The following is a 140885-nucleotide window of genomic DNA, read 5'->3' as shown; positions in this document are numbered from 1 at the left end:
CCCACTCCCCCTAGTGCTGCGTATCTGTCGTTTTTGTGCTATTTTGAACAATTAAAGACTTTTTTTTGGAAACAAGACTTGATGTTTGGAAAAAGAGCTCTTTCCCTCATCTTCTCCCTTCAGAGTGTTCGTGGTCAAATTTTCTGTAGCCTTTTTTCTTTATGAAAGGACTAGATCCGTGGTGGCGAACCTATGGCACGCGTGCCACAGGTGGCACACAGAGCCCTCTCTGTGGGCACGCGTGCCCTTGCCCCAGTCCTAGGCCTTCAGCTGGGTTTTATAAAACCTTTTCACTTTAGGCCTCCGCCGCCGTGTGCAAAAAAAAAAAAAAAGTTCAATCAATCAATTTCAACTTCTTGCAGGAAAAAAAAAGATCTCGCGAAGTTGGAATTGATTCATTGAACTTTTTAGTCCCACCCAGCCTGCCATTACCACCACAGCCACGCCCACCCAAAGGGCCACACCAACCAGATGGGCCATGCTCACCCGGCACCCCATGATACATAAGTGGGTTTTGTATTGCAGTTTGGGCACTCGGTCTCTAAAAGGTTCGCCATCACTGGACTAGATAATGCCTGTTTTCTGTCACTGAAAAGTCTCAGATTGAGATTTATTTCCATATGTTTGGATGAAGACTATTCAACACCCAATCTAGGTTCTTCAGTTATAAGGATCTCTCTTCCAGAAGGCCACAAATCTTATCACGGGATCCAGCTACCAAAGTGACAGGCTGCAGGGTTGGCAAAATCTTGTTACTGCCCAATGGGCTAACTTCCTGTTCTTGTTCATGCATCATGTCAAAGATCTGTAGTGAAAAATAAATCTTCCCATCTGCATTTGGGCTTATCAGCAGCCACACCTTTCCCGGTATGTCCCTTCTGGCGGCCTGGTCTCTAGGTGAACAGAGTTGAGTTGTGGCTCTTCGGGTACCTTGCGCTGAAATGAAACAAAGTGACCAGCACAAGTGAGAAAAGAGGTCTGATATGGAGCAACTTGCTGGAAAGCATTGCCCTGATAAAGGAATTGCTTCTTATCACAAAGAGTGTAGTCTTAAAAGCAGGGATAACGCTTATTGTGGCTGGAGGCAGCATATTATTTAATAATATTTTTTTTTTCAGCCTAAAGAGGGATGGAAGCTTTCTCTTTTCTCCAATGTTATCCTTATTGGAGGCACTGCCTTTAGCTGTTTCACTTATTAATTTTGTTAGCGTATTTTGATGGCACACTGTTGGGTTATCCAGGATTTATAAAAAAAAAAAAAAAAGAATAACCATGCTATAAAGCTTTTAACATTGGAAATGGAGTAAATGCATTCCTTACGTTCTTCAGTACAGCCCGTATGGCCCACTCAAACACCTCCGGCACATTGGCAGCTGTCTTGGCACTGGCTTCAAAGTAGATAGCATCATGAAGCCTGCTCCACATTTCAGCTTCCTCTGAAGAAACCTGCTTAAAGACAAGATACCTTCACACTTTGCCCTCTTCCCACTCCTGCAACCCTAAACTAGAAATGGAACCTATAAATGTAAAACGTCTCCTGCAGGTTCTGCTGCCTCTGCCATCAAAAACCTATCCAGATTCTTCCTTCAAGGCTCTGTAGGACCACTATATAAAGTCCCTAATCTTTAAAACACCCCTTCACACACAAGTTGGGTGCTACATGAGCTCTTGTACAGTAGTTGCAATTTATCCTCAGTGTGTTTGCTGTGTACCTCACGATTCTCCAGGTCAGTCTTGTTTCCAATGATGGCAATGGGAAAAGTGGGTTCTTCCTCTGGCTCAATCTGCAACAAGAGCTGCTTGTGCCACTTCTCGAGGGCTTGAAAAGAGTAGATAGATGTGACATCAAAGACGAGCAGGCAGCAGTCAGATCCCCGATAAAGGGCAGTCCCCAGCGCATGGAACCTTTCTGTACCAGCTGTATCCCAGATCTTGAGTCAGGGAGAGAGAGAGAGAAAAGGTCTGACTCAAGTGCTGAGAAATTTAAATGGGCAAGATGAGTAAGTACATCATTACAGGATGAGTTACAATTTCTTTGCCATGAACATTTTAATGCAGAATTAAAAGGTTTTTTTGACATCCAAAGGGCCTTTACACTTAGTCAGGTCAAGCTAGACCTTCTCAAAACAATTAGCTGATGATATATTTGGTTTAGGAACGTTATGCCTTTGTAGAGTGCTTTAGCTTTATGTTGTATTTTTAAAAATGAGTGAAATGTTAGTTTATAGTTCCAAGTTTTGATATTTAGTGATAAAATCTGACATGGGGTAATTGTTAATATTAGCTCAGAGAATGGTCACAACACATGCAATGAAAACTTTGCTTGAACTGCCTCCTTTGCCTCGACAGCTATAAAGTCCTTACTTTAAGCACTTTATTAGACCCATCTTCCAGAGGCGGTATATCATAACTTCCATGTGCCACAGCCAGTTTAAGCATAAGCTAGTTTACATACTAAAGCTGAAGTTTCTAAGAATTGGGTTATTGCTTATTTGAGACTGCTATACCGTATATCTGTAGAAATAAGAAAATGAAGCAGGAAGCAAGTACTTTTACTATTATTTCTATATATCTAGCGGCTGAAGAATATTTCTAATGGCAAAACAATGCTAGAGGGAGGAAGCTGTTGTATGCTAGAGATATCTGACAAAATATGGATGTCTGTTCTGATGATATACGTGATCCCTGTTCTGATGAAAGTCATAGAGTCATACAGCATATTTCTTTTTGTCTTACAAGTTGAGACAAGTGGAATATGTCCACAAAAATATTTAATGTGGAGCTTTCCAGTTCACAAAACAACAAGAAAGTTGAGCTTTATTTTATCTTGTAAATGTTCTGCCATCCACAGTTCAACAGTCACCATTGTGAGCTCGGTGAATATCTGATCAATTACTGGGCTGTTGTGGGTTCCTTCCCCCTCCCCAAAAACTATGGGAGTTTTTTTACTTGCATTTCTTCTTACCCCTTACCGTCATTTTTTGATATTTAATCTGGCTTGCTGATACCCTCTTGTTTGTGTGTGAGGAGTTGTATACAAAATCCTCTTTTGACTATATAGTGATTCGTGCAAAGGATAGGCTTGGTAATGACCAAAGTTAGTTTATTCAATGGTGGGAAGAGAACATTAACACAGATGTTGGCTCAATGTGTGTCAGAAGGGTAGTCAGAAGTCCACCTCGTATCAGGCCTACCTGCACTATCAGGGTGCGGCCATCAATGTGTACTTCTTTGCTGAGGAAGTCTGCTCCAATGGTGGCTCTGAAGCGGCTACTGAAGCGGTTGTTAACATACTGGTTCATCAGAGCAGACTTGCCCACCCTGTGGAGAAGGAAACACTGGCATCAGATCCTGAGAGAAGACCAATTACCCATCCTCCCATTAACCAACAGATGACTGGTTGGTATCACACTCCCAAGCTGTTGTTGTGTGAAGATTCAAGAGAGATCATAGGAACTGTGGCCCATTGAGCTAGGTCCAGTGGGGAGAAAGGCCGAATATCCTGCTGAACTTACAGAAACTCCCAGTTAACCACTGAGCAACATTAAGCCAATTATTCTCAACCAACCTTCCTCACAAAACTGTTGGGATAAAATAGGGAGATACATACATTTCGATTCCAAGTGCAATGAGTAACTATAAATAGAAGCTTGAAAAAATGGGGAGGGGGGCAGCCTCCCCAACCTACTTCTCGTGATTTCTCATAGTCTCAGCCAGCATGACTTCATAATCCCAAAGATTTAAGGCTATGATTTGGGGAAGACTTGTAGATGGAATGTCTGATGAAATGTAGGTAAGAATGTGTTAAATCAGGTTGTCAAACAACATTTCTTTACAGGAGTGTTTTAGATCAAGAGTCCCCAAGCCCCGGTCCGTGGACCGGAACCGAGCCACAACATGCATCCGCACAAACAAGCGAAGCCCCATCTGCGAGATGCAGGCAGCACGCGAAACCCCACACCCCTTCCGGTCTGCGGAAAAACCTCTACGGAACCAGTCCCTGTTGCCCAAAAAGTTGGGGGCCGCTGTTTTAGAAAGAATACAGCTCTTATCTGAAAAAAGAAGAATTTCTTTAGTTTATTAAGACAGATTTGAATAATATTGCAACAGCCAAATTACAATAGTAAAATCGGATGCAGAAGAAGAAAACCCATCCTATTCAGAAAGCTTAGTTGAAAAGCGAGGTTTTTTTTAATTTACGAATTATTTAAAACGTACTTCACCTGAGAAAAAAATCTAAGAATTAAAAAAAAATTACTACTGCTTTCTCTGAAGATGAAGCATTAAACATAACTATATTTAACTATATTTCTTCGTGTCCCACCAAAACCAAAAGGTCTTATAATACATCCATGTTTTCTTGTTACATTGTGATACCTTCATGATGAACAGTACCAAATATATACCAATACTTCTTTTAGCAATATTGTAAACTTTCTGCTAAAAGAGGGATATGGTCCAGCCAAATTTAAATTTTCTGGAGCCCTATTTATTTCAGTAGGAGTAGCAATTGCATCTTTGTGCTAGAAATGCTCTTTGAGATAAGTTCTTTCCAGAAATCTACTCATTTTTAAATGCCACTTTAAGTAGTTTAAGTACAGGAAGACTGATTAAGATTTCAAGGAATCTTAGTATCCAAGCCAGTTATTTGTCTCTATGATTAGTAAAATTTTAAATTTAATTCTTCTTGGAAGTAAATTTAGTTAAAATCAGTCTTTTAGTCACAGATAAGTAGTTATAGTCTTGCACTCTCAATATACTATTATATTCTAGTCCTATAGTAGAGGAACATAATTATGTGTAAGCACGTTCCACTTTAAGCTTTCTCAAACAGTGGTAGGATTTCCAGCATGAACTGTTGATAATTCAGAGTATTATAGTCCCAGCGCACATATATTAAATTTGAGGGTTTTTTTTTATGATGATGAATTGTGTATCTCTTCCACTGGGATGCCATAACTCTCCAAAGTATCACCATAGCTATTTGAGCTGGCCTTCAGATTCTTGGCATTCTTCAGAATAACTTTCTGCTACTGCTAGAAACAGGCATGTAATTTAACTCAACCCTCCCAAAATAAAATCTTAGGGAGCTTAAACACAATACACACTGGTTTGGACAAAGAGCAGTGTGTACCCTACATAAGCTGAGCTCACAGCTTCAAGGAAGCATGCCAACTTAATTTCTAAGCAGTAAACCAAAAACATTTTTTGAAGGGTATCTGCTCAATGATTATAAGAGAAGGAAGTATCATTTCAAATCTTAAATGGGAGAAGATAGAAAGGAGCATGGAGCTAAAGGTTATACAACAAAGCTAATAGGTCTGTAGAATTACAAGAGAAACAAATTTGTGCCTAATTTTGCCAACCAGTGTAACAGATGGAATTCATGGAATCTTTTAAAATATTTGGCACTGCTGCAGAGTTGTAGACTAGTATTCCTGAAAAAACTTCCCTTTCACTGTCATATATCTTATGAAAAACTGAAACCTCTCTGTTTTCACCAATAAGGTATACCCTCTATATCAGTGATGGAGAACCTTTTAGAGACCGAGTGCCCAAACTGCAACCCAAAACCCACTTATGTATCGTCAGGTGCCAGGTGGGCATGGCCCATTGGGTTGGTGTGGCCCATTGGGTTGGTGTGACTAATTGGGTGGGCGTAGCCCGTTGGGTTGGCATGGCTGCAGTGTTAACGGCAGACTGGGTTGGACTAAAAAGTTCAATTAATCAATTCCAACTTCGCGAGATCTTTTTTTTCCTGCAAGAAGTTGAAATTGATTGATTGAACCTTTTTTTTTTTTTTTTGCACACAACAGCGGAGGCCTAAAGTGAAAAGATTTTATAAAACCCAGCTGAAGGCCTAGGACTGGGGTAAGGGAACGCATGCCCACAGAGAGGGCTCTGCGTGCCACCTGTGGCACGCGTGCCATAGGTTCGCCACCATGGCTCTATATGCTTTTAACTATATTCTCATCACTTCAGGTAAGTAGCCACGTTGTATGGGCTGATAAGAATTGCCAAGCATAATATATACATCTCATGTGATTCCTCCCTCCATTTAGACAGAGGGCCAATTGGGGCACAATTCCACAACTCCAATAGCACACAGGGCAAACTTTCTGCAAAAGAGTGAATGAATAGAACTTTGAGTCCTGATGCCATGCTGTGTTCATTCATTCTTTTGATGAACAAAGTAACAGATGATTTATTTCAGCCTCTCAGGACACTCATTGGAAATCTCACTACAAGCATTCTAAAAAAAATTGAGCAAGAGATTGCTAAGCTCACATCAAAAGATTTGGGGCTATTTCCTAAAATTTCAACAAATACAAAAGCTTTTAACCTAATGCAGCAGTTAATTGATAAGATACTTATATTTTCTCTCACCTATATCTGTATAATCTACCTTTAATTTCCTTCCCTCATTCCAGTTTAAATCCTACAGGAGTCTAACTATGCATCTGATGAAGTGAACTGTAGCTCACAAAAATTTATGCCTTTTAATACATTGGAAAGGATGCTACAAGAGTCCTCATGAGCACTGCGGGTGAGGTCATTTTAGTTGCTCCTCTCCTATTCCAGAAAGGATACAAAGGGCGAATAATGCCAGGTTGGTTGCCTTGCTCCTTTCTTCCCCTGCATGGCGCATGTCCAGTGGCCCATCAATCTTCCTATCACTCGCCTTCCTCATTTATCTCCATTTTATTTTTTTATAAATAACTCCAGGTGACAAACATACCTAATAGTTCTTCCTCCTATTTACCCCCACAACAACAAATCTATGAGGTGTGTTTGGCTAAGAGAGAATGACTAGTCTACTCACCCAGCTACAATAGTGGCCAAAATCGTGGAAACCTTTTGGGAAAAGTGTATTTTTGAGGTTTGCTGGCTAATAACACCACTTTTTGGGGGGAGTAGTACCATAAAATTATATATCAATGGAAAGATAATTTAATGAAGAATGTAATGCAACAAAGTTTGTTCAATTATCTGTACTTTATTCTATGAAAAGTTATAGCCAAATAACCAGAAAAATGAAGCACAACTTGCTTAGGTTGATACCAGGTAGCTTTCCTTCATCTGATTGTAGCCAATGAGCATGAGTGTTTAGAGAGCCAATCAGGTGTCATCTTGTTTTGGCAATGAGCCAGTCAGATCACAGTAGGATTCAGTTATTAATGTCATGTATTGAAGCTGAGAGGAGGACATTTGTCAGTGTTATGTGATCGCTATCAAGTTGGTTGGGTTTTTTTGTGTTCTTTCATTTAGTGAGCTTGTAAAACATAATTTAAAGTAATGGTGCAAAAAGTTGACTGGTTGCCCAGAAAACAATGTAAAATAGTATTAAGTGAACAAGGCTACAGTTATAAAGAAATTTGAAGAAAAATTGGTGGAAACTTAACCAAAGGTGGCATTTCTACTGTACACTTTTCCCAAAAGGTTTCCACAATGTTGGCCACTAAAGCAGGACCAAAACTCAGTCTCCATGTTTCTAGCCTGGTGCCTTAACCCAAACTGGCTCTCAACTTCGTCATAACATGAAGCATTTGTATCCTCTGGGATGAGTTGTTGAATATAAAGTGGGATCACAGAAACTTAGTTGTAGATGATATCACCAACCATCTGCTATCAGTCCTTCCATCAGCAACCGATCATTCCTTCATTTTTCTTCTGCGGGTCTTGCCTTTTTTGTCCTCTGTCCATTCAAAAGGCTTGTTTCTGGAGCAGATTTGATTCCATGGACAGAATTATTGGTGCACCCCTGTTTTGCACAATCTGATGAAAGTCTATTTTAACCTGCCTCAGCTAGGATAGGGAATGGGAGGAAGACAATGTAAGGAGCACATGGAAGACAAAGTTTGCCATACACTGCATACAGGTTCAGGCTGTGCTTAAAGTCAGGGAGAAAGAGCCCTCGGTCTTTAGATCCACTTCGGATAGGGAGGTGACCTCAGCGTCCCTCTTCCTTCCCCGAGCTGCCATTTCCCTGAGAGTTAGCAAGTGCCTTTATTGCAGCCTACACACCCACTTGGCAAATACACCCTGGGTCGTCTCGTTCCTGCGCGCTCTCCCCGGACTTTTGTCTTTCTAAGGGGGGCTGGGAGGGTGAGGTCGGCGCGCCCTCCCCCCAAAAGCTTCGTGCTGTCGGTGGCTTACCCTGAATTCCCAATAAGCAGGATTTTGAGGTGTGAACGTCTGAACATGGGGCGTCTCCGCCAGAACCTGCAAAGAGAGAAGTTGGGGGCTCAGGCGCTGCCACATCATCTGGCCCAAAGGTGGCTTCCCCCGGAATCCGGTCGCCCGTCTCTCGACGGCAGCGAAAAACCGGTAGCCTAGAGGAAAACTTCGGACGTTCTTCTTTTTATCGGATTACTCCCCCCCCCCCATGGTGGCTCTCTTACTCCTAGGACACCCGTCTCTGCCTTTTCGCTTCTCAAACTGCGAGGGAGGGAAGGTACTGCGCCAAAGCAGGTTGCTCCTCACAGTTTCCTCCCAGGAGCAAGATAAGGTGCTTGCAAGCGCGCGCAAGCAGCCACGCCTGCAGCTGCTGGGACTCGAGGCTGAGCAGCGGCTCCCTGACGAAATTCCCGGGTTTTGTCCTTCGTCGGCAAAAGGACATTCCCGTTTCTCCCAGCAGCCGATAGTTTGGAAGGAGCAATTGGCCAAAGGAGGAGCCCGCTTGGATCTTCCCGTCTGCTAGGTGTTCCAGGCCTCGGTATCAGGACTTAACTCTTGGAGCTCTGAGAGAGCGGGAAGAAGGTTTAAATAGCTCCTGAGTAAGTGCAGACTATTTTCTTTTGGAACCAATCTGCGTTCTACGTAGTATACCATTGGGCCAACTGAGACAGGCATTCACCATATTTTGAGGGCCAGGAATGACGGCCTACTGGTCACTTGTTTGAAAACCCCTTCCCTTGGAGAATAAAAACCACACTGCTAAATCGGGGTGTGGTGAAAGATGGGATGAAGCTGTTTGATCTGAAGGAAGGTCTACAGTTCTATCGATGTTGTCTCCTATTATGCCTAAAGCCAAGGGCAGCAAAATCTTAGGCTGCCCTTGTGCAAATGGAGGTAATTGCCTTGGGCCAGTGGTGGCGAACCTATGGCACGGGTGCCAGAGGTGGCACTCAGAGCCCTCTCTTTGGGCACTTGTGCCGTCGCCCCAGTCCTAGGCCTTCAGCTGGGTTTTATACAACCTTTTCGCTTTAGGCCTCCACTGCCATGTACAAAAAAAAAAGTTTGATCAGTCAGTTTCAACTTCTCACGGAAAAAAAAAGATCTTGCAAAGTTGGAATTGATTGAACTTTTTAGTCCCACCCAGTCTGCTGTTACCACTGCAGCCATGCCCACCCATGGGCCACACCCACCCAGCACCTGATGATGCATAAGTGGGTTTTGGGTTGTACTTTGGGCACTCGGTCTTTAAAAGGTTTCCATCACTGCCTTGGGCCATTCATTTGGATTATCAAGGAAAAGCATTGAACCAATAATTGAGTTCACTGGTGTGTATTAACTTCCAGGAACGGGGTAAGGACATGGAGACAAATATACAGTACAGGTAGTCATCAACTTACAACAGTTCATTTAGTGACCACTCAAAGTTGCAATGACACTGAAAACTGACATGAGTGTTTTTCACACTTATGACTATTGTAGCATACCAAGGGTCAGGTGATTAAAATTCAGATGCTTAGCAAATGACTCATATTTATGACAGTTGTCCTGGGGTCATCTGATCACCTTTTGCAACCTTCTGACAAGTAGTCAATGGGGAAACCAGATTCACTTAACAACTGTGTTACTAACTTAACAACTGCAATGATTCACTTAAGTGTTGCAAGGTAAGTTGTAAAATGAGGCAAAATTCAATTAACAATGTCTTGCTTAGCAACAGAAATTTGGAGCTCAATTATGGTTGTACGTCAAGGACCACCTGTATGAAATTCTTCCTTTTTTCTGAACTGGGGTGCTGCTGTGAAGGCTGTTCCACAGGAAAGCATTTATATGAGATGTCTTTAACAAATTCCCTTCACAGCTCATAGGCTTGCCTCGCCCTTCCCAATCTGCCCTATCCCCTTGATCTTAATAATTGTAATAGCTTACCTTGCAGGACTGTTATAAGCATTACAATAGAATCATGCTTGTAAAAAATTTGAAACAATTTAGGAGGCTAAAACTGAAGCCTTTTCTTTCTACTACAGAAATGCCCAAGCATAAATTTGGTGCTGGAGAAGACTCCTGCGAGTCCCTTGGACTGCAAGGCATTCATACCGGTCAGTCCTAGAAGAGATCAACCCCGACTGCTCTTTAGAAGGCCAGATCCTGAAGTTGAAACTCAGATACTTTGGCCACCTAATGAGAAGGAAGGACTCACTGGAGAAGAGCCTAATGCTGAAAAAGATTGAGGGCAATAGAAGAAGGGGACGACAGAGAATGAGGTGGCTGGATGGAGTCACTGAAGCAGTGGGTGTGAACTTAAATGGACTCCAGAAGATGGTAGAGGACAGGAAGACCTGGAGGAATTTTGTCCATGGGGTCGCGATGGGTCGACACGACTTTTCAATTAACAACAACATTTGAAATATATGGGACTTTTCTAAATCATTAGAACTCTCCTCTGACAATATACTACATTACAACTGAGTAATGTAAGAATGAACAAGAGATCCAACTCTGCCCCAAAGAACTTAAGATTATATTTAGATAAGAGACAATTGATGGGTTTATTCTCATTGATTTCCAAAGGTTTTATAAATTAAAATGCCTTTAAAATGTTATGCTATGTATTAAATAGTGAGCAAATATAAGGGATGTGGCTTGAATTATATAGACCAGGTATGGGAAATGTATTTTCCATCCTGAGTCAGAAATGCATGTATGTCTTCTCAAGAAGGAAGAATAGAAGATGTTTTAGCACTCCATATGACTATATGCAAAGGAAAATACTGTCTTGCATTTTTAATGTATGTGGTGGGGGGGGAGGATTCTGCCTGCCAAGACATTATTTGCTTAGTCATCTATCTATTTACTTGGGAGTGGTTAGGCTCAGTTTAAATCTAGGGTTTCTGTTTTTTTGTTGTTTTTTTTTTTTCCAGATGAATACGATACATTGTTTTTCTGCGCAGCTCAAGCCCACAGCGGAACACAGCTGCGTAAAGATTCAGGAAGGCAAGAAGGGAGGGAGGCAGGGCGATCTCTGCGCAGATACTATCCACAAATCTACTCCCGGTTCTCGACCATCTTTGTTGTTTTCACTATTTAATTTAAATTAATTAATTAATTAATTACATTTATTTATTTATTTATTTCACTATCTTAATTTAAATTTAATTTCACTATCTTTAATTTTAAATCGCCGCCGGTTGTCATCATTACTAAATCATTCGAAGTGGAAAACGCCTTGTTGATTTACACACAAGGAATCCCGGCGATAAATCGGTGGAAGAAAGCTTAATTGCCCGCCCCTGCCTTAAATAAATCGCTGCTTCTGTGATTAGTCTGTATGCCCAGAGTTGGGTAATTAGTTGCCCAACTAATTCGGATTCCCGAAGTGCTTTAAAATGCTATACGCAAAGAATCCACTAACAGTGCTGTAGATTTTAGAAGGGAAAGTTTTATATACATCAGCGGGCCCGGGAATTAAAGGTGAAAGATAGCGGTTATCTTGTTGTATTTTTTTTGTTATTATTCTGCTAGGCTCGGGAGCAATTCACAGCAATTTTAGGGTTAAAAAAGATTCTAGGGGAAAAAAAATCTCCAAAACAACTCTTCCCCCACTCCTTCGGACTAGGATCAGGTGACTCAGACAAATCATATGATCAGCGACTCACTAATTGGTTAGATTTAAAAAAAAAAAAAAGCACGGGTCGCATACGAGAATGTGCTGATGGCTGGATTTGCTTCATCAGCGGCAACAATAGTTAGATCTCTGGATTTCTCAGAGCTCAATTAGACTAAGTAGCAGAAATGGATTGGCAGAAGACGCTGCACAGCTGGCAGGAACGGATCTCTGAAGAACTGGACTCGGTGGTGGATTTTTGGCTACGGCACTCCCATGATAAGGAATATGGGTGAGCTTCGGTCTGTGAAATGCAGCTCTTAGGTTTCGTGTGCAGTGCGAGCCTAGCCGATACGGTTGGTTTAGAATACAGGGTATCGTGTGAATTCGCAGACGAGTTGAGTAAACGGTAGTTCAGATGATCATGCGTGATACGAATATAACCTAGTCTTAAATTATTAAAAAGCATACTTGAAAGGAATAGGAACCATATGCTTGCTACTGCTATTTTTAAGCAAACTATTAAAAATCGAACGAATGCAGAAAGAAACCTTTTTAAGACGAAGGGATCCTTTTCCCATATAGGCCAGCCATTGTAGGTTTGTATTCTCTTACTTGAGAATAATAGGCATTAATGTCCAGCATACTCTGGATTTATGATGTATCTGATGTATCTTTATGATGTATTATCTGGCTGTGGTTGGATTCACACATCACGCTAAGCTTAATTTATATTTTGCTTGTGATTAGTGTTTTTTAAATGAACATAACTAAAGGTAGTTTCTTCAGCAAAACACGGAGAAGCAAACGGTGACATAGTATAATATGTGGATCAGCTCTTTCTCCTTCTCAATAGTATCCAAAATTTGCTAAGATAACTTATTTTCTTTGCTTCTTGAAGAAGCTAGCTACCGATGCCTTCGTTTAAAAAATTATTGCTAATTGCTGTTAATGCTGTTTCTGGGAATCACTGTTTAGTTCCTCCTTTTCTTTCTCAGAGACATTTAAGTTGCTGGCTAGGAATTCTGGGAGTTGTAGTACAATATTTCTGGAAACCAAGTTAAAGAAAACTTTCAGTTTCTTTCTGGTTCTAAATGCTGCTGCCTCTTTTATTTTTCCAGAGGGTTCTTTACATGTCTGGACCAGACTGGAAAGGTTTATGATGATCTGAAGTATGTATGGCTACAAGGTCGACAGGTAACTTTCAGATTTTCTGTTTTTATCCCCATTGAAAGTTGGGAAAGTAAACTGAGGCAACTGATGAATCAGGCAAGCTTCCTTAGTGCAAGTCATGAAAATGTGAGCCTTGGGAATTTGTTGAATCCTGGCTTTATGATTCATTTAGAAGGGATGGAATAAAAAAGGTAGAAGATTCACATTTGAAACATGTGGAATTCCTTGTCTTTAAATGCAGAGAGATTCTGCCAATCCTTTCCCATTATTCACCTCATAGATTAAGCCAAAAAGTAGAAGCATCTGCAACTTCTTCTAATTGTGTGTGGCTCTTACAACCAAAGTTATAGATATTCCACATTCTTTCAATCTGGAGCAGCCATAATTTTGAATTTAAATGCTTATTGTAAATTATACATTTTGATTTGCATAAACCTAGGTTGATAACTGTTGTGGGCTTGGATGGCATGGGTAAACCTAAGATTTTGATTTAAAAGATGCACACAAAGCAGAGTATGGTGTTTAGCAGATTATGGGAATACTGATATTCAGGAAAATGTTTTTTAATGCAATATTTCTGTCTTGAGCTCTCACATATTTTTTTAGAATAGGAGAAAAGAACTGGTAGCCCTCCAGATATTGATGAATTACATCTTCCAACAACCTCAGCCAATAAGATATTGTAATTAGCAATGTAATTAGCAATATCTAGACTACAGGTGTCAAATTTGCCACGTCACGTGATGTATCGTGATGTATTGTGACTTTTTTTGCATTGCTGGAGCTGGGGTGGGTGCGGCCTCCATATGATGCAACCGGCCTGCAAGCCGGCAATTTGACACCCCTGATCTAGACGGTCACAGGTTCCCCATCTCTACTTTGGAAGTTAAATACAGGGCTGGTTAGTGAATAACTGTGAACAAGCACATCCTGGCATTATTCTTAGCACTAAGCAGAAGGCAGACATTAACCCTGGAAGGGAAAAATGTCATAGGGTAGACGAGAGAGTAGAGAGCAATCCTGTAAACTTTGCTCATGTTGGGCTGCAGTTCCAGCTGTTTACTTGTTCATCCAAAGCAGGGGTAGGCAACCTTGGCTCTTTTATGACTCGTGGACTTCAACTCCCAGAATGGGTGGCTCAGGAATGGCTGGCTAAGGAATTCTGGGAGTTGAAGTCCACGAGTCATAAAAGAGCCAAGGTTGCCTACCCCTGATCCAAAGGATCGTCTTTTGGCAAGAAACCTTTTTACCACATTTGGGTAGGTGGTGGATCATGACACATACCAGAGAACTCAGTTGGATTTCTGCAATCTTTTTCCTCCAAGGTATGGCTGTATAGTCGGTTGTATCGAAAAGTACCAAGATTCCAGCGTCCAGAACTCCTACAGGCAGCAAAAGCAGGTAACTTTCCTTGCTGTGCTTGTTTTTATCTTATCAGCATGAGACCCTAGGGCTCCAGGTGAACACACAATTTTCCTCGACCTACCAATTTTAGTATAAGTTAATGAAAATAAAGTGAAAAGTTAACATTTTTCCAATGCAAAGTGCCACCCTAATGACATGAGAAAGTCCCTCATTTGCTTTTTGGTAAATAGGTATTCTGAAGCTGACTATGACACTTATTTTGAGTATGTGCCCACATTCAACATGCTTTGAAAATTAAAGATGTTGTTCATTGATTTTAAACAAATTGAGAAGCCTTGTTCAGGGTAGGTTTTCAAATTGTGTGAGGGGTTGAAGTCTCTGATGGTTAAGTCAGTTAGGAAGGAGGAGATAAACTTGGAAGATCTAATGCTTTGGAGTAGTGATGGGTTTAAGGGACAAACATACAAAATGGGGGATTTATGGATTGGAAACACTTCATCTGAAGAAGACTTTGGTCTAGGGCCATCAGCAGTAATCTGAACATTATTCAGTAGTGTGAGATAGCTGCTAGAAAGACAAATCTCATTTGTCTTTCAATAACTGCTAGAAAGACGAATCCAAATCTGGGCTGTATTAAAAGAATGTATCAATGATGCATGAAGTCATTATTCCTTTCTTCTTGGCACTGGTGAAAACTGATCTGAAGTGCTGTACATGATTTTGGGTATCTGTATTTCCAGATAGGTACTCACAAGTTAGAAAAGATTCAGAAGAGAACAACAAAAATGATACTTTGATTTGAGGATCATGTCCTATAAGGACAGACTAAAGGTCCTACGGATGTTCAGTCTGTAGAAAAGACAAATGAGGGAAGATATTGTAGGCACATAAGGGGAAACTGTAGGGAAAGTGATCAAGAACTATTTTCCATGGGCACAGAGACACTAGGACCAGAAATATTGCATATAGGTTGAAACTAGATTTCATTTAAATGTATAGGAAAAAATTTCCTGACAGCAGGTTGTGGGTTCATCATCTTTTCGGGGTTTTAAAGAAGAGGTGGGATAGCCACCTCTTAAGGATGGTTTGCTTGGTTTTTCTGCACATTGCAGAAGATTGAAATAGATCAGTGATGGCAAACCTTTTAGAAACCGAGTGCCCAAACTGCAACCCAAAACCCACTTACGCATTGGCGGGTGCCGGGTGGGTGTGGCCCATTGGTTGGGTTTGGCTGCGGTGGTAACGGCAGACTGGGTAGGACTAAAAAGTTCAGCCAATCAATTCCAACTTTGCAAGATCTTTTTTTTCTCCGCAAGAAGTTGAAATTAGCTGATTGATTGAACCTTTTTTTTTTTTTTTTTGCACACGGCGGCGGAGGCCTAAAGCGAAAAAGTTTTATAAAACCCAGATGAAGGCCTAGGACTGGGGCAACGGCACACATGCCCACAGAGAGGGCTCTGAGTGCTGCCTCTGGCACCTGGGCCATAGGTTCGCCACCACTGAAATAGATGGTCCATGCGCTTCCTTTCAACTCTACATTCTGGGATTCTGTGAAATATCACAAACTGGATAGTAATAACACTTGGTATTTACATTCATTAAATAATCCAAGGAAAAACCCTGAAGGTAAATCTTTATATTTGAACTGTTTTGAGTAGACAAACTGTAGGCATACCAGGCTAAAAAGCAGGGGAGTCCCGCCTTAGCCATGAAAGCCAGTTGGGTGACCTTGGTTCAGCCACTCTCTCTCAGCCCAACCCACTTCACAAGGCTGTCGTTGCGGGGAAAACAGGAGGAGGGAGATGTGTTGGATATGTTTGTGGCCTTGAGCTATTTGTAGAAGTAATAAAGGTGGGATAAGAATAACTAAAAGTAAACTGTGGAGTTGTAATATAGTTGTACAGGACACTCTGTTTTTCACTGTAAAGCTATTTCTGGATTCCAGCTCACTCTCTCGGCCTTCCTGCTATGCTGGTTTTCTATGAAGAGCTTCATAAGAAATGCATTTATATAAAGGGGAAGGGATGGGTTGAGCTCATTTTCTGGGCACAAGCTGCAAGAAATAGAAGTAAGATACCACAATCCAGTTCCCTTTCTTTTCTCAAGGAGGGGAATTCCTGCTGAGACATGCACGAGTGGCTCCACCTTCCCAGAAATGTGCCTTTGTCCTGACCCGTGATGGCCGGCCTGTGAAAATCCAGCGTACCATTTTTAGCGAGTGTTTCTATGTTCTTGGGTTGGATGAGCTTGGTCGAGCTACAGGGGAATCTCATTACCAGGTCAGACTGTGAGAGCTGAATATCAAAGTTTCTGTTACTTTTTTAATACTATTTCCCATTTGGCACCCTCCAGCGCTCTTGGGCTGGTTTTAGCGATCATGTCTCTGGTTGGGGCTGGTGAAAATTGGATCAGTTATAATCTAATACAACTGGAGAGAACCACATTGGGAAAGGCTGCTGGAGAATAACGTGGTCTTCAAACCTGTTGATTCTCCTTCCCTTTGATTACCGTCCTTTCCTGAAACCAGACACAACCTCTAATGCACATAGTTAAAACGGCATAAATTGAGTAGGCCCGCTTTACCTCATGATGCTGTAGTTAGAGATGGTCTTCCGGTCTCTATGGATACATGGGTTCTACTGATAGAATCTAGGAAAGAATATCCACAGGGAAATGGCCTGTCAGAAGACTGAAATGATGTCTTGCAGGAATAATGTTTGGCTTTACAAGTAGTGGTTTGCAAGAAAAGCTACAGGATTTAATTTCTACTATAGATGAAATAGCTGGGCAGATGCCGATGTTGTCCCACCATCCCAATATAAACAAAAAGATCCTGAAGTTAATAAAATGTGGTAACTCTATAAATGTTGTTCTGAGCCCAGGCAGACTCAAACCATATGCTGCTCAGCAACCTTTATGCTATGAGATCTGATCCAATGCCTGTAGAATTAAATTCTTGTTTACTCTGGGGGCAGAAAGGAACTCAGGAATAGAAAATCTATACTTGAAAGATAAAACTGTGGTTATAATGGTATTCCTATTGGCAGAGGGAGGCCCTTGCAATGATGGAAGCCATCGTGCACTGGGTGAGAGAGGATCCCTCTGAATTGGGTCGTCCTCAGCTGGCAGGTGCTCTCCCACATGATTCTATGGCTATTCCCATGATGCTCCTCAACTTGGTGGATCAGCTGTCAGAAGGAGATGGGGAGACTGCAAGCCGCTTCAAGGAATTGGACAACTGGTCTGCTCAAAGAATACTCGGTCACCTTCAGGTAAAGGAATGGGTGTGGCCAGCTTCTCTCTCCATAAACCTGTTTGTCTCGCCTCTGATACATTACCAGCCATCTTATTTTCTTGTAGAGGAATGGTGCTGCAGTTTTGGAGAATGTTTCTGAAGATGGCAAGGAATTGCCAGGGTGTTTGGGAAGACAGCAGAATCCTGGTAAAAAGTGACTCTGAGGCCAGGATGCTTTTGCATTCTCTAATTTGAAATATATATAGAGTGTATATATAATTGTATTAAATTAAACACACACATTCTCATAGTAGACAAGGATCAGAAGGTAGTGATAGATGTTGCAGTGCTAAGTGACAACAACATCAGGAAGGACTGTGAGAAGCTGGAGAAGTACCAGGCCTGAAGGAAGAATCAGAGAGGATGTGAAAAATAAAAAGCCAAAGTGGTCCCAGTTGTGGTAGGGGTACATTGGACTGTAACTCCTAAACTGGGGAGTGGCTTCAACAGATCCCAGGAACGACATCAGAGCTCTCTGTCCAGAAAAATGCAGTACTAGGGACAGTTAAGATGCTACCCAGAACCCTCAAGCTCCCAGGCCTCTGGCAGAGGACCCAAGACTGAGGAAGATGCATATTATCCATAAGGTTGAAGAAATTTTTTTTCTTTTTGAAAATTTTTATTGATTTTCTAATTTCGCATTTAAATATTTGAAAAGCAATGTGGCGGCTGAGTTGGTCAATAATTCAATAACGTAGAAATATCTTTAGTAGAGATCTCAGACTATTACATTAAATATTTCCTCTCTTTTCCCCTTAGTAGTCACTGTCTTGTGTTTAAATTAATACAATTCTTACTATATCGATTAGATGAAAATTACTTTCTTGCATTTATCAGTAATTTTTGTTTATACATATCCTAGTTGTTTTAACATCAATCTTTTTAGACAATGTTCTGGTTAGTTTTCCCCAATTTTTAGTTTCCCATTAGTATTTAAATTTAATGTTTAGTATTTATAACTTCCAAGTTTTAATTAATCTCAATTCCCTTTATCACAATTCATCACAAGATCTAATATTCAGGATACACGTCTTATCTATTTGAATTCTCATCATGTTACATCAACCAATTAATAGTACAATATAATATTCTTATTTTCTAATACTTTCCAAATATCTTGAATTTAATAACCAAAATTTCTCTTTTCAAGATTTAATACTTCCTCTCTTCTTCTCTTAATATCTATCTCATATTTAAGCTTATAATTTTTTTACTGCTAAATAAGAACATATTTATTACATTCATCAATAAATTTTTAGCTTATATATATCTTAATTACCTTTACATTTAACCTTTATAAGCAAATCAATGTTCAAATTCAACTGTTAATATTTCTACTTCCAAGTTTTAAATGATCTAAGTTTTCTTTATTTCCACTCATAACAATATCTAGTATTCAAAATACACATCTATTTGAATATATTCTATTTTAATTTTCATTAGTAAATCAAAACTCCACTTTTCTTCAGTCTTATTCTAGCTTTCTTTCTTTGCCAAATCGTCTTCTATGTGCATGCTTTTGAATCATCAAATAAATCTCCCTGCATTGTTATGTGTATTGTTTGTCGTAAAAGGAACCATCCGGTTGCCATTTTTTTGAGAGGACTAACAAATCGTCTATTTTTCCATTTTGACATGATTGTCCTGAACTGTGTATCTTCTCTTCAATCTGTTCTTCTTGATCCTCAGGTTTCTTCTGATTTGTGTAGAAAGTCTTTTCCCTTTTCCATATTGTTAGTCCCTTTTCTGGTTTTTTCATTCACTGTGTTTGTTGATCAATTCAGTCTTCTGTCATAATATTTAATTGTTCCACTTTTATAATTGTAGTCAAGTTTTGAGTTCGTATCTCTGGGCTGGCATCTTGTTCTTTTCTTATTTCATCAGTAGCTGTTAGAATAGTTTGGTGAATTGTTTTCAACATAAAGAGAATCTGTTCCTGATCTTCATCCATATTCTCTTAGTGGAGTACTAAGTTAAAAGCTTTACAATCAGAGAATGCAAGAGAAAGATTTTATCCCTGAGTATGGAACACAGCTGAGCTTCTCACAGCTAATGTCTCAAGGTTACATGAATCTTTATTGCCTGGGCTGCTGGCCAAGTCTCTTTTAAGCAATAATAAATTATAATATCAGGTTTAGTCACAAGATATCACCCCTAATTTAAAGTTTTCTTTTGAATCCAATGTTTTTATAATCTTTTCAGCTTTGTTTCTTTTTATAAATAAAAACCTAGATCTTCAGTAAGAATAGAAAATCTTTTAGTCCACAAACTTTAAAAAATAAGATTCCAATTAGGATCAGGTTATTCTTCCAATGTTTTAAACTCCCCTAGATAGTCAGTCGCCACCGTTTCTAGAGGGAGGGATAAAATCTCCCTTCCCTCTCCACAGGGGGGAAAGTACTTTAAACAGCTTATGCAGGAAAAAATAGTTAGGATTTAAGAAAGGTAGCTTGTCTGCGCTGCTTTAAAATTGCCTGGTGATAAGTATGACTTCGGCTGTCTGCAGCCTAGTGACGAGCCATATTGCTATAGCCGGTCTTTCATCCGCTGGTTTGGAGGGCTGCCCCGGATCAAGCGGAAGGGCTACTGCCCTCCCGCGATCAAGAAGGGATCTGCTGGTCGCCCTTACAGGGCAACTTTTGACCTTTTCCAGTGTCCCCCAGCGATGCAAAACTGGACCTGGAAGATGGAGCTCGCCTTCCAGACATCCATGGCAGCCGCATCGGCAAACCAGAAGTCCAGAAAATTTTCTTTATATGTATATGAACCTGTTTTAATTTTGATCACCTTCAATTCTTTGTTTAATTAAACATAACAAAACATAGGAAGAGAAAACATGAGAGCCTTTGAAGCATGTATACATGTAAAATTTTACACAATGAAGGATTATGTTTTTTTTATAGTCATGCATATGTAATTATATTTGCAAGCAATTTGTTCATAAATTGCCAGTAACATCGGGGGTTTTAGATGGGGATTCTTTTATATATAGTGTTTACATATAAAGCAATTCTTTAACATGGAGACCATCAAAAGTAATATTTTTTCAATCTAAAGCAGAGCTGCCTATAATGGTATTGCTTCATGGAGAGATATTTTTCTTTGTGCTGAGATTTTTATACAGCAGTTTTTCTCTGCCTGAGTTGTTTGTTTTTACCATTACTCTATAATTACCATCATCAAGTCAATTTTTTTTAAAAAATTAATATATGCAAAATTTTAAGAAATGATTCATATTCTTTAAAAACATGACCTTCGGGAGTATAATAATTATTGGCATAAGATATATTTCTGCTTATCTTTAATGTGAAACAGCAAACCAGTGCATCATAGGGCCATTTTGAACCAAGGTACCTCAAATGGGCTAAATTACAGAATGTATCCAAAATTCAGGACCAATGTCTTCCAAGGGAATGAAATTTGGAAAAGTTGTGACTGCTTCAGTGTTACTGGCTGCTGCTGTCACGAGATCTTCATTTTCAACTTTCCTTGACAGTTTCCCAGCCAATCTCACAATCCCTCCCGTACTCAGCAGCCGCCACTTATCTCCCTGCTGGAAAGAGAAGGGAAGGGAAGATAGGAAGGAAGGGAAATTTCTGATCAGATTCCCCATCAAATTCCCACAAACAAACTCAATGGGGAAGCTGGCAGGAAGTTGAATGTTGCTCCTACTGTTTTTTTGCCTGCTTTTGGCCTTTCTGTTTTTCAGTTTAGGTAAGGAAATATCTCTGAAACAAATGACCCAATGGGGCACGGGTTGTCTAGTACTAATTTATGAATTGACTGTAATTAGGAGCTAGATGTTCTGAATAATTTGGTTTGTTCCTTCCTGTTCATTTTCATTCCAAGGTCATGCAATTGAAGCTGGCTGGTTCTTGCTCCGTTGTGCCATGCGCCAGCTCAACCCAGGCCTCCAGTCTCAGGCAGTAGACAAATTCATGAAACAGCCATTCCATTCAGGCTGGGATCCTGAACATGGGGGACTCTTTGCCTTCCAAGATGTTGATGGTTTCTGCCCCACTCAGGTATGGACTGTAAAGTCTTATTTTCACCACAAAGCTGAAGATCCCACCCCACCCCCTCAAACATTAGAGAGTCCTTTTTCTATTTTTCTTTCACCCTTTTCTGCAGCTAGAGTGGAGAATGAAACTTTGGTGGCCACACACAGAGGCCATGGTTGCATTTCTGATGGGTTTTGCTGAAACTCAAGACCAAGAGCTTCTGGAGCTATTTCACCAGGTGGCCAATTACACCTTTGCTAAGGTACTTTTGAGGATTGAATGTTGGGAATCATGGAATCTGTTTAGCCTGGAGATAGGTATATTTCAGTTAGTTAGAAAAGAGATGGGGAAATAGAGATAGAAATAGAAAATGCTCTGCAGTAAAACTTCATGAATCCTTGGAGAATTACTATTAATGTTTCATAAGCAATGTTAGCCTTGATGGACTAAATATGGTTTTGTATGAGTATAGATTGTTTGCTTAGTATCTGGAAAAACGTCAACACCCTAATGTATTTGATAAAAATGGGATGTTATTTCTTAATTTTTTTAGCTGTATAGCCAGACCATCTTTCCTTCAGAGCTCTTTGGCAACACACAAAACACTTTCTTCTCTCATTTTTCCCTACAACAATTCCTCCTTTCAGTCCAATTGAGCTGAAAGAAAGTAGATGGCCCATTGTTAATTCAGTGAGGTTTCATTACTAGTGGGAATTTGAATTCCTGTGCTAGTCTAGCATTTTCACCATCACAGCTTCATAATCAAAATAGAAGTTGAATGCTTTGGCTTTTCTATAAGTATAGCTTATTTTTCACCACCATTATTTTTGTTGCTAGGAGCCTTAAAATGTGTTTCCTATAGACCTTGAAGTTATTAGGAATCCTCCAGACTGTGCTAGACCAGGGCTTTTCAACCTTTTCACAGATTGTACCACTTTTACGACATGACAATATTTGAGTACCACCAATGCTTAGCAAGGTGTCAAAAAAGGGGGGGGGAAATTTTGGGTTTTACTGATTAGATTCATTTGTTGTTTATAGAAATGGCTAGTTTATAATATTATGGAAAAGTAAAAAAAGTTCAATGTTAATGCTTCCTTCTACTGCAACAGAGGAAATATGTTCTTTTTCCCTTCTCCCCCTCACTTTCCCCCCTTTTTCTTCCCCACTGTGTCCTACTATTTGCTTTTGTATTTTTGTATTTTGTTCTATAATCTAATGAAATATTACAAACTGTAGAAAAAAAGAAAAAAGTACCACTTTTAATTTCTTCTGTGGCTGTTCCTTTGCTAAATCACTTTCCTGTTGCACTGACAAATGTATGATGAATTCAAACTTGGCACTTTTATGACTTGTGGATTTCAACTCCCAGAATTCCTCAGCCCTCATGGCTGGTTGAGGAATTCTGGGAGTTGAAGTCTACACGTCTTAAAGTTGCTAAGTTTGTAGTCTCCTGAGCTAGCTGGTTGGCCTTTCTGAGCTTTTCCAATTCCTTCCCTGTACCCTTAAAGACACAGGAATCAAGTGCAAAGCAAGAAAATAAAGAAACACAAACTCTGATTTTTTTTCTCTTTAAGCTGCCTCAGGCAGGTCACATGTCACAACGTTGCAATTCATGACTGAAAGGCTCCGGCGGAAAAGCTTTAGCTTTAAATTAAGCCTGTTTACCTTCAAAGAAAACTTTCTAAAAGCCACAGATTCAATTAAAGGGGGTAAAACTAATTACATTTGTTTAAAGGGATTAAACCTTTCCTGATGTCTTTTTCCCCCTTCTCCCACCCAAACCACGTTCTTTTATAACCTCTCCTCATCCCCCCCCTTTTTTCAGTTCACCTCCAGCTCCAAGCTACTTCCGGAAGCGCCAATCAGCTGGAGCCCTGCCAGCTCCTGGGGCTTCTGCCAAGCCCAGACAGTCCTGCAGCTGTAGCTGCCTCTCCCTCAGGCTTGGCTCGCTTTGGCTCATTCCCATCCCCTGCTACACTTGGCTAGCAATCACGTACCACCTGCCATGTGGCAAAGTACCACAGGTGGTATGCGTATCACCAGTTGAAAAGCCCTGTGCTAGACAATTCCTATCATAATTTCTTCAATTATCTCTAGCCTTCAGATACAGACAATGCTGTTCCATGCTTTTCCATATCTTTCTTGCTCATAACACAAAGAACCATGAAGGGTTAGTATTCATAAATTCTGGAAGGATTCCTAAATGGATACTGGGGACAACAACAGGATGATGGTTCATTATCTTGTTGTTGTTTGTAACAGAACAAATCCTTTCGCAACACAGCAATATTATTACTTGATCAAAGATGTCTACTCTCTATCAGATTTGGATGTTTATTAGTCTCCTCATTAGACTTGCACTGTTAAACAAAGACAACAAACATTTCTGTATATGCAAAATAATAAAAATTATGATATAGAGTGCAAGAGTGGAGGAACAATCATTTTTGAAAGTGTGGCTCCTACTTGTGTGCCCTTTTAATATATCCAGAATTGATAGCCTACATGAAATAATTGTTATTTTCACAATGTTCCTAGATAATATAATGGTAGTCCTTGACTTACGACTTCAATTGAGTCCAGAATTTCTGTTGCTAAGCAAGAAAGTTGTTGTGAATTTTGCCCCATTTTATGAACTTTCTTGCCACAGTTGTTAAGTGAATCACTGCAGTTGTTAAGTTAGTAATTGGTTGTTGACTGAATCTGGCTTCCCCATTGACTTTGCTGGTCAGAAGATCACAAAAGGCGATCACATGACCCCGGGACACTGCAACCATCATAAATAAATGCCAGTTGCCAAGCATCCAGATTTTGATTATGTGACCATGGGGATGCTACAATGCTTGTAAGTGTGAAAAGTGTGAAAAACAGTCCTAAGTTACTTTTTTCAATGCAATTGTAATTTCATAGGCTCATTAAAAAAAATGGTTGTAAGTCAAGGATTACTTGCATTAAGTATCCACTGAACTTTAGTTCCCCTTTATCTTAGTCCAACATCCTGTTCTCTACCTCTGTCCTGCTCTTTGGTTGTTCCATGTTAGCATAATTGCTATCGTGTTTGCTTCTTCCTTAGTTCCGTGATCCGGTAGCAGGAGAATGGTTTGGGTATCTGAGCCAGGAAGGCAAGGTGGCTCTCACAATCAAAGGAGGGCCATTTAAAGGTAAAATAAATAAAAAATAATAAGGGGGAGGGGGCTTTATCCTAAAGGTAGCTATGTAAATGGGAAATCAGCAGAAATAAAATAACTTGTGAGCTTAACTATAGAACCATAAAAATAACTTGTGAGCTCAACCATAGAATGCAAAAAGTAATTAAGCAAGAGTACGTCTCATTTTCCTGCAATATATATAAGACATAGTCCAAATGCATATAAATTTTGTGTGTGTGTGTGTGTGTGTGTGTGTGTGTGTGCACCAAGACTTGTACTGATGATGTTACCTAGTAGAATAATGAAGTGTTTGTAAGCAAACAACCACTCTTGGAGAGCACCAAGAACTCCACAGTTCATCCCTGAGCTACAGATATTATCTAATGTCATAATTTATTTCCTTATCCCTGTTTGTGCTTCCTTTATGGAAGTGTCCTGCTTTGTAGATTGGGCATCAACAAGACACAACCTTAGCCTGGCAGATCTCTTCATGGGATTCCATTCACCACTCACCACCATTCACCACCAATATTGATTTCCCCAGAAGAGGAAACCAATTTCATAGAAACCATGAAATCAATAAAACTATAATGTAAGCCTGTAGAACAAAGAGACCAATGCCATATAGGTCAGGAGTACTTTTATTGTAACGTTTTGTTGATTTTGGCAGCACTGTAATGATGAAAAGGGCTCTGGAGGACATAACAAAAACCAGATAGGGGGCCAGGTGTACGAAGTTTTGAATATTTTGAAGATAAGTCCTTTCTTTTTTTTTCTCTTTACAGGTTGTTTCCATGTCCCTCGTGCTCTTTATATGTGTGAAGAAATTCTGAAATCTTTGATGGAGACAAAATCTGCCATTCAGAAATGAAATTTTCTTTTGACTTTTGCAAAATGCTGTGTTTTCTGCATCTTCTGCCCCCAAAAGAGTCTAATTATAAAAATGATCCTTTCTGATCATTTTGAAACTCCCCCCCTCCCCCGCCAAGCTACACACTTTTCATTTTAGAAACCAAATATTTGGGATTTTTTTTTTTTTTGGCTTTTAGGTATTTTAGGAAAAAGGAAGTCCTGATCATTTCTCACTTCCGATTCAAAAAGTTGATTATTTTTTTTTACCTGTAATCTAAATAGATTTAGCAACACCATTATGGTGCTACAGAACCACATTTATAGACAGCTTAAAAGAATAGATAGATGATTAAACATTGTAACAATTATTTGGATTTTCTATTGTGGTGGGAAGATATTTTTAATCTCTTCTTTCTCTCCCTGATCATGAATTACTTGCTGGTCATTGCCAAACCTGTGCCTTTTCATCTATATCTGTGCAATAAAGACACAAAACGTCCTCAAAAACAAATATCCCACTTTTATTTTAGCGTGCTTAGTGTGGCATAAATACCTCGACTTAACAATAATTTGGACCGGAACTTTCACTGCTAAGCATGGTGTTATTAAATGAGTTATACCTGATTTTATGTCTCTTTTTGTAAGTCACTTTTTCCAGCACTGTCATATTTTTTAACAGTTGTTAAATGAGTGGCTGTAAATTGAGGATTATTTATACATACCATAATGCTTCTTCCTTAACCACACTGTTAGGTAGATTTGGCTGAGAGGACTCACCAGCTAGCTAAAGGAAGATTAGAATTCACTATTTCCCAGTTCTAGTCCAGCACCTTAACCACTGCACCTTTTTTTATATGAAACATTTTTTAAAAAAAGAAAATAAATCAGCATTTTGATTCACTGGCTTCCAACTTTCATTCTGAGGTAATTTAGAATGGTATTCTAAAATGAATGACTTTCTACATCCAGAAGAAGCTCCTTGCAGTAAAGCAAAAGAGAGTAAGCCTGCGTACTAGGTTTTGTAGTGCCCCTGAGACTGAAATAGCGGGAATTCAGTGCTGTGATAGAAGAAATGTCTGGTGGAATTTTTACAGTAGGTTTGATTAGGGTTTGTTCCTCCTCCAGTAAAGCCCACAATGATAACTGAATTTGTAGCCAGTCTTAAGATAATAGATCTGAGGCAGCTGACATCAGAAAGCATGTTAACTATCTACATTCGGAATTAATACAATAATTTTCAATTTCTTCATATACCTAATTTACTAATCTGCCAAATTTGCCGGTTTGTAACTTTCTTATCCAATGCAGTTCTTCCTCTTTTAGGTAGGACACAGATTTCCTTTAAGGAACACTTACTAGCATTTTTAAAACCTACTTATTGGATATGCAAAAAGTGGCTTCCTCCTGTATCACTTCCAAACTGAGCACTGCAAGTCTTTCAGAGCTACCTTTAGCCTCCACACCAATGTTTAAAAAGTTGTAGGTAAATTCTTTTAATTTGACGTTAGGGATCATCTTGTTTGTCTCCTTTGAATCTTTGCTTTGTGTGTTTGTGTGTGTGTGTGTGTGTACCCATGTATCCAACTTTTTTTTTTCCTTCTGCCAACTGGGTCTGATTCTCAAAGAATCAGCAATTTTCTTGGCAAGGTTTTTCAGAAGTGGTTTGCACTTGCTTCCTAGAGCTGAGAGGGAATGACTGGCTCAAGATCATCCAGCTGGTTTTGAGCCCGAGACAGGACTAGACCTCAGGGTCTCTTGGTTTTAGCCTGATGCAGACATGATTCCATAAAATTCCTTGACTAAATAGAAGATAAGTATAGAAATATTACTAATTAAACCTCTGGGCTAGCCAATAGCCTGAATTTCATCTTTAATATCTCATTTTGAGGAATGATTCGTACGGGTGGAAAGCAAGAGGTAAGATCTGTTTTTCTGTGCTTGCACTACCATATTTTTGATTATCTCTACTTTTTAGGCAGATTCATTGGGAAGAAAGACTCAGCATGCGTATGGTTCCAGCTTTAAATTTTATTTTGGATATTATTAAGGTTGCTTAACTCTGTACATAAAAAGATTGACTGAAGAGTGGTAAACCTGTGGCCCTTCACTAGGTGCAGCCAATGGTAGCAAATGATGACCTAGAGGGCCACAGAATCTCCAGCACTGATCCCCTTGCTGAATTTACCCTAGAGAGACATTTTACTGACAAAATGGTTAGAGAAACTTCAGCAGCTTTTCTTTTTTATCCAGAATCTCTAAGGTGTTCCTTAATGAATTTTGCTTGTTTAATGTATTTATAAGCATGATCATTTCTCATTTATGACAAATTCAAGTTTTCAGAGTACTTTAGGCATCTTTTCTTGCTGCAGTCTTCACAACAGTGCTCTATTATTGATCTGATACTGTAAATTGAGGAGAAAGGAAAAGTTCTAAACCTCAGAGTGGCTTGCTAAAATCATAGTCTAAAACATGACGGTGGTAGGATTTCTCTAACTGGGCGATTTCCTTCTATTTTAACTTCCTAATATGTAATCTTTAAGATTAGGGCTTCAGTCTCATTAAAATCAGCAATTTATTCACATTGCACACTTTGTAACTTATTTCTAATAATAAAAATTGAATTTTTAAAAACAAGGTCTAGTACAGTGTTCTCAACCTTTTTAATTCCGCGACCCCCAACTGGTCGTAAGTCGAGGACTACTCAACCGGTCATAAGTCGAGGACTACTCAACTGGTGCAGCACCGTTTGCAGAATGGGACTTTTGGCAGGCTTAGCAGGGCAGAGACAGCCTGGACAATTCCTATTGGCTTTTGAAAGCCAATAGAATTAGACTATTCAAGAGAGTCTAGTCTATTGGCTTTCAAAAGCCAATAGAATAAAAGGGAGTAACACAGCTAAGGAAAAGGGGGGGGGGGAATTGGCGGACTGCGTTGTTTGGCGACCCCCGTGAAATGGTCGTTCGACCCCAAATGGGGTCCCGATCCACAGGTTGAGAACCACTGGTCTAGTAGTTGCTCTATTACATTCTCAAAACAAAGGAATTGCATATGAAATTAATTTTAAACATTCAAGGAATCTTCCTTCTTGGAAACCAGGGAAGGGAACGTACAAATTAAGCCAGCTGTTTGTAAGAAACTTGTCTACATGCACCTTGATATGTACAAGGGCCATTCACTCGGCTTATATTTGAATTTGGATGAAATAGTTTGCAGATATTTTCAATGCACACAAATATGACTTGGTTAAACTATGAATTGCAACCTGGCACATAAAGGGTCATTCAGATGTCACAACATCAAGCAAGATTCATTTATAGTCTCCGCCATGTTCTCCCTGAGTTCAAAACTTGGCAATTAACTGCAGTGTGTTCTGCAGCTGTAGTAGAATAGATGCTATTCACTATACTAGAACAGGCTCCACATGATTGCCCTCTTCTGGAAACAGAAAGAACTATTGTTATTGATCAAATTTACACTCTTGTTCAACAAGTGTTTTCTAAAGAGGCCCATAAAATCTGTACTGTACTAATTCCCTAGCAACATAATGCATTTTTTTAAAAAAATGTTCCTTTTAAACCTAAAGAAAACAAACAGTTGTTCGATAGCAACAAAGCTTCCAGACGAAGCTTCTATTAAAGAATAATCCTGCCTCACTCATAGATTTGGAAAAAAAAAAACCCCAACAACCCTGTCTCTCCTCGTAAGTCTTGGTGTTTTCACACTGTAACTGGTTCCAAATGTACCATTTCGTTTCCCTGCTGCAGTGGCGAGTGGGGGGGAATGTTCCAAATTATGGGGGCAATGACAGTGAAGGCTCTTTCCTGGACTCTGTCAGCTAAAATTGTTTAATAATTGATGAGGTCCACAGCATGCCTGACCAGGTGAGATGGGCCAATGTAATGGAGTGACGGAGGCTCTGTAGGTAATCTGGCCCTTTGACACAAAAGGCTTAAAAGCTCATAACCAAACTGTAAGGTCCCAGTCCCTTACATGAACTTGAGATACCATATCAATCTAATCAGATAACCCAAGCGGAGACTTCTTGATGAAGCAGCACTTTATTTGATCAAATCAAGCAGCTGGGTGGCCAACAATCTGGAACGCTGGCAGAGTTACGTCCAGTGCCATACCTTAGAAATTTGGTAGCATTGCTTTATAAACTTTGTTAGCTAATGAAAATCAGACAAAAGAGCCATTACATCATAAGAAAGACATCAATCTTTCCCGTACGCTCCCTTATTCCCTCCTTCAGTATATCACATCTATGTACATGTTTCCCACGCTTGCATGAGATTTCCCTGGTGCAAAAGCCAATTACAAAAAGCAAGAAAGCAACAGTTAGACTAAATAATTTCCCTTTGTTCCAGAATCCTCCAAAACCTTGAAGCAAACCAGCACCCAATGAAGCTCAAGCAAATATATCGACAAGATGCCAGACTCAGGCTGAACTAGAGACTCATTATATCCTTTTTTGCAAATGGATCTGAGGCTCAAAATTGTGATCTTTAGAGAATTCGAATTGTGAAGTTATTTCATCTCTATCCTGTTTTCATTCAAGAGCACAACCTGGTGCATAGATTGCCTTCATCTCTTTTCCCCCCACAACCCTGTGAGACAGCTTGGACGAGCAAGGATATGTCTGCCCAAAAGGAGCTTCTTGTCATAATTTAAAGCATGTTGTAAAAACAAAAGCGGTAATGTTATAGATTTGTTATTTGCTGAGATTACACCCTTTTCTTTGGTCTATTGAGCGAGTTTCTAAATTCATTTCTGAATTTAACCACTCACAAATCCATAGCCTCACTTTTTCACTGCCAAAGCTTCCTTATATATCATTCAATTTCTGCTTGCGAAGGATTGATTTAACTGATAATCAATTAAAGCACTTCTGGGGGGAATGAGTTTGTGTGCCCCCCCCCATCATTTATTTTCTTGAGTCCAAAGGGGCGGGGACAACGCAAGACTTTTCTAACCTGGACACGGGGGAAGGACCAATCGAACAGAATCATAGGTGAATTAAAAATAAGACTCCACGAAACGGGGAAAGTGGGGGAGGGGGAGAAGAGTAAGCCGAGTACTCATTGGTCAGCATGACCAGTTCTAGACAAGCTCCGATTGGATACTGAGGACGCCTTCCTGAGGCAGGGTTTTCTTAATTGGAGAAGAGGGTGGTACAATATCAGAATTTGTATCGGGGTTGGTTAGTGGCCTTTTCTTCTCTGCCCCGGTATTGGCTGCGTAGCAGAGACGAGCACGTTCTTTCCCTCCTCCCACCTACTCACGTCTTTTTCCCGGGGCAACGTACCTTGATGATCGTATCTAGCGCGTGAGCCGAGGAAGGGTCGCTGCTGTCACTATGAATATCCGGAATGCGCGGGTTCGAGTCTGGGACTGGCAGAAGGGGGTGGAGGGAGGCGGGATGGGTTCAGGAGGTGCGCTGGGGTGAAAACGGGAAAAGGCGTCAGCCCTTTGCTTTGAGGTAAAGGCTACGTAGAGAAGGCCATTGTTCAATCCTTCTATCTCCCTAGTTAATTAAGCTGAAAGAGTGGGAACTCTTCCCCCCCTAATTATCGCTGGGCATTTTTTGCTGAAGAGCTTCAGTCAATCAGTTCCAGATTGTTGCGGGATATTAACTGAACATTTAAAAGTTGGTTCTTCTGCTATAGGTAGGCCTACCCAGGTTCTGCGTTGGTAGCCAGTAACCTTGTAGTGTACACACAGCTGCGCTTTTCGATCCAGAGTGAGCCTCGCAGGAGTTGATAGCTGCAAGGATCGGAGTGGAACCTTCCTTGTGAGGAGCAGTATATCCTTGATTGTTTAGGACTTCCTTGCAACTTATGTCTTATCTGGCACCTGGATATCTCCTGACCAAAGTTAAATGCTGGATAAAATAGGCAGTATTTGGTATATACCACGTAAATATTTTTTTTTACTATTACAGTTCATAGCTGGAGACAGCCATTATTGCAATCGGTTCGATCCAAAGAGATCATTGTAATCAATGGGCAAGTTTCTGTTCCTAAAGTCAGCAGTCTGGTAGATTTAGAAAAACAAGGCCGGAAATAGACACACCTTACTGAATGGCTGACTTTTTGGCCCTGTGCTATATTGCCTTTGATTGCAGAAATTCCAGTCATTTATTTGAGCAAGAGCAGGATCCTCTTGTGGAAATGAAATGCTGCCTCTTTTTTCTGTCTCAATATTTATTCCTTTTTTCACTATCAGCCCGAGGACCTGATGAACATGCAACATTGCAATCTCCTTTGCCTGCCAGAGAATTACCAGATGAAATACTATTTTTATCATGGACTCTCCTGGCCACAGGTGATTCCTTTTAAATCTATATTCCTATTCAGTAACAACATTTGTGAAGAATGTGAAAGCTCAAGGTTGAGCCTCATCTCAAAGGGGCCTGGTGCAAGTTTCTTCTACACAATATTTTCCTTTGCCCTGTCTTTATTTGACTTGGCATTGGGAACTGATACAGTAGAGGTAGCCCTTGACGTTTACAACAGTTTGTTTAGTGACCAAAGTTACAGTGGCACTGAAAAAAGTGACTTATGACTGTTTTTCACACTTATGACCATTGCAGCATCCCCATGGTCATGTGATCAAAATTTCCACGCTTGGCAACTCAAATTTATCATTGTTGCAGTAGCTTGGGGTCATGTGATCACTTGCGATCTTCCGCCAAGCAAAGTCAATGAGGAAGCCAGATTCACTTAACAACTGGCAAGAAAGGTTGTAAAATGGCAAAATTCACAACAACTGTTTCATTTAGCAACAGAAATTTTGGGCTCAATTGTGGTCATAAGTTGAGGACTATCTGTAGCAAGTGATGCCTCTTCAGAGAACTAGTCTGATCCAGGCTTTCCAGGTTTTCTAAGTATATATGTGTTCTCCCTCAGCTTCAATCTGCCATGCCTGTTCCAACTTTCAGATGGCCATTGTTTTCAGTAAGCTGTGTAGCAGAATTTATTGATGACAATACTTTACTGAATCTTCAGAATTCCTCTTGGCTCTTTGATCATAAACACAAGTATTTCATATTTTAACCTTGGAAATTATTCTTTTATTTAGCAAGGTGTACCCTTAGTGATATGGGAATAGTTGACAGGAAGAAAATTTCAAGTGAACTAATTTTATGAAAGGCTACAAATATAATAATATATATGTGTAGGATATTTAGATTATGATTATTTAGCAAGTATATTACTAGTAATCCAAAAAAGTCAAATGTTAAGCTGGCTAGTTTGACTTCTCTATGAAAAAGCAGTAATATGAATGATTTCCTTTGGTTTCTGGATTCTTTTCCAAGGCCTTGTGTGTCTAATCTCCTGGTTGCTCTCTCCAGCTCTCCTACATTGCTGAAGATGAGAATGGCAAGATTGTGGGCTATGTGCTAGCTAAAATGTGAGTATGAGCTCTGATTGGATGAGTTTAATGAGTGTGTACTGTAGATAAACGCTTTTACAATCTTTTATGCTGCAGCAGTGAAAGGTCTCAAGCTATGATTTTATCATACATTGTATATTTTTGTGGGTGTGTATTCAAATTCTAAAGTTGCATAACCTCATTTTCTTCTTACTGATGACTAGTCCTGCGCTTGAAGATGGAAGGGATTTTAAGAATGAATGAAATATTGCAGGATTGCAAGGGTAGATTACAGGAGGATCACAAAACAGTTACTTTTTTTTTTTTAACAATCCCCAGGTCTTCTAGGACACTCATTACAGTTTTACTAGATCTTTGTTAATTAATAAGGAGAGCTGAAGATTTAGAGAAGAATTGATAGATAAATGGAGTGAGGTATGGAATGGAGATGTATTTGATTGTATTCTAGGAGGCACTGATAAGTTGTTAATGTTGAGTATGCTTCCTAGGAATAAAGGGGAAAGTTTCTTTTTTCTTATCTCCTTTTTTGAGGATATTTTTTTCTTCTACATTTTAAAATATTTTTTTTTGTTTTTGTATTAGGTTCTTGTATTGTTTGGGCTTGGTTGTTTGCTTAGGTACAGGTAATCCTCGACATACAACTGTAGTTAAGCTCAGTATTGCAGTTGTAAATTATGCCAGGTGTTAAATGGGTCACCATGTGATCACATCTGATTTTGCAAGGTTGTTTTTTTTTTTGTGGTGGTGGTCATTAAGTGAATGTGGTGGTTGTAATGCAGATATTGTGGTCGTTGGGTGAAATTCATTTTTTATGGTGGGCATTTTTTGTTGGAAACTGGAAATATATGGATTCCGGCAAAAATTGTTGTAAATCGTGGTCATGTGATCGTGAGATGGTGCAAACAGCCATTAATGCGGGCCAGTTGCCAAGTGCCCAAAATGCAGTCATGTGACTATGGGTTGCCCCCATGGCTTTTGGAACTTCATATCCAGATTATAAATCATCCTGGAGAGGTCTGTTGTAACTTCAAATGGTTGCTAACTGACCAGTTGTAAGTTGAGGACTACCGGTATGCAAAGTGGTCAGGATAGACCTTTTTCTGAAGGAGTTGTGCTGCTGAAAATAACCTAGGAAGAAGTTAATGAAAGCAAGGATGGCAGAGGAGAAGCAAAGAGCAGTCAAATGTTGATTTCTCATTATAAGAAATGCATTCATTTAATTGTAAACTTGCTTCCCATTAGCTAACTAAAGGATAAGGAATTGGTGGACTTCCAGTGTTACAGCTCAAGGCATCTCCCATTATTGACTATCCTGCTGGGAAACGACACTCTTCACCTGAGTTGATTTAGCACTTCAAGGGCCAATAGAGCAATTTCTAGTATTTCTAGTATTATAGCTTTTACGCATTGCAACTGGCAGAAGCATAATTTTTGTTTTGTTATTTCATAATGAATACACTAAATAACTTTTAAGTATAAAGATTTGGATTGACATGCTGGAGCTTCTATTATAATATATTGACAAAGGACAAGAAGAAGTTACAGGGAACTATTTTCTCATTTGGCAAACAAACTGTCATAAGATATAATTAAAATTTATAACTTTGGTATAATTTAAAAGATGAAAGAATCCAAGAATCTGCTCTTAGTTGTTAAAGAAATCCTAAGACTCCCTTTTAGATGAAATAGCTGAAATCACATAATTGCTCTTGTGATGTGAAAGTCCTGAGGCAGAAAAAGGTGCAGAGTAAGATCTCAGCTTGTGTTTTAGGCACAGCTCTGTTTTATCTAGATGTTTTCCCACAAACTTGTGGAATTCATTCTTGTATCAGGCATTCAGGAATTGCTGTTGGCTTCATCTGAACATGTGTTTTGATAAACTGTGTGTGTGTATTTGACTCTTTCTTGGCTTTCAGTCTCTATGTGTGCTTTGAGCTGTAAGAAACAGATGAGTACAAAAAGAGAACAAGATAGTATTTCAGACAATGAATCTTGCTCCTTCAAGATATGGCATGGCGTTTGATTCATGGAGGATAAGATTTTCAAGGTTTATTAACTATCCTGGCTGTATAAGACTCCTAACATCAGAGGCAGGGTACCTATCAGTACCAGTTGCTGGGGACCACAAATGGAAGGGTGCTGGTGGCCTCATAGCCTGCTTGAGAGATTCCTCTTGACTGTGGCTTGGCTACAGTGGAAACAAAATGCTGAAATAAATGGGTCTTTGATATTGCTGCTATGTTCTGAGGGCTGGGCTTTCACAGGAGCCACATGGGCGGTTATTTGATTTTTGATTTAATATACAGTCTTAAGCAGCCTTCCCCAATTGGAGCTCTGCAGTTGTATAGGGCTACACTTTCTATCATAATGAGAGGAGATACAGTCTCACAAATAAAAGGCTACCACAACCATAGTTATGTCTGGGATTTGTGTGTGGGTGAGCTAATTTTTACTGTTGTTTCTAGGGAGGAAGACCCCGATGATGTCCCCCATGGACACATCACATCTCTGGTAATATTTCTTTACCTTCCTCTCCTCCCCCCTCCCCCTGTTATAATTTGAGATGGGTCAGGTATTTGAACTAAATCGAAAGCATTGGATTAGAGAGAAGGCATATCCTCTGCTGGGATCAAGGTGGAATTCTTCAAAAGAAATTCTGAAATAGTTGCAGAGATGGTCCTGAGAGCCAGTCCCTGAGGCTTAACTCACTGTTGAGTAATGACTGAGGCTCTTTTTTTCTCTGTGAGTACAATTGCACAGAAAGAAGTTGTTTAATTGCTGACAATCAAGTTAGTACCTGATTGACCTCCTTGATAGATAATGGAGGTTAGGAGAAGCCTAACCTTTGTTAAGTCAGATCACTATGCTCTGCAGCCATATTTGTACCTTAGTATGATGCTGGCAAATGCCTCCCCCAAATTAGGATAAGCTTAAACACGAGTGGTATCAGGATCCTACACTGAGTTAGATCAGTTTGTAAAATCTACCATCGGCTTTCTTTCTTTTTTTTATGAAATAAGCAATAATCTTCATAGCTGTTCCTCTTTTGGTAGGCAGTCAAGCGTTCCCACCGTCGCTTAGGGCTGGCTCAAAAGCTGATGGACCAGGCTTCCCGAGCCATGATTGAGAACTTCAATGCTAAGTATGTCTCACTGCATGTTCGCAAGAGGTGAGTTTTCCCGTTGTCTGTCAGATTTATTTGCAGTACCCTTCTTAAAAAAGGCAAGCCTAAACTTACATTGTTACCAAATAATTGTAATTGTGTTCAGAAAGGTAGGACTTCCATTTTTTATCACCTCTCCCAACATCTGAAGATTTTAGAATGAGTGACTCACACAAAATCCATGCATTCTATTCATTTGCACATTGTCAAATTGGATAAGAGCTTCCTACATAAATTCAGTATTTGCAGAGAGACATGTCTGAACAAACTGACATGCAGATATGGTTGTGGCATAACTTTGTAACATCACAATAGTCTGCACTCTCTCTTCCATGGTCTTCAGGAGACCATCTGTCTTTTACCACTATGTTGTTTTTAATTCAGTGCCATTACTATTTTCAGTAGAATTTGAATTATTTGGATTCAGTGCTTGTTCTTGGCATGCTCTGACCACACTGGCATTTGTGGCTCTTGATACTTAAATTGGATATAAATGTAATATCCACCAAAAGATTGATATAGGTTGAAAGAGCTCTGTTCTCCTTAGATATGGCCATAAAAGAGGAAAAAGAATTGGGAGTTGGTGGATAGACACATGGAAAACTTTGTCTCTATTACATAAGCAAAACTCTGCTGGATTATGCCAGGACCCATTCAGTCCAGCATTTTGGGTTATACACTGTGTATGAAGATGAAGCTGGGAAACTTAACAGCAGGGATAGGAAATCACCAGTTAGCTTCTTAGCAGCTTACATTTAAGGTATGTTTCCTGTGATTGAGTGAATAGTAAGCTTCATGACTAGTAGCTATTACTAGACCAATTCTGTGTAAATGTTAGTCCTCTTTTAAAACCATCTGCATTTGTCACTAGTGTCTCATCTGAGAGCAGCAATTTCAAATTTTAATAATAGCAGTAAAAAGAAATCTTATAGGACCCATTTTATGAGTCTTCCATGTCCCTAACTTTAGTTTCTGTGGATGATTTCAGGTTCATGATGATCTTAATCCAAAAACTTGCATTTTCTCTCTTCCATCTTTCAGTAATCGAGCTGCATTACATCTCTATTCCAACACACTCAATTTCCAGTGAGTACCACAAGAGTGGGAGGGGCATGGTGAAAAAGTTGTTTGATGTTAGAACATTGTTGGAAATGGGACTTTTCATCTTTTAACTGGATTGCAAAAGATACTGAGTAGCTCTGAAGGGGTAAGAGTCTCTCAGAATAATTACTTTGCAAACTTGTGAGTTCCTTATTGCTCTCATAGGAATGAGAGTATGCGGGACTATATGGGATGGGAATTACAGGAGATATATATTAAGATTAGGAGATATTCTATGTTTTTAACACGGTTGATCCCATGCAAAGGCCTTGCTTAGGAGAAGGTTTTATTTGGGCAATATATATACCTGAACACACATCTTTGTTTGTTTTGTAGTACTAACAGGAATTGTATGAATTAAAATACCTGGATTTCTAAAACCCAGGGTTTTTTAGTGCTGACAAAACATAACACAAACAAGGAACAACTTTTAAAATAAGCATCATCCTAAAACCTGCCAAATACTTTTTTCTCACTGCCTAAAAACAGTTGCCATCCAAACATTTGTAAATCTTCTCAGAGTATTACTGTCTAGTCCAGTCTTGGCAAACCTTGTAGAGACCGAGTGCCCAAACTGCAACCCAAAACCCACTTGTTTATCGCAAAGTGCCAACACGGCAATTTAATACTGAGGTTTTCATTTAGAAAAAAAAAAACAATTTATACATTAACATCTTTTGTCTTAAAAGAAAAACACAATAACAAAGCTTTCAATGATACAAACAACTTTTTATTGAAAGGTAAAAGTTTGCCTTTGGCATGCTTTTGAACAATTAATGTGATTTTTGCTGTTGTATGCGTGCTGATAATTTGTCTAATTTGGCTCATATTTTGTAAGTTTGAGAGCAACATATGCAGCACTCAGGTCATCCGTTAGTCTGTTTCTAGTATCAGATTTGATATGATTAAAGCTGAAAACAGCTGCTCACAAACACAAGATGATCCAAACAAAGTAAGGAAAGCAATCCCAAGTGCTTTCATTGACTTAAAATTATTTGGCAGAGAATTCCATACTTTAAGAATTTCGTTTTCAGAATTAACTCTGCTGTCCTTTGTCATCCTTGTTTTTGCAGGATTGCTCTCAGTAAGAGCGAGGCTCCGTTTTCGCCAGGAAGGGGCTTGGGAAATGGCTTTTTCCTGGCGAAAACAAGCCTCCGAGAGGCCAGAGCAGACCCTTCCCCGTCTCCCCTCGCTTTCCCAAAGCCTCCCTTCATTAACCTCTTTTTTAGCTCTGTTATCCGCCACCGCGTGCAAGGCAACAAAAGAAGCTGTGGGTCTACCGGTTTAAAAAAAAAAAAGTTCAACCAGACCTTCCAACTTTGTGAGATCTTTTTTTTTTCCTTGAGAAGTTGGAGGGTCAGACTGATGTTTTTTTTTTTAGTCCCACAAACTTCTTTTGTTGCTTTGTACACGGAGCCAAAGCGCGCCTGGCTCTTATTGAGAGCAATCCTGCGAAAACAAGGATGACAAAGGACTTTATCCCAACAGAGATCTGGCAGAGACTGCAAGCTCTTTGGTTAAGTTTTCACAGGAAAAAGCCATTTCTCAAGCCCCTTCCTAGCCAAAACATGCCTCCGGAGGGAGCACGCCTCATTCTTCTTAAGAACAATCCTGCGCTTGCTCCGGAGGCTTGTTTTGGCTAGGAAGGAGCTTGAGAAATGGTTTTTTTCCTGCAAAAACTTAGCCAGAGTGAGGCGTGCATGCCCACAGAGAGGGCTCTGAGTGCCTCCTCTGGCACGCATGCCATAAGTTTGCCACCTCTGGTCTAGTCATTCACCTTTTGAATATTCCAGGCATATAAATGCTTTCTGTCAGTAATACTTAAAACAACCCTGTAGTGTAGGCCAGAATTTTCTATTATAGGAAGGAGTCTTAAGCTTGTAAGAAGAGCACATTGCGTTTGAGTACATGGGTATAAACCTGGGGCTTTGCAGCTTATATTTCTCTGTATTCTGTTGTTCTCACTGAGCAGAGAGGAGAGGAGATTATGGAAACTTGCTTTTATTTATTTTTTTTAAAGAGGAAACACGTTTGTTCTTTCCCATAGGATCAGTGAAGTAGAGCCTAAATACTATGCTGATGGGGAGGATGCATATGCTATGAAGCGTGATTTAACACAGATGGCAGAGGAGGTGAGCACAGATTCTGTTGGTGGACATATGCTGGAGAACATGGCCTTGTTATCCTAAGTCTGAGACTGCTGTTGCTAGCTACAATGGCCCTACCACGCAAATCAGAATCTCCAACTTGTGCAGATAGGGATGGGTAGCCAGCCTGCCTTCTGGCAGGGACAAAAGCGTTATTAAAAAATCAGAGCAAATGCTGAACTAAATTTGCCTTGATGACAGCCCAAATACCTCTGAGTAAGCTATTGCTTGATAGTCAGATTCTCAATAATCTGAAAATGAGCTGAACAATCTAGAAAGGGACATTTGCATGAAAGCTGTAGCATCTAGCTGTTTTTCTTTCACCTTGAGCTACGTTTGATGTATTTTGGAAATGCCTTACTGGTTTGTAAAAATGGTTAAGGGCTCCCTTGAGTTGATTTTTATTCCTGTTGACTAAAGCGAAGCATTCATGCAGCTTGTTTGGTAATAATAGTACAGGTAGACCTGACCACAGTTGACCTGACCAAAATTTCTGTTGTTAAACAAGACAGTTGCTAAATGAGTTTTGCCCCATTTTATGACTTTTCTTGCCACAGTTAAGTTAGTAACGCAGTTAAGTGAATCTGGCTTCCCCTTTGTCTTTGCTTGTCAGAAGATTGCAAAAGCTAATCACATCAGACCAGGAAACTGCAACTATCATAAATATGAGTCAATTGTCAAGCATCTGAGTTTTGATCACATGACCATGGGAATGCTGCTGTCATAAGTATGAAAATGGTTATAAGTCACTTTTTTCAGTGCTGTTGTAACTTCTAATGGTCACTAAGTGAATAGTTGTAAGTCGAGGACTACCAGTAGTGGATTTTATTCAGGATATTTTTTTTTTCAACTTTGCTGTACACACTGAGAAAGCTTTGGGATTTTTCAGGCACGTGCTAACCATGACCAATCTTGCTTTGCTTTTTGTAATACCAGGCAAAGTTAGTCTTGACTTAGAATCTAAAACGACAAAGAGACACCTTAAAGGCTAACAAAACTATTGTGGCATAAACATTTGTGATCTATAGTATCCTATTAAAGAAGCAGAATCATGCACAGAGCTTCATCTCACTTTTTTATTCTGTCTTGTTAAAATGGGGAAAGAAAACCATGTCCTGTTTTGTTTTGCCCCTCTTGCTATTAGGGGAACTAAGGCCAAATGATTGACCTTAGACCAGCACACCTGAGCATTCGTCATCAAGTTATTTTAGCACCTTACTATGCCTTTCTGTGAAAATGCTGGCTGGCTGCAGAATTGTAAACAGGAACAAATAACATTGAAAGCAGTCCCCATGGCTGCTTCTCAGATTTTGGCATTATGTTTATCCTGAAGTATACCATAACAAGATTACCCCTGGAGGCAACATGAGGTTAATAATATGGATGTATTTTTTGTTGCTGATTCCATGTGTCTAAGAACTGCATAATCATACCTCTCTAATGCCATCCATGGATAGAACACTGTACTCAAACAAGCATCTCTTCTTGACAGCTGCGGAGGCAGGTGGAATTGAAAGAGAAGGGAAAGCATTCTGTGCTGGGCTCCATTGAGAACAAGGGCAGTGATCACAAGACTAACCATGTGGGTGACTGTTGCCGGGATGACAGATGCCCAGGGACCCTTGTGGGCACTGGACCTGGAGCTGAAGACAGTGGGGACAGCAAGGACGTCAGTGAGGTCAGTGAGGCTACAGAGAGCACAGATATCAAGGACAGCTCAGAGGCCTCTGACTCTGCCTCCTAGCAAGGTCTTTGGCTGTGCTCTTCACTTTCCAGCGATTGGACTCGTGTCCTGTCCTTGGCCAGGGGTTGGACCGCTACAGATGGATTGGAAATAAAACTTTTGGAACCAGGTGTCTTGTGTAGAAGTCGCCTTGAAAGCTGTGGATGTGTATATGTGTCTGCCTTGGGTCATTCCCTATCCCCTTTCTTCTTCTCTAGTTAATCAATCCCTCTAGTCAAGGGTTGCCACCTTTTATAGTAGTTATTGCCATTTATTGCCAGAGTCTCCTCACGGTGGGAGGGTGGCAAACAAATTTAATAAATTTAAAAACTCTTGCAGAGGTGAGTGAAAAAGGACTTGTGCAAATTCTTCTGCTATCTTAGTGTATGCACCTTTCACCATGGAAAAGCTTTCAGCTGCATGGTGGGCAGTGGGTAAAAAACATTTGCAGGAAATAGGATGAAAAAGGTGCTGTATCTGCTTAATCCCCTATTGCAATGTTTCTCAACCTTGACAATTTTAAGGCATGTGGACTTCAACTCCCAGAATTCCACAGCCAGCATTGCTGGCTGTGGAATTCTGGGAGTTTATTTATTATTTATTTATTTAATTTATTTATATGCCGCCCAATCCCAAAGGACTCAGGGCGGCGTACAAAATTAAAAGTTGAAGTCCACATGCCTTAAAATTGTCAAGGTTGAGAAACACTGCCCTATTGCAACTAGAAACCTAAAGGATAGTGGCCAGTGCTTACAGTAAGGTGGGTGGGGTGAGTGGGAGGTCAGCTTTGTATATGTCCCAAAGATGGGATTCAGAAGTAGGGTAAATCTTCAAAACTTGTTCACTTTAAAACTTCTTATAAGCAATAAATGAAAGAGAATATTTATAAACTTAAATGTGTTTCTTAACACAAAAGAGGGCTTTTCTTTAAATCGGGCCCAAAAATTGTACACACAAAATAGAGAAGTACTCACCTGGAATATTCTGTTTGCATTAATTTTGGGAGTTGAAGCTAAGATGACCAATTCATCAGTCACCAAAACATGCATTCAGTTTAGAAGAACTTAGAACAGAAAATACAAATGTGCTGTTTTTTTTCTAAACAAAATAGCTACAGCAAACTTTAGTGCAATTAAACCGGAGCTAGAGTTGGGCCAGTCATATAGTATTCAGCACATGATGAGGGTACACCTTGTGTTCACTGGTGGGATCCAAATACCTGAATAACTGGTTCTCTGCGTGGATGCAGGCCTGGGCTTCCGAGGCCTAGAATGGACTTCCAGAAGTGACATCCACACACTTCCTGTGGGCGGTTCTAGGCCTGGGAGGCATCCTCCAGGCCTCTGAGGTCTAGAACGGACTTCTGGAAGCAGCGTGGGTTCAGCTGGTTCTCCGAACTGAACAAAATTTAGCTACCGGTTCTACTGAACCGATGCAAACTAGCTGAATCCCACCACTGCCTGTGTTGCATTCTCACTACATACCAGTGTCCGCACTGTTACCAATCCAAATATGTGTAATGACCCTGCTGTTGTCATTCCTTAATTGCTCACATCCTTTGTTACAACAGCTTTGGTGTATATAAAAGAGGGAAGAAAACAAAAATATTACAGAATTAAACTACTCAAGCATCAGGCTAGAAACCAGGAAACCATGAGTTCTAGTCCTGTTAGACACAAAACCAGCTGACCTTGAGCCAGTCACTCTCATTATCCTAGGAAGTAGGCAATGACAGACACTTTTGAAATCTCACAAGTGAACTGCAGGGCATAGTTCCCCAATCTTTTCAGCTTTGTGGACGGGTGGGAGAGGGGATGGTTCTGTGCGAGTGGTGGGCAAGTGAGCATGCACGCAGCTCCATGCTTGCCCCTTGAGCAAATGGAACACACACGCTTGTCTATGTTCACGCAAGTGGGCATGCGCATGTGCTCACCTGCCATTTCTGTGGCCCAGTTCTGAATGGCTCAAGGACCTGAGGCAGGCCACAACCCAAGGGTTGGGGACCTCTGCTCTAGGGGATATGTCCAGGAAGTCACCAGGAGTCAGGACTGATAAAGGCACCATCACCAAAAGAAAAAGGACCCCAGTCAGCAGAGGGAGGGGGCTACAGACAGGTTTTCTACACAACTTCACAATCTGGATTGGAATACATGCTTGAGAAGGACCTTGGAGATTGGCCTCATCTTTGGAAGAGAGATATGAAAATTTGAAAAAAGGAACAATGTTAAGCATTTATAGTAATTTAGAAAAGCAGCGATGTCATGAGTAAAGTGGATGAGAGAGAAATAGCTGGAATTGAACCCATTCATTCAAAACTCCCTTCAATCACTGCAATAGTGGAGGTAAGGCAGCACATAAAACATTTGTATCTTCTCACAACTCCAAATATTGTAGGTCATGGGAGCCCAGAGGCTGCAGGAAAAGTGTGAAACATTCTGCCTATTGGATGTCCTGAATTCTATGAAATGAAAAAAAAAGGAATGCTAGGTATGCTGCCTTAAGCTACTCATCTAAAGGAACAAAGATGGCTGTGAAGAAAAGTCTTGATTGATAGCTAGTATAATCTTTTCTGGAGATCTGAACAAATCCTTTTTTATAATGTGTTGAAACTCCTTTATACAGGGAAGTTTTCATAGCTACCTACAGAATTCAGTGGTACTATTCAAATGTATTCCAACTAATTCTTTCCACAGAATCTTATCTTGATTATTCCTTAAAAATGCTAATTTGCAAGTATTCTTATTTTCAATGGTACATTTCCACATGAAATGTAAGGGTATATTTACTATTCAACTATTTGATAAATAATTCCAGGTTATTTTACCAAGACAGAAGGATGTTTACAGATTAAACTAGTGTGGTTTCATCTGAATGGCTTGAACACACCTGGAAATCTAGTAATAATAGCTGCCTAAATTGAAGTTCATGAGACCTATTTATTCTATATTCCTAACAGTGAAAACTCTGGAGCACAGAATAATCCTGGGTCTTTTATGGAGCATCTTGCTGTGCATGGGGATTCTTCAAAAGAAGGTCGAAATAGGCCTGGAATTGATAAAGAAAAGAAATATCCCTACTGATGTTAAGCAACTATATAACACATAATCAATCCAACGTTGCTTAGTTATGCCTCTGCCTCAGATATTCAGGGTTGCGCTTCGGTTTTGCACCTTCAAGGCAAAATGGTGGATCACAGATAACCAAAAGAGAGAAATATTAAAACGGCGAGATTCTCCTTCCAGTGTTTCCACATCAAAGGTTGGCGTGACGCGCCCTCTTTTGACCAACAATGAAAAACGGACGGAAAGGCTACCGAACGTTCGGTAGCTCAACGTTCCCAGGATTCTTCTTTCTCAATATCTGATTGGCTGTAGGGAGAATTCGCTCTTAAGGTCTATCGGCAGCGGATTCGCTCGGGATCGGTTTTCCCCCCTCTCTGACGCCGCAAGGTGGATCTTTAAAAAGAAGGCTGCGATTTCAAGGCTTACGGCCCAGGGCGCTGCAGCCGGGAGAGATGAGTGAACTTCGGGCTCTAACTAAGACTGAAGCGCTTAGCCTCGGGCCACCCGACTGGAAGCAGGCTTGTCATGCCCTTTTATATGCGCCCAACCCGGGCCGGCTTTTTGGCAAGATCCCGTTGCGTTTCGCCGTGTTGGTGAGAACAACGTTTCACAGACATTGCTTGGCTTTAATCATCTCCTCAAGAGTAAGGTGAAGTGAGGATACTTCCATGTTGCTGAGAGGAGGCAGATTAGAACCCCAAAGCCAAATGGACCTCCCAGAGTTTTCTAAATTGTGTGTTATACTTTAATGTGATTGAAAGTGAACACTGTCAAATATAGGGAATGTATGTTTTCATTCTGTAATTTATTTGTTATTTTTCAGTAAAATTAAGTTCAGTTTGGCTTTATCTTAATTTTGCCCAGTTCTTGGAGTAATCGCCAGTGTCCTTTTCAGTGGTCAAACATCTACTTGGCCAGAAAAAGGTTGCACACTCCTGACCAAGGAAGTTCCTGGCAAAAGTGGTGTTGTAGTGTAAGACTTCTGGCAGAGCCTATTCCATATCTTAATTTTTAGTTCAAGAAGAGTAGTGCAGTTTAGCAGTTTGGGGTTATGGAAAGAGGAGAACTATATTAGTCCATGGTAGTCAAAACTCTGGTGCTGGAGAAGACTCCTGCGAGTCCCTTGGACTGCAAGGCGTTCAAACCGGTCAGTCCTAGAAGAGATCAACCCCGACTGCTCTTTAGAAGGCCAGATCCTGAAGTTGAAACTCAAGTACTTTGGCCACCAGGAAGGATTCACTGGAGAAGAGCCTAATGCTGGGAAAGATTGAGGGCAATAGAAGAAGGGGACGACAGAGAATGAGATGGCTGGATGGAGTCACTGAAGCAGTAGGTGTGAATGTAAATGGACTCCAGAAGATGGTAGAGGACAGGAAGACCTGGAGGAACGTTGTCCATGGGGTCGCGATGGGTCGGACACGACTTCGCAGTTAACAACAACACAACACAACAAGTCAAAACTCAGAAATCTGGTAGCACCTTTTCAAACAGAGACATTTTATTTAAAAAACAGGAATAACACTTCAGAAGTGTGGACTTCTGGACCTATTGGGCATATTTGTCATAGAATATTATCTTTTGTAAAGAGCTCATAATATTTGTCAGCACTGTTATGGGAAGACACTTCTTTTATCCCTTTTTACAGTCGGTACAATAGTTCCAAAATCCTTAGAAATGTTTTGGAGATAAATATGCTAATTCAGCTTAAGAAATTGTGTGTGTGTGTGTGTGTGTGTGTGTGTGTGCGCATAAATGTATCTAATGCCAGCGACTATTTTTGATACAGACATTTGGGTAGATCTGGTCACATCTGAATCTTGTATTCTGAAAATGTGGCTCTGGTGTTATGATCTGAAGTTGGGGATGCAACCTTCATGTTTTTACCCATGAAAAGGATTCAGAAGGTGTCTCTGGATAGAGAAGGAGTGAACAAATATGTCTGATAGTGCTTATTTAGAGGCCTCCCCACCCCCAAGTAAGGAGTCTCTGTATTGATTGTGTGTTGAAACTGTCAATCAAAACAAGGCAATGCAGCCTGCTTCTTCCACCTCTATATATTTTGGAGGGGGAATCTGAAAGAGGGAGTTTTGAAAGGTGGGGACAGAAAAATGGTACTGCAAGTTTCAGTCTTGAAAAAGAGTATTCATTTGTCCGAGTAATAAGTAGGAGGAGGATAAAGAGAAGATGATTTATAAGCCACCTGTCTTGCAACAATTGTGTTTGGGAGCCTATAGATATATTGTAATAATGTAAACCTGTTTATAACCTTAAATAGCCAGTTATTTAATACAACTCAATTCAATTCCTTATTTACATTTTAACAAATCAATCGCCCTGCTCTGTCTTTTCCACATTCTGCCTCACTTCTTCAGAAATGCAACAAAAGAAATAGATGAGGAAAAACAAAAGTATTCCTAAACCAGGAAAGTATTTAATGGTGGCAACGATAAATGGATCTTATTATTTAGAGCAGGCATTCTTAACCCTGCATCCCTTTGAGAATTTGGTGAAATCTATGAACCCCATCTCAGAAAAATGTATTTAAAGCAGTTAAAATTTATTCAGAGAGCAAGGAAAATAAAATTGGATTCCTTTTTTATTCAAGTTCAAAAAGTCCCAGAAATCACAAGGTTTTATAGTTCCTCCAGATGTAGGGAGATTTCATCTTATAAGATTACAAGAAAGTGAAAAAGGCAGACTACAGCTAAATCAAAGGGATTCCCACACCTGTAGATTAAGGGTAATTGCATATAGAATATATGAACTCTCAGTCTGAATCTCTTCTTTTCCAGATGCAGATGAGGTTTGATGGTCAGCTGGGATTTCCAGGAGGGTTTGTGGATCCTCAGGATATTTCCTTGGAAGAGGGACTAAATCGAGAACTACGTGAAGAGTTGGGTCCCGGGGCTGCCTCCGTCCACCTGGCTGAGAAGGATTATTTGAGTTCCCAGGCTTCTGAGCAGCCACAGAGAGTGGTGATGCATTTCTACGCCAAGCAGCTTAGCTTGGAAGAGCTCCGAGTGGTAGAGGAAGGGGCTATTCAGGCAAAAGACCATGGATTTGAGGTGCGTAAGGGACAAGGCAGGGGCAGCGGAAAATTTAAGAGAGATGTTGGGAGCCAGTGTAAAACAATTGCTCCCAGACATTGGTGCGTTTTCTCTGGGCATAGTTGGTAAATTGTCATATTTTTCTTGGCTTTAATAACTTTTTAGGTTTTTTTTGCACAGTATTTTGGTGATTCCTGTGCAGGAAGCTGAAGAGTATTCTGTAAGCCCACTCTGAACCTTTGCTAAGATTTTATCAAGTCCTTGTTCAAATGCCTGTGAACCTATTTTGGTAGGTGTTAACAGCTAAAACTTTTAGAATAAAAAATGAAGTGGAAATTGAGCATCAGTATTAGACATCCAGCATTTGTAGCTTTGCGGTAAACCCACACATTGTGAAGTTGTGTGTGCCTTTGAGTGAGGTGGTGACAGCAGAAAGAGGACAAGTTTCCCTAAGAGTTTATTTTAACCTGATTTTCTATCCTCTAATGGTTCAGGTGATGGGTCTCATCCGTGTTCCCCTCTATATTTTGCGTGATGGTGTTGGGGGCCTCCCGATGTTCCTCAGCAATAGTTTTATTGGCAATGCCCGGGAGCAGCTCATTCATGCCTTGGATACTCTCCAACTCATGCCAGCGGAACAACTTCAAAAGGCTATCAGGATCGCTCAAAAGAGACATTGAGCCTCGTTGACTCTGGCTGCTGCCTTTTCATTCTGATGGATTTTGGGATGTAATCCAGAAAGAATTTTAGACTTTAGGCATCTTGCAAGGAGAAGAAACTTAGATACGGTCCTTGCTCCAGTTTTCTACCCAGCCATCATTGCTGGTGCTGCTGAATAGCTTGGTACAAAGGTTGGGAGCCTGAATGTGGAATCCAATGATCAGGTTGTTGTATATTTAAAATACGTTGATTGCGTCTCTCTTGCCTAGACGTAGGTAACAAGAATTGAAAGACTTTGACTACTCTTATCTTCACGGAATGTGTTTGTGATCCGACTTCCTACATCCTGCTTGTAGGTGTAAGATTTCTTCCAATCAAACAACACCCTTGCAAAAATGGCTCTGACCTAACTCATCTTCTGTTTTCCAACATTTACTTTAAATGTATATTGTTATTGAAAGCATTCTGAACTTCATGGAAGTTGCATTTACCTTCTCTGCAAAAGCCAACTGCATATATCTGTTGATGGATCGTTACTTCATTATTTCATTGTCAGATTTCCTTTATTTTTTTTATCAGTGCTTAAAGAATGGTTATAACACTTTTGTATGACTCTTGACTCATACATTTTTTTATTAGCTCATAAGGAAATGGCAAGTCACTACAGGAAAACGGGTTTTCTGTCTCATTCCCCTTTTCCAATTCTAGAGATATACTATAAGTGTGGAAATTAGGAAAAGTATGTGTGTGCTGTCATCAAATTGTTGTACTGTCTATATTGTTATACAGGTAGCCCTTGAATTACCACCCAAAATTTCCATTGCTAAGCAAAACAGTTAAGTGAATTTTGCCCCATTTTGCAATCTTTCTTGCCACAGTTAAGTGAATCATTTCAGGTATTAAGTTAGTAACATGGTTGTTAAGAGAATCCGGCTTTGCTCGTCAAAAGGTTGCAAAAAGTGATCAAATGACCTTGGGACATTGCAACCGTCATAAATACATGCCAGTTGTGGAGTGTCTGAATTTTGATCACGGGGATGCTGCAATGATCATAAGTGAAAAGCTTTCATAAGTCACTTTTTTTCAGTGCCATTGTTACTTTGGTCACTAAATGAATGGCTGTAAACTGAGAACTGTCTGTATCCAGATTAGGAATGCAATTTATTGCTTGGAAACAGTGATACTGTGCAGATTTCAAGACATATGCATGAATGAGTGGGGGAGGGCCGTTTTGGTCATTCTGCTGAGTTCAGCATTCCATTAAGGAGCAGAGTGGCAAAGGAACCTGCGAAGTGGGAGTGATGTTTATACACTTCAAGGACCATCTAGTGCAGGGGTTCTCAACCTTGGCAACTTTAAGACTTGTGGACTTCAATTCCCAGAATTCCTCAGCCAGCAAAGTCTTAAAGTTGCCAAGGTTGAGAACCCCTAATCTAGTGGTTGGAACATGGACACCTGTTGCTTGGCTTTCAAAGTAGTCTTTAGACTACAGGTCCTACTTCACACAGAATAGTATGAGATGCTTTGGGATAAAACTGGGCTAGAGAGCTGAGGTGCTGTGGTGGTTAAAGCATTGGACTAGGAGCAAAGATAACCAGTTTCAGCCACTGGTGGTTTAGGGCCAGTTGCTCTCTCCCAGCTTGACCTATTTCACAAGGTGGTTGGGAAAGCTGAGAGTAGAGAGTGCTGCTAAAATACAGAATGAAAGATGGGACACAAGTCAAATAAATACAATTCAGAATGGCTAAATCTTAAAAGAACAAAAGGCAGTGGGTAAAACAGAATACGAAGATGGTTGAAACAATGATAATTTGCAGAGATATGGTGAGGAATAGTGAATGGTTTCAGCAGACATCAGATATAACTATATCTCCTCTTAACTCATGCTTTTAATTTCTTTTGCTTACCATTTCTTAGTTCTTTTCTATGTTTTGCATATTATTACTGAACCCCAACGGGGAATAGTGTGATGCACAGTTATGCATGTATTTGGAGGAATCTTCAGACCAGGATAGGAGTATATGAGAGAAGATATTCTGTTGTTCAGAGGCCAGCACTTTTATCTGAGTGGAAAGAGTAAATGAAATAGAATTATTGATACTGAACGTTAGTACAGTATTGCATAGACGCTGTGACTTCTTTACAATTTATACAAGATTTTTTCTTTTAAAAAACCATAGGCTGGACAGCTTCAAAAAGTCTCATTCTCTTTGCAGTCATGTACATGTAATGAGTGTCTGTATAAATTGAATGAATGAATAAATCTTCAACTACCCCAGACTTGCAGACACGATCTTGACGATGAATCTGGGTTTTTCTTTTGCAGCATGCAGGCTGCACCTCCAGTAGTCATGAAGTGGCTCTTTTCTACAATGGCTTCTGTCCCGTACAAGCATGTCATATTAGATCATGCCATTAACCCATCTAATCCAGCATTCTGTGCTACATGGTGGCCAGCTGGAGGCACTTGAGAGGCTCACAAGCTTGAACTGGAGAGTGAGAGTCCCTTCCATTGTTGATTCCAACAACTAGTGTTGATGGATGATGACTGTGATTTAGGATTTGGTAAACAACCTTCAATAGTAGTAGTTATTGATTCTCCATGAACCTGTCCCCCTTTAGAACCATTCAAACTGACTGTCATTATCATAACTGCCGCCAGTGCATTCACACTAGTTTCCCTGTATAATAAACCTTCACCCAGTCTTCAACCTATCTGCTTCTAGTTTCAGTGGATGACCTGACATTGTCAGAGAAGGGGAAAAAACCTACTTCCTCCCCATATTATGCGTATCATGCATGATTTGTTGTCCTGTCTGTTTAACCTCCTTCATTCCAAGCTAAAATCCTAAGTTTTTCTTGAAGAGGAACTGCTCTAGCTTTCTAATCATAACCTCTGTAATATCATTTATAAAGTGAGATAATCCAAAGTATCCATGTTATTCCCAAATATAGTTTCACCACAGAGTCACGTGACAGAATTGTTATATCAGTAGTTCTAATTAATGCTGATTATTGCAGGCACAGAACTAGCCATTTTAGCAACTACAGATTAGAATAGCATTGAGCAACCCACCATGATGCCAAAGTCCCATCTCCAGCTTAGATCTCATCAGGGAAGAAGTGAAGTTTGGAATGTTGGTATCTAAGTGCCTCATTTTATGCATGCCTCATTTTAAAATTATTTCATCATTCCTTTTTACAAAGGAGTCCTTTTTAAAAATATATTTTTCTTACATTGTGCTTCCGAGTGACTTCTCCCTGGTTGGTATTTGTAATGGATAACTTATTTCATCATTTTGTTTTATAATATTTATTAATATATGAGACTGCAATAAATATATAAGTATTTTATAATAAACACATCACTCCTAGACAGTTTGTGGACTAGCAAAACACTGTGTAATAATCAAAGCTAAGCCTTGGGGAATCATCCTTTGAATGTTAATTTACATCTGTCTTCCATTTGAAATAGCCACTAGGCAAAATTTTACCAGATGCCTAAGTGGATAATTTATGTTGAATATAGAGTTGCTGCCTGCACGCTTTAATTCTGGACCCATAACGTCTGCAGCAACAAAACTCTGCTATTGCCGAAAATGAACAATTCCTCAAGAGTCCTGACTAGAGTATAACTGAAAGGGGTCAGTTACTAAAACTCATTTTTTTAATGAAATGGGTTCTTTTTGACTTGGTTACACTAGTTTTTATTTTGCTTTTCAGCTGGGGATGGATGGGTGGGCAGGTGGAACTAGCAGCTAATGATGGTTTTAAGTGCATGTCCCTGGTGTTTTGTTCAGTAACTGCATTTCACTTTCAAAATGTTTAATGCAACTTGTGTGCAGTATGTGCAAATGCTGCCAGATTTCAGTAGGTAGTTTTTTTTTAACAAATTGTGTATTCTAGAAACATTTTTCAGAAATAAAAGATTAGTACTTGAAGAGTTCCATTTGGTATTCGTCAAATTTACATAATCACCCATAGTTACTAAAAAATAAATATATAAAACAAAACTAAAAGGAATATTAGGCAAAGGGATATTAATACTAATGTAGCTACTTAATAATATTTACAATCTAAATTTTCTCTGGATGCTTACAGCAGTGACTAAAATCCCCCCCCACACTTTCAACCCACTGCAATCTTGTGAGGTAAGTTAACTGTGAAATGGGAGCTTTTTGATTAAGTGGGGATTTGATCCTGTATCTCCCCAATCCATATTAATGCACACATCTCAAAATATGCATGCATTAATCACAATTGCAATAAGAACAGTGATGTGAAAAGTAAGAAAAGTTGCTTCCAACCTCCTTTCTCTGTAATTCTCCCACATTTCCAGTCCATAGGGGGAAAAAAAAACTTGATTGGCCCTGGACAAAATAAACCTAGGTTATTTAGTGATAAACATTTAAGTATTTGGCACTTCTGGATGAAATATGATAGCAAGAAGTCTGTAAATGAGTCAGGAAAGTGACCCTCCTGATGAAGCGAGTTACTGTACAACTCACTGCCTTCCACGTGCCACCTAGACTGCTGGGTATTCAGCAATGTTGAGCAGTGTTTCATTCCCATGCAGGCTGGAGAATTCTGGGAATTGAAGCTCACACATCTTAAAGTTGCCAAAGTTGAGAAACACTGATCTGGATGGCCATGGTTCCTCTGGTATACTGCAGAAGCTCTGCCTTCATCCTTTGTGATCAGGGTTCAAAGAAAGCTTCCACCCACCTTATCTGGAGCTTCAAGGGCCACTTTTTTGTGTGAAGAAAGTCCTTATTCGTGTTATGATTATATGAACAGTTCCTCAGATATGGTGGAATCATTGGTTGAAGGAGAGGGGGCCCTCTAGGGGGAATAAAGCGGTATCCCAGTTTGGAGTTGGTTTGGAGGAGGAAACATCGGAAGTAAAACCTGCTGTTTTCCAAGGAAAGGCAGACAGCCTGGTAAGATTTTTGTAATACAGGTGATCAGCAATAAAATATCTACTTGGGCCTATTCAGGAGTGGTTCTGTTTGCTTGAGCCCAACACCAATTATTCTTAAGCAACTTCCCTTAATGGGCTTTGTGCCTGATGCCAAGGAAGAGACACAAGAAATATTTTCTAGCCTAAAAAGTGAAACTCATTGCAAAGCGTGACTTCTCTTCAACTTCCTCATTTCGCAATGCCTCTTAGTTCCTGAACTCAAGGCCTGATGTCGCAGTTCATCTGCAACACATCTTTCTCCTTCCTGCTCCTCTGGTCCACTGAGGAGTGTGAAAAATAGGGCGCTCTGAATGGGCCTTCTGTCCATCTTTATATATCAAGAACTCCCCCTGCCCCCCCCCCCATGTTATTTAAGCATGTGGTTTTGCAAGTGGAAGCCACATAATCCCAGCTTTGAAAGTGCTTGTTCAGCTTCCTCCAAGTGGGTGGGGTGTTTGCAGTGGACCAACACAGGGTGTAGAATTTAAAGCAAAGGAGCTTTCCGTGCTGGGAAATCCCATTTTTGCACCAGAGGCAACAGCTTCAAGCTTATTCTTGCTAGCTATAGATGATCCTAACAGAAGAGATCAAAGGGTCATAGAAGACAAGACAGGAAATGTGGAACATTTTACTGACACAGCTCATTTTAATTTTCCTTTACATTCTTGATTTGAATCTGATTCAGACAAAGCGGTGTATTTCTTGTTCTTTTAATTTAAAAAAAATACTTGTTGATTGAAAAAAGGACCCTGCTTTTAAATGGACAGGACAAGTTATATTTTAACTATAATCTGCCTTACCTATTTGACCTTACAGATATTATTTAGTGACTGAGCTAAGTACATCTGAATCTTGTGAGTTAAAATAGTGCAAGAAGGCTCCAAGCACCAAACTCCACATATAATTAGCAATGGCCTGTGGATGCAGGTCTCCTGAGTGTTGACACTATATCACTTATACTTTGTTTTATGCCCTATTTTTTTTGCATAGAGCCTTTAATGTAAAGATGACTTGTATCAAGACTGCATAAATAAAAATTCTTTCTGGCTGGTCTGATCTTGCTTATTCCATTCAGGCAGAATAGCATTTGAAAGAGAGAAGCTGCCTGTTTTAGACTAGGCTAGCTATTAACAATCTAAAGTTAGTTACTGGTTTTGCCATTATACTGTATATTAAATATAGCAATGCTTCTCTTACTGTATTTAGTTTATTACTTCTGTTTTCTATTTTGATCAGAAGATGTATTTAGGTGAAGGCAGAAATATTTCTAAGTACAGTAATGTACTTTATGGTTTCATAAACAGGAACTTAGCCCCTGACTTTTTTTGTTTGTCCCATCTTCCATAGGAATAATGCAAAATATGCATATGATATGAAGAACAGGCAACCTTGGTGTCCATAGTGGCATACTTTTGGAATTAGAAGAGCCTCTCAATTATTTTCACAAAATGCTGAGGGAAAATGTCCTTCTTCCTGATGCGGTACACATGACCAGTCACAAAAGACTGATATACCCCAAACTAACTTCCTGGCTCCCAGGTGCCTTCTGCCACCCTTGCACACAATGGCAAATTTCAAAAAGGCTGCAGCCATGATTCAGCTTAATCAATCACCTTTGAGGCCCATGTGGGTCCCAGAGATGTTCTTAGAAATGAAAATGAATTTGAGGCCTGGCATTCTGCCATTTCATTTATTTATAATTCAAGGAGCCTATCAAAAATTAGGTAGTGAGATTGCGGGGTGGATGCCAAGATGATATTCTCAGGCATATATTGGCCAAGAGCACAAGGATGCCCATCTCTGGCCTAATGATAATCTACTTTAGTTAAATACTTCTGCCTTCAGTTGGCTGAAGAAATTTTGTTGCCTGAGGCAAAAGGGATTATGTGCTTCCCATTCCCTTTATTTTCCAGGAAAGAAATTATCTTCCAGGAGAGAAGATATCTTCCAATAATGAAATGGTTTAATTTAAAGGAGGACAGACATAAAGAAACCTGGTTTCCAGCTCCAGTCCCATTCACCACTCTATGCCACAAAGGTCCTCTGTGAAGGTGTTTCTGGAGATATTTAATCATTTATGCAGCTTGAATCAAAGGAGGGAGACTTGCAAGGTAGAAAAAAGAATCTTATTCTATTTTGACACTGGTTTTAAGGTGGTTTATTCCCCCTTCCTTGGGAGTGCAAAATTTTATCCAGTGCAATAACTCTGAACCTCAGTTTCATTGTAAGCTAAGATTTATATACTATGATTTATAGAGCAAGCCATAGGGGCCTGGTTCACAAATAGTGCTGAGACATAACAGATGGTTCTCATACCACGCTAAGCCAGAAATCAAATACCTACTCTTGGCATGATGCTCTAATTATTATAATTATATTTAAGGGCAGCAGTAGGTATCCTAGATAGGTTTCTCAAGCTTTTCCTGTTCCTCCTCCTGTTTGGTCAGTGCACTGATACAAGCACAACAGTTTTGCTCACTCTTGTATGTACAACCCTCTAAATCTGTCCTCTTGCAACCATGAAGCATCAGAGATCTTCCACGGAATATGTGGTTTTATTCCAAGTTATAGCCCTCAAGGCCAACTCCATATGACTAATGTACTGTTGTTATTTCTTTGAAAAGGGGGAGACTCATGATGACCATTGTATTTGCTTGGAAATAGGCGATGCAGCAGCAGGAGGAGGAGGTGGTGTACTGTAGTTATTCCAACGCAATTCGCAGAGGAGGGTGCAATCTGGTGGTGCAACAGTCGCCGCTGGCGTTTCTTCGGTTGCTGTTGACTTCTGTGCAGTCCAAGCGCTGGAGAGAGTGACACAAAGCCTTTGGCTCCAGCCCTGGACTAGAGCGCCTGGCACCCGGGGGCTGATTGTGGCTGGCACGAAGAGGAGAGGAGGGGAAGCCGGAAGGCAGCGGGTTAATCCCGCCGCTCCAGCCCCAGCTTCTCCTGTGGGGAAGGGAACCAGAAGAGAAGGGGGCGGTGCCTCGTCCAGGAGCGCGGCACACCGCGCCGCATCTCCCGTGCGCATCTTGCAGGCGAGCGGTGGCGGCCCTGCTGCGCCCTGCCACAACCCGTCGAGATGAACGCGCCGGGGAAAGCGCGCCGCGAGCGAGGCAGCCTGGCCGAATACGAGAACCAAGTGAAAGGTGAGCTCGTGGTTGGGGGGCGGCGGCGAGGGCGCCCAGTGGGGGTCGCGGTGGGGCGGCTGCTGGAGTGGGTGGGGCTGCCCGAGCGGGAGACTCAGAACACAGTGACCGGAGGGCGAAGTGGAGAGCTGCCCAGTTGCCTGCAGCGGGCGAAAGGGGCGGGGCTGCGTATGAGGGGATAGGGGCGCACTGTCTGCACGGGTACCGGAGGGGGGGGCGTGCTTGGGGAACGCCACTGCGCTATGGTAGCCAGGGAGTGGGGGGAGGGGGACGGCAGAAGCGGTCCTCCGGTGCTGGACATTTCCCTGCTTGTGCAGGTGGTAACTGCGGTGACAACGGCGCGGTGGCCCTCTCACTTCCCCTCTGCCTGTGAACTTGTAGGCCTGGGTGATCCAAGGCACTGTCTGCGGGAGCCAGGAACCCCCTTTCCGCTGGGGTGACTGCCTTGTCAAGGATCATTCTCCTTGTGGGGATCCATTGCGGCTGCGTTTTTATTGCTGGCAGACGAATGCGTTGGCCCACCACCCCTCCCCGCCCCTGAAACCTAGAAAAATGTGACCCAGATTTTTCAACCCAGATAATATTATTGCTGGAGGTGGTAAAAAAACGAAGCAAAAGCTATGATACCGGTTTTTTAGGTTCCAGGAGCATGGACATGCTCTCACAGATAAAAGATGTGGGGTTATTGGTTCAGGACTTCATGTGAGGCTCTAAATACGCCAGATTGACAGGAAAAGAAAAGATCCCTGGAGTCTTTGAGTCCCAACAACCTCTCTCTGTAAAATATTAATTTCCACTTCCCATCCGAAGACACCCTTGTACAGCAAAGCTGTTGATTATAATGCAACATCCCCTCTTCAAGGTTCCGGTTGTTCAACTTCCTCTCTGTTGTGACTGATCAACCAGCAACAATTCTGCCTCTGCCCCATTCATCTGCAGCTTCTCTCCCTCCCCTCCCCAGCGCATGGCACCTTTCTGAACATGCCTTGGCTTGTTGTGTATAACAGAAGCTTCCACTGAATACCAGAGGGCTTTGGTCCAGCAGTCTGGGTTCACAGTCTTTACTATAATTTAACCAATCGACACACAAAATCTTCTAAGGCATTTTAGTATTTGTGGAAGAAAGAAGAGTGGCCCCACTTGGGGACCCCCCTCATTGAGACAACTGAGTGTGTGCATGGGAGTATATGCTCAGTTTCAATAAGGAGCAGCTGTACAAGAGGATAGTGCTCCATTTTAATGCAATTTGCATAGGATATTATTCAGTGGATATTATGTTGTGAAGCAGACCTCTCTCTCTTATTGGTGGCAAAGCACCATTGATGGCATTGAAGCAGGGCTTTGGGACAGACACCCAGGGTCCCACTGAACAGGGAGTTCCAGCAGGAGGTCCTCTAAATGCAACAGGGCTGACTTACGACATTTTGATTTGAATAAGTAATATATATTATGAACCAAAGGAACAGGCTATAAAACTGTACATCCATTAAGCTACCTTACTGTATCCCTGATTACTTAGCACATAACATACAGATTTGCTTTATTGTTCGGATATCTCTGCCTGCTGCTAGGCTAAATTTTCTCCTCCAGAAGTCCGATTACCCTGCTCACTACAATAATACTCCTCCTAAACTTTACAAGATTGGATGCACGGTACTATGCATAAAGGAGAAACAGAGCACAAATATATTTAGACACAAATAAATTTATGCTTTCTTTCCTTTTCCTGGGTTTCTGCTAAAAGAAGCAAACAGCAATAACTGTGACAGGGATCTTGGAGTCCTACTGGACAGTCACTTAAATGTGAGCCAGCAATGTGCGGCAGTTGCCAAAAAAGCCAATACAATCCTAGGCTGCATTAACAGTGGGATAGAATCAAGATTATGTGAAGTATTAGTACCACTTTATAAAGCCTTAGTAAGACCACACTTGGAATACTGCATCCAGTTTTGTTCATCATAATATAAATAAGATGTTGAGACTCTGGAAATTGTGCAGAGAAGAGCAACAAAGATGATTAGGTGACTGGAGGCTAAAATGTATGAAGAACAGTTGCAGGAATTAAGTATGTCTAATCTAATGAAAAGAAGGACTGGGGTGACATGATAGCAATGTTCCAATATTTGAGGGGCTGCCACAAAGAAGAGAGAGTCAACCTATTTTCCAAAGCACCAGAAGGCAAGAAAAAAAACAATGGATGGAAACTAATCAAGGAGAAAAGCAACCTAGAACTTAGGAGAAATTTCCTAACAGTGACAACAATTAAGCTGTGGATGCTCAGTCACTGGAGGCTTTTAAAAAAAGACTGGACAGCCATTTGTCTGAAATGGTATGGGGTCTCCTGCTTGAGCAGGGGGTTGGACTAGAAGACCTTCAATGTCCCTTCCAGTTCTGTTATTCTGATCTATTATTCTGCCCTGAAGCAGAAGGTGATTTACCTACTTCAGAAGCACTTCTGAAGATCAGTGTAGGAGCTTTTGAGTGTGGAAAATACCCCTGAGGAGGGTTTGGGATGCTTTCACCATGAGGCTTAGTTCACTGGATTTTGCTGATATGCTGACTTTGGGGTTACAGATGGCATGCCCCTGAAACAGGAATAGCCAGTGTGGTAGTCATGGGTTCCAACATGTCAAAGAGCATCTCCATTATGTTCCTTCAGGTTTACTTCCTCACTTGACATTTTCAAAGGTTCTCTTAAATGGGAGACTGGAGTGACAAAGCAAAATGCTCTCATGTCATATTTATCTCCAAGAATGGCATTCTTTACAAGTAAAAAAGTAGGTGTTTGCTGCCTATTGCTTTATTTGAAAATGTGATAACTTTGCTGCTCTTTTTTTTTTTTAAGAGATGCTGGGGTGATAGAAAGGGCTTTACTAGTTTCCATTCCTGGAAACTAGAGGCAGTGGCTGAATACAAGCTGACTTTTTCAATTTTAGATGTGCTGCTTTGGGTCTGGTTGTGTATCTTCTTCTCAGCCCTTTTAGAAAATGGACACAGCAACATAAATACATCCAGTGGCGCATTGAATGCAGACCGTTTGAACCCAAATAGTCTAGCTTTAGACCAGATGTCAGATAGATCCAAATGTAGGATACGCTGTGTTTTCCCATGAGGTAGAATGAGGTTGTTGTTTCAGGCCATTCATTCAATGCTGTGTGGAAGGAAGCAGAAGGTTTATTTAATTTATTATTACAAAGGTACTTTTACTACCAGAGGGAGAAGCACTTGTGGAATGTTCTGCTTTAATAACTTCACCTCTGGGGGCTCTGTGCTTTCATTAAGGATAGAGGCCATATTTGCTGTTCTGCCTCTGGCAGTGCTGTAAAATATTTGGGGCCTACAGCAAGTTAACTCATTATTTCAAGATGAATATGAAGCTAGCTAAGCTGCAATAGTAGGGCATACTGCCCCTTGAGTGTGCTGGAACACATCTCCAACAATTCCTAATAGGACATTGTTTGGCCATATTGACTGGGAGTTATGGGAGATGTAGTGCAACACATCTGGAAGGTACCAGGTTAGGAGATAGTGGGAGGTGAGTCTTAGTGAACTGTAGTTTGCCCTGAGGGACGTGAGGTCTGGATCCCAGATCAGCTGGAGAGTCAATAGGGGTAGCTTAATCTGTTTGAACCACCATAAAAATATGAAGGCAGGTATATCTTAATAAATAAAATCCTTGCAATTGCATTACTAAGGTATCCTTTTTTAAACAAATTACTTTCTAAAGAACAAGACAGTTTACAAGAGAAGAATAATACAGTATTGCAAGTAGTCCTTGATTTACGACTGTTTAATGACAGTTCAAAGTTAATGATGGCTTCAGAAAAAGCGACTTACAACTCTTGGAAGATCCCTAGAGTCACATGATTGCATTTTGGGTACTTGGCAATTGGCTCACATTTGTAACCAGCTGCAACATCCTTCAGTGACTTGATCATAGTTTGTTGCCTTTTCTGCCGATTTCTGGCAAAAAACACCCCTTGGGGAAGCTGAGTTCCCATAACAACAACTGCAGTAAAAATTGTCATAAAATTGGCTCTGACTTGACTTAACAATCGTAATGACTTACAATGGAAATTCCAATCCCACTTGCAGTCATATGTCGAGGACTGCCTGTAGCTGTGTTCGGGTGAAGATTTGAGCCATGTTATAAATCAAATTATTTGCAGGCTCTTGAATGCCTGATTCCTGTATTTGCTAGTGCAATTAATATAGATTATTTTCATTGTCTTCCCTATGCCCACTTCGGCTTTGTGCCCTGTCCTGTTGCTGAATCAAGACCCTTGCATGGGGGTGGGGAATGGCCTGATGTCACTGCCTTCCTTTTTCTCTCCAGTCAACTAATTTTCCCTTCTCCCTGTTCCCAGCTGAGTTTTCTCTCCCCACTGAGTATAGCTTCCGAGTTGTCAGTTCTGATTTTTCAGAGGCTTTTGTGCTGGGGTGGGGGAAGGGCTTTATCCATTTCTGTGTCTCTTCACTCTTCTGTCTTGTTTCTGTTGATAAAGCTGGTAGATAAAGCAGATGTGTCCACCCTGCCCCCCCTTTCCTTATTTGCTGGCTCCTTTTTTAATTCCCCCATCCCATTAAGCAATGGACTTCCAGCACCCTGGGATCTGACATGGATCATGGTTTTGAATTCTAGGCTGAGTGTTGGTGGAAGAAATTCATTTTTAATTTTAATTTTATTTTTTTTTAAGTGCATTCTTACTTCTTCTGCTTTACTAAAACCTGTTCAAGCCGAATCAGGGCACATTGAATGTTTTCTTCCTGGACACATATTATTCTCTTCTCGTTATTTTGGACTCTCGTATTTTTAATGCTGTATATTACACAGCAACCTTTGATGAATTTGAGTGAGATGGGTGACATTCAACCAATCAATATGTGCACATGTACCTTGTGATATGAAGAGCAGACGCAAGATACATTGCTCAGAAATGTAATTCCCTAATCACCTGATAATAACTAGCATCTAAAGCTGACTTGCAATTTCAGCAGGCATTGATTTCTCAGACATTTTCGTGTATAATCTCACACTTTCAAAGGGCTGGAAGCTGAATTTTGCACTCAATACCACTGTCTGCATTGTTCCTACACACTTTTCTAGAATATTTGCAGCATATGACGATGTCTCTTGTAGGGCAACCCCCCCACGCTGCCTGCTGAATGATGCTTGTGTGTTTGTACAGTGCATTCAGAAAATATTCAAACCCCCTTCACTTTTGTCAATTTTGTTACGCTGCAGCCTGATTGTTGAAATTCATTTTTTTTCTTGTTAATCTACACTCAGTACCCCATAATGATAAAATGAAAACAGAATTCTAGAAATGTCTGTAAATGTATTTTAAAAAACCTGAAATATCACATTGGCATAAGTATCCAGACCCTTTGCAACAACATTTGCAATTTAGCTCCGGTGTGCCCCCCCCATTTGTCTTGATGTTGCTGCCATATTTCTACACCTTGATTGGAGTCAACCTGTGGTAAATTAAATTGGACATGATTTGGAAAGGCACACATTTCTCTATAGAAGGCCTCACAGCTGACAATGCATACTGTAACAGAGCAAAAGCCATGAGGTCAAAGAAACTCCTGCAGAACTCAGAGTATTATTGTAAGACACAAATCTGGGGAAGGCTACAATAAAATTTCTGCTGCACAGAAATTTCCTGCAGAGCACAGTGGCCTCCATAGTTCTCAAATGGAAGACGTTTGGCACAACCAGGACACTTCCAAGAGCTGGTCGCCCAGTCAAACTGAGCAATTGGAGGAGAAGGGCCTTAGTAAGAGAAGTGACCAAGAACCTGATGGTCACTCTGAGCTCCAGAGATCTTGTGGAGATGGGGCAGAATTCCAGAAGGCCAACCATCACTGCAGCCCTCCAACAATCTGGGCTTTCTGGGTGAGTGGCTAGACAGAAGCCTCTCCTCAGTGCAAAACACTTGCAAGCCTGCTTGGAGTTTGCAAAAAAGCACCTGAAGGACTCTCAGACTGTGAGGAACAAGATTCTCTGGTCTGATGAAACCAAGATTGAAATGTTTGGCCTCCATTCTAAATGTTATGTCTGGAGGAAACCAGGCACTGCTCATCACCTGCCAAATACCATCCCAGCAGTGAAGCATGGTGGTGGCAGCATCATGTTGTGGGGGTGTTTTTCAACAGCAGGGACTGGGAGACTGGTCAGGGTTGAGGGAAAGCTAAATGGAGCAAAGTACAGGGATATCCTCATGAAAATCTGTTCCACAGCACTCAGGACCTCACATTGGCCAAATGTTCACTTTCCAACATGACAACGATCCTAAGCACAGGAATGGCTTAGGGACAACTCTGTGAATGTCCTAGAGTAGCCCAGCCAGAGCCCTGACTTGAACCCTATTGAATATCTCTGGAGGATCTGAAAATGGCTGTCCACCGACAGTCACCATCCAACCTGATTGAGCTTGAGAGGAATTGCAAGGAAGAATAGCAGAAAATTCTCCAGTCCAGTGTGCAAAGCTTGTTGCATACCTAAAAAGACTCAAGACTGTAATTGCTGCCAAACGTGCTTCATCAAAGTAATGAGTGAAGGGTCTGAATACTTAGGCCGATGTAATATCTCAGGTTTTAAAAAAATAAATTTACAGACATTTCTAAAATTCTGCTTCCACTTTGTCATAATGGGGTACTGAGTGTAGATTGATGAAGAAAAAAAAAATGAATTTCAACCACTGTAAAATCAGGCTGAAGCACAACAAAATTGACTAAAGTGAAGGGGGTCTGAATACCTTTTGAATGCACTATATGTTGTATATAAGTCATACTTTGCAAGTGAAATAAGGAAGTGTAGGTGTATGTTACACACACACACACACATACACACACACACTTATATTTCTATCATCTATTGTCTCTATCTTCTTTCTAACTCCCTCCCCCCCCCGCCATCCCTACCTACCTACCTTGTGTTCCCTGTTGTTAATTGTTATGCTAGCTCTCCAGATGAATTGTTTACAAGCCTATTTCAGTGTAAAGATACATGAAATCAGTGTGAACTCCATTTAGCACTGTGCCACTGCATGCAACTTGGATTACATTCTCTGATGTTCATCAGCCAATAGAGTTGTCAAAGAGAACATGACAAGCTATGGGACTCTTAATGCGTCTCTCTCTGCATTTCTTTGCGCCCCAGAAGAAATGGAAGATCTTTGAAATGGTTAAAGTACATTTTCTAATATATGATAGTTGAGTATGTGCAGGGCATCTGAATACAAAATACTAATTTTTACATTAGTATGCTCATGCCATTGACAAACTATGAGCATGACATGAAAAGGGCACAGACATTCTTTCCCTTTTTCAATTTATAGGAATGATTGTTCAGTAAGAATGGGCTTCCTTCTTGCATAGGTTTTGAAGCCATGGTTTCTCTTTATGTAGGTCTAGGCTACTTGTCATGATACTCAATTATATACTATATTCATGCTTGCTGGAATCATTGAGAAGCAATGTTTAACATTCAGCATTGTTATGTAATTTAATAAGCACATATCCAATTTTGCTCCAAGGTGTGGCTTTTGGATAGCTTGATTGTAATAGTATGATCTTCATGCAATTTGTGCCTCTCTACATCAAATCCAACTTGATTTTGCTTTTGATTTTACCTTGGTATATGTCATATTCTGTTTTTATAGCTGTCATTAAGTGAATTACTAGCCTTGATTTTTAGACTATTACACAGATTTATGGTTCTTACCTAACACTATTGTACCAAATTGGGAGGGGGGTGCTGTAGATGGGAAGTAACATGCAGAAATGTGATAGTATTCTTTAAAACTTCTGTTTCCTAAAAAAGTTAGCTTATTGATAAATTATGAGAAACAGTCCTGGCATGAAATTAAGAGGGGCTGTAGTCCAACTTTTTCTAACCTTACAGTGGATATAAAAAGTTAAACAATCCTGTTAAAATGCCAGTTTTAATTTAATATAACACATATACTGTACAATTCAATTGAAAAACAAACTAAAATTGTTTCGGGAAAAGAATAACAATAAAAAATTTGCAATAATGTGTTTAAGTGTGCATGCCTTTTTATAAGTAGGGATGTGGCTATGCCCAGAATTAACCAATCACATTCAAACTGATGTTAAATAGTAATAGTGCACAATTAATTTGACTCTGATCAAGCCCATATAAAGTTCAACTGTTCTAGTAGGATTTTTCTGACATTTACTCAGTTGACTCTTACAGCAAAAGCCCTGGCCTGCAAAGAGCTAACAATGCATGAAAAGCATCTCACACACCTCCAAAACCAGTATCCAAACTCTGTTGCTTTCCTTGGCAAATGAGAAGAATCAACTGGTATTAACTGACCTCCAACAGCAATCCTATGGTTAAAGAGAAACCATTTTGCATATAGAGAATATGTGTTGGAAAAATTAATTAAAAATTAATTGCCTGTTGACCTGGATGGAAGAGATCATAGATCATGTGGTTAATTTGTGAACAGATATGTATTGGTTCCATAAAACTAAAGACACTACTAGTTTGTTAAATAGTAGTTGCATTGGTAATATTTACCGCTTTAGAACAAGAAGAATTCTTGATGACAAGAATTCATTGAACTGATATAACATTAGTTTATTTCTTCATTTTGGAAGCAGATGAAATGATCTTAAAACATCACGGATTTTAACTTGAAGGAAAGATTCCTAGATGTGTGTTGCAGTAAACGAAGAACAAATGGCATTTATTTTGAGAGCTTTATTTGTTGCTATGATGAGAAAAGGGAAGGCAACCAATTAAGTCTGTCATTTCAGCTTGGTTGATTGCAGGAAATTGAGGGGTTTTTTTGCAAATAAATTGCTCATCATCATCTACAAGAAAAAGAGATTCATCATGTTAACTTTTATGTTTGGAATACTTTTAGCACATAATGTCATGAAGTAATTTACATATTTCATTTAAGAGGTTTGTCTATGATCTATGATAGTGGTTCTCAACCTGTGGGTCGGGACCCCATTTGGGGTTGAACGACCATTTCATGGGGGTCGCCAAACAACGCAGTCCGCCATTTTTGCCCCTTTTTCCTTAGCTGTGCTACTCCCTTTTATTGTATTGGCTTTTGAAAGCTAATAGAATAGACTCTCTTGAATAGAGTCTAATTCTATTGGCTTTCAAAAGCCAATAGGAATTGTCCAGGCTGTCTCTGCCCTGCTGAGCCCGCCAAAAGTCCCATTCTGCAAACGGCGCTGCACCAGTTGAGTAGTCCTCGACTTATGACAGGTTGAGTAGTCCTCGACTTACGACTGGTTGGGGGTCGCGGCATTAAAAAGGTTGAGAACCACTGCTCTATGAGATTCTGATTTTTTTTTTAAAAAAAAACATGTTGGTACCAGTAATAGATATAAAAATATGCTCTCCAAGATTTTGTCACTCTCAAAGACAGAGACTTTCTTCCCAGGACTCAATTCTGCACTATCACACTCATATCACAGAGTAATCTAGGGAAGGGTTGCCTAAGGAATAAGGATGAATAGGCATTGCCCTAGGATACCAAAACGTAGGAGGCACCAATACCAGCCTGCCTTCCACATCATTCTGATCTTCACATTGATGGGAAGTATGCTATCAATTAATGTCAGTTAAGTACCACACGCCCTTGACACAACACTGCCCTCCAGCAATCCTGCTGTCCAGATTAGTTACTCTTTTGCTAATGCCACTCCCAAGTTTGGCTTCCTGGGATGGGGAATCAAGACCTATTCAGGAAAAAAAAATATTGACAAGCAACCATAAGGAGGTTCAAGAAGAACTTAAAAAGAGAAAGCGTTTGCATACAAACATAAATACCAGTTGGGACAAAGGGGCTAGAAATGAAAGATTAAGTCTAACCAGTGGGAAGAAAAGAAATATCCTCACTCACCTTTTGCATGATTGGCTTAATAAACAGAAGGTAGGAAACTGACTCAGCATGGCCAGGCTAAAGCCCAGGAACAGTTCACAAGTTACAGGTCCAGCATATGGCCCTGTACTAGGAAAGATGGAGAGAGGATTCTCCCCCAGGTAGCATAAATTAATATCCTGGGGTTTTGTATGGTAAAATAGTCCTTACCCTGTCTCTAACCTACCCTACAATTTAATGGACCCTTTGCCATGTGCTGCTTGACCTTAAATGCTGAGCAGTTCTTGGTTGCTGACTTAATTGCAATCTTTGCCTTAAAAAGTCCGGCTCTCAACTGCTCCCACCTCAATTACTGCTTCACATCATAGACTGATAGTGGTATTTATGCCACCTTTGTACCATCATGTAAGCAGAGAATAGAGGGATGCCCTACTTCCATCCTAATTCTTTTCCTACTCAGAATCCCATTCCTGAGGCAACTGAAGCCAGATCATACATGGTATTTGTATGAGTCAAGATTTCAGTCTGTCTCTCTCATGAAGCAACTAAGAGATAATCCCAGTGTGGTATTTTGAATACAGAAGTTGCTTATCTCGTAGCATGTAAGGGGAGAGGAGCCTCCATAGTCCCATGAATTGCCAGTGATGATGAAGAATCTAGGAATGTTCTGGTGGTGATTCTGGTGGTGATAAAAAAAGGGGTGAGATGGATTCCTTGCCTATGGAGATGCAGCTATGACTTTCTGCAGCAGAATTTGGGCCTGAATATAGAGAAAAGTTTGCAAAGAAAAGAGGAAAGTCCTCATGTCTCAGCCTCACCATTCACTGGAAGTAGAGAAGACTGCCTTGATTGCGGTTGTTGTGAAAGAGTGTTGGTGCTATGGTAAAAGGACTCCTGAACATTGCCTGGTGTTTACCAGAAGTTAGCTTGTCTATCTGTTCTTTCTCTATGTGTGGTCTGGCAGAACACAGTATAGTTTAGATAAAAGACCCAAAACAGTGGGGACCAGATGATATAGAAAACTGTAAAAGCCATTTGTATTAGTTATACTACCTAATTGTGCCATTTTCAAATAAGTCAGAGGGGGAAACTGCAGAATCCAAGAAGTGGTGGAGTTCCCATCCATCCAGAGGAAACTTAGCAGCATTTCTACAGCACTTTTTTCTCTAGCAGGAACTGAGCCTATAGTTTGTTGGCTCAGCTTGGCTTTGAAAGCCCCATAGACACTTCCTTAGGGATCAATTTTGCTAATTTCTGGATTTGTTCTTTGCTTCCTTACCTGTGTGTTTGCTGTGTCCAGATACTTCTTGACTCCTGAAGGTAGCCAGAATTTGGTCTTGGACACCTGTTTCTGTAAGACTCAAGGTATTGTTAGGTACGGTGCCTATTTACTGTTCTATGCTTGTAATTTCATATGAGAGTTCTTAAGATGGCTGTTTGCAAAGAAGCACTCTCTGTGTGTATAATTTTTTCTCTCTCTCATTATCAGACTTTCTGTTTATGAGCTCTGATGATCCACAACATGCAGGCAGAGAAATCCTCTTACCTAAGTGGTACAATCTGTGGAATTTATGGATGCCAGAAGAGCATCTGAAATTCTGCTGTAAGGTGTCTATTGTTTCCTTAATCTCTTAAACTTGCAAATAAGAAGTGCAGGATTATTTCTGCATTATATTTCTTTACCCTCCTTCTGGAAATAATATATGTCAGGACTTATCTCTTACTTGTATACAAGAAAATAATAGCAGAGAATCCCTAAGTGTATCCAGAGAACATTTTTCACGCTACTAAGAAATGCATCCCAATCCTCTTTCAATATAAATCTCTTTGTATAAACTACAATGGGGAAATCAGGGCCCCCAAATCAAAGAGGGAAGTGTCTGCTTTCAATTATTTACTGATCCTCTTTTTTCATCCCAGCTGTAATGTGTTGCATCCTTGTGAATTCTCTTCTTGAAGGGAGTTGTGAAACTGACAGCATTTTTAAAGAAGTCTCTCAATATTGCCTCTAAAAAGATGCTGTCTTAAGACTCTTACATCATGTTTTTGAAGATCCTAATAATAGAGGGCTTGTCAGGAGATAACTGGTTTGCATACTGATGTAGAGTGCAAATGTTTAATTTATGTTTAGTTTATATTTTGTTAACAAACCTGGAAGTGTTTCCTATCTGGGGTGTTTCATTATTTAATTTTCCAGTGAATAACACGGCTGAAAAGTGTATGAATATATTCTGTTTTCTGACCAAATAGATATTACATAGATGAATTATTGAATTATTGCAGAAGCACACAGTAGTTTTTGTACAGATGTATAGGTAGTCCTCAACTTACAACCACATCTGAGCCCAAAATTTCTGTTGCTAGGTGAGACATTTGCTAAGTGAATTTCCCCCCATTTTGTCTCCTTTCTTGCCACAGTTGCTAAGTGAATCCCTGCAGTTGTTAAATTAGCGACAGTAAGTGAATCTGGCTTCCCCATTGACTTTGCTTGTCAGAAAGTCGCAAAAGCTGATCACATGACCCCGAAACACTGCAGTTGTCATAAATATGAACCAGTTGCTAAGCATCCAATTTTTTATCATGTGACTATGATGCTGCAATGGCCGTAAGTGTGAAAAACAGTCATAAGTCACTTTTTTCAGTGCCATTGTAAACTTTGAATGGTCACTGTTGTAAATTAAGGATTACCTGTATTTATTCTTGCCATAAGTAACTTTGAGTTATAAAAACAGATGTCAATTCATAACAGAAGCTGAATGAAAATAATACTAAATGGACTGCTCTCTGTGCTAAAAACTCATTCCCCCATTTATATTGTCTTTCCTTTTTAAGTAGTAAAATTGATGAAAAGATCTTTTATATTTTAAAAATTCACACCATGGTATTAAAAATACCGAGTGGTTCATTCACTAAATCATGAGGATTGATAATTCAATATCTACTTAGTGTGACCACCAGAGAAGATTACGCTCAGTCTAAAAGCAAGATTGCAAATGAATTCTTTGCTTTGGAAACTAGATAATAACTTCTTTGATAGAGAGAAAAGCTACAGTAACTGAATGGGACTCCATGTTGCCATGGTCCTCCTTTCAGCTTTTCCTAAAACCATTATTTATTCAGCAGTGCTTATATCCAGCCTGCATCCTAGTGGACACTGGGTGGCAAAAAAAACCCTTGTAAAAATAATAAAACAAAGCAAGGAAAATAATTGCAGCTATTATAGTAATAATAAATTAATAGGTGAATAAAATTGCCAAATCCGGTCTCAATATCTGACTGTGCAACGAACCATAATACAATAATATAATGAAATGATCATGTCATACTCACATATCTCTGGCCTAACAATCAATTTGGAATAATGGCTTCCAGAAATAGATTTCATCTCTCTATGAAATGGAAAAATTGCAAGAGCCACATAACTCCATAGCAAGAAGGTTCCAAAGAATGGGGCTGCCACAGAGAAAGTCTGTTTTTTCACTTACATCTCTTGAAGGAGAATCCTTTAACAGGCCTTCTCTGTGTGTCTGAGCCAGGAGAGAAGATTTTGTTCTAGTAAGGCATTGCCTGATGTAGGATCTAGGAGAACTCAGCACAGCCAAATTGGCTTGGCCAACTTGCCATAGACAACTCACTGCGGGAAAACTTGTGGGACAAGAGTTATGCTAATATCAAAAAAATGAGGGAATAGAGTCATTTAAAAAAAGAATGTAAATGGAGGGACAAAATGAAATGTGAATGACAGAAATTACAATATTTTTTAATTATTTTAAACAATTGAATTGTTGAATTGTCTCTCAGCAAGTTGTTTCACAGTGAGTTGGCCATGGCGAGTTGGCTGCACCAAGTTGTCCCATTCCGCCTGTGGTATCCTGATGTTGCATCAAATAACACTTTGATTTAGGCCTGGAAACCGCATCAATAATAAATGCAAATCAGAATTGGTGTTACTTGACATTGGCAAGATTATCCCACAGCTAGTTTATAATAATAATAATAAAGTTGGAAGGGACCTTGGAGATCATCGAGTCCAACTCCTGCTCAGGCAGGAAACCCTACACCATTTCAGACAAATGGCTGTCCAGTCTCTTCTTAAAAACTTCCAGTGTTGGAGTGTTCACCGCTTCTGGAGGCAGGTTGTTCCATTGGTTAATTGTTCTAACTATCAGGAAGTTTCTCCTTAGTTCTAGGTTGCCTCTCTCCTTGATTAGTTTCCATCCGTTGCTTCTTGTCCTGCCTTCAGGCGCTTTGGAGAATAGCCATATATTTTGTACCAGTTGCAACATCCAAATCATCTTGAAAGAGAACTATCTCCACATATATTACACTATAGTAGGCAACTGAGTGATAATCAAGATGGGATTTACTTTCGGTGGGCATCCTGATCCAGGTATGGTTGCAACTGATGTGTCAGTCAAAGCTGTGTGAAGGGTCTCTGGTCACGGCTTTCAGCTGCTACTGAAGTAGCTGCTTTGGGTTCAGGAAGACCCACAAACCAACATTTTCAGGAGGAGTGCAACTCCCACCAGAGCAATGTTTTAGGAAAACGGTTCCAACCTAAGATGAGTTACCGAAACTCTTGTTCTCCAAACCTTCTTCTCTGCTATAATCTGTGCTTCACTCTCAGAAATGCGCTGTCAGATGGGGGAGCAAGTCCGAGGTCTTGACTCTCAGGCAGAGAGTCGGCAACAGTTGCTCCAAGATGTGGCTGACTTCCTGCGCCGGAAGGCTGAAGTGGAACAAGAATATTCCCGAGGACTTGAGAAATTGTCTGAACGCTTCTCGGCTAAGATACGTGGCTCCAAGGAGCATCAGAATTTCAGGTTAGAATTTTTGGATTCTTCAGAGAGTGTTGAGAAGGAACTTCTGCAGAGACAACTTGAGAGTGGTGATTGCATGGGAAAAAGCTGGAAAAAAAACATTAGAGACATTATTGAACAGTGAGTTTCAAGAGTTTGACCCTTGGAGTTTCCTGGCAAGGTCTTTACAAGGGTTTGTTTTGTGTGTAAGTTAGTGCAGTGGTGATTATATATATCTTATTATACATGAGTCATTACAGCAAGGAGCTATACAGGAAGAAATAGAAAGTTCATGAATTGGTGACTAGTAAGCCTTGTTGTAATGTTTCTTATTAGCCCAGTTTCCTGTGGGTGTGCCTAGGTTCACGCGTCATCCCTGCCCCTTCTCCTTTTTGTTAGAAAACTGATTAATCTTTCCCAGACTTCCAATCTCTTGGGAGAGCTAAAGATATGGGATGCACTCCCTTTTATAATCCCTTTGACCTTTTACATATTCTTCAGTCAATACCCCAATTCAGTTTTAGTGGAGCAGGTTTCATAACCCATGAATTAGTTTCATACTTCTGATAGAAAACTCCTGGGGTTGACTTTTTTGTCAATTAATGTGGACCCTCCGCTTGGGAATATTTCATAAAGAAAATTGAAAGTACAACAACATTGACCTGTATTTTATGTAACAGCATATGAAAACCATGATTGCTTAAAAAATATTACAAAAAAATCCCTGGATATTTGAAGAGTAATAGTAGGAGAACAGGTTGAAACAGATGTGGTGCTTAACATGAGGTGCTGATCATACTGACAGAATATAGCACCCATATAGTGGCAGTAACGGTAATTTTATTTGCCATAAGCTTATAATTAAGTGCACTACAAATATAGAATAAAACATTGATTAATACTTTAACATAATTATAATTGATTAGAATATCATAATATACAAGAAGGATCTCCAAATGTAAAGGTCCAGAGTATATAATAATACCAATCTGTATTCATTTACCTGTCTTAGGCAAGAAAGCCAGGTGAGTGACACTGAGCCAGTTCCTCAATCCTAGCCCTGTGAAGAAGGCAATGGCCATTTCCAAAATCTTACCAAGAAAACTGCAGGGGCTTATTTCACTCTGCTTGGTTCTCATGGATGGGAGCCTCCTCTGAGAAGTTAAGCAGAATGTATCAATCATATCCATGAAATACCGTTTCTCAAAAGCAATTTTGATATTGCTAAGGAAAGCTAGATTTTGCTTATTTTATTTTTAAAAAAATATTTCTGGAGGTGGTCACCAGTAGAGAAAACAACTGATGGGATGGCCGATGATGGGTTGCTAATGAAAGGGCTGATGGCAGGGGTTAAGACTTTCTATATCAGGATGATTAATGACATTATCTGCAACTAACTTTGTGTGACGCTACATTATATTTAACAATTTATCCCAGAGGATACAAATGCTTCATATTATGACTAGATTGGAAGCCAGTTTGGTCTAGTGGTTAAAAGACCATAAGTTCTAGTCCTGCCTTAGACATAAAAGCCAGCTGGGTGGCCTTGGGCCAGTCACTTTCTCTCATCTCTGGGAAGTAGAGGCAAACCACTTCTGAAAAATCTTGCCAAAAAACTGCAAGGATTGGTCCAGGAAGTCTCCAAGAATCAGACACAATTGAATAGAAGGAAAAAATGACTAGGTTACTTCAGCAGCAATACTTGGTTTGATGCACCAGTGCAATGTTAGCACATGAACGGCACCTCTCCTTTTTACGAGGAAAATATGTGTAGATGCGTAGTTCCAACAATAGGTTGAACATAGAAGTTGAGCAGCAGGAAGAGTGAAAGATGCCTAAATCTTGTTACTACATTGCTGTAATAGATGGGACAATAGAACAGACAATTATCAGCCATGTTTGATTTTTTGTGTGTGTATGCAGTACTTTAATCTTAGAGTATTATGATGCAAATGGGTGAAACACAACATAGCAGTCATGTTAGGCTATGACCAAGTTTTGATCATTGTTGTCAGGTCCAAATGGCTTAGGAATGGTCTCAATTGGTACCCTAAATATGGTTGTCCAAACAAACTCCTTGCCACTTTTACAATCATAGAGAGGCAGCTTTGGATCTTCCCCCACCCTGCAGACCTCTTCATTCAGAGTTAGTACAACCTGATCTGGAACAGGCTGACCACAATTCCAGAGCTCAACTCCTTCCTGACAGTTTTTCCACCTTGTGGGTAGTGGTAGTTATTTTTAGACAGTTGACGTTCATCCAGCACACTACCAGGCTTGGCCAAGACCAGTCTCAGGTACTAACTACTTCCTTGGAAATAAATGGTAGAGAGCAATAGAACAACAACAACAACAAAAAACCCGAATAAGGAAGAGAAATAAAAGATGATAAAAGCTAAGGATGCAGATACTAAGTGCATTGTTCCTGCAGTAAGAGATTAAAAGGGCTTCCCTCTTTACATGCAGGAAGGATCAGAATCTCCCTTCTCCTTTGAATTGCTGGTATACAATACTGAATCAGACACGGCAGGCAAGCCGGGATCATGGAGCACTGAGTGAAATCTACACAGGGCATTTGGTGCTTCGGTTGGTGCACATCAGCGAGGATGTGGGGCGATTGGCCCGGAAAGTAAGTGCTTTGGAGTGAGAGCAAGGTGGATTACATTCTCAAATCAGCTTGATATGTCTGTTAAAGTTAGACTTTGTACAGTCGTAGGCTTGAACAAAGGCTGCTTCTTTGTAGCCCATACTATCCCTCGGCCTTGCTCTTGCTGGAATCTCCCTTTACTCTCAGCCAGTTATTATGCTGATTGAAAAGGGGAAGTGGACAAAAAGAAGAATTGTTATGATTCTCTGGCCTCTGTGTCAAAATATTTTCCCTAGTTTTCTCCTGATCAGTTCAGAGGTTGGCTACTGTTTCTGTGATTGTTAAGTAATCGTGGGAAATCTTTTCCTATATCCAGTTCCTTACTTGGCAAAGCAGTGCTTGGTGACCTGGAACATGGTTGTGAAATACCAGCACCAAAAGCATGGGTGTTGTGTATGGAGAGGCATGCCACTATGAAGGATGGGCTCAAATATACTCTGGGCCCAATGTGCTATTTTTATTCAGTATCTCCTTGTGATCTCTGTGTGCAGCCCCATACTCCCTCTGAGTTTTGTATCTTGCTCACCACAAGTTCAAAGTCGTGCACAATTCCTATGTTTTTTATTTGGCTCTTAACACTAAACTACCTTCTAGATTCTGATCTGAAAACAATGTACTCACAAATCCAGCACTTTGCAAGCCTTCTCTTTGACAATAGATCACAACTCCTGATTATTTAAGTCTTACCTATAGGCAAAGAAGACAACTGTACTCAATAGATGAACATTTGCCATTCAAAAAGTATAAGATGGCTCAGCACATGCTGCCTTCAGCCAAGCATTTACCTCCCTATAAATTGAATGCATGAGAACACTATAACTGAGAACTCTCAAAGAGAAGAAAATTGAGTGGCCAGCCCCAAATGCTCCCATGAAGTGTTAAATGTAGCATAAAACAGGCAAACCTATCAGACAAGCTATCCTCTTAAAGGATTCAGGTATTCTCTAACCTTGGTTTGATCCAATGGGATTGTTAAGAAGGTGTTAGCCCTGCTAGATTGATCAGGTCAGGAAACAGACACTGCAAGCAATACCAGGATTCTATTTTACAGAAACAGGCTGTGAAAACTGGAGAATGAGTTTGGTGTAGTGAGGAAGGCATCAGTATAGAAACTGGGACACTGTGAGTTCCACACCCATCTGAGGTTCAAGGCCAGCTGGGTGACTTTGGGTTAGATATTCTCTCTCAGGCCTAAGAAGGAGACAGTGGCAAACCACTTGTGAAATCTTACCAAGAAAACTGCAGAGACTTGTGCAGGCAATCACATGTTAAAAACTGACTCAAAGGCACATACAATTGCATTGTGTTTTTCTAAGGAATGAGTGACTTGGTATGAGCACCAGGCTAGTATGTTTCCATCTCTCCCTTCTCTTCCTTTTTCATACTATAAGGAGGATGTTATGTTGTCAGCAAATCACAGTTCTATGAGTGTAGGCAACATGCAGAATGAAGGTTTGGTGTTTTTTTCATGATGTTATTTTTTAAGACCTTACTTCTTTGAGGTTAGACATGCGCCATCATAAAACAGGAAACTGTGTTTTCCTATTATATGTGAATTTGCTTGTATTCAACCATTTCTTGCTAGGGTAGTCTGTAGTTTTATGCAGTGAGAGTCTGAATTGGCTGCCCTTTTTTAGTTTTTTTTAAAGCATATGTAGACTGCTTATGTAAATCCTTTGTGTCATTGGAGGGAAGCCAAGAACTGCCTGAGCACTGAAGACCTATCTACCCTTCGGTCACTGGAAATCCTTGTTAATCACTGCCATGTTTATGATTATTCCCAAGCATTGCTTGCTGACTTGGAACTATATTTCCATAACAATAAGGATTAAATACTTGTTTTCTTAAAAATTAAAGCTGAGATTCTCAGCCTTCTGCAATTAACAGTGTCTCCATTTTTTCCTATAGTTGAGTAGACTATGCACAGCCAAGGATGCCCTATCTTAATTTTTCCTCCCTTTTTCTCCCTGTCAGAGCAAAGAGATGGAACAGCAGATGCAGGATGAGCTCCTGAAGGCAATTTCAGAGTTGCAGATGGTAAGTGGGGAAGAAAGAGTACCTATCCTGCAGTTGTCATCTCATTTGGTCTCATTCTGTGATGCCCCTTTTCCCAGACTATGCATTTAGGATGGAAGGGGCCACTGAGGCCATCAAGTCCAACCCTCTGCTCGGAGCAGAAATTCATATTCAAGTATTCCCAATAAATGGCTGTCTAATGTTGGCTTGAAAAATACTAGTAATGGGGAGCCCACCATCTCTCTAGACCAGAGGTCCCCAATCTTTTGGCAACCAGGGACTGGTTCCATGGAGAGAGGTTTTTCTGTGGACTGGAGCGTGTGTGGTTTTGTGTGCTGCCTGCATCTTGCAGATGGGGCTTTGCTTGTTTGTGCAGATCGGTTGCTGGCATGCTGCAGCTCAGTACTGGTCCACAGACCAGGGGTTGGGGACCCCTGCTCTAGGCAACTGATGTTGCTGTCCAAGTGCTCAGGAAAGATTTTCTGATACTTAGTTGGAATCAGTCTTCCTGAAATTTAACCATAATTTCATATTTTATTTTCTGGAATGAGAAAGAACAAGCCTGTCCTCCATCTTTGTGGTGTCCTTTTGTACATTTGAAGAATGCTATTGAATCCACTCTTCCTTGTTTTTTCTCGAGACTAAAATGCCCAACCTCCTTAAATCTTTCTTCCTGATGCTTAGTTTCTAGTCCCCAATTATCTTGATTGCCTTTCTTTGAACCGATTTCAGTTTTATGAATCCTCCTTTATTTGTGGTGCCCCAGACTGGATATAATACTTGAAATAGGGTCTAACGAAAGCAGAATTCAGTAGAACTGAATAGTTACTTCTCATGATTTGAAAATTATATTTCTGAAAAGGTAATCGCCTCTGCATTTTGTAGCCACATTTTACTGTTGGCTCAAATTCAGCTTATTTATTCCTCTAAAGTTATGATTAAATTTTGTTCTTCTTTCTTAACAAAGATTGGCAAGTTTGAGCTGTTTAGCTTCTGTCGATTTGTAGGCTATGAAGTCATACCAGACGTACCGCATTGATTGTCTGAATGCTGAGGCAAAGCTGCGTGAGGCTGAACGGCAAGAGGAGAAGCGCAGTGGCGGAAAGCATTCTGATCCTAGTGGATCCCCGGGTGGGGCAGGACTTGACAAAACCCCCCGTCGCGCTTCACTTCGGAAGGTGGAGCGCCTCCTGGAAAAGGTAGCTAGAAGGTGGGGATGGGAGTGTTGGAAATTGTGATCCTACAGACCGGGTCTTTTTGTAAAGAGGCTAGTACTGTTCACTGAATATACTAGGACTTATATTGGCGTAAATTAGTTTGGTTTAGAGCTGTGGGGCTATCAACCTGTTCACACAGCATGCTTTACTGGATCAGGACAAAAGGCATTTGCATAACATAAATTTGTGTGTATTAGTTCTTAGTTTTTTTGTGGGTTAATGTGTTTTATGAACACACTCGTGTTGTTTGAGGCTCAGTATATTGGATGACAAATGCAGAAAATTTAATAATTAGGTTAAATATGCTGTGTGAGTGCAGCCCATAAGCCCTAATCTTCCTTTCCCATTTTGAGATGGAGAGTTTTAGGGAGGAGGGATCTGTAGTTTATTGTTCCTGGGAAGAGGCAACTCATGGAGCTTTTCATTCCAGCTTCAAACCTGGGAGCAGGGGTAGGGAGCAAGAGATGGCCAGAGGCTCCTTTTCAAAGGTGCACCAGATAATCTCCCCATACAAGGGGGAAAGTTTTGGGAGACCACAGATTGGGTGGCAATTGAGGTCAACCAAAACCTGTGACCATCTCCTACCTTGCAATGATTTGAGCCAGTAAGTTCAGACCACAAGCCAGTTCCTTTTTCTTTGGTTCTTTCTTCCGCTGTTGGTGGGCTGATACGAAACTTTTGTGATCTTGGTGGAGGCAGGTTAGTTCCATCCCACAAGGCTGTTTTTAAATAAGAAAACTGATAGCACTTGTCTATAAGAAACAATAGCATAGGTTACAAGTTCTCCCCTACTAAACACACTGTTGTTCCAACATTCACGTAAATCTGTTAATCATTTTAGGATGCTAGTGCAAACTGAGCTCACCCAGATACCAGCCCATTGAGTTTGCCAGAATTTCCTTTATGTCCCTTAGAAATGTGGAAGAAAATTTGTTTAAGTCCTAAAGATTCGACTTTCTTGCAGTCATGGAGGATACATCGGTCTTAACGTCTTGCATCTAAATGAAGTTCACGCTGCAGCTTTGCAGCTTTCACTCTTGAGGTGATGACAGATTGGCCTAGATTATATTACATGAATCCATTTGATTAGTGCTTACTATCTTTAGTTCCTATTGTATGTATTTTATTATTCCCCCCCCTAAAATATTTCAGTTTGTTTTTCATTTGAATTATGCCACTTATATGTTGTATGTAGAAAAAATTCTGAAGTGATTTATCTTGGTCTGATTTTTTTTTTTTTACATCTCAAAACTTGCCATTTTAACAATGGAAACAATGGAATTGCTGGGGTAGTGCAAGGCAGACAGTGTGTTTGCATTGTCCCTACTCACATAGGAGTCCTGAATCGCAGGAAATAGGATATTGGTATTCTTCAATTTATAACTGGTTGCTTAACAACCATTTGAAGTTATGTTGGATTTCCAAAAAGCTACTTATGAACGGTCCTTGAAGTTACGATTGCCACACACATTCCATGGCCATGGGACCGCATTTTATGCATTTGGCATCCACCTTGCATTTCCAACTGGTTGCAGCATCCTGCACTCTTGTGAAACCAACTGAAAATAGCAAAAAACACTCATTGGATTTGTTGGATTCACTTAACGATCACAGTGTCTCTATTATGGTCATAAAACACCTATAAAACCGAGTCCAGTGATTTTCTTCAGTGATTTTAGAGATGATCTTCTCCCTTCTTGCTCAGTGATTTACCACACAATGTCTGCTAGGAAGGAGGTTGTTCTGGTTATGAGAAATTGTTGCCATTATTTATCAGGGGAAAAAGAACGCTCTTTGCAAAAGTACTAAGTGGAGCAAAATGGAAGGAAGAAAGAAGGACAGCCTGGAATTTTAACCTAATGATTTTTTGATCTTCACAGAGACAGTCGAAATTCCTGGAAAGCAAGCTGAAATGTGCCAAGGCTCGGAATGATTACTTGTTGAATCTACACACTGCTAACTCTGCCATGAGCAACTACTATGTACGCGATGTGGCCGACCTGCTAGATGTGAGTCGATTCTCTCCATGCCCATCCTGTGTCAGCAATATAGGGGTTAGCACTAAAATGTCGGATGCCAAAACATTGGCTTCCTATGGATTCCTTTTGTCAGTGTTTATATAAAGGCATGAGTCCATGTATATGACAAATGTATACTAGTCTTCTTCCGGTGTAACTTCATGACTTGTCTAAAGTATTCTTCAACCTTCGGTATGGTGGGAACGTTGAAATTGCTGATAGGTTTTGTGCACTCTCTTCACAGAACTATAGTTCCAAAAAGGTTTTGGACTAGGAGAGAGTCCGCTGGATCAGGGCTGTGGGACATAGGTACCTTTTAAAACAGGGGTCCCCAACCTCCAGTCTGGGGCCTGATGTGGGCTGCAGGCCGTTGGGAACTGGGCTGCACAAGTGGCAGGCGAGTGTGTGCACGCAGCTGCATTTGTGCAATCATCCCCTTTTCTCCCCCCCCCGGCCGCCGCTTCTGCCACCGATCTGCAGAGCCAGAAAGGTTGGGGACCACTGTTTTAAAAGATACAGTATAGAGAAGTTGGCTTGTTTCCCTGTAACTCTTAAATCAGTGGTTCTCAACCTGTGGGTCGGGACCCCATTTGGGGTCGAACGACCATTTCACGGGGGTCGCCAAACAAGGCTGTCCGCCATTTTTTCCCCTTTTCTTTGGCCACGCCCCTGGCACCCGGTGATGTATAAGTGGTTGGGGGTCACCACAACATGGGGAACTGTATTATGGGGTCGTGGCATTAGAAAGGTTGAGAACCACTGTCTTAAATGGTTATTTTGGGAAAAGGCAGTGTCTACCGTATTTTAACAGTTATTTTAATGGGGGCATTCTCCATTTAAAAATGATACAGGTCTAGCCCTCACAGATGAAAATGGAAAGTTTGAAAAAGATACTGGGATAATTTTGCTAACCAACTGAAATAGGGCTACTGTACCTTAATTACAAAATTTTAGATGACTATTAGGTGGCAACAAAGAGTCGGAGTTTTCCATGCTAGGATATAATTGTCCAAATTGAAATATAAATTTCTGATATGAAGCTTCAAGGGCATTCTACTTGGCTGGCTTTCTTCCTGTGGTCCTAAACCAGGAAATGTTATAGATTTCTAATCTTACAATCACAAAATTCCAAATCCTGCAGAATTTCTTTTCTTTCTTGCAAAATCTGTTGCACACTTTATCGTGGCTTTGTTTCTTCACTATTATCAATTTCATAATTGGCTCTGCATTTATAGCAAATGATCATTTGCATGTCATAGAAAAGATGGACTGACAACAAAAGTTGTGCCTGTTGTCTTATTGTGCAGCTATTGAAAAAGATATGGGGATCAGTCAACAGTGGAGCCTAATGACCATCAGTCTGGTTTGATAACTAAAGATATCTTTATCACATGGTTCCAGTGTTTTGACCTTGGTTTCCACCTTTCGCTGGGCAAAGTACTGAGGACCTACCTAGCCGCAGAGTCACGGGCCCAAGCATCTTGGCAACAGGGCCTATGCGCTATTGAAGGGGCAATTGATGCTTTGGATCCATTGGGAGATAAGTCCAGGATGATGGAGGCCAACCCTGCAGCTTATTGCCCTCCTGCGCCCTTTGACTACCAGCCTTATGAAGGTGATGAGGTGAGATGATTCTTGGCTTCTTGTTCTAGATTTTTTGCTTTCTGCTCAGGCTGGCCCTTATTCTTCCTTTTCTGTAATTTTTCTATCTTCAGGTATCTGAAGTCCGGGCTGAGGGTCCACTGAGAAATGAACTAGTTTCCCGTTTCCAGCACATCCAGTCACGTCTCAATGCCATCACCCTGGAGACAGATGAGGTAGGTACCATTAGAGAGTGAGGTACAATTGAGAGGGGGTGGACAGGGATTAATTTTCAGGTTTCAATTTCAATTTCAAAAATCAATTTTCATTAATTTTGGGAACTGCAAAGGAGAAGTGCTGGGGTGGCGGAATTTCCTGCCATTGACTGTCCTGCAGATGCCTTTCCCGTTCCCTTAGTGCTAGAGCTGAATTCCATCAGAATGTAGCTGGTCTCTTAGGAGAACCTTTCTGCTGTAGAAGGTTCTTGGTATAGAAATTTCTACTTTCTTTCACAGGTCAACAAGACTCTGAAGGCTACCTTGCAAAGTCTGATAGATCTTGTGACAGCAGAGGAGCCAGAGGCACTTGATGCCTTTCAAGGCTGTCAGTCTACAGAGTCACTCAAGTCCACCGGTTCTGATGCTGGTGGGAAGCAAGCATTGGCAAAACGCCGGGCCAACCAGCAAGATACAGAAAGCTTCTATATCATGGTAGAATCCTAGATACCTAAAAGAATTAAACTTAATGCGCCCTTAATTATGCCGTCATAAAGATGAGGACACCATAACCTAGTACATCTAGATAGTTATGCTGCCTCACTTTATTTTGTTTAAATTAATCTAGATTTCACTAGAACTTGTTTATGATAACGCACCCTCCTCCTATTTATATAAGACAACATGAGGTCACTTGTGCTATTGATAGGTTTCCACAATGATTTCTCTACGAAATCACTGATAGGGTGAACATCTTCAGAGATGTTCTGAGCAAGACCTATTGCCAGAGACCCTTCCTTCAGCCCCATTCTAGAAACATAGGCAAAAAGAAAGTGGCTTTGGATTTTCTCTTCCAGAGTGGAGAAACACAAATATGCTTTAGAGTGAAAATCTCTGACCTATTAGGTACTATAGAGAACTGGAGTGAGAATAAATCATAGAAGATTGATTTGAGTGAAAACCAGTTTCTGATTCTTTTGTTCAATAGTGGAATGCTTTCTAGTTTTGAAGTTGGTGATTTAGCTCTTTCCAATTATCTAAGTTATCTAGAAAAGAGACCGGGCCACTTCTTGCATTCTAAATGTGACTAGATGCAACAAAACTCTAAATATTTGTGAAGGATGAAAGATAAGTTCTGTCTCATTCAGTCTTCCTGGTATGGTTCCAATTTATTGAAAGCTTCAGAAAGACGTCTTGGATTTGATCAATATATAAAAATATTTGTCCCATTCAACCGAATCTCCTACTGCTTTTTTTGATAACAGATTTCATGCTATCTCTTGCACAGAAATTCAAAGAATATCTCTCTGGACGAAGCATTCAAACAAAATTGCAAGCAAAGCATGACCAAATGAAGGAAGCGATAGAGAAAGGTGAGGTGTGAAGGAATAGACAATATCTGAACTCTTTGATTAGAAGCCTAGCATTGGTATTTAATATATTTGTCCATCCATCCACCCACCTACCCATCTGTCCATCCAGCTTCTAAGGACTTGAGAAACACCTGATGATATCTAAAAGAATAAATCACTTTGTCATGCTTTCTCCCAGAATATCCTCAAAATTACGGGTTGCTGAAAAAGTTTGCCTTGGTACCCTTTTCATAGAATTTCTGATCCTAAGGTGCTCTGTGGAAAAGGTGGTGAGAATTGTTAAATTGTTTTCACTTAGGGAAGAGACAGCAGTCCATTGGGGAGTTGCATTCCTTTCTGTAAAACACACACACAAACACAAACACACACATACAGTATAGTCTTTAAATCCTGAAAGCAGATTCCCTCCTTGAGTGGCCTGCATTTCAGGTAAAATCTGTGATTCTCTCCTGCACGGCTTTCCTTTGTCATGTTTACTTGATCAAATATAAATTCTGTGCTTTATTGAAAGTATTATTTTAAAAGCCTTATATATATTTTGAGAGAGATGAAATTGGTTTGCTGAGTAGGACAAGAGCAGATAGTTATATAAATGTATTAGAAATATACAGGTACTTGAATAATATTTGCATTAAATTAAGTACTGTATATATAGAATTGTAAATATTCTCTGTTAAAATGTTATACTATTTTTTTCTTTTTCCCTTTGTTGTATTTTTTACATTTTCTACAAAAAAGCATCTGTGTACTTTCCCCCTTTTTCATTGAAAATATATGTATTTCTAGCATAATTATATCCCCCCCTTTGGCATTATTTTAAAAGCAATTAAAATAAATAAATAAAGGACAAATGCTTGTCAATTGATATTTCTTCTTGGAAAGCAGTGAAAGAAATTTCACAAGGCGATTGACTGGCTTTGCTGTCAATTTGTACAGCTCTGGTTTTTTGATCAGAAACCAGATTCTTGCTAAGCCTGGCCCCAATGAGAAAGCAATCAGGGGCGTTCATTCCAATGAGATCCTTATTGCAGAAGCCACAAGCTGATCCTGAATGAGCAACAAGCTCTCTGATTTTACTCTAAATCAGAGGCCCGAATAAAGCCACTAAGGCTCCAAATCTAACTTGTCTGTCTCCTTTTGTTCTTTCTTCTTGCTTTCCCAGGTGCTGCGGTGGATAGAGAATTAGCCAGGTAAAAAGAAATCCTGGGATTAATGAAAATTGCAGATTCAGGCGGTGGTGGTAGTGGTGGTGGTGGTGGTGGTGGTGGTGGTGGTGGTGAGCCTTCGTAAGAATTCCTCAGGCCTACTCTGCAATGGAGAATCCAAGCAGAACTCTGGGGAGGAGACCGTTCCAGTTTAGAGGGGACGCTCTGACATCTGCCTTCCTCCCCCACACCACAAAAATGTTGGTTCCAGGCCACAGTCCCAGCGCATCTGGCGGTCCCACACTCCCTCGCACTATCATCACCAGCTCTTCGAGGGTGATCTACAGGCCTTCTTGGAGGTACCGGCTGCTGCCCTCAGCTGCTCCCCTCCTGCCCAGCTCCTAGTCTTGCTTTCTTGCCCTTTGCCTAGTGTGAATACTCTGCGCTGTTCTGGCCCAGCTTTTGCCTCTGGCTCTCCCCAATGGCTTTTGCTGCTCCCTTTGCCTGTAACATGTCTGCTCACTCTGTCTCTCCTGTCCCTGCTGCCCAAGGAGGCGGAGGCTACAGGCACGGAAGCAGGTACAGGACTGGCGGTGGGAAACGGTAGCCTGACTCGGTGGGTGGGGCATAGGGGAGGCCTGCCACCCTAAGGGGCATGGAAGGGTGCTTGTGGGATGGACTGTACTTTTGCATTAAAAAAACACACACCATGATTCTGGGTGTTTGTGCACTTGTTCACTTGCTCATATATATATATATATGTATGAGTGTGTCTACAAGCATTTGTGGGACTATAAAGTGCTAACCTTGCATGAGGCATGCTTTGCACATCAGAATATTTATACTGCATTTCTGTATGTAAGTGCATATGTGTGCATGCAGTGCTACGTTTCTTGCATTTTTGCACATGCGCTCTTCCATCTTTTAAAAAAATGTTTACCTGTAACTGAGAGATCTTGATGTGTTCTCGAGATACGACATGAATGTATGTTTTAGCCATATATCATCCATTATCTGATGGTCTCTTTCAATCCATTAAAAAGGGCTATAAAAATTCAGTTCTGTATAGGAAAGCTTTGAATTTGTGTCCCTGCTACTTTGTGGCAAGCACTCCCTGCTTTTGCTGTTTATAGTTGCAATATTGTGCTCCAAGAAATAGTGTGCTGGCATTAGCATCCACAGAGGCAAAGGGGCAGATAAGGCATGATGACATAATCACCCAGATCTTGCAAACACATGTGCTTGTTGACAACAAATGTCATTGCAGCATTTGCCATGTGTGTGTCATCATTTTGCTGTCATCATAACTTGTTGTGGACCTTATGGATTACAGCCTGGAGTCCTTTACTTCTTTTGAATTTTAAACTGATAATATAGGAATGACTCTGGGGACCTGAGCCAAGTAAGTTGAACCAAAATTTCCTGCCTAACCAGCCAGTGACTAGGAGCTATACCCATAAATTAACAATAAAATAAAATATTGATTACATATGAAAAGAAATGATACCTTTCCAGGTAAACAATGTGTGAAAAAAGGTTCTGCAGAATTTGCTTTATAGCATTAGAATAAGGGTATTAAAATACGCTAATGCGATTGAACTAAAAGCTTTTGATTGCTTCATATTTGTCCATAATTAATCAAGCAAATTCATTCATTCGTTGGTTCATTCTTTAAAAGAATTTATTTAATAGCTGCAAGTAACAGATCCTAGATAACAAAAACCATTTGTTCATTTTTATCTCTTCCTGTAGGCAACGCCTGTTCTAACCATTTGCGTGCTGTGATCGTTAATCTACAAATTGTCTTTCTTCAGAATTGTTTGATTCACACACCACTAATAGCTTATGCAGATTTGATTGATTTGATGGTTTAGAAATCATACCATTACTTTAGTTTTCATAAACAGATTAAAAAAAGAGATTTGGGGTTTGATCTAGACATACATTGTGCTTAAAGTGATCTGTTGAACTCATACAGATTTGAATTCTTCTCAATTAATTTCTCTTTGGTTTCAATGGATCTACTCTTACCATGTTGTATTTGGATTCCACCCACAATTTACCCACATGTTGGAAATACTGTAAACGTGTGAGAACTTGAACTCAAAGCCCAGCATGCCTATGGGAAATCACTATGCTTTATCAGGTCTTTTTGCAATCATATGTAGAGAGGGTATGTATGAGAGTGAAGGGGCAAAATGACATACTGGCAGCTTTTGATCCTCATTGTGAATATGCACCCTGTTTCTACCTTTAGATTACACGTAATGTCGTAGTTTGTAATGTCATTGTGCATTACTATATTCAATAAATATATTAAATTAATATTTTAAAATTGCAAAAAATAAGAAAAGAAAGAAAAGAAAGTAAAAGAAAGAAAGAAAGAAAAAGAAAGAAAGAAAGACTTTGCCTGTTATCCCCTCTGCCCAGCTTTGTTCTGTACTAAACAGTGAATGGGCCTTAGTGTTTAACACCTTGAGTCCTTTTGCTCCGTTATATGCATGGGAAGATAGGGATGAGCATTTTAATAGTCTGCAAGCCACATGTGAATCCCCACCCCTACCCATCCCTGCCTTCATAGCTCTTCAGTTTTCTTTCACAAGTGCCTGGGGCCAAAACCATCAAATGGGTTTCCCCAGTTTGAGGAAGTTGGCATTTCAGTCTTCAGATAAGTATTTTAAAGCCTCCCCTGTGATAATGGCACTCCATTTTTAAAATTCCATCTGCAATGATTGTATGTTTTTCCCCATTTGAAGAGGTTTTAAGGGGCAAAATGAGTGCTAATTTGTTGAAAGTCTCTGTAACAATTTTGCTGGCTATTAGTAAAAAAAAAAAACATAGGGAAGAGAAGTGAACATTTTGCCCTTCTTCCTCTGATGATACTATAATGACCCTAGCCACATCTCCTTTGATCCCCAAATGAAGCACAGAGACAAAATCTCTCTCTCTCTCTCTCTCTCTCTCTCTCTCTCTCTCTCTCTCTCTCTCTCTCTCTCTCTCTCACACACACACACACACACACACACACACACAGTGACAAGGAGCTGTCACACCTGCAGTAGAAGGAGAGACTCAGTTCAAACATAGAGGCTACTGTAGGAAATCAACACATCATCCTAGAAAGAGATGGTAGCAAACTGCTTTCATATTAGTACTAAGAAAAATGTATAAATGTAGGTACCGGAAGTGGGCTGGGGTGGGGTGAGCTGTTTTCACTTTTTTTTATGATGTACAGTGCTTGCCTAACTAGGGAAAGTCTGGTTCTCTTAATTTCTTTTTTGCCCCCCTCCCCCTCACTCATTGCCATATTTGTGCAAAAAGTGAAACTGGGAGGAAGTTGTGTTTTTTTTTTTCTTTTGATTTTACAATTCTGGACAATATGTAGCAATTTTCTTAGCTGGGGCATGGTTGAGATTGTTTAAAAATAATACAGATTTCCATATTAAAATTGAGTTACATAGACTGAACAGTTCTGTAGTTTTTAAAGGGGAAATTAAAATGATTTGTCTAAAGCTTTGAAGCTCTCCTCAGAAGAATGGAAATTTGGTGGGCTAATTATGCAATTAACTGCATGGAATCCACCCTTTTTCCAAGAATGGCTAGAGTAGGGTAGCTGGAGGACCCCTGGTGATTGCCTGAGCAAGTCCCTGAAGTTTTGTTGGCAACATCTTTCAGTAGTGAATTGCCCTTGCCTTCTTCCTAGGGCTGAGAGAGAAGGACTGGCCCAAGGTCAGCTGGCTTCATGCCCAAGGCAGGACTAAAATGCAGAGTCTCTTGGTTTCTAGCCTGATGCCTTACATCACTACACCAAACTGGTTCTCATCTTCACAATTGTCCTGTACAATTGATGTACCTGACAAAAAAAGAGAAAATACGTACTTTTCTAAAAGTTTCTTCTCTCAGTTTTATTTGCCCAAGATATTTTGGACTTCTCGTACTTTGTCAGGGACTTAGTCACATTCTTCTCTTCAAAAGCCCAGGGTAATAATAATGTAGATTGGAAGGTCCTAATTTTCTTTGCCAAATTGTGCCCACTGAGTTAGTTGCCCCAAAATCCAATTTAAATCCAACTTTTCTCATCCCTCCAATGTGTATACTGCAGTGAATATAGAAATGCACTGTTTAGACCAGTGATGGCAAACTTTTTAGAGACCGAATGCCCAAACGGCAACCCAAAAGCCACTTATGCATCATTGAGTGCCAGGTGGGTGTGGCCCATTGGGTGGGCATGGCCCATTGGGTGGGCGTGGCTGCGGTGGTAACAGCAGACTAGGTGGGACTAAAAAGTTCAATCAATCAATTCCAACTTTGCAAGATCTTTTTTTTCCCGCAAGAAGTTGAAATTGACTGATTGGTTGAACCTTTTTTTTTGTATACGGCGGCGGAGGCCTAAAACAAAAAGGTTTCATAAAACCCAGCTGAAGGCCTAGGACTGGGGCGATGGCACGCGTGCCCACAGAGAGGGCTCTGAGTGCTGCTTCTGGCACCCGTGCCATAGGTTCACCATCATTGGTTTAGACGGTTGAAGTTGACAGTAAGAGGGATCATTGCTAATGATGGTCACACTCATTCTGTTTCTGCTATTGATGACAAAGGCTTTTTGTCTTGTTTCCAAAACTTCCCATGTCTGCAGAGCAGCAACAGTGTGGAGAAGAGACACATATAAAATAAGCTACTGATACCGATACTGTCAGCAGCAGCAACCATTTTTATTCACCCATCTTTTCCCACATTATATCACCTATTACAGCAATTCACTTGTTACAGCGGTGAGTTACTGTAGATTATATTATAATACAGCAATTCTTACAACTATCCTAAGATATTATTCTTGCCCCTCTTGCAGATAAAAGTTTGAATCTGAAGGAGTGATTCATCTAACTACAAGTAACCCATTTAGAGCTAAGATAGCAGGCAACTAATTCCTATTCAAAGTTTGTTTTCTTAGCTATACCCACTCTAGCATTTTGTTTTGCTGTATCTGCTGAATCAGACTAAAGATGTCATTAACAAACAGGCCCAATCATGACAGCCAGGAACCTAGCTCCCAGCAGTCCTGAGTGTGTTGTGAGAATGACATCTTGTGACTCTCTGCTTTCCTTCCTGTAACTCCAGGCCTCAGGCCAAGCAGTGCCCCTTGTGGTGGAAAGTTGCATCCGCTTCATCAACCTCCATGGTAAGGCTGTCTATGCTAACCCCCCTTTCCTTCCTTCCTTCCTCTTTCCATGCGTCTTGCTGGGAGTTGAACTTTGAAGACCATGAGTTCTTCACTGAAAATATCCCTTGGTATTTTTTTCTCTTCTTTACTCAGGCCTCCAGCATGAAGGTATTTTTCGTGTGCCTGGATCTCAAGCACAAGTAGCAGAGATCAGGAATGCCTTTGAGAAAGGTGAGGGGTGAGGGGGACGTTTAAAAGGTTTTCTTAAAATTGCTGACCCTCCTGACGTCGCATGCTCTCCTTTTCCCAGGCACAACCACTGCATCGCCTCCTCAGCTGTCGGCCAGCTGTCCAGCTCAGAGGCGGCTTCTCTGAACTGCTGGCGGTGGGCTGTGGAGCCTCAGAGTGCGCTGGTCGAGAAGCCGGCAGGCTGTGGCTGCTGACAGACACCGTCAGCCCCCATGCATTTGCTGGCCTCTGTGTGCGGGGGCTGGTGGTGTCAGGCAGCAGCTGCCCCTGCCCCTGCCTCGCTTTGCCCCACAGCAATGGTACCCCCACTCTGCCTCGCCTCGCCTCACAGGACGAGCCTCCTGCCCACCGCCCCACTGGCCAGAGACCCCCTGGATCTCCCCCAGCCCTGCCCGGCCCCCACAGGCATCCCTTCCCACGAGCAACATTGAGGTAACCATGCCCACTTTGGCCACACCCACCCAGTTTGCCATGACCACCACAGCCACAACCACCCAGTGGGCCACATCCCACCCAGCACTCAGCGATAAATAAGTGGGTTTTGGGTTGCAGTTTGGGCATTCAGTCTCTAAAAGGTTTGTTGTCACTGCCATAGAAGCAGAAGGTAGAGAAGCAACCTGGAATTAAGGAGAAATTTCCTAACAGCGAGGACAATTAGCCAGTAAAACAGCTTGCCTTCGGACATTGTGGGTGCTTCATCACTCAAGATTTTTAAGAAGAGACTGCACAGCTACTTATCTGAAATGATATAGAGACTCCTCCTTGAGCAGGGGGCTGGACTAGAAGACCTCCAAGTTTCCTTCCAGCTCTATTCTGATCTTCAAATACCTCTTATGCATTTACTCTTTTCTTGAAGTTATAACCCAAACAGTGGCCTTCAGACTCCATTACAGCAGCCTTCAGTGTTGGCATTGGCTGCCACACTCAAAGCCACTCAGACATTTTCATAGCTACCATGGGATTAGGCCCCATCTTTTACCTGTGGTTGCAGCTTTTATTTTTCTCCACTAGGTGAGGACCCCTTAGCAGATAGCTATGTACAGCATGATTTGGATTCAGTGGCTGGAGTGCTAAAATTGTACTTTCGGGGACTGGAGAAACCTCTCTTTCCTTATGATATTGTTCCTGAGCTGCTGGCCAAAGCCCGTAAGTATATTTGCCTTTTCCTCGGTGTTGTTATAGCAAATATGAATGTTTATGCATTACATTGGGGTATACAAGTTATTTCTTATACAATCACAATTAGCATTTTACATATGAACTTCCTCTCTCTCTTACATATATCCTTTTTGAAAACCCATTTACAGTATTTTCTTTGCAAGAGAATAAAGCTGAAAAAAAAGGGATATAGTGTGACATCTCCACCAGTTTCAGTATATATGCAGATACTCCTTGCTTACCAACTACTTTGTTTAGCAAACATCTGAAGTTATGATGGCACTGAAAAAGTTAACTTATGACTGGTCTTTGAACTTGTGGCTGTAGCATTGTCTCTGAGGTCATGTGATCACGATTTGAGCACTTTGCAACCAGCTCAAATTTACAACAGTCGCAGAGTCCCTCAGTCAATTGATCACCATTTGCAACAACTGACCTCTAATAAAGAAAATCAACGGGGAAGCCAGCAGGAAGTCACTGTCTTGGTCATATCATATTGTACTTAGTGACTGTGGGTGATTTGCTTAATAATTGCAGCAGAACTAACATAAGTCCAGTGTGGTCATATGAAGTTTCACTTAACTATATCACTTAGCAGTGGGGTTGCTGGTTCCAATTGTGTCAGTAATTACTACCTGTAATTCGTTTATGCAGCCTGTAATATAGCAAGAATCTCATGCTAATTAGAAACAAATGAAATGTTTTTAAATAATTATAGTAATATTTTGATAATTTGTTTTATTCAGTGAATAATGCTTATTGAATGAATTGTAGACTGAAGTAAAGACCTCAGGAATGGCTGAATAATTATACAATAACTTTATGCACATTTTATTGAATTTTAATGGGATCTCTGTGTATGTATGTTTGTATTTATATAGCTAGTTGTGTAGATGCCCTTATACATTGAAAAAATGGGATAAAATGGAAATATAAAAAATAAAAATAAATGTATAGGAATTTAAAATTGGGAACAAGAAACTCCCCTTCCCACCCCTTGTGCCATTTTGAAGAGATGGAATTAGGCTTAGGAAAAAGATATGCGATATGTAGGATATTTTTGTGATCCACTTTCTGTAGAAAAGAGGCAATCATTGATAAAATGACCTGGGAGGGGAAAGACATTAGGAATCCGTTCCAAAGACATGTTTCATTCCTCACATGTTTCATTTCCCCAGCTCAGTTGCTTCTCCCTGTCCCTAGCTGGAAAGGAATCAAGAAGTCCTGTCTTTTGGGAGTGGAGCAAAGTTGACATTTTCATCCCTTCCCCTATTTTTCTGGAAGTTTAGAGAGTCTCCACACACACTTCCCCCATAGCTTCCAGTTGTTTGCATCTGATTTTCCAAGCAGAGGGGGGAGCCAGGTAACGTAATTGGGTTGACTTCTGCTAGTGCAGCGGTTCTCAACCTATGGGTTGCGATCCCATTTGGGGTCGATCGACCATTTCTCGGGGGTCGCCAAACAAGGCGATCCGCCATTTTTCCCCCTCGGGGCGCCGCCGCACATGCGCGCCGCACATGGGGGCGCCGCCGCGCATGCACACCGCACATGCGGGTCGTGCCGCGCATGGGGCCGCGCATGGGGACCACGTCGTGCATGCGTGCCGCCCCGCGCATGCGCGGCACGTTTGTGTGACGGGGGTCGCCGTCACACAAATGTTGAGAACCACTGTGCTAGTGCATTTCTCAGAACAGGAAATGTCAGCCAAAAAGAGATCCTTGACCCTTGTGCAGATTAGAGTTTATCTGGGGGCAACATGTAGGGTATGTTAACTGAGAAGAGGGGATTTAGGTCAGAGGTCCCCAACATTTTGGGCACCAGGGACCGGTTCCGTGGAGAGAGGTTTTACCACGGACCAGAGGGGGCGTGGTTTTGTGTGTTGCCTGCATCCCATAGAGGGGTTTTTTCTTGTTTGTGCAGACTGGTTGCTGGCATGCCGCAGCCCGGTATTGGCCCATGGACCGAGGGTTGGAGACCCCTGGTTTAGGTGATGATAAGGTTCTTCTGGGGCAACATAGAGAAATCACTATTCTCAACTGCTGAATGACATCCTTGATTTAGTAATTGAAACAATCAAGGAACTTCTGAATAATAATAGGGCTAAACACTGGCGGAGATGGAAAGTTTAAAAGCAAATAACACATTGATTGCTTCATGCACCAATAACATACTGTATGAACAGTTTCCACTGTTCTTTTTTTAAAATATATTTTATTGACTTTTTTAACATAGTCATCTTAATATCTGGTAAACAGTGTGTTGTCTCAAAATCTCAGTTGAGATTTTCTCAAGATCAATTACACTTTATCTAAAACCTTTCCCTCATATAAACCATCCCAACATTTTCATATGTCTCATATCGTAAACAAACAAACAAACAAACAAATAAAAGAAAATAAAAAAGAATATTGTTACTTGAGGGGCCTATCCCTCTTAAACTAAAATACATTTATATCCAGATTTTTTCTATTTTTTAAACCATATTCAAACAAATATTTAATCTTTAAATATTCCATCTGATAGGTCCCATCATCCAATTTCTTAATTCTAACTTTAACCTTTTTTTTTTTTTTGCCAAACATCTTTGCTCTGCGGGGCCAAAAAGTTTTCCCATAGTCTTGTAGATGTTGTCATAGGTACAGGAGATAAATCCAGTAAAATGTTTTTGTGGGAGGATTTTGCCCCTTCGTATTCGTTGAAAATCTTTTTCTTTCTTTCTCTCTTAATTTCTCTTATCATTTTTTTGTCTCTCAGGAAAGTATTTGTTTTTTCTTGATATGTTCTTTCTGCAGGTCTCTGATGTTCCATGATAGCCAAAAATCAAAGTTTTCCTTTCTTTGCAAACAGCTTTAGAGTCACAATTCTATAAGTATTTATAATTCAGGAAGATCATTTTTCCCCTAAAGTTTATAGTTCTTGCCTTGTAAATAGCCCAAAATGTTTTCTTTTTATTGCAGCTGTTCTCTGTTTAATTAAGACATTGAAGGTCACAGAAACAAGTTATCTTTTTCTGGGCTTTCTGCCAATTCCTATATTAGAGCAACTACACTTGTATATTTTTATTCACCACTAGATGTCAGCACCAGCATTTTTCATTTTTCAAAACAATCAATTACTTTCTTCTGTTTTTATCAATAATCATTTGAAAAGAAAATCTTAACAAATTCCACCAATTTTAAACTTATTAAGATTTAAGTCTTATATTCATTTCATTTCAATATATTTCTGTCCCACATAAAAGTTTAATTCGCCGCTTCCTTCTGTGAGAGGGTGGGGCAAGAGTCCCCCTCCTCACTTTTGGAGGATTTTGCTTCTTGGGTTTTTTTCTCTCCAGGAAATCAATTATCAAGTAGAAGGGAGAGAATCGATATTGTTACCCATTTCCAAACATGTTATTTACGATCAAGCCTGAATTAGTGCTTTTTGGCTTTGGCTGCTTGTAGCTTGGGCTAGACTCTGGAATAAAGCTAGCCTTTCTTCTGCTGGTTTCTGGAGGGCTTTCCCCGAACGACTGGATCGGCCGCCATCTCTTCACGGTCGGCAGGGCTCCCCTCCTTCTTTGTTGCCTCTCCGGGGCGTTTTTAGGCCCATTTAGGATCCCCTAACAGGAAAAAAATTGTCCATAGGGTACGGAGCTGCTGAGCTATTGCGCAAAATCGGAAGCCCAGTTTCCACTGTTCTTTTTGAGTGCAAAGAGGTTATGAATTATAATATTTCAAAGATGAGAATTAATTGAGTTTGTGGGGGTGCAGACACACATATAGAAGTGCTAATCCAACACTCTGCCATGCATGGTCCTCTATCTCACATTGCTATCCATTTTTTTCCAGACCTGGAACCTTTAGCTGAGCGCATCTCACACCTCCGGGCTCTCATTTCTCAGCTTCCATCTGCAGTACTGGTGGTTCTACGGTACCTCTTTGCTTTCCTCAACCAGTGAGTATTCAGACCCTCGGTGGCAAGTAAACCCACTCCTTAGGATTTCCATGGCGAGAGCTTTCTTTGGCTAAGGGAACTCTATTGCCTTCCCTCCCCTCTTTTTCCTGCAGTTTATCTCAGTACAGCGATGAGAATATGATGGATCCCCACAACCTAGCTGTCTGCTTTGGCCCCACCCTGGTGACGGTACCTGCGGGCCAGGATGCCGTGTCAGTGCAGCCTCACATCAATGAGGTGGTAAAGTGCCTGATCGTCCATCATGAAGCCATCTTTCCTGGAGTTAATCAGCTGCCTGGGCCCCAGTATGAGAAAGTCATGGCTCTGGCTGAAGAGGAATACTGGTATGAGAAGGGGTAAAGGAGGATGATTTGGGGGAACAAGTAGCAGGGCTGTGTGCAGATATTGTTTATGCAAAGCTGGTTCTGCATATCATGCCTTGTCAGTTTTCCATGGTGGTGTGGCAGCTGGGATCCCATCCATGCTTAACCAAGTTAGTTACAGATCTATATCTACATGCACACAGTCTATTAAACTTGGTTAGTTTAACTTTCGTCCAAAGCGCTCTCTGCCCCACATAGAAGGGTATGCGCTCTTCTCGAGGTTTGAGGCTCTGGGTTCAAAGATAATGGAGATGCATCATATTCCTATTCAAGAATGCCTTTGCAACTGTTTGGATGCCATGTGCTTGTCCTGCCCCCCTCTCCCTTGTTATACCTCAGATGCTTAAGCTGGTCTCAGTCTGAAACTGTACTCTTTCTACAAAGAGTTCAGTCTAGTACAGTCACTGCAAAAGATGAAATTGTGTTCTCTTTGATTGAAATTAGACAACAGTGGGTTTGATATGAATGGCTTAGACCCCCAACTCTAGCCTATTCACTCTGTTTGACTCCCCTGTCACATACATAGATGCACACACACACACACACACACATCGACCTTTCTTTTATCTTCCTTTTTCTAAACTGGTGTCAAATGAACAAGAACTTTTTTTTAGCCCAAGACCAGCATAATACAATACAATAAGAAAGGCTTTATAGAAATATAAACTTACAATAGAAAAGCCAAAGGGTGATACAAGGGAATTGGGGGGGGGGATAGGCACACAGGACCCATCATCGGGAATTTAGGCCTAAGTAACAAGATTAAAATATGATTAAAATGTATATATTTTTTTAAAAAATGCCCTATATAAATAATTAGGTAGTACATTAGGCACATAAATAAAAACATGAAAGAATAAATATAAAAGTGGTTGCTGAGAGTGAAAGGAAGCATAAGGAAATGAAGAAAGAAAAACTGAGGAGAAACTGTTTTGCTAACTTGTTGTGAGCATCTTCTTGATTTTACATGCTGTCATGCAGAATTTGGCCACTTTGTGTGCTATGGTAGGAGCCTTATCAGACAATAGAAACAGTGGATAGAAATGCCTAGAGTGGCCTGGAAAGTCTAGCAGGAGTATAATGGCAGTGTTGCAAATATGACTATAATATTAACAAACCTGTAGTACCTGCTTAGTTGTTTCTGTCTCCCCATCCACAGAAGGGCCCAATTGTTCTGAACAGCGTACTTTTTAAAATCACCTCTCCAACACTATGAGTGTGAATAGCTTTTATGTAGCCTGTGTTGATATTTTTTCCTCTTTTTATGCTCTTTATGTTTTTGGTCTATGACTGTATGGGAAGCAAGTTCATAAGAAATAAGAACAATCTTGGTATGTGTGTTGCTTGTATGCCTGTGTGCTTTGCTGTGCAGCCCCAGCCCAATAACTTAGTTAAGTGTGTCATGTGAAAACAACCCTGGGTTCTCATTTTTTGGTCTCTTGTGTCTCTTTCGAAAGCGATGTCTTGCCCCTCGAGACTACAGCAGAAGAGCCCGAGACTGAGGGGACCCCAGAAACTCCAGCAAGTGAGGATGGTAAGTGTTTGTGTGTGTGTGTGTGTTTGTGTGTGTGTGTGTGTAGGGGAAATTTCTGTGACCTGTTTTGCTTTGCCTTGCTTGATACCTTCCACATTGGGGGGGGGGGGTGGAATTGCAAGAATTCTTAGTTAGGTTACAGGGAATCAGTGGTGGGGAGTCTGTAGTTGAGCTTCTTGGGAGAAGGACGATGTAGGAAGCCATCTATCTAAATACAGACATGAAACTGTGTCCTGGATCAGGGTCTAAGCCAGTGGTGGTGAACCTATGGCACGCGTGCGAGAGGTGGCACTCGGAGCCCTCTCTGTGGGCATGCGCACCATGCCCCAGAGATGGCAACCGTCCTCTTCAACCAGCTGCCTGCTAACTTGCCGAGGTCCCACGTGGCCAGAGGCATCCCAGCACCCATGTGCTTGCTGGCCTTTGTGTGCGGGGGCCGATGGTGTCAGGCAGCAGCCACTCCACCCCCTGCCTCGCCTTGCCCTGTGACATGGCACCCCCACCCTGTCTCGCCTCACCCCGCAGAACCAGCCTTCTGCCCATCGCCCCACCCACCAGAGACCCCTGGATCTCCCCCAACCCTGCCCAGCCCCCACAGGCGTCCCTCCCCAGGAGCAACATCAAGCTGCCCATGCCCACCCTGGCCACGCCCACCCATCTGCCATGACCACTGTAGACACGCCCACCTGGTGAGCCACACCCACCCGGCGGCCATGCCCACCCGGCACCTGGCAATACATAAGTGGGTTTTGGGTTGAAGTTTGGGCACTCGGTCTCTAAAAGGTTCTCCATCACTGGTCTAAGCATTTTTCACAGTCCCTCAGCTCTAGTTAAATATGGTAAATGGCGAGTGATGTTGGGAGCTGTAGTTCAGCAACACTGAACATTCTCCTTTAGATATGCTTTAAATGTGACTCTTAGGGAAATGCTGTAGATTTCTGATACATACAAAATGGGTTTCTGGGCTCCATTTCTTTATTGGAGTATCATCTAGCCATGCAGTAAAATTAAAGGCAGTCTGTGCAAGAGTAAGTATGAGTAGATACCTTGGGACCTTGGTTCACATCTGTTTCCTTTTATGGAACAAGCATGTCACAGTCTGCACCTTATTTTAGGAGACAAAGGTTGTTCCTGCTCCTCCACTGTCCTAATGAATTTTGCTGACTCATCCCATAGATACTGCAGAGAAGAAAAATATGTATCATGGCCCAACCAGTCCCTTATTGCATTAATAATGTGACATTGGTATTCCTAAAAATACTCCTATGAATTCCATTCCCTAGTTATAATAATAATGACCATTTTACAAGCTTTTTCAATAAGCTTCAGTCTCCTGCTTAACAATACAATACTTAAATGCTGATAGTCCTTAAGCCTGCCCATTACAGTTGCAAGTTGTAATGACTGAAATACAGGTCAGTCTGGTGACCGACAAAATGCTGCAAATAGCCACAAATGCAGCAGTATTGCCGACCCCCAACATGCAGTCATGTGATTGCAGGAGTGGCGACCATTGAAACTTTGGATCTGGGATCTAAGTCCCCTTCTTCAGGTCCATCATAATTTTGAATGGTCACCAAGCAAGCATCATAAGTTGAGGACAACTGTATGTTTCTGTCCACCTTCTGCACACAAAAGCATCTTTTATTTGCTAGACCCAATTATTCCAACAAGAACAAGGTGGGGCCATCCTTAAGATAGTCTACAATTACTTTGTAGATACTGCTGAGAATAAACTTTCATTACCTTTTCCCTTGTGGAGTTGCAGAAACATGTTGTCTCACTGACTTTTGAGGAGTTCTTCTGCAGGTGGGTTGGGAAGAGCCTGTTGACCGACCAATTATTCATTTTCTTGCTCTCTCAGAAGGCGACTCCCAATCAGAAGCTGTGCCCCGCTCTGGTCCCATAGCTCAACCTGAAGAGTGGTTTGTGCGAGGAATCCCAGTTGGCTGGCGGCGAGGTGAACGTGGTGGCAACCGAGGATTAGTACCACCCATTGTCTTATCAGACAGGTGAGTGGCCATTGTGTTGCCAGTCATGGGGAAAGTAGTAGTCATGAATGCAAGCAGACCATGATAGAAAGATGCAAGACTGCAGGTGAAATCTTCATGCTTAGCATATAAAAGGGAGGCTTTGCTGCATATCGAGTGCTTTAGTTGAACCTATACCAGGATGAAAATAAAATAATATCCAAGAAGCCCTGTTCCCCATCTGGACTGAGAAATAACACAACAATGTTAGTTAAATAGAAATCAAATGCTTCCATACATGTCAGTGACAAAGGATTGTGGATTTGTCTGGATATGGGTATATTTAGGATTGTCTTAAAGTCTGGAGAAAAAATAGCTAAAGCCAGTTGCAGTGGAAGTGGTCGTGGGAATGCATTTGAGTTATAAATTCTACATAATATTCCCTTTCCGGTAAGTAACATTTTGCAAAGCACAGATAGAGAAGGATAGAGAAGGAAATTAAACTCTGACTGAAAAGAGAGAAGGAAAAAAAAATTGAACTTCATGCATCCTGATTGCCTTTTGTTCTTTAATCATCTTGCCGCTCTTTTCGGAAGATCTCAACATCTACCATAAATTTATTCCACATCCTCTCAAACTGTTCATGGTTCTTCATATATTTATCTTGTGATTTAATTTTTATTCTTTTTTGTATTTTTTTCATTATATCTCACCCATCTATTCATATTATCTAAATAGAATAATATTTCCTCTGGATCACAATTATCCAGAATGTTATTTGTTGTTTCCCAAAACTCATCCCTTCCTGTGAATTTCTATTTTTATGCACTTGCAACTATAGAGACACCAGTTCATTCTTTCTGACAAACATTTTAGCCTTTATATTCATAAGGAAATCAATATTTTTCATACATGTTATCAAATCCACAACATCAGACAACTTTCATATTCAAGCCTATGATATCCTTTCCTTTTCTCTTACTTTCATGTGGAATGGCACTTATTGTAATTGTGACTTTTAGTTTTAGATTTTATGTACTAACCTGAGGGCTAGAATCTTAGGGATTTTTTTTTCTGATGGTTTTCCTTGGGGACTGTTTGGTTTGTTTTATTTTCAAAGAAAAACAGATGTGCAATATGAAATGTGGGGAGCTGCCTTTTTTTTTTATCTCAAATGGTTAATTTAAGTCTCCTCCAAGAGCTTCTCAAAATAAGACTGTGAAAGAAGGTGTGAGTTAGTTAGGGAGGAGACATCAGCCCCTCTTTCTAACAACTTTCTTGGTTCTTTGGTTGCTTCTTTTGCAGTGAAAAACAATCTAACACCCGCAGTTCCAGGTTAGAGATTGATACTGGACCATCTCTGGAGGAACTGCTCCCTGAACCCACAAGCAGGTAGGAGAAGTGTGGCAGGTAGACCTCACCCAAATTCTCAGTGCTGTGTGATGGTGACTGATACTACCTCTATGATCTGTTGCCTGCTGCCCCAAAGAGGGCTTGTCTTGGAACTAGATCTGTCTCTTAAGCAGATGTTCTCTCTCTCTGTCTCTCTCTGATTCTGTCTCATATTTTAGGCTGCGTGTCAATTCAGATGTGAGCCGCCAGCGTGGAGGGAGCAGCCCCATTCGCAAATTGGCATCACCGTTCATGGATGGGGGCCGCCTGCCCTTTCCCATCCTTCAGCCAACCCAGGCCAAGACCTTTCACCCTGTTGATCGGTGAGAGCATTGAAGGGGAGGGCCCAAATGTGTATTGGCATGTGTTGGATTAATTAGGTGGGAGGGACATTTAGAGGTGGCTGTTACATTACCTAGACCAGGGGTAGGCAACTTTGGCTCTTTTATGACTCGTGGACTTCAACTCCCAGAATTCCTAAGCCAGCATACTGGCTCAGGAATTCTGGGAGTTGAAGTCCACGAGTCATAAAAGAGCCAAGGTTGCCTACCCCTGACCTAGACAATGCCAAATAATATTTGGGGAGTATTTCATTTCTGCCCTGGTAGACTCCAAAAGAAGCATCTGCATTAGATGGGAGAGGAGAAAAATGGACAAAATATCTGTGTGGTCTGGGATATAATTTAATGGGGAAATTCTAATTTTGACTGATCTGTTACAATAAGTCACAGGACTCCCATTTCAAATGCTTTGTTAATAAATAAACAAACAAACAAGCCAGCCTGCAAGCAAGCAGAGCTTCCAATTCTGAATGCTCCCTTATAATAAGTAAGTAAGTAAATAAGAAAGTAAGCAAAACAAGCATTATAAAGCAGAGGCAGGCCATGCATTCTTCTTAATAATGCAGCTGAGTGTTTTTAATGATATAAAGTCTGGCTAGAAAAAAATTTAGCTGAAGTGGCATTTCAAGAGAATGTTGTCAATGCAGACAGAGGAGTGTTGGCAGAGGAATGGAGAAAACAAATGGGCATGACATGAAGGGAGATGCCTGATGTTGATCACTGCTCTGTTACTGAAATGTGTGCTTTCCATAAGCTTTCCCAACAGTGACTTGATAGGCAGCAGTAATTGTGTCATAAGAATAACTATTCCCAGTCGCAGAGTTTGATAAGGTGTGTCCACAAGGCTCTCTGAAGGGCATTTTGTTCTCTATCAAATATCCTTTACAACCAGTACTTGGAAAGGGGTGAAGGGAAATATAAACTAAGATAATTGAGAGGGACGGAAAACTGAAAAAAACACAAGGGATAGAACTCTGAGGATACACTTAAGAAGTCCATATGCAGTCTTATGCTTTATACACTCTTTGGGGCTCTTTGTTTTTCCCCAGGCCAGATCGCTGGAATGAAGTTTCTCCACGGACCTGGGCTGGCAATAACTTTGAGAGACAGGGACCAGTGGAGAAACGGGTAGAGATAGACCGGGTAAGAACCTATCCATTTTCCCCTCCCTTTTCTAGTTTTTCCTCCCTCTCTTGCTCCTTTCACCATGTTTTGTCTTTTTCCATTGGTAGGAGGTTGCCAGAAATATGGATTCTGTGTTCAAAGAACTTCTTGGGAAAACTACTCTGAAGCACACAGGGATTTGTGACCCTCCCAATCATTCTGAACCCCCAAAGAGCAATTCTTTGGCTAAGAAGGGTATCACCCCTGCCAAGCCAGCCTCTTCAAACAGGGCGCTTCTGCGGGGCAAAGGGGTCTTCAAGTCTTTGGGAAATGGAGAGTGAGTCAAACTTGACATGGGGAAAAGCACCCCCCTTGTGACTTGCCCAATACTGTGGCTATCCTCCTCTTCCTCCTCCTCCTCCTTCCTGTTCCGGATACCAACTCAGGGCAGTTGTGTCTTGCTCTCTCCTGGTGGGGGGTGGGAAGGGGGGTGATCTAAGATTATAAGCATTTGTGTTCCGACTTCCAAGCCAAATGTTGAAGATGCATTTGCTGTTGGGCATCTTCCTGCACTGGAGGTGCATCTGAAGGATTTCATGTTGCGGATGTGACTGGGACTAAAACATACAGCTCTCATCAGGATGGCCCTGGACCCAACACCCAGACCAGTTGTTCCTTTGTCACAAACAGTTTGCACTTGGATCTTCATGTTGAAGGGATGCATGGGGGAGGGGAATGTGCCAAGATTCCTGGAGTCTATTCTTGGCCCTGGGAAGGGAATCATGTCTAGTGAGTTATGGTGCCAGGGGCTGAAAGGGAGGGCATTCTTTTGTACATGTGTTATTCTCTTCCTGACGTGCTTCACACTAGCCCTCATCCCCTCTCCTTTTTTCCTCAACTCTCAACCCCGGCAATGTATCTCTTGATGCTTTATACATTTGTCTGAATTTTAGAACTCTTTCCACACATTCTACTTGGTACAGCCTCATCCAACCCTGCACGCGTCACCCTCCTACATTGGGGCAAAAGTAAGGGGACATATTTGTGGTGGGGACCCATGTGCCAATTTTTCCCTCATCATCCAAGGTCCAGTTTGTCCGGCCCTCCTCCCCACCTTCTACTCCATTGTCATCATTTGTCTTTACTACTCAGTATTAATCAGGGCTGCATGTAGTCTGTGCTTTAAAATGCTGTGCAAAGTCGAGCTGAATTCTGCAACCTGGGTAAAGTAGGCAAATTAAACTAATAGAGATTCTCTTCCATAATCTATGTTACTAATCTGACAACTGGAAATCTGACTTATGGCACCCAAACTTTCAGCAGGAAATTAAAACCACATTTTTGAGCATCACTTTATAGACATAAGGGCTAGAAACTTGCTCTTTTATATATATAAAATTTTTATATATATATAATTTTTTTTCACATTCTCAGGGAGCAGAATTCTGTGCCCAATGCCGCATCCTGTGAGTTTCTTGCGAATTACAGCATATGTACAGCCCTGGTATTAGCTTGTCATTAACAAAAATGACTGTACTGTGATCTCTCTATACAGTCTGTTGATTTCTGTCTCTTGCAATAAACTGGATTTATAAACTCTCCACAGAAAGCGCCTGCCAGTCAGGATTTTATAAAGAATAAACAAGACACTGAAGGATTTGCTTGGGTTTTATTGTCATAAAATGCAAAACATTTTTTTGTAATTTTAGAAAATTGTCAGTATTTGGTTCAAAGCAGAAATTAGCATTAAGGTTTAAGAAAGAGCAGCACTGATTGAGTAATATTGTGTCCACAAAGTGATTTCAAAGAAAGGTACCACAGTAGTGACATGAAATGGGTTGGCTGAAACCGTAAGGTAGTGAATGTCAGAGATGGAGAGAGAGAGAAAATGTGAGATGTAAGGCATTAGTGCTCTACTTAAAGCATCTCTGAAATGGTTTCTTAGCACACTACATCATCTTGTGCCGATTTAAGGCAGTATTGGAATTTTGTATCCCGGATATGATAGCTCTAATCCCATTGGCTGCCTCAATGTATTGTGGAATGGCAACTCACAGAATCCCACAGCCAGGCTGCTGGAAGATTCTGGGTACTATAATTATGGCACATCTAGAAGGTGCCAGAATGGGGAGGCTACAATGCTGAAATGACCCACAGGTCAAATGCTTGGCCATGGTGAATTGGCTGTGGTGAATTGGCCGTGGCAAGTTGTCCCATTCTGCTGCTAGAAAGCCTTGCTATACTTTCTCTGCAGAACTCTTACAGCAGTTCTCATCCACAGTTACTTATTTCACAAAAGGGCTTGTGTAGAAGAACTTGCCACTGTGTTGTGACGTGTGTATGTGTGTGTGTGAGAGAGATGGGAGGGCATTTAGAACAGAGCTTCTCAATCTTTGCAACTTTACTTCTTGGAGTTGAAGTACGGGTGTCTGGGGAATTCTGTGAGTTAAAGTTCACACATCTTAAAGTTGGCAAGATTTAGAGTATATGTTTTCCCACCATAATCAGAAAGAGATGGTGTAATTTGGGGGGGGGGGCAGGGAATTCAAGGTAAAGATCCATCAGCCAGATTGTTTCCACCTCCATCAGTCGACTGACTCAGGATTCCAGCTGAGCTACTGTCCCATCTGATGGGTCAAGTGAAGGAAAAATGAAGCCAGAATCCTGTCCTGACCCAAAGGACAGTCTCAGTCCTTTGCGTGTTCCTTGCGCAGGGCCACTCGGACGTCGCTGCAAACTTTCCCCACTGCTTCAAAGAGAGGGTCGCAGAAGGTACGTATGCACAAGGCATAGCAGCGCCCACAGCACTGCACCTCTATGAAGTAGCTCTTGATGCAAGGCATGGCCCCCCAGATGTGGCAGAAAGAAACACAGGCAAAGAGGAAGCCCCAGAGCAAGGCAAGGGGCACCCCCAGTGCCCCTGATAGAATCCGGTAGCACCAGTACTTGCTGACAGTAAAGGTGGTGTTGCTGGCCTTCCACACTCCATCAAAGCTGTGGGTGCCCTCTGGCTCAGCGATCACATCTTCAAAGTCTACCTGGCAAGGTAGGAAGAGAGGTTGTGAATTGGCCAAAGCTTTGTTTCAGTCTGGAGAGTGTGTGTATCAGTGAGAAAGCGAGAGGGAGAAAGAAAAAGAAAGAAAAATAGAAGAAAGAAAAAAGAGAAAGAAAGAGGAAAAAGAAAAAGAAAGAAAAACAGAAAAAAATGTTAATGCTATTAAGCAGCCTTCCCAAACCGGAAGTTTTCTAGATCAGGGGTGTCAAATTTGCAATGTCACATGACGTGATGTATCGCGACTTTTTTGCCATTGCCGGCAATGGGGTGGGTGCGGTTTTGCTATGATGCATCCGGCCCATGGGCTGGCAGTTTGACGTCCTTGCTCTAGATGGTTTAAACTAGAACTATTGACTAGAAAGGAGGACTTGTGGTCTAATCTCTTATCCAAGGTAGCAATCTTCATACTATCCCAGACTTCTATATCCAAATCTCTTCCATCATGGGTAGCAATTTTTGTGTTGTTAAGCACAATACATTTTGGACATCTAGAATGCTAAAAGATTTTTTCTAGTTCTAGGGAAATAGAGCTAATAACTACCCAACAAAGTCAGGCTTTTAACCTCAAAACAGTGGGTATGATTTGGAACAAAGATTTTTCTCATTGGGGGGTGGAGTGGGGCTGTTAACTCTTACCCCTGAATCTAAGTTCCTAAACATATTCAGTATTTACTTCTGGCAAAAACCTGTGTTAAACTTGGTGGGGAAGGGTTGCTGTGATTGAAGAAGAGTTAACCTCCACCTCTTCTGCTTTTCTCTAATGAGCTGAGCTTTCAAAGAATTATTTTCCTTACAAAAAAGTCTGCTTGAGTTCAGCTATGTGTGTAATTCTATGTAATAATGTAATTATTATTATGCTATGTAATAATTCTCGAATGGATGGAATATCACCTGGTACTCAAATTGCAATCATGCATTTAAAGGAAGGTTTGGAGTAGATAACTACTAGGATCTTACACACTTCCGACCATAACTAACAGACAGACAGGAAAAAACTACTAGGAAGACAGCAATTAATTTGCATAGCTTTCCTACATGCTACTGAGAGTCTTCATTTAGGCAATCCCAGCCTGCCTTTCACCTCCAGACTTCAGAGCAACTTCCTTTTGGAGCTGTCACTGTTGAAATATGAATTTTGGAAGTGCCTCTTGTGGAGTAAAGAGCAGGTGAGTGACTGCCTCAGCAGGGGATAAGATCGGATAGCAGGGCGTGAAATCTGATTTCCCAGGAGCACCGTCTCAGAAAGTTCTCCAGAACAGATCTCATTGAAAGAATTGCAAAATCAGGGCAGGGCCAGATTTGCTGGTGAGTTGACCTTCCACCAGATATTAGCAGGCGGGGAATGGATTTACTATTCGTCTCAAGAACCAAAATATTTCATTCTTTGGAAAATAAGCATGATCAAGGACAAATTGAAGTAACTGTGATGGTTTAAATTATGCATTGTTTTTAATCGTTGGTGGATAACCTGGTTTTATCAAGAAGGATAGGTTAGAAGTGGTTTTGCATTATAAACAAAAATTCAAGTTAAAAGCTTCTAGGAACAGAGTTCAACTCTTCTCCCATTGTGGAAAGGATTAGAACAGTATTTCTCAACCTCAACAAGTTTAAGCTGTGTGGATTTCAACTCCCAGAATTCCCCTGGCAAGCATGGGGAGTTGAAATCCATACAGCTTAAACTTGCTGAGGTTGAGAAACACTGAATTTAGAACACTGCTGTAGTATATGATTAGTTTTAGGCTGATTATCCCTTCCCAAGTGTTATTTTTTAAAATTTTATCTTTACTCCATAATCCTTTTTAGAACCTTGTTAGCTTTCTTGCAAAGTGACCTAATCAGCAAAACATTGAATTAAAGAGAACTGCATTCTTTTCCTTTGGCCTTGATTAGTTTTAGGAAGATAAAAACTGCCATTAGATACCCAGAAAAAAAGGAAGGTATGGGAAGAAGAGGTCCTATTTTTTTTCCTCCTTTGTAGCTATTTAGGTGGATAATGTGCTTGCAGAACATTAATAATTAAAAAGGTAATTGTCACATATAATACACACAAGAATACTGTGTTTAAACTTTTATTTACAGTGGGAGCTAATTTTGCAGGCTCCTTAAAAAATTTCAAGGAGAGAATGGTCAAAAGCCTGTATTTTGAGAGCATGTTTTGATCCAGCTCACAAAATGGCTGCCATAGGACTGTTGCCTACTCACAAAATGGAGATTTTGTAGGTGTGAAATACTGTATAACAATTCCTGTTCATATGTAACAAGGATGCTGGGATTGCTATGCATCTTTCTCTAGATCCCCATAAACTTCCCATTGTCACTCTTAGTTGATCATAGTGGGTTGCTTGTTGTTATTTTTTTTCCTTTTTGGACAAAAAGCAGTAAATTACAGGGACCAGCTATTTCTACTTTCTAAAAATGCCTATGTAAGCCCAAAGGCACTCATAGAGATGGAATATTGGCCAGCTTATTTTGCAGCATTGCATTAATGGGGTGTCTTTGAAATCCTTCATTTGAACAGCTGGGACTGTAACCCAACAAAAGAGATATCTTACACCAGGTTTTCTCCACCCTGGTGGCTTTCAGATGTGTAGACTTCAATTCCCAGAATTCACCATGGCCGGCTGGGGAATTCTGGGAACTGAAGTCTGCATACCTTAAAGTTGCTAAGGTTGAGAAACACTGCCTAACACAGGGGTGTCAAACTCAATTTCATTGAGGGCTGCATCAGCATTGTGGTTGCCCTTGGGGGGGGGCGGGTGTGTGTGGCCAGGGTGTGTGTGGCCTACTGGATAGGTGTGGATGGAGTGGGTGTGGCCTATTGGGTGGGCATGGCCAGCTCTACATCGTTCGATTCAAGGGTGCCTGTGGGGCCTGGGCAGGAGTGGGACAGATCTGAGGGTCTCTGGCAGAAGAGGGTAGGACCAGGGCAAGTGCCAAGGCATGGTCCACTGGAGGAGCTGAGCTGCCTGCTGAAACCCTTCCGCTGGAGCCCATCAAGCCGGATATGTAAAGTAGGCGAGGGCCATTTGCTGGCCACTTCCAGGCGATGGTGCATTTCTTCATTCCTCACAAAGGGTGACACCTCCCCAGTATGCACCCAGGAGGTGGGGCCGATGCGGCAGGGGCCGGTTCCTCGCTGTTTCCAGATGGCCTTGTGGAGCTAAGACTGAATGCGTTTCAGCATAGATGGCCACCACAAAATTGTACATTGGCTCCTGGCCAACCTGGGCCAGGGCCAAGGCAGTGGGGGCCGTTCCCTCACTGTTTCCAGGATGGCTTCGCAGGCCACATGGAACCACTTCGCGGGCTACATCCGGCCCCCGGGCCTTGTGTTTGACATGTCTGGCCTAACACTAAGACTAGGATAGAACAAGTACTCTGAGGGTTGGGGATAATAAAGTCATAGCCCAGCTTCTCTAAAAGAAGCTACTTTGACGATCAGTTTGGGGTAGGTCACATTCTCTTAGCTGAATGAGTAACACATAGAAATGATAACATAAACTTTATCCCCTACAAAGATATGAATCTATCTCAGTTTTCAGTATAATAGCAAAGTGAAGGCATGATATATTCCCTAAAAAGAGGAAGGGGACAAGGAGTCAGCTTTTCCTTAAAATTACGGTAATTATGTTAGTGGAGAATGTAATGGTGATCCTCCGCTCCACTTCCCCATATCCTGCTAAACATAGTGAAGAGCGAGAATGGCATTCCTTCTCTTTCATTCTTGCTTCTCAATGGCATTGACCAATTGCTCTAAAGTCCTGCTTCTGTGATGCTTGGAAGAAATGCTGAAGAAAGTGCAGTAAGACTTTCTTAAAAAGTTGTCCTTCTTGTGACTTTATTCATTTTTAATTACGTTAGGCCTATATTTATTAATAATAAAGCCTTTTGTTAAGGACTGCAATAAAAATGATGTTTTACTTAGCCGCTATCTATCAATTGCATGTTCCTATTTCCGCATGACTGTCTTTCTCATCTGCCACTAGAGGGGGCTATTGCGCTACTGTTTTGTTTCTGGGCTTCCTCGAAGAGTCCAGGTTGGGCGAAAAGTGCTGGTTCTTGGCGGTGATCTGAATCGCCTTCAGACATTCATGTGAGAACCCCAGAAGTGCATGACGCCAACCACACCTTTTTGCTTACACATCTCACCCTCTTTTCTCTGTCTGTTCAATTGCAAACACTATCTGTTCTACTTTCTCTTTCCCTATCTTTCCAACATTTCCAGAATCAGTCATTGCCTGGCAAGTACGGGGAGCTTCCTTTGTGACTTAGCTTTCACGAAAGTGTTTCCATTAGAAAAAAAGAGTTTGAAACCCATCTAGGAAGCCCTGAAGGCTGAATGTGGCAACTCCTGATTACTTTTTGTCCCTTCCTACCTTTGTCATTGCTACTTTTCCTGTTCCTCCATTTCACCGTGGCCAGCTTGATTTTACTCAATATGATTATAATGTAGCTCAATATACAGAGTTCATACAATGTGCTAAATTCTAAACGCAATGAACTAAACTGTAAAACTAAACCACAATCTAGCTTTTAAAAATAATACACTTCTTGGGAAGCAGCCACTCTTTTTGGAGGTGGGGGAGGAGAGGGAGAGCATAGATTTATGCAGTACATGGTGTGAAGAATAAGGTTTAGCTTGGAGGAGTGGAAGCACCCTTCTCCTCTACATCTAGAGTAATATATGCAGCCCCAACAACTCTTTGCAGAAACATTATATACTATGCATTCACCTTCTGTAGTTTATATTATTGTAGAGGGTAGGGAAGATGACTTTGGAGAAAATATGCAGGAACCCCTATTACTTAGGCAAAAGGGGCCGAAGTATTTATTCTGTTATTCTCTGTTAAATCCAGACCCACAAGATAACATTTAGGGAATGGCTCAGGAAGACCGGTTCCTGATTCAATGAAGGAGGAGGAGGGGGGACAGCACAATCAAACTTGCCAAATTCTGTTATTATATACCCAGTCTCAACAAAAATACAGAAGTGTTAGCCTCCCTGTGGAATTGATTGATTTCCTGATCTGGTCTATCTAGTGAGACTGACTTTTTGCTTCTTTCTTTCCAATCTTCAGGGAACTTTGTGAAAAGAATCCCTTTCTGCTGCTGCTACTTTTTTGTCCCATGCCCCGGGAGATATATGCTCACCTTGACCACCTCTTGGTTGATCTGCTTGGGGTCTCTTTCCACCAAATCAATCTCTTTGGTGAGAGGGTCCCGGGAGTCAATCTTTTCCAGAATCACGTCTATTACTTCTTGTTCTTCTTGTTGGGCCATAGCTCTGGGTCTGTTTCCTGTTCAGGGTCTGTCTGTCTTTCTCTCTGAAAAGCAGCCACCAGTTGCCTCTGACTGTCAGGGAAGAACGGCTCTCCGCTGTTGCTGCCCCCCCCTCCCTTTTCTCTCTTGATAACTCTTGACAGCAGTTCACAGATAGAAATAGTTGCCACTGGAGCCAGAATGCACCTCCCTTCCAGTCAAGACTCAGTTGGTTTTTAGCTAGTCTGAATAGTTTACAGTCTAGGTAGTCTTTTCACCTTTATTTGTTAAAAAAAACAAGGTCACTACACATAATTATAGAACTGTAGATAAATCAGGGTTTTTGAAATGAAATTTAAATGTATTGGTTACCTGTGTCTCAGTCTGGATTATGTACATCTCATTCAAAATAATAATCAGCTGAAGGAAAAATAATTAGGTTATTTGAAAGGACACAAACAAATTTTCAGAGAGATGAAACTGGGAATATAAATGCATTTTTTCAAAGACACCAATTTATTTCTGTTGCAGTGCTATTGTCACTACTCAAAGGGGTTTCTGAAACCCTGCACAAATCTGCAGCAAACAAAATTCAGTGACTTGAGTTAATGGCAAGATGAACATAGGACCATGGTTCAGCAATATGTATCTTATTAATATATACTATGTTATGACTTTGTTTCCAAAAAAGGTTCTTGTTTTACACCAGCCCCAGGGCAGATTCTATTTGGAGGTCAAAATGACTCTTGTTGACTTGGCCAACCAAAGATAACAATAGCTGAAGATGGGGTATCTCTATCCAGAAGCTCAGTTTAAGTATTTTCTATTTCTACAGGCTGGAAATAAATAGCAAAAGCATTTGGGGCTTCTCAACAAATTTCGGGAAACATTTTCCAGTTTTAGAAAATTCTCTGGGTAATGGGGGGAAAGTACTCTGAGGGATCCTTGGTGCTCTCTGACCTTGGATGTTTTCTTGCAGACATTTCATTACCCAAACTAGGTAACATCCTCAGTGCTAATCCCTCATTTCAACCCTGAACTACAAATAATCTTTATTTGTAAAAAGTATTCTGCAAGCTGAGTGATACTGTCCTTCATAAATGGATTTAATTCAAGTTGAAGAGTCAATGCTTAGCTATTACTTACTTGCAAGTGAGTAAAAGAAAAATGGAAGGATGTGCAGAACTTTATTCAGCCCAGCTATTGCTATAAGATTTTCATAAGGAGTGTACTCGTGGCAAGTGAGAAATTGTAGCATCCAGATGAGGGAGGCTTAAACTTCAGTCAAACCTCACAAAATTCGTAAGTTATACAACCCCTTCCTCCTCCAGTCATTCACTAATTGCTTACACAACTTGTTTAGCCAGGTCAGGTAAATACCTTGTGGCTGCAGTGGTACAACATACCAAGTTTGGTTAATGTTAATGTTGATTAGTATAGGTTTCTGTTTCAGCGGATTGTGTGAATCCAACCAATATGGTTACTTTATGGATTGGTGTAAGATGCAAACTAAGAAAAGGGTGACCAGTTAAAGTAAGTTGTGTGAATGCAGCCTCTGTAGTTTTAGACAGAACCCCACCCCTCCCCTGGAAAGCAATACAGCAGGGGTGTCAAACTGCTGGCCCACGAGCCAGATGAAACCATGCCCACCCCATTGCCGGCAATGGAAAAAAAATCATGATACATCGTGACACGTCACGTGATGTGGTGAGTTTGATACCCCTGCAATATAGTGTAATAGTGTGCAGAGAACTGAACGAAAACCTCATTTTGGCCACAAGCATTCCTGCTGGATAGTTATTCACAAATCATCCCTGTTAGTAGAAGCATTAACAATATGCACCCTATGGTGCTAATTAGATAGGTTTGTTGTTATAGAAACAGCTAGTACATATCATGATATAATTATCTTGGAGTATGAGCTTAGCTCAGCCATAAATGAATGCTAATAGATACAGTATATTTGAAGCAAAAGCTAGATTTTTGAAGAAAGGCATACAAGACAAAGTTTTAAATAAATCTTGAAGAGGGAGAGAGTAGAAGAAAGAGGTTAGGGGAAGGAACTCTCAAACAGAGACTGATTTAACTTAGAATAGGTACAGTGAGAAACAAACACAAGAGATAATTGTCAAAACCTTTCCCCCTCAGCTAGCCCTGCCATTTGGTTAAAAAGTCTCTTAGGGATAAAGAGATGATGCAATCTCTGACACCCACAAACAACAGGTTTTCACCCAGCACTAAACAAAGCAATGGCACTTGAAATGAGTACAGCATGAACTCCCATCACTATGTACTGTAGTTAAATTTAGCAGCCACTGGTCATTTCTAGAGGGTACAGGACTCCTCTGCCAGGGAGGCAAGAGAAAGATCACAGGGTGGGTGTCCCCCGTGTGCAGCTGACTCTGGCATCGGCACCACCGTGGCCTCCTGCCAGCCCAATGCCATGCTTGAGAAAGAGAAATATGTGCTTGTAACATTAGCCTTGCTGTATGAGTGCACGCAGCTACTTTGCTGCCAGCCAAAGCTTTAGGGGACACCATCATGATGGGCACCAGCAGCTGTAGGCTTTACTATCCCCAGGGCAGTGGGCAAAAGAAATGTGGCATTTTAAGGTGTGGTCTTATCATGGAGATGTTTGTATATGCATGTGTCTGATTGGCTGATATTAGGCAGAGAGCAGAGGCAGTCATTAAATCCAAGGCACATGTACACGGACAAGTACCAGCCTGCATTTTGTATAAATAATTCTACTGCCATGAGGCTCTATTTCGGCCCCATCATGTGACTGGCGGAGGGGGGGGCGCGTTTCAATGGTCATAACTTCAAGGACCAGTTGTAACTCACTTTTTTCAGCACTATCATAACCTCAAGTGGTAGTTGAATGAATGGTCATAAATCGAGGACTACCTGTAAAGTTTAATTCTAGGCAGCTGTATTACAGGATGATTTAAGAGCAAAAATTGGGGGATTGCTCTGGCTTCATTTTCTCTTCCTCCCATTATTGTCAGCCTATGGAGTAACTAGCCTTAAGTATATTACTTAATGTATGATGGTGTGGTCTTGGTGTGGGGAGGAGGATTGGGGGATTTAGCCCCTTTCAAGTTGCCTGAATGATAGGTTGCTGCTGTGAAGGTGCCCTGCACTGGATCACTGAGCTGTATCTCAACATGGCTACGTGGGTTATCTTGGAAGTCCAGTTAACCTATGTCCCAATTGCTTGGCAGGCAAATTGGGAAGGTGCGGAGGTGGGGTTCAGACTGAAGCAAGAATTGATCACATGGTACATCAAGAAAATTCCCTCCACCCTTCCTGATTTGTCAGCTGGGCTATTGTTGGATGTAGATTTGATAGAATTGCATTCAGAAATGACCAAGTGACTGGTCACAAGAGCAGCACAGGAGCTGCCAGGAGCACTGAGGATTGCCTCATCCAGACCTCACCCTTTCACCGCACCTATGATCTGTCATTTAAGCTACAACAGGAAATTGGCAGACTTCTGGTCTGTTTCACCCCAGATTTCAAATACTGTAGATAGTTATTGTAAAGGAATGGCAGCCTTAGTAACATGCAGCTGCAGCCAGCAGTTTCCAGAAATATTCTGGTGAACAGTTGAAATACTGCTGGCATAGGCAAGAGAGTATCCCCACCAAGTAATAAAAACAGTAGTGATGGTCGTTACTTACTGATCAGAATAGGGACTGGTAACTCTGTTGTTAAGCAGTGCAGTCATTAAACATGATATCATGCAACCACGCCAACTTAGTCCGTCCTGTCAGGTTTGGGCTGCAGTTGTAACTGAATCACCATGGGTTGTTAAGCGCAGTGTTATATGACTGACCTGTGGCTTCCTGCTGGTTTCTCCATTGACTTTGCTTATCGGAATCCAGCTTGTGAAGGTTTCAGATGGCTGCGGGATGCTCTGACCGTTGTAAATGTGAGCCAGTTGCCAAGCATCTGAATCATGATCACATGACCATGGAGACACTATAGTAGCTACAACTTCAATGATTAGCCATGAATCTTGCTTTTCAGCACTATTGTAATTTTGGTCACTGAATGAGTGGTTGGTAAGTGAGGACTATGTAGAAAGCATTCACCTTGCACAGCTGGAAAAACCCAACTCTTTCCCAGTACATTGAGCTTCAGAAAGAGACTGCTAGTTCTGTGTTTTAAACTTAGATCTACTGCTCTTTTGAAAAATTGTATACAAACAAGTCAAACACTGTTCCAGAAGAACACAAGGCTCAAGTCCATCGGAAAAGTACACAAATGCCTGAAAGGTCTTGTCGGATGTCCCACTGGAACTGGGTACCTGATCTCTTCAGTAGCCCAAGCAAAATGGCCATGAAAGACAAGGCCCAGTGCTCAGAGGTGATGGGTTGTTCCCACAATAACCGAAGGAGAAAAGGAAAAACATTACTTTGAACCAAAACAGTGCAAGGGCAATGTAAGCTGCCCATGTGGTAGATGAATTGTAACAACAGTTAATGGGGTGCCTTTGTGCCATGGAATATGAGTTTTTGCCCCCAAGACAAAACAAGCAGAAAGGAAACTAAGCAAAGTTTATTGTTGTTCAATCTGCAGGTGTGGGGACTTAACATAATATTAATTCCAGTTATTTCTAATAAAGGAGGGGCTGGAGTGAATCATCTCTCAGAAGCGTTCTGGATTTGAAAGCATTTCCTTTGCAAACCTCACTCTTAAAGTATGTCTCATTAGTGGGATTTATTCCACCTGATGACCTCCAGAAGTGGTGGGATGACAACTTGTAAGAGAACATTAGATTGGGAATGGCTGAGCTGGTGGGCTATTGCCAATCTGTTATCCTGATCTTTTCCCAATGTGGATTTGTGTGATGTGGATTGGAGAGTCACTGAGGGATAAGAATTGAGGACTGAATACAGCTCAACTCTTGGGAGAATTCAGAAAGAATCTTCTGGACTCTGAGAAATGGTGGACCTTGGAGCAGAGAAGGCTTTGGCTGGCCACAAAATGGCTGCCATTGTTAGCATGGTACTGTAGCACAAAATATCATTTTATTAGAGAGCAAACTGGGGAAGCTATTTCCTAATAACCACCTCCAGCTTTGCAAAATATTGTTGGTTTTTGCCTTGGGGGGGGGGAAGAAGTGGCATATTTCAAAGAAAATTGTGTCCTGAAAGCGCTCACTATGTTTACTTTCTCACAATGCCTGTACGAGTCCTGGTGGAATAAAGAGAATGCTAAGATGGTGCTTTGCTTTGCCCACTTCCCATTTGACTTTTTTTTGAAATAGAAGAATGGGGGGGGGGTGTTGACAAAATAAGGTGATTCCCAGGTGATCAAAGCATTTTTATACCATAAGAACCACATAGCCTACTTCTGCCTTACAAAATGGAGGTGCATAGGCTTGGGGAAAGGACTTGCCCATTTTAGTTTCCAAATGGAAAGAAAAAAAGGAAGCATCATTCTGAAGCCCTGTTTGCAAATCTGGGCAGAGGAGAGGGGTTTGGAAAAGAAAAGGTGGGAAGAAGCATTGGGGAGTCTACCCTACCATTCATTCTCCAAGAAGGCTCCCTTTCCATTCTTTTTGCCTGTCATTCCCCACCACCACTCCAGTCCCGTATTTCAAGGCCTTGGTTAAAAAAGTCCCTTGGTCAGTCCTTCTGGAAATCAACCGTATTCAGTGGGTTGTATAATGAGACATCAGTGCAGCATAGATCTCGATGTAAGAATATCCTTGTATCACTTTTGAGTGACTGTGAGATAGATGGCACTGCAGCAGCGTCCCAGGCTAGTGAAAAGAGGGGCTATCAAAACATCCAAGATGCTAGCCCAGAGGGTGCGAACTGGAGGCATGGCCATTGTACACAGCTGAATGCAAGGCATCACACACCTGTTGTGGGAAGAAGAAGGGAGAATTTAAAAAGGTTGGCCTTCTAGACAAACCTTCCCTACTCTTCCTTAATTTACACTTCAGTAAACAACCAGCTGTTTCACCGAATCTATATCCTGCTTTTCTGCAATGTATCAGATAGCTAACAATAAGTGTAATGAAAATGAAAAATAAAAGACAACATAAAAATAAGAGGTATGCTCAAAACAATGAAAATTCTATTAAAACACACCTTAATGTTATGTTGGTAATTCAAACAAGTAATGCATGAACTCATACAATCAACATTATGGAGCTAGTTTGATCTAGTGCTTAAAGCGCACCAAGCTAGAGAGACCATGATTTCAAGTTCTGCCTTAGCCATAAAAGCTAGCTGGGTTAATTCAGGCAAGTCCCTCTCTCTCAGCCCAGCCCATAGGGTTATTGTAGAGAAAATAGGAGGAGGATGGGGTATTAGGTAAGTTCACCACCTTCAGTTATTTATAAAACAAATAAAGGCAGGATTAAAAAGAAAATTAAAAAGTGGGTAATAAGGAAGGAGCTGGCCCTTTGACATCCTTTGACAGGAATGCTCAAGCATGAGAGTGACAACGGAGAAGGCCCATCTTGTCTTCCTACCAAACTCTACGTAGATTAACCAAATAGATCAATTAAGCCTACTGTCTAGATTGTTTTGGACATTATTTTCCATTATATAACATTTTAATACTAGTATTTAATACTAGTGCTAAATTTGTTTTGTATTTCACACAATCATAACATTTTTATTTTGGATTGTATCATTTTGATTTGCATATTTTTCTAATTTTAAGAAATTCTTATGTTGTAATAAAGAAGGTTGGTTTATAACAGGGGTCTTCAAACTTGGCCCTTTTATGACTTGTGGACTTCAACTCCCAGAATTCCTCAATCAAGCACGCTGGCTAAGGAATTCTGGGAGTTGAAGTCCACAAGTCATAAAAGGGCCAAGTTTGAAGACCCCTGGTTTATAACTTTCCTTCTGCATACAACAAGGTTCTCTGTCCAGAACAAACAGATATATTTTCTTCCATGCAATTAATCAGTTTATATTACTAAAGTCCTTATTTGTTTCAGGATTATGATTCTTTTTGTGACTAATTTTGGTGACAACTTTGGAGTTATTGTTTTCCCTGAATACCCTGAATGTTTGCATTATTCTTATGGCAACTGTACCATAAGGGGCTGACGTTGCAAAGCATTCTGGAAAAATGCAAAGCAGACATCGAAAGTAGCCCTGGTGCTGGCTCATTTCTTTTGCTAATTCCTAATTCCTCAGAATGCCTTAATTACACAGCAGCTACTCCTTGTCTGTCCTTCAGTGCCAAAGTCCTTCGGTTAAGGGAAATAGTGACAAACATCTCAAGTATATACCAAATGCACTCACAATTCAGTCCAAGATAATCTTATACATATATTTGTCTGTATGCCCATGCCAACATGGTGTAGTAGTTACGTTCCTGGTTAGGGAGTAGGGAGACCCACATACTTTAAATCTTAGACTGGGAAAGTAAAAAAAAAAAATCTATCAACCAACTTGCACAGGGCCAACATGGTAAATTATGATTCATAACCTTCAGAGAAGATATCTTTATCTTGCTGTGAATTCCTTTGGGCTGAAAATAATCTCTCTCTCTGTCTCTCTCTCTCCCTCCCTCCCTCCCTCCCTCCCTCTCCCTCTCCTTCTCCAGTGAAACTAGCGTTAAGAATAGAGAGAATGTAGAATTGCTGGTGCATAATTTAATCTCCTTTGACTGTTCTACAAGAAGGCAATTGTATTTCTCACTCTCACATGGCATCTCTGGGTGACCATCTTGCATTGGAGATGTTCTTCCATGACTTTCTTCAGTTCCAGTCCCTCAACTCACGTGCAGAAACATAAGAGTTTTTCCAATACGGAACTGTGGAAATTTGCATGGGGCTGTCCTTTCTGAATTACATCTCAGTTCCTACAGAAGGAACTGAGATGTAGGCAAAGGGGTTTTTTAAGGGGTGGAGATATCTTGAGCCTAATGTCCTCACCCTGAATGGCCCCCTTTATTTCTCACCACTGTATTTATAAACTCTATCTTTAACTGAATCAGGGTTTGTTGAATTTAACCAGATGTGTAGGTTCATACAATGCACTTAGACTTAGCTATAAACTAGCCAACTGATTTTTCTCTTAGTATATAATGCAAACTTAATCCCTAGCAATTGTTTGCAATTACAATGGTGATAAAAAAGTAACTTAGTAATCAATCTTCTCATTTATGACTTTCATAGGTCTGTAAAGTAAAGAAAAATTGAACTAAGATTGTAAGCCCAATTGCGGTTTTTCTTAGCAACCACTTCACTTAATAACCAAATTGCGGCTTCAATTGCAGTTATTCAATTGCTAAATGAATACCTGTAATGTAATTTTCTTGCCAGGTTTTACCCCATCTCTCAAGTCTGTACAGTATCAGCCCTTGCATATTCCTTCTCCCACGTCTTTCTTCTATCAGTGCAAAGGGCACTGGAGTCAATAATTGGGTTCTGCTGTTGCTTTCCATGGATTTATGGCTACCAAAGAGAGACATGGGAAGGCCACTATAATGACTGGTTGCAAGTGAGAAGTTTTGGAGCCCCATACACAGTGTATAACGTCCACGTACTGTGGAGATTTCTATGGCCAATTGAGTATTTCAAAGCTTCACTCTGCTCATCCAATAACTAAAACTATTTTCTTAAGAAAAAAATCAACAGGTGTATTTTCCACTTGGCTGTCATATTGTAGGTTCATTCTACAACCTGTAGGAGAACTTGTTCCCATACAAAATGTCTCTTCCCTCTTACCAAGATCTAGACTGCAAAAACCCAGGTACCAATGAGTGCATCTGGTGCATCTATTGGCCATCTAGATCTTGTAGTCCAGATCTGGCAGCTCTGCTATGTCTGCTCTGCTGGTATGACGTCTGAGGTGTGGAGAGGAGGTGGTCTGAGAAACACAGTAATGCAGGAAAAAAGAAAAATCAGACACAGATGTGCCATGGGGCAGAAGGTGATCTAGGAGATGGCTGGTGGAGTCAGAGTCAAGGAGGCTGAGAATCTATATGTGGTGTTGGTTGGTCATCTTTGTTCAGATCAGCCTTCCATAATCTGCTTGTGATTGACTGAGTTAGGGAAACTTTCCTCTTTGTGATTGCAACATGTCATTTATGATGCACCTAATATCCTCTAAGGTAGCATGCAATAGAAGGAAGATTGGTGACAGTCAGGAATTGATCTTTCCAGGCCCTTTTTTGTATTGGATTTACACAATGCAGATGTGGCTGGCTATTGGTAGCTTGCTGTGTTGTATAAATAGAGCTAGTGAGGTTATTTTATGGTTTGGTGTATTATATGAACCCAGACAAAATAAAAACTCTAAAAAAAATTATTCTTCATTATATTAACATATATAGATTAGGTAGTTTTTTTTTTTTTAATGTCAGTCTAGAAGTGGATTCTTTTTATCTTCTTCAGGAATTTTTTTTTACTCCCCATTTGAGTTCCCAGTATTGGCTTCCTAGAGGTCTCCTATCCAAATCCTCACCAGTTCTGTCCCTGCTTATGTTTTTCAGAGATCAGTCAAAATCAGCTAGTGTTGCTGTTTGCTTGTCGGTATACAAACTGAGGTGATTAGATTAGTTTAGTAAATCATTATCATGGATCAGAAAGTTATACAAAGATAATGTATAATAATTATACTACCCATATGGATGCAAGTAACCTAAGAACTATCATGGCCTATTGCAGGGGTAGGCAACCCTGGCTCTTTTATGATTCATGGACTTCAACTCCCAGAATTCCTGAGTCAGCTGACTCAGGAATTCTGGGAATTGAAATCCATGAGTCATAAAAGAGCCGAGGTTGCCTACCCCTGGCCTATTGCAATGGTTGATAGTTCTCCTACTGATGATTAAGAGGTTGCTTTGTTTTTAAACCAACCAGGAGCACAGGTTGGCTAGAAGCACCAGTAAGTCCAAGTGATGTTAGGAGACAAAACCAAAAGAAGATGCTCACCAGATATGGAGACAGCCTAGGCAGGCAAAGAGAAAGCCTGAACACAAAGAGACTGGCACAGCACAGAGCAGTGAGATAATACGGTAACACCAGAGGCGGGAGCTCTCAAAGGTGATGTCGCTCCAGGTCCAAATCCGATCAAAGGTACGGAATGAGGAAGGTTCTGCAAGGATGTCGGAGAATTCCAGCTACCAAGAAGAACGGGAATTTGGTTACTAAGGCTTCCTCACTGGACAGATTAGATTAGATTAGGCCAGTGGTTCTCAACCTTTCTAATGCCGTGACCCCATAATATATTTCCCCATGTTGTGGTGACCCCCAACCACTTATACATCACCGGGTGCCAGGGGTGTGGCCAAAGAAAATAGGAAAAAAATGGCGGATAGCCTTGTTTGGCGACCCCTGTGAAATGGTCGTTTGACCCCAAATGGGGTCCCGACCCACAGGTTGAGAACCACTGGATTAGGCAGAGCAAAGAACCTGGACTCTGGTTATCTGTGTTTGTAGACATAGTATTGTCAAGCTCTGTTCTGCAGGACATAACCCAAGAAGCAAGAGTCACGCAGACATTAAGGATTTTAATGCAAGAATAAGCACAGAATTTAGGCAACTGCAATACAAAGCCCCAGCCCTAATTTATTAAAGAGTTCATTGTGGTGGAGTCTCTTTGAATCTCTTCTTCCTGAGCATTAGCAGCTTGGACTCAACTGCTAGTTATGAAATAAATTACTAATAAATTCCATCCCTTTCTCTGTTCACTATGTCTAATATTCCTCCTCCTTTCTGAGGTTCCCCACAAATACAGGGTCAAGTGAGTGTGTGTGGGCATGTATATATGAAAAGAGAGAGAATGACTGACTACTGATGGACTTTGAGACATATTATAAGAAAATCAATCAGGAAAGACAGAACATTTGGGGCTGAAGTAGGGAAACATAAGTAAGCCTGCATTTCAAAAGTGGGAGGAGACTGAGTTTTAAAGAGGACATAGCTCCCTTGCTGGATAGCATGGCTTCTTAGAGCTGTGTTCTTATATCTTGGACATCCCAAACATGGTTATACTTTGGTTCCCCTTCTTACCTTTAGATGTTGGTTGATCCCATGTGGATCTCGGGGATCGGTTTTGGGTGGTATGTTGACAGAGGATTGCAGGAGCATAGTAGTTCCTGGTTCTTGCAAATGAGGGTCTTCTAGGTCTAATTTATACTCCGCCAAGTATTTATCACTGATCATCTTGAGAGTAGCTCAAGGGTTTTCAGAATGGCGGATCCAGGGATGCTGTCAAGTACCTCCTAATACATGAATCTATGGCACTTTCCCTTTTTACAAACACTACGTCTTATTTTCCAATTATCCTCCCTGTCTGTCTATCGTGCCTCCTCACACTATTTCATTGCTTTACAGGAATCTGACTCCAGTTCTATTCTCAGCTTCAGCCAACATAGACTGGAAGGAAAGGCCAGTCAAGGAGGGTGGATCTTGGCAATTGCACACCCCCATCTGGTATTTTCAGCTATGAGGCAAGCCACATGTGTAGGGACAAGGGTTATAAATATGCCACTGTCCCAGTGATCCTTTGCTGGGAGATGGAAATGGGGGGAAGAAGATAGGCCAGCTAAATATACCCGAAGCCAAGCTATTCTTACAGCTGAGATTAGGATGGAGTTCCATGGATTAGAGCAGAAGAATTCCAAGGCAGAATAATTATGCTGATGCAGCCAAGTGGGTTTCATCAATGTGGGGTGCCATCTAATGGCCACTGAACTCCTTATAGATTTACAGAGTAATGCAGAAGTGAAAAAAAGATGTTTTATGCAGAAACTGAACGAATCCACATAACAATAATTAGGAATACAGTAGTTCGCACGTTATTTGAATTCATGTACTGTGCAAAGCCTTAGTTTATTAAAAAAACTACAATTGATCAGGTTTACAGAATGTGCTAAACCATAGATTATGGCTTAAAGCTAGAATACTTAGGCTCACATAATATGCTAAGCCAGAGTTCCCCAACCTTTTTGGCTTTGTGGCCCGGCCAGGGGGAGGGGGAGAGAATGGTTCCACACAAGTAGTAGGCAAGCATGCACATACGCGCAGCTCCATTTGCGTAATTTCTGTATGTATATATATATATATATATATATATATACATATATATATATATATATATATATATATGTAATTTCTGTACATATTGCAATAAATGTAAATATACATATATAATTCCACACATTAGAGATTAACTATTTTTCACTCCTCTTATAGAAGGAGATTCAGGAAGAGGAGAAATATTCAGACAATAACACAATAAACAAGAAGTAAGATAATAATTATTCAGAGTTATTCAAAACCAGCAATATTAATACAACTAAACCTTCAGTTTCTAAAATTGATTCATTGTGTTTTAACATTTTGGCGTTCTCAATATTAGCATCCCAAAGCCATTGATTAGTTATGAATCTCTTTGTGCATACGTTTCTGCACACAAATGTACCCCAGAGACGCTCTTTCATTAATAAACTTTTAAACAGAAACAATTCATCCTTGATTTTCTATTGGTTTGGAAATTAAAGAGCCATTTTATATTGAATAAAACATTTACTTCTTGCAATCTGAATGCTGATCCTATACTTCAGTGATGGTGAACCTTTTAGAGACCGAGTGCCCAAACTGCAACCCAAAACCCACTTAGGTATAGTTGGGTGCCAGGTGGGCGTGGCCCATTGGGTGGGTATGGCCCATTGGGTGGGCATGGCTGTGGTAATAACGACAGACTGGGTGGGACTAAAAAGTTCAATCAATCAATTCCAACTTTGCAAGATCTTTTTTTTCCCGCGAAAAATTGAAATTGATTGAACCTTTTTTTTTTTTTTACACGGCGGCGGAGGCCTAAAGCAAAAAGGTTTTATAAAACTCAGCTGAAGGCCTAGGACTGGGGCGATGGCACGCATGCCCACAGAGAGGGCTCTGCGTGCCACTTGTGGCACACGTGCCATAGGTTCACCACCATGGCTATACTTGTTCTTACAATGTGGGCCAGTCACTATTTTTTTATCACGATTTATCTCACTGGGTTGTTGTTATGAAGGTAAAATAAGGGGAGAGCTCCGTATCAGCTTAAACTCCTAGATAATGTTTTAAATAAATAAGGACAATAAATACACCTATTTATCTGCAGGGATTTGTAAAGGGGTCCCAGCCCCTCTTGTAATATATAGAAATGTTATTTATGAAATGGCACATAACATAGAATTGAGTTCAGTTATTTCCTAAGCAACCTTATGGGCTGCTTTTTCTTGGAGGAAGGGGTAATACTAAGAGTGCATCAGGATATGATAATATTTTTGCTATGTGACTTAAACTATTCTGTGGATCTGTTTCTCTCTAGCAATGTTATGGAGTCGAGTTAACTAAATCATGCTTTGTTCTAGTCCTATGTGCATATTTGCTTTGGCAATTTGATTGTGATTTGGTTCAAAGCATCAGATTGACTCAGATGCTTCCAGATTGGTTCATATGATTGCATGTACCATGTAATTTTTCTGAACTGAACTGACTTTTTAAATTAGATTGATTTGGTGATTTAATTTAAAGCTTTGAATTTGCTTGACTTTGTAAATTGAATTTGCTCAGCTACATCCATTGAATTAACTTTTGAAGAAGAGCTTCAAAAGAGAAGAAATGTTAGGAGGCATTTGAGGCTGCTTGAGGCTTCATCTTCTACCTACATGTCTGTTATGAGACAAGGATTGTTGCGTCCTTGGCGGGAAAACAGACACGAGAAGCAGCTGGAGTTCTCAGTTTCTTTTATTCAGCGTTCAGCTTACAGGAAGATGGCTTCAGCCTCGCCCAAACGCCTCGCAGCCTCTTATATAGGCAACTCCCGGGTAAATGGGTTACTTTTCCCGCGCCAGCACCCGCGCATGCGCACGGCGCTGGCGACAGCCTGTCTGGTCCCGGGCAGCTTTGCACCTGCCCGGGACTGCCTGCAAACGCCCGAGCCGTTTGCAAAGGCTCGGGACATAACACCCCTTTCCCCCGGGCTAAAACTACTACCAACATACAACATTTATTTTATATGACATTTTGCTCCCCAATGTTCCCACTGTTTACTGGCTTTTGCTTTGCCAGCAATGTTATGTAGTCTTCTAGGTACTTGGGAGATTTCTTTGCTCTCTGTGACCTTCTTAGCTCTGGATTACTGGCATAAGTCCCCTGACTGGAGGGAGGCGTGAGCCTTTTCTCTCTATTGTGCCCTGGTGTCTTCCAAGGACTGTGCCCCGATGCCTGGCCTGCTTGCTTGCCCACCGGGCTCGTCAGGCCAGGGCTTCTGTTGCTTTGTGACCTGGTTGACCTGCCTAGCTGTAGACCCTCAGGCCCCTTGAAGTGATAGCCGCTGCTGGGCGTCTCTGTAGGACCTCCTAGGTCAGTCCAAGACCTGTCAGGAGGCTGTCCATTCCCTGAACCCCATTCTGTGTTCGGGCTCGTGTGGGTTTCTGTACTTTCCCAAAACTCAGGTGTTCCCTGATTTGTGCTAGGGTTGTTGTAGTCGGGACTTGGTTCCTCGACTAGCTCTGTGTATGTTTGACCCCCTGTAGGATTTGGGGTAAGGTCAGGCCAACCTTGGGAATTGTGTGCCAGCTCTCTTGCGGGGAATGATTTGTTGGGATGCCCCCGGGTATCCTCCGTGACTGGAGTGCTGTGTGACGTATGTGGAAAGTGAGTATGCCCCCGGGGTGACTCCCTGGCTGGAGTAGGCGTGAGTGCCTGTTGTGTGGGTAAGCTCCATGACTTCCTTTTCGGAGCAATTGCGGAATCTTGGGACGAGCCGTTTGTGGCTCCCTCAGTGGAGATGGGCAGTAGCTCTTGCCCTTCCCTTTGCTCCAAAGGGTCCCTCTCCCCCCCTGGAAAAGACCCAGGAGTCTCAGCAGAAAAGTCTCGCCTAGAGCGAAGTTGGTCGATGTGCCGACGTAGGACACGACCGTTGTCCAGGGCAACCTCGTAGGATAGAGGACCTGTGATCCTGGACACAGAAGCGGGGACCCATGTATAACCAGGCCCGTAATTGCGAGCCCAAACCGGGGCACCCACAAGTAGTTGTCTAGGTGCCCTAGGATGTGAGGTAGATGAAGGCAGTCTGTCCGGATGCAACCGGTCAAGTTCTAGTAGTAAGTTGGCGCCCCCAACGAAGTTCAGCTGGGACTTCTCCCTGTAGAAGTGGACGGTGTGGTGCGATAAGAAAGGAGAAAGTCAGCCAACCTGTGATGCCAGTCCCGTAGGTGAGTCTCTTCAAGGCGTCCTTTGCGATGCGCACCATGCGTTCAGCCATACCGTTGGTGGACGGGTGAAAAGGCGCAGACGTGGCATGACGAATCAGGTTTGCCTGTAAGAAAGCTTGGAATTCGGAGGAGGTGAATTGAGGGCCGTTGTCGGACACAATGACATCTGGCAGCCCGTGTGCAGCAAAAATCCCCCTCAGTACCTGAATAGTCTTTGCAGTGGTGGTGGATGAGACAGGCACAACCTCAAGCCATTTTGAATGGCTGTCAACAAGGACCAAGAAGAACTGGCCCTGAAAGGGCCCAGCGTAGTCAATGTGCACCCTAGACCATGGGGACTGTGTTTCCTCCCATCTATGCACAGGAGCTTGGGGCATCTCTGGGCGAGATCGTTGGCACAGGTGGCATGCGTGCACCTTAGCCTCAATATCTTTATCTAAAGCAGGCCACCACAAGTGGCTGCGTGCAAGAGCCTTCATACGAACAATGCCAGGATGACCCTCGTGGAGGGATTCTAAGACCCTAGTCCTCATTGAGGTGGGAATGACAACTCTGTTTCCCCAAAGCAGACAACCCTGAGAAAGGGACAGTTCGTTTCTTTTGGACCAGAAACTCTGAAACTCAGGACTAGGGCAGTGCTCAGGCCACCCGGACAGGACCCAGGAGCGGACACGTGAAAGTGTGTGATCTGTACCCGTTTCAGCGGTAACATCCCTGGCACTAAGAGGGAGCTCGGGCAAGGCTTGGATTGATAGAATGTTGACAGCTGGCGCGGGGTCAGCTTCTACTACTGGCAGAGGCAACCTACTGAGGCCATCAGCATGGCCCATTTCTTTCCCAGGCTTGTGGAGTAATGAAAAATCATATGCAGACAAGAAAATAGACCACCTAAGCATTCTAGGGGAAATGATGTGGGGAGTCTGCTTACGTGTGGTAAACAGTCCCAGCAGAGGCTTATGGTCAGTGAAGACCGTGAAATGCCTGCCATATAGAAAATCGTGGAATTTTTTAATTCCAGCAACAACAGCCAGAGCCTCCCTGTCTATCTGAGCGTAGTTGCGCTCGGCAGAAGACAGTGTTCTGGAGTAGTATGCAATAGGAACCTGAGTTCCATCAGACCTGAGGTGACTCAGGACAGCTCCAACCCCGTAGGGGGATGCATCACAAGCGATGCACACAGGAAGAGACTCGTTGAAATGTGCAAGAACACTGTTAGAAGTGAGCAAGGCCTTGACTTCTTTAAAGCAAGCCTCATGTGCTTGTGACCACAGCCACACAGCTTGTTTGTCTAGTAGCCTGTGAAGAGGCTCAGCTACACTAGCTTTATGTGGAAGAAAAGAATTGTAGAAATTCAGGAGGCCTAGAAGGCCTGAAGTTCGGCCTTAGACTTTGGCCTGGGTGCTTCTAAAATAGCAGTTAGTTTGGATTCAGCAGGATGAATCCCAGCAGCATCAATTTTGAATCCCAGAAATTCAGTAGAAGGCACCCCAATCTTGCATTTGTCTTTTCTGAGCTTGAGGCCTGATTCCCTGAATCTTAACAGGACAGCCCTAAGTCTTTCAGCTAGAATGTGTGTGGAGTCTCCTGCAATCAAGACATCGTCAAAGTAGGGGCAGACCCCTGGTATACCTCGTAGTGTGTTTTCCATTACGCTTTGGAAAATCCCAGGAGCGACATTTACTCCAAACTGTAGCCTTTTTACTTTAAAGGCTCCCCTGTGGGTCACAATGGTCTGAGCTATGGCAGCATCATCATCAACAGGCAGCTGTTGATATGCTTGAGCTAGGTCAAGCTTTGCAAAAACACGCCCCCCCTTGAGAGAGGCCAGGATGTGACTGACCACAGGAACAGGATAGGCATGTTGCTGCAATGCCTTATTGAGTGTGCATTTGTAATCAGCACAAATGCGAATGTCCCCATTTGCCTTTAGAGGCGTGACAATGGGGGTCTCCCACGGGCTGGAATCAACAGGTTCTAGGATTCCCTGTTGGATTAGTTTGTCTAGTTCAGTGTCAATCTTACTTTTTAAAGCAAAAGGGACCCTTCTTGCTTTAATCCTAATGGGAGTGACAGTGGGGTCTAGCTTTAAGGACACAGGTGGTCCTTTGAATGTGCCCAGCTGGGGGCTGAAAACATCTGCAAATTCTTTGCAGACTTCCTGTAGGTCGAGTGTTTGTAAGCTGTTGAGTCCTGTGACGTGTATCCCCAGGGCCTCAAACCAATCGAGTCCTATGAGACTCGTTCGTTCACCCCCTACTACTAATAAGTCTAGTGGACCTTCAAAACTCTTGTATTGCACGTTAAGGGTGGCCTCCCCCTTAACACACACTCTTGAGTTCTGAAAATCTGTTAATACAATATCAGAAGGCCTTAACTTGGCCTTAGACCCACTTCTGGAACAAATCTTCCTAAATGTATGCAATGAAATGATGGACAGGGCAGACCCTGTGTCTAGTTCCATAGATAATGGAACCCCTTGTAGCTTCACGTTGAGTGACAGCTTTTTCTTCATGGGCTTGTGTGTGCCTGTTCTACAGATGCTTCTTCGCGAAGCGCAAAACCCTACCCTATTCTGGCTGGGGAATCTGGTACCTTTCAGGCGTTCTTCTTGGGGTTGTGCCTTTCGTCGGCTCAGACACACAGCTGCAATGTGCCCTTGTTTGCCGCATGCCCGGCAGGTAGCGGAGCGGAACTTGCAGTCGGTTCTTCTGTGGCGACCTCCACAGCCGATGCACTTGAGCGGAGCCGAAGAGCTTCCCTTCTGGTTCTCTTCCTTCGCGGGGTGTAGACGGTCGACTTCCTCGTCCGGATCCTCCTCGGAGTTTCGTCGGACGTCTTCCTGGTGCACGGACGCACCCTCTGCACTGTTTCTGATCGGCCGCATGTTTTTGATGGCGCCGCCTGCTGCTTCTTCTGCGGTGACTTCCCTTAAGGCGTCTTGGAAGGATAATTCTTCCTTTGCGAAAAGTCTTTGTTGTAGCTCGCGATGCCTTAACCCACACACGAATCGGTCCCTCAGTCGTTCCTCGAGGTCCTTGAACTCGCAGGGCTTGGCGGCCTTCCGTAGCGCGGCGATGTATTCCTTGGCTGTTTCACCGGACTGTTGATCCCTCTGCTCGAAGGTGTGGCGCCATGAGATAACGGACACCTTGGGGTGGAAGTGCTCTTTCATCAGCTTCTTCAGGTCTGCGTAGCTTACAGACTCTACTGGAACAGGTGCTGCAAGGTTTTCTGCGATTTCGAAGGCGTCTTGGCCGCAAACGCAAAGCAGGGTGGCGGCCTTCAAGCTATCTTCCCTCACTTGGTTTGCCTTGAAGTAGTTCTCCATTCTGGATACGTAGGACTCCCACCGCTCTGGATGTGAGACGTCGAATTCCGAAAGCCTTCCGATTTTCGCCATCTTCGGATCTTCAGGAGACGGGTCTATCAGCCAGCCTACCCCCGAATGCGCACCGGATTGGCGGGCAGCTGCCGAGTCGACGCCGTTCCTCTTCCGCCGCTCAGGACTCCTTGGGTAAGCTTACACTTCTTCCTTTCCAGGTAGTGCAAGGCATCCCACCTTCGTCGCCAGTGTTGAGTCCGTGGCGGGAAAACAGACACGAGAAGCAGCTGGAGTTCTCAGTTTCTTTTATTCAGCGTTCAGCTTACAGGAAGATGGCTTCAGCCTCGCCCAAACGCCTCGCAGCCTCTTATATAGGCAACTCCTGGGTAAAAGGGTTACTTTTCCCGCGCCAGCACCCGCGCATGCGCACGGCGCTGGCGACAGCCTGTCTGGTCCCGGGCAGCTTTGCACCTGCCCGGGACTGCCTGCAAACGCCCGAGCCGTTTGCAAAGGCTCGGGACATAACAAGGATGAAGTTGCCATAAGCTGAAAATGAAGCAGGCACATAGGCTTAAATTATTCCCACTGCATACAATACACACGAAATTATGCCCTTAGGCCAGCATGGGAGGAATTGGATATTTAATGGATTCTGCAGAATCCTTCCACTATTTAAGAAAGGGCTACAGGAGAACATTTTAAAATAATCTATTTGGGTTTAAAGGGATCTATAAACTATTCTAAAGGCCTCTAAAGATGAAGAATGACATGCAATTCTCCATAATTCCAAACCTTTCTATAGTCAATCCATTTTGAAAGACCTAGCACCGTCATTCAGGCATCCTCTGAGCATTAGGTTCATCCTGGTGCCTTCCTTCTCTTCAGGAAGCCATGTGATTTTTTACTGGACTTGTGAAGTTTTTCTTGCAAGTTTCCTTTGGAAGTCAACTGTCCTGTCCTCGGGAACCTCCACTTTCAGTTGAGCATTCTTATCTTATTCTCTCTCCCAATGAGAGGAGGTGGCTGTTTAAGTATGGAAAATGCCCCATAGTAGTATACCCTTGTTGCTATGTTGTAGTGTTCCAATAGCTACAAAACCCTTGCATTTGTGACATATTTGGCTCTACCACTTGTTTCGAAGTACATCCATGACCTAATTACAAGGGAGAACTTCAAAAATCCACCATTATTTTAACCCTTCCATTTTCTGGCTCACACATGAGTTGTCCCACCTCATCTAATTGAAGACTCTAAATCTGTTCTATTATTTTGGAATCCAAATCCTTTTACTTTAGCTTGTGGGGTGTTCAAATTCTATTTCACACGGCAACAATGAAGCAGAATGCCAGCATGGTGTCGTGGTCCGTATTAAGAACCAGATTCTAATTCTTTATGCATGGAAGTTGTCTTCTGTGGCCTTGTGCCAGCCATTCCCTCTTAGCCCCAGCTTTGATTATACCCCCCCCCGCCCTTGCTTTACCATGTGAAGTGTGTGAGTGCAGTGCAAAAATGAATGGACCATCCCCCTGCAACTGTATAATAGAAATGCAAAGAACAATAACAACAGCAGTGGCATTGTAGTTTTTTATCTTACTCACTCACTGGTTAGTATTGATTTACATCAAAAGGCAGATACATTCCCATGGCATCTGCTAGCTCCAATCAACACAAACCATAGGCCAGTAGAAAAGTCTTCTCACAAAATATATTGAATCCCAGGAAATCTCCATAAGATCATATATGGCTTATGGGCTGTCTGCCCTCTTCAATGGAGCTCTGAGGCTGGAACAAGCACTTTAATTTACTTCATGGTAGGACACAACCTCTTTTTAAAAAAATTGAACCCCTAAGACTGATGAGGAACACATCAAACAAAATACTGGCTGGTTTCACACAGTACACTAAGCAATGGTATTTTTTTTTTTAAAAAAACTGTGATTTGTTAATTAAATAGCAATAGCCAGATTGGCATGTAATGCTAAACCATAAACCAAAGTTTACAATGATTCAGACTTTATATTACCTCAAAACCAACCGAAAACATTATAGAGGAAATAGAATATTGGAAAAGGAAATTGTTTCCCTAGTAACTGCTCCAGTGTTGCCCCCTTGTAACAGATTATCAGATTATCAGGAAATTCAATCCTTGGCAAAAAACACCCCCCACAATCCATTCAGAAGCTTTGTCTTGCCGATGCCTGCAGTTTTTTCTGATACAGATTCCATTCACTTAGTGTTGTTGAGCAGAATCGTGTGTCTCTGATGAACTGAGAGCCAGCCTTAGGCAACCTGCTGGTTGCTGAGAGTCAACCATTTTGCAGGAGTGCCCGTCACACCTGTCTTTCTGCCTGCAAGCTGCTGTCTCAGGAAAGAGTGTCTCGGCCCAGTGAGAAGCTGCCTGTGAGAATGGAGTCTTCATACAGGGAGCCGACTTGCCGATGGGCCCATCTGGGGCAGACGATTCGGTGAAGTTCGCTTGAGATGCTGTTGCTGAATGTGGTATAGACCCAGGGGTTTGTGCAGCTGTTGAGGCTGGCAACAAGCATCAAGAGGGTGAAAGCTGGGCCTGGAGTAAATAATAGGAATGAACAACTATTGGAGTTACCAACAGAGGTTAAGATCATCAAAGTTTATCTTGCAACATATTCAGTAAAGGCAGATCCATCATCACTGAGTAACTAAAAAATGTGCTTGGGATTAAAAGAACTTCACATGAGAGTTTTTCTCTAGTCAAAAACTGGTCACTCAATCCAGCCCTTGGTTAACTTCAGCTCTTTCCATATGGAAATGTAAGGTAATGTGATGTGATATAAACACAATATAAATAATGCAATGCAATGCAATGCAATGCAATACAATCAAAGTACAGAATAAAAGGCACGATTCACTGCATTTATTTGATGCATGTATTGTTTAATTGGTGCTTAATTCCATGTTCTGCTGAATTAATTCAGATACTTTTGCATGAATATTTGATTGTATTGGATTACAAAATAAGAAGACAACAACTTTAATCCAGGATTAGGGAAGTGGCAGGCAAATTATGAAGGGAGGGCTGGGCAATTGGATCAATATCTCTAGTAGGTAGTCAAATCAGAGAGCAAAGTCTCAGAGGAACCACAAAAATATCAGGGGAGAAAATAACATCACAGACAGACATAGAGACAGACAGACAGACGTTAGCCTCGACATTCCAACAGACCTATGGAGAGGTTCTGAGTATGTTATCTTGACATAGTGTGCTAAGCCTGAATGTTAAAAATATGTTTGGGACTTGCTGGGGTGTAGTAATTAAGGCAATGGATTAGAACTAGATGACTCTAGGTCAGCGTTCCTCTCTTTCTCATTAGGTTGTTACTCAGTGGTGGGATTCAGATATGTGAACAACCAGTTCTCTGTGTGGATGCCGCTTCTGGAAGTCCTTTCTGGGCCTGGGCAACAAAAAATTAGCTACCGGTTCTGCCAAAGTGGTGCGAATCGGCTGAATCCCACCACTGTTGTTACTACTGTAGAAATAAAATGAAGGAATGGATGCATTACTCCAGGGTGGAAAGGAAGGAAGGAAGGAAGGAAGGAAGGAAGGAAGGAAGGAAGGAAGGAAGGAAGGAAGGATGGAAGGAAGGATGGAAGGAAGGAAGGAAGGAAGGAAGGGGAAAGGGAAGGGAAGGAAAGGAAAGGAAAGGAAAGAGCCTCCTGTTCATAAAAACTGTCATGGGAATTAGCAGAAAGAGAAGGGGACCCCCCTCTTTTCCTGTGCTGTTTTATTGGATAAAAGAGCCTTCCTTAATCCAGTATCCTGCAAATGAGTTGGACAAAGTTCCATCATTCCTCCTGATCAACATAGCAAAAGCCACTAGGTTGGGGGAATCTAGGATACAATCTGGTTAAAAAGCTGTTACTGAATGCTGCATAACCTACCTTCAGTAGGTGCTTGAGGATCCCAAACAGCCCACAGTTGTACTAGGAAGAAGGGAGCCCAGCAGAATACATAGGTGAGCACAATGACCAGTGTCATCTTAAGAGTCTTAGCTACAGCGCCAGATATAGGGGAGACCCCTTGTTGGCTCCCCCTGCGAGCCCGGGCTGCTTCTGGCCCCAAACGCAGGCTGCGGTAGACCTCGCAGAAGATCATGCCTTGGCAGGTGGCAATGAAGAAGGTGGGAAGGAGGAAGACCACCAGAGCCATCCAAGTGACATAGGCCCGGGCTCCCCAGGGTTCAGCAAAGGCTGCCCAGCACTCGTGGGCTCCGCTGGGCAGTTCTGTTTTGGAGAAGATGAAAAGCTGTGGGAGGCTGAGAAGGAAAGATGCGATCCATGCCAATAGCACAGGTCGATGCCGTGAGGTTGTCCCTCTACGAAAAGCCAGCATGGGCCGGCAAATGGCACGGTAGCGATCATAGGTCATGGCCAGAATAACATAGGATGAGGCAAACATACCGACCACCTGCAGATAAGTGATGGCACGGCATAAGATGTCTGGGCCTTGGAAGCGATCAGTGATGTCCCAGATGAGCTGAGGGAGCACCTGGAACAGGGCCACTGTCATATCGGCCAGGCAGAGGTGTTGGATGAATCGGTGCATCAGGCTGGCCCGGCGGCCCTGGCGGAACAGAGCTCCAAGCACCAGGGCATTGCTCAGAGTGGCCAGCAGGAAGATGGAAGCCAAAAGGGCTATTTCAGCCTGAGCCAAAGCATCATCACGGTCATCGGATGGAGGGAGTGAAGCGTTGGGAGGGGGTCCCAGAAGCACAGAGGAAGTGTTTGGCATTTGGTCCTGCGAACGTCACAAGAAAAGAAAAGAAAAAAGGTCAGATCTGTCTGTTTTCCCAACTTCCCAACTTCTCCAACCCCGCCAAATGTTGGCTGGGAATTCTGAGATTTGTTGGGTGCATTAGAAAGAAGGTGATTTTTTTTAAAAAAAATAATAAATGTTGTATCCTTCTGTTTTCACTCGTCTTCCACTTTGTTATTTATATATTGTTACAACAGATATATAGATAATCCTCGACTTACAATTATTTGTTTAGTGTCAGTTTGAAGTTACATGGTGCTGAAAAAAGTGCTTAAAATTAGTCCTCACGCTTATGACTGTATCCCTGCAGTCATATGATCAAAAAAAGCACTTGGCAGCCAGCATTTATGATGGTTGTAGCATCCCGGAGTCTCATGATTGCTATTTGTAACTTTCTCAGCTGGTTTCCAACAAGCAAAATCAGTGGGGAAAGCTGTGATCTGCTTAACAACTGTGGTAATTTGCATAACGAACCAAAGCAAAAAGGGTCATAAAATTAGGTGTGGTTGACTTAATGACTGCCTCGCTTAGTGACAGAAGTTCTGGTCCTAATTGTGGTTATAAGTTGAGGACTCCTTCTACCATCCTCTGCTTTTAAAAAGTCTGTGTATGGTAATGTTTTACAGAAAGGGCTGAGTATAGGAAATCCTTTATCTTACAGTTATGGTTACTTATTGGAGGCACCTTGACTGAGGTGTCTGCATCTTCCTGGGCATCTTTTCAGATTAGCTGGAACCCTGAGACTTAATTGCCTTTAAAATAAATTTGGTTTTCAGATTTTGAGCCAACATCTGTAACTGTATTTTGGTGCAGGTATACTGGTCTTCCAAAGCAAAGAGCTAAATTTGGTTTATATTAGCCATTTGTATCACTATAGTAAATAAGTAAATGCAACAGATAAAATTGTCGGGGTGGGGGGAAGGAATTCAGATTTTTTTTCCCAAGCCATGGTACCTGCTAATGAGAAAAAAAAAATTCTCAGAACCTCTGATCAAGAGGGGAGGCTACAATGACTGAAAATTGGCAGTGTTAAGTGAACCTTTTCTTTTTCTCCTTTCTGCCTTTAGTCTCTCGCAAAATCTCATCAATTTTTTTTACAGAATTGTAGCATTATACACAACACCGTTTGAAAAACCCTGAATTAAGCTGTTTCCTTGAAGTCTCACTGCTCTTCTTCAAAAGCATCATATCTCCAAGTTGGCAGAAGGTAGATAGGAATCTACTATAGCATTTGGTACATTTCTAACAGTTGAATCTTTTAACAACAGTAACAGCATGATCCCTCCACCCATCCTGAATAAATCTGCCAAAATGAAGAAAATGACATGGAGCAGAACTGGATAAATCGGAGTACATGTTGTGCTGGAAGCCTATAAACTCCATTCATTTTTGGTCCACAATAATTTTGGGTTACGGTACTTTGTGAGGATTGAAAAAGAGCAGAAGGAAACTCAGAATAACAGAGTTGGAAGAGTTCTTAGAGGTCTTCTAGTCCAGCCCCCTAGTCAAGGAGGAAACACTATACCATTTCAGACAAATTGTTATCCAATCTCGTCTTTAAAATCTCCAGTGTTGGAACACCCACAACTTCTGGAGGCAAGTGATTAGTTGTTCTTAATTAGTCACTTAATGCTAATTTAAGTCAGCATTTGAGAAAGGGTACAGGAAGGAAACAGACAGGCAGAGAGCAACATTTAAAGTCCAGGTTTAAGTTTGCTGCCTTGATGTTAGATTTTCCATGCTCAAACCCTTACCTTGTCATTCATAATTGGAGCATCAGCCGGCAAGTGGCTTCAACCAATAAACCTTACTCTGCCAGTTGGTAGTTTGCTTGCAGATCGCACTCAGGGCAAAAGAGAGGAACCGGCCTGCTCAGAGAGGTGAGGAAGAAATCTGAAGGAAACCAGGAATTCTTTCCTGGATCTTTCTGAAGAAATTGCTTCACCTTTTTCTCAATGCGATATAGTAAAATGTAGAGCTTTCAGTAACCACAATCAAGGAGGAAGGACCCGGGAAAGAAGGGGGTGGGAATAAGAGAATTAATTACACTGACTTTTCCCCACCCTCTGGCAATACTGCTGGTAGAAGTTAACTTGCTGACTTGGCTGGATGCCAAACACACTGGCTTTGCACAGCCTTTCTCAAGAGTGAATGAAAACTTTCAGGGAGGAGGAGGGGGAGGAGAGGAGGAGAAAGTAGCAGTAGTTCAGGGTAGGTATTAATAGTTCTCCTCTCCTCCACTGTATTCCCCCCAATTCTAGATCTTTCAGTTTTCAAATTAAGAACGAGTTAACCTGCAGCATCATGATTTATATAATACACTCCAGCTCTTGAAATAAAGGTGTCCTCTGTTCCAGATGCTTCAATTGGTAGACTCCTTCCCATGGCAAGACCTGCACCGTTTATTAACCTACAACTTGCATGGGCATGGATTAGGTCATCACTTCTGATGGATTGTTTGCTTAACTCAGCATAAGAGAATTTCATAGGTAATACACCACCCTTTCCCACCCCCACCCATTACCTTCAGTATCTGCTGTGCAACTGTTTAAAAATATAGAAGTAAAAGAAGAGAAAAACAAATCACCAAGGCATTGTTGGTCTAGTTAGATCCCCAAAGCCTTGAGTTATTAAAGCACTTTTTCTTTCCTCATTTAGCTATACATCATCAGACAAGACAACATGAGGCAGAGAGATCTTAATATTGCACCTGGCCTAAAATCTCACCTCCAGTTACTTTTGCCAAATGCAGATTCCTGTACTCATGCCAATTTGCTTTTTGAGTTGGAAATACAAAGCAAAGTTATGTGGGTGCTTTCATTGCTGGTTTAGGGTTTTATTTGTGAAGGTGAACCTCAAATCACGAAATACAACACATCAAAGTCCTTCTGTCCAGCCCAAACGCAAGGCTGTGCTAGAATATGTTTCCCAAAAATAAGATCTACCCCAAAAATAAGCTCTACCTTGAGTTTCAGGGTAGGCCTAATATAAGCCTTACCCTGAAAATAAGCCCTACTTAACAGCCTGCGCAGCTGGCCACCTACCCATTCTGTCTGGTTGCTGCACATGAGGTGAGGTGTGCCTTGCCACAGGGCCCCTGCAGCCAGGCCTCCCACATCTCGACACCCATCATGCTTTGTCGCGGTGGCATCAACAACCCCATCAAGGAGCCTGGCCACTGCCCCTGTTCTTGAAGGCCTCTGCCGGTGAAATGAAGGCTGTGGGTGACATGTGCAAGTGGTGGCAAGCGGCCGCAGAATAAGTGGGCTGGTGGTGTGACAGGTGTCTGGACACAGCCTGGCTACAGAGGTCTTGAGGTAGCGTGACCTACCCTGAAAATAAGACCTAGTGCCTCTTTTGGAGGCAAAAAAAAAATAAGACCATATCTTATTTTTGGGGAAATATGGTAGATGGTTCTTTAGTTACAAAAGTTCATTTAGTAACCATTCAAAGTTATAATGGCAAAAAATGACTTACGACTGTTTTTCACATGATTGTTGCAGTATCCACCTGTGGATCCCCTTTTGCAACCTTCTGACAAGCAAAGTGGGGAAGCCAGATTCACTTAATAACCATATTACTAACTTAATGATTGAATTAACAACTGTGGCATGGCTGTAAAATGGGGCAAAACACACAACAAATATCTCAAAAACAGAAATGTAGGGGTCAGTTGTGGTCATAGGTTGAGGACTACCTATATAATTGTGTGAAAATAATCACAAAATTATCATAAGAAACTCCCTTCAGTCCTCAAAACTATCCATGACTGACTGGGGCAGGAAACTATGTTATAATCAAAATTAATACAGTATATTGTTATATAAAATATTATAAGATTGCTAAAAACACACATCTGCTAAACAATCAGATGACAAATACAGAAACCAATTACCCTTGCAAGAGTTATAAAACAAAGAAACCATTTGCCCACACTTCCTCAAATCCACAAATAAGCTTCCCAGACAAAATTTACACAACAAAGAAGGAAGCCTACAGATACAAGGAAGGACAATTAGGGCTAAGCCACAAACATAAGGACAATTAGGGCTAACCTTTGGGCAGAATCATACACCAAAATGAACACGTACACATCCACACTGTACAAACTCCACACAAAAGACCAGTCCCCTATAAAACAATTCCTTTGTACCCCATCTTTTCTGCAGCTATCTCCAGGAGTGAGCCCACTCCCCCCCCCTTTTTTTTTTTTTTGCTTTTGAGATTAAACGAATTGCCTCCTTTTTACAGCTCAGTGCCTTGTGTCTTATTTGCAGAACCGGACTTAGATTGAAACCTGAAATTCTTCTAACAGTTGGACAGGGTCGAAGGAGCGGGGCTTAAGTAAGCCGTTATTATCTTTTCCATCTTAGCATTAGTTTGTAATGTACAACATTGCAAAGAATGTTGAATGCATCAAAGCTCTTTATAGACCAGCTTTGCCCAGTCTGGTACTATCATATCTATTGGAAGATACTCTAAAATTAGCACCCACAACTTATCTGATCCAGACAGTGCTTTTATTATTATTAGTCTTGTTGGTAATTTATATTGTGAGAAATTCTGTTGAAAGCAGAAAGACTAAGTCTTCTAATAAGAGGAACTTTCAAATAATGACATCTACAGCAGAATAGATTCTAGAATTCAAGGCCCTCCAGTTATTCTCAGAATGTCTCTCCATTAATTAACAACTGACTGGGATTGCCTGGAACTTGAGTCCAACAATAGATAAGAGACCTAGAGATTCAGTACCCCACAGACATAGTGGAAACATTTATTTTTTCAAAGGATAGATAAAAAATGGAAGACAAGCCACTTGAAATACAGTTTGGCCAATATAATCTTCATCTGTACCATGCCACTATTTTCTTAGCATATTATACAAACTAAGTAATAGTGTTTTTTTAAATCTAGGTTGGGGGTTTATTGCATTGTGTGAACTTAACTAAAGTTTATTTTCTAAGATATTTATTTTACATGTGTTCTGAGGAAAGAATTATTTGACACTGATAAGGAGAAACATTTTTTTTTTAATCAAGATCCATGCACTTACAAACCTCATGTAACAGGTAGAAATTCTACTGAGGAAGCTCTTTTGATTATTTCTCTCTGTTCTAGACTGGTAGATTTCCTTATTCATCCACACAGGCACTAGGTAATAAACGCAAGAAGTTCTGCCAGGAGAGAAAAAGTATTTTTATTCGCATCTGATGTTTCTATCAATTTTTTCCTGGCAGAATTCCCATCAAATCAGACAGAACACGTGTTTTCATATCACCATATCTTTAGTGGGAGAAATGTCATTATTGAATGTAAGACACCTAGGAACCTAGCCAGGATAGTTGAAATATTTCTGGAACTTTCATCGCATGCTGAACGTGCCCCCAGGTTCTCTGTGGGTTCACCCTGAGTTCTTGATTCCAACTGGGTAGATGCTGGGGGAGGAGTGGAGTAGGCAGCCAGCCAGCCAGTGTGCATGTTCCCTCTTTATCTGAAGAACATAAATGCTGCAAATGATAGTTCAGGCCAACTAGCAGAAGGAGCCCATTCAGGAAATTGGACAGCTAGCCAACCAGTTCCAACTCTTCAGTTCTTAACCTGTAATACGCCAAAGTTCCTTCTGCCTTGTCTAATTTATATGACTTCATAAGGATTGGGGTTTGTTTGGGGGTTTTTTTTTTGCAATTTTCAGAAGTTTATTTGACTTACTTTTCTATACGTGAGGTAGCAGGAAATTCAAAATATAGTAGTATCAAAGCTGAACGGGCTTAGCATGCTTTTTAAAACAAAGAAAAAACCTGCAGATTTTCCAAATCGAAGCTTCTAGTTTTGCCCACTTTGAACATCTGACCCCCATCTGCTAGGGGTATCAAAAGGTTGCCTACTTGTTTGCTAAATAGCAGTAAATAGAATTAATTCCTTACCAATCTTCTTTTTCCAGAAGTATCAAATGATATTGCAAAAAAAGAAAAAAAGAAAAAAACCCCCAGGAACAAGGAAATCAGCTTCTCCAGATACCATCCTGGTTTAATCTAGTTTTGCCTCCCCAAAAGCTGAATTAATTAATTGCTGCTTTCAAAAGGAGGGGTGGGGATAATAACTAGTCTGGATTCTATTGTTTATAGTTGGGGGTACCTATGCCGGCATAAATGTAATTGGTCCTTCTTATTTGTAACATTGTAGGTCCTTTAGTAATGGTAATGATCCCCACTAGGGGGAGCCAGATGCTTCAGATCAGTGTTTCTCAAATCTGACAACTTTTAAGAGGTGTGATCTTCAATTCCCATAATGCACCAGCCAGGTAATGTTGGGAATTCAAATCCACATATTTTAAAATTTCCAAGTTTGGGAAACACTGCTTTAGATGCCCCCCCCTCTCTCCCTCCCTCCCTCTCTCTCTCTCCTTTGAATGTAAAACACTTGCACAAGTCCAAAATGCGTTTTGACAATAGTTCATCCCTTCCTCTCCAGTCCCAAACCACATTAAGGAGAATAATTGGAGGTATTATCCCACTGACTGCTGGTGTTTGAGGGTAGGAAAAACAAGTCCAAGGGACTCCAATAATTCCTGCCCTTAATATGCCTTGCACTTTGTAAATAAGGACAGCTCATTTGCCCATTTGAAGAGGATTTGGATTGCCAGTGGAGGTAGAAAATTATATAGCAGATTTTGAGCTATGAGTGTTAGAAACAGTGCACAGTCCACATGTGCTTTTCTGCTTAATTGTGACAAGGAACAGGAAACTTTATTCAGTGAAAAGACATAGAGTATACCATAGATTAGGGATCCCCAACCTGTGGGCCATGGCCCATTATTGGGCCACGGCATATTGGCCACTGGCCATGTGAGTGGCTGGTTGGTGCGTGTGTGTGTGTGTGCAGTATGCACAGCCCCACTCGTGTGAGCGTTGTTAGGGGCATTCACAGCCCTATACTCTCGAACATCATTGCGGATGTTTACGGCCCCAATCATGCGAGCACTCACGACCCCACTCTCGCGAGCTTCACAATGAGCGTTGTGGGCATTTGCAACCCCACTCACGTGAGGAAAGGGTGTTTGTATGCACGCGTGCACGCATGCATACATTTACCCCTCCCACAAAACCATCCCTTCTTTCCCCCCTCCCCCCCAAAAGGTTGGGGAACTCTGCCATAGATGCAGCTGCAAACCTATAAACACTGCCATCTACTGGTATAGTCGTTGTACAAAATACATGAACACTGTATTCCAACACTGAAACTCTATTGCAGTGATGGCGAACCTTTTAGAGAACGAATGCCCCAAAACCACCCCTCCCCCACCCTGCCCCCTGCCCCTGCTTCGCTCCCTGCCCCGCCCCCTGTCCTCAGGGCCACCCACCACCTCCACGGCCCACCGCAGGTCGTCTAGGCGGCCCAGCAGCACCATGGCAGCCATGCCCTCTGCCCGCGCCCCACAGCATCATCTGTGCATGACGGGGTATGAAGGCAGATTCTTGCCCGGCTGCCATGTCCTTGGCTGCACTGTTCTACATGGGCTGCACCCGGGAGCAACTCTCCTCTGGGGGGGGGGTTACTGGTGAGGGGGTTGTGGGAGGAGGCAGGGCTGGGGCGACGGTGTGCATGCGTGCCCACAGAGAGGACTCTGAGTGCTGCCTCTGGCAGGCGTGCCATAGGTTTGCCACCACTGCTCTATTGCATTTATAAGAATGCCTTGAAGATCAACAGGAAAGCAATATACATATATACATCTTACTATTATGGGTAACTACAAGAGATTTTTTCCTCTTTACAGCATATGGAATCCATCTTGCTTCCCATATTCACTGATACTTGTGGGTTGGAACCTTGAAGATTATAGGAGACAGGTTTTGGATGGGATAGGAGAGTTTCCATTTTTTTCCATGGGATCCTCATTGTAAGCACAGTTTTGACTTCTACAAGGAAGCCTTCCACATTTTTGCTGCAGCCTCCTCTTTTCCCACCTGAATTAACTTCCAGATTATCTGCTTATGGAAGAAAACAGTGCAAGAAAAAGAATCAGGAAAATTGGGGTAGTGGGGGCAAAAATTGTAAAGAGAATAATATTGAAAAGGCACCACCTTGCCTTACCTTGCAAATATACCATTTCTGACATTATTGAATAATGGGACAAACATGTTGGGATCAAAGCATGTGCCTCCCACCCTGCAGTTTTACCTTTAGTTGCAATACAGAAATGTAGATAGCAGTACTGCAGGCAACTTTAGCTGACTATGTTCAGCAGGTCAGCGGTTCAAATCTCACCGGCTCAAGGTTGACTCAGCCTTCCATCCTTCCGGGATAGGTAAAATGAGGACCCAGATTGTTGGGAGCAATGTAAATATATATATACATTGCTTACTGGTGTACACCGCTTAGAGAGTGCTTGCACTTAAAGCGGTATATAAGTCTCATAAATAAAATAAAATAAAATAAATAAAATAAGCTAAGAGAGACTTTTAGCCTTCAGACAAGATCTGTAGATTTCAGGAGTCTGCCTAGGTCTTGGAGACCTGGCCGCTAACTATTGTCAGCTTCACCGATCACCTGGAATCGCCATTAAAACTGTTTCCTCATTTTTTAGCTCTTTTAATCTTTCATTCATCTCACTTGCTGCATGCTGGTTGCCCTGTGAGATTGCTCATTTCCCATATTATCCACAATACAAAGCATTGAGAGAGAGAGAGAGAGAGAAAGAGAGAGAGAGAGAGAGAGAGAGAGAGAGAGAGAGAGTGCTATAACTTGAACTACACATCCCAACTCATTAATGATGAGGGGGGAGAATTTGATTGGCCTTAATTGATTCTTATCTTGTTCACGGAGAATGGCTCTGCTTGAATTTTCTATTATCTTGTCCTCAGTGGTATGGCTTCAGGGAAGGGGACCTCCAGTCAAATTCCATTGGCTTAAGACAGATGTTTTGGGGTCAATTTTCCTAACCCTATTGTATCCCTTCCCCTGATCCTTATGCCTGGATTTAGGTATACTTTTAACCTATGCAATGGTGAGAGCTTGGAAGTCGGTTGATTCCCCTTGAGTTAGTAAATAGAAAAGGATGTTTCCAAAGTTGTTTGTTTTAATTAGATAATTGTGACAGCATGGTGCCAGACTCAGTAGACTC

At 41.5% G+C, this 140885-nt stretch overlaps 9 protein-coding genes across 17 annotated transcripts in view; 5 read left to right on the top strand and 4 right to left on the bottom strand.

Annotated features, from left to right (window-relative positions):
- The window catches only part of HCFC1 (host cell factor C1), a 24437-nt gene extending 24362 nt beyond the window's left edge, over positions 1–75 (top strand). For all 3 annotated transcript variants that reach the window (XM_039328641.1, XM_039328640.1, XM_039328639.1), the window contains exon 26: positions 1–75. This exon is cut by the window's left edge and continues 1362 nt beyond it. The gene's annotated coding sequence lies outside the window, so the exon portion shown is untranslated.
- Positions 76–578: 503 nt separating this feature from the next.
- LOC120301425 (ras-related protein Rab-7a-like) lies at positions 579–17330 on the bottom strand. Of its 3 annotated transcripts, none has more exons than XM_039328650.1 (6): positions 16901–17330; positions 8158–8223; positions 3195–3321; positions 1713–1931; positions 1321–1449; positions 579–936 (listed from the first exon to the last, which is right to left on the bottom strand). In XM_039328650.1, exons 1-6 carry the CDS (start codon positions 16903–16905, stop codon positions 847–849), a joined length of 636 nt encoding a protein of 211 aa, XP_039184584.1. In that variant the 5' UTR covers positions 16906–17330; the 3' UTR covers positions 579–846. The 3 variants fall into 3 exon arrangements, with proteins under 3 accessions (XP_039184584.1, XP_039184585.1, XP_039184586.1); XM_039328651.1 differs by having other exon boundaries at positions 1321–1446; positions 16901–17317; XM_039328652.1 differs by lacking the exon at positions 16901–17330 and adding an exon at positions 8403–8552.
- Positions 11073–28198, top strand: LOC120301424 (renin binding protein). Of its 2 annotated transcripts, XM_039328648.1 has the most exons (10): positions 11073–12071; positions 12901–12976; positions 14278–14353; positions 16424–16596; positions 17365–17589; positions 17678–17759; positions 21462–21637; positions 21744–21875; positions 24690–24777; positions 25551–28198. In XM_039328648.1, exons 1-10 carry the CDS (start codon positions 11968–11970, stop codon positions 25634–25636), a joined length of 1218 nt encoding a protein of 405 aa, XP_039184582.1. In that variant the 5' UTR covers positions 11073–11967; the 3' UTR covers positions 25637–28198. The 2 variants fall into 2 exon arrangements, with proteins under 2 accessions (XP_039184582.1, XP_039184583.1); XM_039328649.1 differs by lacking the exons at positions 11073–12071; positions 12901–12976; positions 14278–14353 and adding an exon at positions 15697–15943.
- A 2639-nt stretch (positions 28199–30837) lies between these two features.
- On the top strand, positions 30838–41277 carry NAA10 (N-alpha-acetyltransferase 10, NatA catalytic subunit). The gene is made up of 8 exons (XM_039328676.1): positions 30838–30994; positions 31843–31941; positions 32972–33030; positions 35478–35523; positions 36066–36181; positions 37217–37261; positions 39324–39408; positions 40916–41277. The coding sequence occupies exons 1-8, from the start codon at positions 30974–30976 to the stop codon at positions 41165–41167; spliced, it is 723 nt and encodes a 240-aa protein (XP_039184610.1). The 5' UTR covers positions 30838–30973; the 3' UTR covers positions 41168–41277.
- A 3225-nt stretch (positions 41278–44502) lies between these two features.
- LOC120301455 (U8 snoRNA-decapping enzyme-like) lies at positions 44503–48527 on the top strand. Of its 3 annotated transcripts, none has more exons than XM_039328749.1 (3): positions 44503–44852; positions 47001–47273; positions 47750–48527. In XM_039328749.1, the coding sequence occupies exons 1-3, from the start codon at positions 44661–44663 to the stop codon at positions 47933–47935; spliced, it is 651 nt and encodes a 216-aa protein (XP_039184683.1). In that variant the 5' UTR covers positions 44503–44660; the 3' UTR covers positions 47936–48527. The 3 variants fall into 3 exon arrangements, with proteins under 3 accessions (XP_039184683.1, XP_039184684.1, XP_039184685.1); XM_039328750.1 differs by having other exon boundaries at positions 44506–44801; XM_039328751.1 differs by having other exon boundaries at positions 44745–44857.
- Positions 48528–55556: 7029 nt separating this feature from the next.
- ARHGAP4 (Rho GTPase activating protein 4) lies at positions 55557–101792 on the top strand. Of its 2 annotated transcripts, none has more exons than XM_039328691.1 (23): positions 55557–56021; positions 70530–70725; positions 73168–73330; positions 75323–75385; positions 76372–76563; positions 78462–78590; positions 80001–80222; positions 80315–80416; positions 80696–80890; positions 81684–81768; positions 82931–82958; positions 83465–83492; positions 88029–88089; positions 88225–88302; positions 89332–89466; positions 93309–93414; positions 93528–93758; positions 95255–95331; positions 97196–97343; positions 98607–98693; positions 98873–99016; positions 100084–100177; positions 100267–101792. In XM_039328691.1, the coding sequence occupies exons 1-23, from the start codon at positions 55955–55957 to the stop codon at positions 100477–100479; spliced, it is 2844 nt and encodes a 947-aa protein (XP_039184625.1). In that variant the 5' UTR covers positions 55557–55954; the 3' UTR covers positions 100480–101792. The 2 variants fall into 2 exon arrangements, with proteins under 2 accessions (XP_039184625.1, XP_039184624.1); XM_039328690.1 differs by lacking the exon at positions 83465–83492 and adding an exon at positions 83185–83272.
- Position 101793: 1 nt separating this feature from the next.
- LOC120301441 (caveolin-3-like) lies at positions 101794–108604 on the bottom strand. Its single transcript, XM_039328694.1, has 2 exons — positions 108345–108604; positions 101794–103176 (listed from the first exon to the last, which is right to left on the bottom strand). Exons 1-2 carry the CDS (start codon positions 108471–108473, stop codon positions 102826–102828), a joined length of 480 nt encoding a protein of 159 aa, XP_039184628.1. The 5' UTR covers positions 108474–108604; the 3' UTR covers positions 101794–102825.
- A 4396-nt stretch (positions 108605–113000) lies between these two features.
- LOC120301440 (caveolin-2-like) lies at positions 113001–119868 on the bottom strand. The gene is made up of 3 exons (XM_039328693.1): positions 119452–119868; positions 118372–118559; positions 113001–114327 (listed from the first exon to the last, which is right to left on the bottom strand). The coding sequence occupies exons 1-3, from the start codon at positions 119602–119604 to the stop codon at positions 114177–114179; spliced, it is 492 nt and encodes a 163-aa protein (XP_039184627.1). The 5' UTR covers positions 119605–119868; the 3' UTR covers positions 113001–114176.
- Positions 119869–128838: 8970 nt separating this feature from the next.
- On the bottom strand, positions 128839–133770 carry AVPR2 (arginine vasopressin receptor 2). Its single transcript, XM_039328692.1, has 3 exons — positions 133519–133770; positions 130891–131746; positions 128839–129538 (listed from the first exon to the last, which is right to left on the bottom strand). Exons 1-3 carry the CDS (start codon positions 133528–133530, stop codon positions 129336–129338), a joined length of 1071 nt encoding a protein of 356 aa, XP_039184626.1. The 5' UTR covers positions 133531–133770; the 3' UTR covers positions 128839–129335.
- Positions 133771–140885: the final 7115 nt, after the last annotated feature.

Source organism: Crotalus tigris, unplaced genomic scaffold, assembly GCF_016545835.1.
Source record: "Crotalus tigris isolate CLP2741 ecotype Arizona unplaced genomic scaffold, ASM1654583v1 scf7180000024383.4638030, whole genome shotgun sequence".
Taxonomy (NCBI): domain Eukaryota; kingdom Metazoa; phylum Chordata; class Lepidosauria; order Squamata; family Viperidae; genus Crotalus; species Crotalus tigris.
Note: the sequence above shows the minus strand (reverse complement) of the source record. Positions and strands in the feature narration are given on the sequence as shown.

What these genes read in the sequence shown, in the direction of transcription:
- LOC120301440 (XM_039328693.1), bottom strand. Translation starts at nt 119,604, where the DNA reads ATGATCAGTGATAAATACTTGGCGGAGTATAAATTAGACCTAGAAGAC. An exon ending in GGATCAACCAACATCTAAAG is followed by an intron (nt 118,560 to 119,451) that starts GTAAGAAGGGGA and finishes TCTTCTTGGTAG; the next exon opens with CTGGAATTCTCCGACATCCT. An exon ending in CTAGGCTGTCTCCATATCTG is followed by an intron (nt 114,328 to 118,371) that starts GTGAGCATCTTC and finishes TTCCCACAACAG; the next exon opens with GTGTGTGATGCCTTGCATTC.
- NAA10 (XM_039328676.1), top strand. Translation starts at nt 30,974, where the DNA reads ATGAATATCCGGAATGCGCGG. An exon ending in TCCAACACACTCAATTTCCA is followed by an intron (nt 37,262 to 39,323) that starts GTGAGTACCACA and finishes TCTTTCCCATAG; the next exon opens with GATCAGTGAAGTAGAGCCTA. An exon ending in TAACACAGATGGCAGAGGAG is followed by an intron (nt 39,409 to 40,915) that starts GTGAGCACAGAT and finishes TCTTCTTGACAG; the next exon opens with CTGCGGAGGCAGGTGGAATT.
- ARHGAP4 (XM_039328690.1), top strand. Translation starts at nt 55,955, where the DNA reads ATGAACGCGCCGGGGAAAGCGCGCCGCGAGCGAGGCAGCCTGGCCGAA. An exon ending in GAAGGAAGCGATAGAGAAAG is followed by an intron (nt 81,769 to 82,930) that starts GTGAGGTGTGAA and finishes TTGCTTTCCCAG; the next exon opens with GTGCTGCGGTGGATAGAGAA. An exon ending in TGAGCTGCTGGCCAAAGCCC is followed by an intron (nt 89,467 to 93,308) that starts GTAAGTATATTT and finishes ATTTTTTTCCAG; the next exon opens with ACCTGGAACCTTTAGCTGAG.
- LOC120301425 (XM_039328650.1), bottom strand. An exon ending in CTGCTTATTGGGAATTCAGG is followed by an intron (nt 3,322 to 8,157) that starts GTAAGCCACCGA and finishes CCTTCTCCACAG; the next exon opens with GGTGGGCAAGTCTGCTCTGA. An exon ending in CTGACCTGGAGAATCGTGAG is followed by an intron (nt 1,450 to 1,712) that starts GTACACAGCAAA and finishes CTTGTCTTTAAG; the next exon opens with CAGGTTTCTTCAGAGGAAGC.
- LOC120301424 (XM_039328648.1), top strand. Translation starts at nt 11,968, where the DNA reads ATGGATTGGCAGAAGACGCTGCACAGCTGGCAGGAACGGATCTCTGAA. An exon ending in CCTACAGGCAGCAAAAGCAG is followed by an intron (nt 14,354 to 16,423) that starts GTAACTTTCCTT and finishes TCTTTTCTCAAG; the next exon opens with GAGGGGAATTCCTGCTGAGA. An exon ending in CAAAGGAGGGCCATTTAAAG is followed by an intron (nt 24,778 to 25,550) that starts GTAAAATAAATA and finishes TTCTCTTTACAG; the next exon opens with GTTGTTTCCATGTCCCTCGT.
- LOC120301455 (XM_039328749.1), top strand. Translation starts at nt 44,661, where the DNA reads ATGAGTGAACTTCGGGCTCTAACTAAGACTGAAGCGCTTAGCCTCGGG. An exon ending in CTTTAATCATCTCCTCAAGA is followed by an intron (nt 44,853 to 47,000) that starts GTAAGGTGAAGT and finishes CTTCTTTTCCAG; the next exon opens with ATGCAGATGAGGTTTGATGG. An exon ending in CAAAAGACCATGGATTTGAG is followed by an intron (nt 47,274 to 47,749) that starts GTGCGTAAGGGA and finishes CTAATGGTTCAG; the next exon opens with GTGATGGGTCTCATCCGTGT.
- LOC120301441 (XM_039328694.1), bottom strand. Translation starts at nt 108,473, where the DNA reads ATGGCCCAACAAGAAGAACAAGAAGTAATAGACGTGATTCTGGAAAAG. An exon ending in TCAACCAAGAGGTGGTCAAG is followed by an intron (nt 103,177 to 108,344) that starts GTGAGCATATAT and finishes CTACCTTGCCAG; the next exon opens with GTAGACTTTGAAGATGTGAT.
- AVPR2 (XM_039328692.1), bottom strand. An exon ending in TCCTCAAGCACCTACTGAAG is followed by an intron (nt 129,539 to 130,890) that starts GTAGGTTATGCA and finishes TATTTACTCCAG; the next exon opens with GCCCAGCTTTCACCCTCTTG.